Here is a 144,179-nt window from a genome sequence, read left to right as displayed (position 1 = left end):
AGCTTCTAAGGTTCAAGGTAAGACATTAGGAAAGCTCTCTCAACTGGGGAAGTCAGGTAGTACTGGAACAAGCTACCGAGACAGGGCTTGATGTCTCCATCTCAGGCAGTCTTCAAGGCTTGGCTGGAGAAAGCCAACCTAACCTAATATCAGTGATAGTCCTGCTTTAAGCAGGCAGCTGAAATGGATGAGCTTGAGAGGTCCTTTCCAATCAACATTTCTATAAGCAGATGAAAGTTTCTCAGAAGGTTCACCATCTGAGAGTGTTGTGTGCGCTCCCTTCCCATTCTTCTCTTCATCTGTGCTGCACTCAGGTCAAGCAGCAGCACCCAGAGGTCATACAGGAAGGATTATTTCCTTGGTATGCTTTCCTCTTCCTCATACTCCTTCTTCTGGCCTCAGCAGAGTTGTGCAGGTTTGCCTAAGGAAAGAATGCGACCTCTTGACAGCAGAGTTATCCAGCAATTTGTTCTAGTTTGAAGCTATTTCCCCTGATTCCCTCTTGTTTTTTTCCTTGCCTCTTTGCCACAAACGGGAAGGTTTGCTATGTCCGGAATGTGAAGTTTTGGTCACCACTCACTGGGATACAATTCCCAGTTCAACAAAATGCACCAAAAACTTTGTTTCAGACAGGAGCTGTGTTTTTCCCTTATGCAATGGACTGTGCTTCAATAGAATTTCCCAAATACGTTTTTGAGGGTTAAGTAGAAATTGTAAAGTAAGGTTAAGTTTATTAAAAAGTATGCTTTGCCTCATGAAAAAGCTAGTATGCCAAGCTGAAGCGATATAGATGGCATAGGTAAGTATATTGGCAGTTATGTTTCATACATTCAATTCATATTATAGATATGCCGTATATTTACAGATAAACACATATACATCCATTTAAAATTACAGATAAATATGCTTACATACTTACACATGCATTTATATAAAAACAGCATAAATATTTGTGCAGAACAAATTACTTCCTGCAATACTCTGTGGTTATGGAGGCAAAAGACATACACAGCATAGTAGTGCAACAAGTCACTTGATTTTTGACTGCCTCACCTGCTCTTTGTACACTAATCCATTTACATTGTATTCTGTTTGGGCAGCTTCAAATTGCTCATATTTAATAATCATATAAAGAAAAATAACCACCTGCCAAGATTTACTTTGCTCCATTTCAGTATCTCACAGTGTTATAGAAGTCAAGCAGTACTCCATGTCCAGTACTCCACTACGCACAAGTTGCTAATCAGCATCAGAATGGGTCCTGAGATCTTAATCAGACATGAGACCAGAAGTGAATGAAAGAAGCAAATTCTTTGCTTTAGAACTCTTTTTTTTTCTGCCTAGAACTTCCAAAAATGCAATGGAAAGCCTTTAAATGAATTACGAGTCTATTTTAACTGAAAGGAATCTCTCACAGACAAGTAACGCCTTTCACAATGGAAGACACTTTTTCAGGTGACAAATCTAGTAGACCTTAAAACCGTAATATTATTACATACATATAAAGTTTTGATACCTATTTTGAGCTAATATTTTACTGGCCATAAACCATTATTCCCTGCCAGATTGAGATAGCTGGCTGGGATGTAGGGAGGGGTGGGAGGTGGGGTTGGCTTTTAGAAAGTAAGACACATGAAAAAAAAAAAAACAGTGGGAAAATGTTATTTTTAAAAAGACTCTGAGCATTTTTCTAATAGGTTTTGTGTAAAATATGTTGCAGCCGCTGAGCACATGGTGTGTCAGAAGCTTGGACTGGTGTTCCTTTGGGATGTCTTGCACAATTTGCTTCTGTGTTTTTTTCCAATACAGATCACTGAGATTTCCCAGAAAAGCAAATTACCTCTGCTAAGAAAAAGAAGGAAGGAGGAGTTTATTGTTAATTTTTCCTTTATTTCTAGAGTAAATGTTAATTGTAGTTTAAGTGGTTATAATGGATGGTCAATTCAATTGAGTTTAATTCAGCAGAAAACCCAGCGCATCCGGAAAGAGGTTTCATGAATACAGTTCAGGAATGCAGTGGAGCACACCAGCTGTTGCTAGCACCTTTTCTGTTTTTAAGCAGTAGACCTGCCTTGCACCTTACCTATTGGCTCACAGGGACTTGCCTGCTCTTTCAGGACCAAATCTGCTCAGATCTACCAAGTTGAAAGGAGGCATGGCACAAAGTACACATATCAGATATCCAGTGCTACACTGGTTGGGACACCCACCTTTTTTCTGTGCCCTCACCTGTCTTAACACACAAGGTAGGTATTGCTGGGTAGTTCCACTGTTCTTGGTCAGCTCGTAGCAGTGTCCTTCCCTGAAGGGCGACAGGGAGAAGACGACCCACCAGCTCCAGGGCAGGCAGGAGCCTGCCACTGTTCACTGTCCCTCTGCTTCTCTGGAAGCCCTTTTTCTGCAGAAGCCTCTCATGTTCTTTGAACACAAGCTGATGGATTCACACTGCCTGAGCAGAAGCACCAAAATCCATGTTTTGGGCTCCAATGTTTTGTCTTCCCTTTCCACCTATGCTGTACCCTCCTAGAACATTTTTATGAGAAGAAAACAGTACATGGCTTCAGCAGCCATTGAAGAGAGAAGAAGGAAGAAACAAGTAGATACATATTTATATCACGTATCTTCTGGCACTCCAGATGCCAGGGTTGTCCTTCATCCATGGTAACTGCAGAGATGAGGGCAGCCTCCCTGCGAAAGCCCACTCTTTGTCCTCATCACGAACAGCACTGTGCTATTTTCAGTACCGTCACTGATTTGTCTGGAGTGAGATCGCTGTGACATAAAAGTGACTCAGGACAGAAACAGACACAAAAACCACCCACCTTCCAAGCAAATGCATCAGAGTCCTAATTGCAATTAAGAAAACAACTCCAGAATCCCGTCATCATCATCTGTTTCCACTTTCATCCTGCATTTCCAAAACATTGCCTTCCCTGCCTCCACAGTGGACTAGAACACACAAGCCATAAAGTGGAGAGCATGGAGGAAGAGGAATTAATGGTTAGCCATTGCTGGAGGAACTGGTGATACAAAAAATGTGAATAAACCCTCCAGAAACAGCAGCTAGGGCTGGATTACAGTCCACAGACATCTCAGAATCAGCTTACCTCTTCTATCAGCTATTGATAACTGGAGGAGGGTTCCCCCTGTGCAGAAGCACAATGACAAAAGGAAATCCAGCTGGGGAGATGACATGCCTCCATTTGAGACCTTATGAGCTTCTCCAGGCCAGTGACTCAGACAATGTTGGTTGGTGAACACAGTCAGAAGCCAGTGATGTTTTAGGAACCTGTCAGGAGGCTGTCTGATACCCTATGGTGCCTGGTTTTCCTCAACAATATTTTGAAGCTTCAGCTGAACATTAGTGTTCTGTGCACACGGTGACACATAAACCCCATTGCTTACCTCCACCTGGGACACTGGAAAAACCACTGATGGTTGTCACCACTGTCACCACCAAGAGCCTTAAAGGAGGAATATGCAATCAGCTGCCTGTCTATTGATGTGGCCTCCTTATCCATAATCTCCACCCACTTCTACATCCCATCACCATGAAATAATGCCTTATTGTGTTCTTTTAAAATGGGCAGTCATTCAAAGACAGCCAATTATATCTTGAAGCATAGGGACGTGTGGTTCTGTCTACAAGCACAGGTAATTGATCACATTCACATTTTATCTTATTCCAGTTTTCATCAGTGCATCTGGTAACAGATCAGCAAGTGAATCCAAGCAGTGGTATTTAAACCTCCCAGAACCTCTCAAACCTCTCAGAACCTCCCTTGTGTCCTAATCTTTTAGATAATTAAATTCTGTGCACATATACTCCCAGTATGTTCAGTACTAACATTGAAACAGATATTCCCTCCTTCTCGTGCATTTTTTAAACAGATGTTCCAATATCCTGAAGAAGGCTGAATTATAAACCTGCATATTATAATATACTCAGAACTCAGATTACTTTCATCTCAGAAACAAAATGTTTTCCATCTACCATCTACTGCTTGTTGTGGAAGTAGGGAAATAGCATGAAATCCTTTGTACAACACCCACCATCATTTACTGCACTGACACCAGGTTCCCCAAGGCAAGGAATACCCTCTATGACTTGCAGCAAAGTGCTGGAGCCTCTGTCCCACTCTGTAACTTCCAAACCAGGCAGATGGAGCTAGCCACAGCCAAAGGATGCATCTCATCAGGGTGTGCAGCCAAAAGGTCCTTGCTGGAGGGCCACATCCCAATGCCAAGGGCTGCCAGGGGTCCTCCTCACCTCACCACACCACGCAGTGTGCCAGGCATGCCACAGCAGCAGCACAGCTCAGCATGTGGGTGGCTGGCTGTGCTCAGCCACTTTCAGGTGTCAACAGGCTGTTCTACACAAGTTTAGTCATTGTCTCAAGTGGCTTTAAACTGGGTTTGGCTTTTAATTAACGTCTGTCATCTAGGAGGTGCATTTACTGGGTAGGGGTTTGGTGACTGCATGTCCTCCACAGAGCAGATAACCGTGAGGGATCTCACGGGCCCCTCAGACACTAGCATCGTCACTCTCCTTCCTTGCACAAACATAATCCAATTTAGAAGTTGACCGAAGTTGCTGCCATCTGTATAAATTCTGGGAGCACCTTACACTTTGGACTTAATGAATAAAACAATACCAAAGATATGTGATTTTGAGTTTTCCCAAGGATAACATGACAGGGTGTCCTGCATTACCAACAAAGTACTTACAAAAAAAACTTATCCTCATGCAGTAAATTCTGAGGAGTTGTTGGAGGTAAGAGCATACTACAAAGTAAAGGAAAAGCACTTTGCATCTTACAGGAGAATTTGAGTTCAAATACCATCCATCTTCTCACACCTTGATGTGGCAGATGACTCAGAGATATCCCTTACCAAACAGAGCATTTTTTCTCCCTTTCACCAAGTCAGTATAGAGACACTGCAGACAGTAGAGACAACATAGGTCACTGTTGATTTGGTCATAGGTTGGGGACTAGTCAAGCTGGTGGTGCTTTGTGGGAGCAGCACGGGTCTGGAATCAGAGCTGCTTCCTCTGCTCTGGGCTGCTCTGTGCATGTGTCCGCTGATAGTTTTGTCCCTGGCCTCTATTTCCTTTACAAATTCTTACTACATCTTTAAACAACTTGGCCTGTATCAGTTTTGTCCAATTTCAGGCTTTACTTTTTTGGGGTTAATTTCCCCTTTTCTCTTCTCTTTGATCTCATTTACAAGTGAGACGTATAGGGTAGGCAGAGCAACCTCCGACGATGGGTTTGCTCTGCAACAGTCTGACAGCTGCCCAGCAGATGCACAATGGAAGCTAAATGGCCATAACCAGGTGCTGTAAGGAAAGATGCAGGAGCCCGGCAATCATCCATCATGTCTTTGTTAGGCAATCGTCGCTCTTGCCAAGCAGAGAAAAATGATTTTCAAGCATAAAAATGTACAATCTTTTTACAAAATTCAGTGGAAAAAAATTGCAAGCAAAATTTTTCAATCGCAGAATATTTTCCAAGTAAAACTTCATTCTGTTATGAACTTTGTAGCGTTCCCTCTCACAGACATTTGGCTTTCGGCCTCCTCCAGCACTAAGTGCTGATAGCTTCACTCTGGATCACGATACTGTGAAGTGAAGGCACTTAAATGCACGTGTGATCAGGAAAAGAGCCAGCAACATATCTAGCAGAAAATCTCTACTTTGTCCCAAGAAGTATATTCTGTCCAGGATCATGATTTACCTGTACCCGTAGTGTCACAGGGAAGACTTCCAAAGGGCATGTCAGAAGAAGCTGCACTTTGGCCTTAAGAAAAAAAAAAAAAGTCAAAATCTTAACATATTTTATGGAAAAAGGTAAGCCTCTTTGGAAAGCCTCTGTATGTCATGACCCATTGCATAGGCTTGCTTTTCCTCCTCTCCATGTGCTAACAACCCAGATAAACTGTTAGCACATAAGTGAAGATGTTTGCACATTCCCAGAGGACAAAGAGCTTTCCCTGGCCCTCCACTACAGCAACACTTCCAGAGAAAGGAGCAAGACCAAGTTACAGCAAGCCAGCTGCTGGCTAGAAGACCACAGGCTGACCACACCTGCTGGAAGGTGTGTGTCCCCCCTTCTGAGAAGGAACCATAAGCAGAGGAATGTGAATGGTGCAGGGCCTGGTCATGTCCACCAAGCTCCGCATGCTGAAGCAAAATGCCACCATTTTGCTCATTTATGAATCAAAGCCTAGTCTTGACTATGAACCCAAACATTCTCCGTCTATCCTCTGTCATGGAAGTAGAGAGTCTGCTCCAGTGAGATCAAGAAAAAGGCAGGGGCATTTTGGCAGTTGAGAGAATGCCCTCTCATTGGAATTCAGACTACACTTCAGACAAGATCCATACCTACTTTTTTTTTTTTTTTTTTTTTTTTTAAAGTAATGGTCTTCTGGTGCAGAGCAAAATGACAGCAGTATTTACTGGGTCTGTTCCAAAGCAGCAACCTAGTATCCCCTGTGGGATATACTCTGAATGAAGTTATTTCACATGTTTTAGCCCCCAAATCCCACTCGAAACTTTGATTAGACCTAAAATCAAATAGTGTCACCTGCTATGACCCTGTTCTCATCCAAAGTAGGTATGGGGCTTGCTGGACTGTCTAGTCCCATCTGCATTTGCAAACACAGCACCAAGACTGTGGCTTGGGTCACCTTCATTTGGGCACAACTGCTAGAAGGAAGGACTTGTGACAGGGAGGTAGCAGCTCTACCCTGGCCAAGCAGAAGCATCTGGTGATTCCCCAACACCTCCAGAAGAAGGGTGGGGGACTAGGTTTGTACAAGTTCAACACTTCCAGGTGTATCACAGTGTGGGAATCCTTGTTTCATGGCACTTGATGAGTCAGCTGTCTTTTGCAAGCTTATCAGTTCAAATCACTATTTTCCAGCTTCTCAGCAGGGTTTGCTCAATATGAAAACAAACTACACAGGGCATTAACTTGTCTGTCCTGGAGCTGCTCCAGCAAAAGGCAGAACTGCCAGTATGTGAGAAAAATTCTTCCAAACAGGAAAACCACTGCTCTGAAAAAAATGACTGTATCACGTATTGGTCTATTAGATTTTTTGTGTGTGAGCTCAATGCCAAACTGTCATCAGTGTATTTTTGCAAAGATCAAACCCTTCAAGAAATCGTTTCAGGATACGTTAAAGCTTAGGCTTTGCTAACTCAAAACTCAGAAGCAAGTCTCCACATGGGTTCACCAAAGGTTTCAAACTTACTGAATGAACCTGGCTGGTGGGCAGGTTTGCCCAAAAGTAAAGGAAACACCTAACTTTTCACATAAAATTGGAGAAATAAATCTGCAGGCTCAGGCCCAAGATCAAGCCATGACTAGCATGAAATCAGTTAACTTGGCATCTTTGGCCAGTGGTACACGCAAAGTTATCTGATTGAGTCCTCTTTCACTGTGAGCTAAGGTCAGTTGATCAAAATACCTTATATTTGTCTAAGGCTGAAAATGCACACATGGACAATTACCTTTGATGACTTTTTGTGGCACCAGTGAGTGACATTACATCTGAGTTTGCTCTGAGATTTTGCAAATCTTCCAGCTGCTTGCAATGGACCAAATCACATACCACAAAAAAAGAAAAAAAAAAAACATTCCGACATTTCTCCAATGAAGAGTTCCATATGGGCCCATCAACTCATCGATGCTCTTGAAGTCATACTGCTTTACTGAGCAACAACAAATATTTAAGGTTTCAGTCCTTTGCATTTGAAGTTGTAATGCATTATTGCTGATTGCATTAACCAAATAAGACAGTCCGAGTTAATAATTGCATATTCTGGACACAGACTGACTGGGGGCTTTCTCCATCCCTGCCCAGGGGGTGGCACCCTCTTGCACCACCAGCAGAATGTCCCCATGCAACATGCTGTCATGCTGTCACCCAAGCTGCAGTAGGGTTGTCTCCAACATTGTGCACCACACTACTCCCAGCTGTGAGCCCCAAACCCAATACAGCCCTGCAGCCCTGAATTGAGAGGAGGGCACGTTTCCAACTTTAGTCTGTTTGTGACAGTAATCACACCCACACGCACTCATCTGCTCGTGGTTTCATGACCACACTACCACTGGAAAGTTTCCTCCTTCCAGGCCACAGCTCAGGGCCAGCTCCAGTAGGGATGCTGGCAGTCCAAACAGCACAGGGATCAGCTGAGGAGGGAAACACGGACACCAACAGTGTTATCAGCTCCCATGTGGCCTGTCCTGCCTGCCCCTGGCCCTCATGGCCAGCCAGGGACAACATGCCCTGTCCCCAGGGGTGTCACTGACATCAGGATCCGAGCTTCCCGGTGCATCCTTCTCTCTCACACTCTTTCATCTCCGCACAAATTTCCAGCACGTGTGAGGAATGAATGTGCCCTGGGCAACAAGACTCTGATAGCTTGCTACCCTACCCAGATAGTGGAAAGCATTCAGGTTTTGGCACCTTGCCCTGCAACAGACCCTCAACAAGTAATAAAAACCCATTGCCCCCCAAGACAGAAAAAAACACTTGTCTCTTATTGTCTTTTTATTTTTTTTCTCCCAAGTCTATTTCCTCTCACCTCTTAATCATTTTGCATTTATCATAACACAGGCCAGTGCTTCATTACACAGATTGCCTATTTCTTCACACAGGCATCCCATATCTGAATCTCGAACTCTGCCTAGAAAAACAGTTCCACGGCAAAAGCAAAAAAAAATAAAAAATAAAAAAATTCCCTTTGCTATGTCAAATCTACTAACAGACACCAACAGCTTCACTTGTTCCAAAGGAATAAAATGAATTGAGTATTTCCTAAGATAAAAGGCCATTGTTCAAAGGGTTCTTCCCCCTGCTAACCCTGAGCCAGTAAAACCCAAAATGACCCAAGTAATGCCTAAAGTAGTATAAGACAAAGGTCTTTGCACAACCAGGAAGAGGAAGACGCCAGACAAGGCCATCTTTTTCCCCTTCAAGGGAAAGACTCAGGCTGAAGGTCCTCCTTCCAGAGGTGCAGGAGTCTCCCACAGTCCAAGGTTCACTCCCCAGAAATATCGAGCTGATTTTCAGGTTTCCCCATGTGTTCCGTACAGGGTCTGCAAGGAGAAGGGTGGCCAGGGAAGAAAGGCACAGGGCACCCTCGGAGAAAGCCACCACCATGGCAAACCCAGAATCCCATGAACCTTTTGGGGTTGCTCTTGCCCTGGAATTTCCCCACCCTTTCTCAGGCTACTTCCATCTTTTTAACTATAAGCACTCTCTCCTGGTTCCTCCCATGCTGGAGGAGGAAGGAATTTCCCCACATTTCAAACCACTCAATCCAAGACCACACTGCGAGGTGATCTTTCCACCTTACAAGGATACGTGCTGAAGGTATTTCCAAGCAGGGGGAAGGGGGATATCTCCAGGCAGACAAGGTGGCAATACTGTGAATAGTGATAGCATGTCTATCTAGAATTTCATATGTGGTGTAGAAAAATTCACACTTAAACAAATTGTCAGGGAAGGGACTGACCCTGCTTCTTCAGTGGCCTTTTTGTTTGCATTTCTGGACCTTTTGGAAAAAGACCTTCTGGTGAAACTCTTCATGGACCATCATTTCACTGGAGCATTTTTTCTGATGAACTTCAGTTTCCGATGAACTTCAGCCTCTCTATTAGCACAAGCCACTAGGTCAAGGCTGAGAGCTTGACTCACTTGCTAAATCACTTGCACAGGTGAGCAGTGTTATTTCCAGCTCCCTACAATGTCTGAAGCATCAGCACAGGGACAGCCATACCCTACTGGAAAGGCAGCCAAAGGACATGCCAAAACACGAGGGTGCCTCAGGCAACACTGCTTGCTTAGGCTTAAACAACTGAATCGGGTCTCTGGGATGTATGCAGCAGGCATCTTGCCTAGGGCAGGATACAGAGCGCTGGTCTTGTGTTTAACTCAATACAACCTCAGTTCGGTAAATGAACCAGAGCTGTCCACGTGCTTTGGAAGAATGATAAATTCACTTCTGGGGTGTCCAAACCATGGTTGTGCCAATGAGGCAGAAAGTGCTGTGAGTCCAAGGTTCCCCATTCAGGGGAGCACAGCCTGAAATCTCAGCATACGTGGGGCACCAAAAAATGCAAGGACAAGGCGCGGGGCTTCGAGCTGTGGGATGATGCAGCAGCCTCCGCTTCGGTTTCTCTTACTAGTGGGTTTACTTCAAAGATGTTGATGCTATTTTAGTGTGTTGCCTTATATTTATTTCTCCTTTTTATCTGTGTGATGAGTTAAAAAATGCCATATGCCTGTTTTTATATTCCTTGGGCTTCACCCCCACGCACACCCCATACATACACACAGAGCTTCCAGTTGACTAAGGAATGCTAAACATTTATCTGCGGCTCAGCACAGCCACTGGTATACCAATGCATACATCCAGTGTGGGTGTACTGAGAGATATAGATGCCATATGGAAACCACATCTGACACGTACGGTTTGGGACAAATGGGAGAGAAATCTGTGCCACTCACGCTCACCATGCAAAGAACTTTTTTTGCTGAAAATCGTTATTTTGTTTTGACTTTACATGTTTCTGATGCACCAAAGCACAGACACCAGCTTGTCACCAGAAAGGAGCTGGGGGGAAAAATGGAGTTCAGCAGTGGCACGGAGGGAGAACTGGTCACCCAGAGCCTCCTTCCCTCACCCGCATTTGCAAAGGGGTTGGGTCCAACCAAAGGAGGCAGCTGTACTACGCCCACCCACCGACTGGCAGCTCCACGTCGGCATTCCCATCGCTGCCAGGAAAGAGCTGGCTGCCATCCTGCCTCCCCAGGCTCCCTCCCTTGGGGGGACAATATACACTTCACCTCCTAAAAACTGAATTCCCAGGTACTTCATTCAGCCAAATGATAGCTGATAGGCAAAGAAGAGAAGTCAAGCAGGGCAAGGAGCTTGAGCTGGGCTGAGAAAAAGATAAGTCAGAAAGAGGATTTAATTATACAGATGTATGGTGATTAGGGTCATCCGAGTAGGTAGATGGATTTGCAAATACAGGAAATTTTGCTCCAGTGGCAATGTCCTGGCTCCATTCAGAGTTGGTCTAGACTGCTCAGAGCACCTAGAGGTAGCCGACCTTGGCAGTCTCTCTGCAGCTAGCAACCAGCGGGGCTGCATCAGTGCTGATGCGACTTGTTGGGTTGCTCAGGGCAGGCTCAGCCCCCAGCAGTGCTCAGGAGGTCTGAAGGGAGGCTGCTTTTCCAGGGGCGGGGATGAGAAGAGCCATGATTTACAGAGGAGGCTGGCACCCATCCACAGAGAGGTTTGGGAGTGGGAGGCTCTCGCACCCACTCGCTATGCAAAGAGACTCGTACCGCCGTCAGTGGAAGGCTGGCTGTACAAAGACCCAAGGGCTGGGCTGGCAGAGGGAACGTGTTGTTCTGCAGTGTGAAATGAGCGTGGAGCCAAAAAAGTTGGTTTGGGGAGGAGCTGGGGTGGTCCTGCTTCTGGGGGTGTGAGGGAGATGCAGGCAGCAGCACTCCCTTCGAGCCCTGCAAGACCAAAGCTGCAAGTGGGGGAACAGAACTGGGCAAATTCATTTAACTCCTGAAATGCAGCTTCTAGCTGTCTGATTGCTCATAAATCATCTCAACTGGAGTGAATAATGACAAAATGTCACAGGTTTTTGCTTCCCAAGCATCAAAGCTGTTTCTATTACTTACAAACTGCTGCGGTGTGTTCATGGTGGCATTTCTCAGAGGAACACGTCTCTCAACAACCATTACTTTGACTCAACCCCGTCAAACCTGAAAGCCCTAACAGTGACACAGTCCCAGAGAGGAGGCTTTTACACTTCTGTCAAAATGGGAACAGGCCAGAAGGCAGGAGGCAGGAGCAGGCAAGGTTACTAACACATGGAAGAGGACTAAAAATGTCTTGCAAAACATGAGCTGAGGAACGTGCCTGCTCTCCTCCTCCTTCAAGCAACTGCACAGCAAGGTGCTGACTGTAAAAACAAATATAACATTACAATGTAGAGGCAGGAAAAAACTTAATCCCAATCACAGAGACGCAGAGAAGAAAAAAATTAATCAAGTAATGCCAAACCTAATAATAACATACTGCTCACCATCAGCCTCCTCAAAAGAGAGGAAAGGAAAACAAAGGCACTGAAACACAAAACACAGGAATTAATGGAAAATATCAAACAAATGCAAGAATAACAAGGAGTACAAGACTGCACACAGGTCTCTACTTCCCTTTTCCCCCTTATGCATACAAAGAAAGAGAGGGAAAGCAAGCACCATTCCCAGATCATGGTATTTCTGGAGCTGGTAGATCGGAAAATTCCTTATAAGCCATTTGAACCAAGATAGCTAGATTTTATTCTACTGAGTGGTCTTGGCTTAGTGGAGTCATTCTACTGAATTGGGTATAAGGCCAACATGACTGTATTTGAACCCTATTCTGAACATTTATGTTGAATTGAATTTAGCAGTGTAGGCAATCCCTTAGCAGAGGTGATTCCGCAACGAGAAAGGGATCTCAGAGAAAAATAAGAGACCCAGGTGCTGCTGAGGGAAGCATCCCATCCTGTGTTTCTAACACCAGGGTTTCCTACACTATCAGTGTGCAAGTCATAAAAACCAGGAGCTGGAAAAGAGCAAGCCAGCCTGACAGGCTTTCTGTACTGAGAGGTGGCTACGGAAAGAAGTACGTGGTTATTCTAGGATTTTGGCTGTCACATGCCAAAATCCTAGGGCACCATTTTGCCATGGCTTTGGCACTGATCCTGACTGAGGGATGGGGTTTGTTTCACCTAGCTGTAAACCTCTACAGAAGAGACATTTCCAGGTGACTTCTCACCCAAGGGCTGCCCTTGGTACGCACTGTAGGGAAACAACCATCTCTAAGATGAGATTCACCTCATCTTAAAGTAGGTGTCTGAAATAGGTCAAGTGAGTCAGTCTCAAGAAGTACCAATTGCTCTCTATTCCTACTAAGGGAGTGTAGGTGTCTAGTTCAGGTGAAGATGTATGGTTATACAAGATTAATTCTAACCCTGCTGACCCTTGGCCAGTCTCTCTCCACTTCAGTTTCATCCACAGGCCAGCAATAATGATACCTGCCTTGTTCTGATACATCTTCTCCAAGAACAATGCAATATAAAAACTGAGTTTTGATTATTAATATTATTGTCATTTAAGAAAATAGTAAAAGTCTCACCCACTTTATGTTTGTTTTTGTTGGTGGTGGTGGTGGTGGTGGTGGTTGGTTGGTTTGCTTTAGCTACAATTATTTTAGCTCCTTAATTTCCTGTGCACATATTCAGGGAAAGCATTTATTTATATTTAATTTATTTTTTTAATGAATCAAAGGAAGGGAGAGAAAAAGAGAATTCTCCTCAAGCAATGAGACCCACAGTTCATATTGCCTTCCCTTCTAGCTACCACGCTTCTTTCCTCTACCTTTCCTCCATCCTCAGTCACCCTGCAACCCACCATCCTTTCAGGCACGCAGTGATTCCTCCTAGATCTCCCCTTTCCTCTTCAGTCCCTTCCCACTAGCTATCCCATCCACATAGTCCAAATTTCCTCACCCAGCTCGCCCAAAGCTTGCTTCTGCTCCCCTGTTGGCAAAACACTGAGAGTACATGAGAAATATAATTGTGACTTCCCATGTCTGTGTTTGGGCAGGAACGTGGCAGAGGAGGGAGCAGTCAGGCTCCCTGACTCAGTTGCACCCCTCAGCAAAACCATGTGGAAAGGAGCAAAGCCTTTATGGATTTAAGTCACAAAGCCTCACTGAGCTGGCTATTTATAAAGGGATAAGAGTTTTGCAGTCACAGGCAGATTTCCACATAGATACAAAGGTAGAACTCTAATGTGAGACCACCATCCTGTCAAATTTTGAATCCATGTCCCATTGCAGGGGAGGTAAAAGTTCTTAGAGAAAAGGCCACCAGAGCTTTTTAATGTGGATGAAACTATTTTTTTTCCTGTGATCCTCTTGGAAATGGATGAGTCTGTTTGTTTGTTTGTTTGTTTTCCTTCTTCATGTCCTTCCAAGACAAAGTAAAACACTTGAGGCAGGTGAGGAAATTCTGGTGTAGTTAACAGGACTATCTCCATCAAATTCTGTAATAGTGGGGCTATTCACACTGCTAATCACAGCTAATAAAATACAGCATAGCATCATTTACCCAGAAATTTCATTTAGCTCCAAAGCTCCAATGACTTGCTGCCCCTGCTTTCCAACAGACAAATTCTGCTCTCACACGGAGATGGACTTTACAGCCAACCACACCAAACTTTAGATAAACAAGGTCAAAAAACTGCCCACACCAGGTCTTTACGTGATTTATTGCTGGGTCTGATTCAGTAGATGTGAGTGAGCTGAAATGCTGAGCCCACACAGCCTATATTTTGTATATGGCTTCGGTACCTGAACACAGTGGCACACAACATGCCTTTTCCACAGAAGTCACAGTAATGTTATTAAAACTTGTTAAAAAAATGTAAGTATGACATGAAAGAAAGCTATTGAAAAGCTAGGAGGATATCCTCATACACTTTTAAGGATCATTTGTGGTATGTGAGCCTGTGAAGCTGCTCCCTGTGTTCTGGTGCAGCATCCTGATTCAGTTTCTGTTCACTTCCCACACCTATGAAACCTTACACTCAGTGTCACATTAGTCATTTTTCTCCAAGTGTCATAGGGCCAGTCATGAAGCTTTTCCAAGGCAAGATCACTCTTAACTGTATACCTCTATCTGTCCAACCTATACCTAAGAACACCAAAAGATGGGGATCCACAGCTTCCCCACCCGACTCCCTCCCGTACTTCACTATCCCCAATGTTGATCTAACCTCAACATCCCTTGTTGCTGTTTAAACCCAACCTATCTTCCTCACCGTGGACATGGAAAACAGATTGCTTTCTTCTGTTATGCATCAAGTCTTAAAGATATCTGAAGGCTGTTACAATCCCCTCTGCTCCCCAGTACTCTTATTGTCATCAAACCACCCCAGTCATTCAGTTTTTCTCCACAACCCAGATTTTCTAAACCACTGACCACTAACATGGCTCTATTCTGAATTCCCTCTGACTGGTGTACATTTGTCATGAAGCCCAGTTTCCAAACCCAGATGTATCTCATAGCTGAGGATCCACTAGTGCTAGGCAGGGTGAGTGACTGATGGAGCATCTCAGGCTAGACTTCTCCAAGCCAGTCACAGCACATCACCATATCAAGTTCATAACCACACATGCCTGGCCATGAGGTGTAGGTCATTTCAATGACTCTTATATCTCTGTCATGGTTGTATGGCAGACATAAAGAAGTATTATAACTGAGGCACTTAGCCTTCCTGGCAGACAAGAAAAGCAAATGTGCCATTCAGGAGGGAATGAGGAGGGCCAGCAGAGTGCACCCTGGACCACCTTCACAAGGGGCTGGCTGAGAGGCAGGTCCCATGGTGTGACCGGTCACTAAATGGTTGGAGGGCAGTTAGTTTTTGGTTCGTGGCATGTAGAACAAGTGCCTTGTGCAGAGGATACCCATCAGATTTCCCCTGGGAGCTGGCAATCCCCACCCAATGGCACCAGTCAGGCTCCTTTATCTGGACCATAAACCACAGCAGGGAAGCTTGCCGAGTGGTTCTGTTTGGGCATTCACACCCTTGGTGTGGCTACATTTACCGGTTTTCAGTGGGCTTCAAGCCTCTCCTCACATCACCCTCTCAAACTACAAGGCCTGTCGTATCTCCGCTTCTGCTTATATAATACTCCCAAATCGCCTCTTGCAATCTCTCCAAACCTCACACAAAAACCTTTGTCTTGGAGCAAAAAAAACTCCCAAGGAACGAGGAGCCAGGCTGAGGCTACAGGGTCAGAGCCAGCGGAAGCGGCTTTCCCCAAAACACCTGCTGCTCACCCAAACTCCCCTGCCTCACCTCTGCATGCATATAAATCGCCGCAACTATGTCAGAGGACCAGGAATGCATCATGGAAACCCTTCCCCTGTAACTGTAGCTGGGTGTAACATTTGCGAGTGTTAGGAGCTCATGTTTGTGCAACAGCACTTCCGTACGCCGTGTTCCACCTGGGCACGGGAAGAGGAGTTCACCGTGACCCTTTCACAGCATCAAATTTAGGCACAGTCACACTCTCCTGCCATGAAGGAGGTGAGGGAGGGAGCGGGGAGCTGAAAACTCCAATTTATTGCTAGCTGAAGCAGTAAGTTGAAGTGACAAAATTCAGGTTTCCACCCACTTTCTTCTAAATTTGACATTTTGCTGCTATCATTTTCCACAATTTATCTGAGGAAAATCTACTTTTAGGAACAGCAGCATCAATCTACTCCATGAAATTCAAATGAAAGAGATCGAGTCATTTTATTGATGTGTGCCAAGCAGCAGTGCAGGCAGTTCAGGGAGGATACCCGTAAGAGTGACCTGGGCTGCCAGGACACCGTAGATGCTGGCGCAATGGGACTGCAGGAAGGAACTCGTACTGACTGACAGATTGTCAATGAAAACACTCAGACACACCTCGAATTTCCTTTGTCAGAGGGAGAATACAATATTATTCCAATTCCAATCCCTTCCCAAAGGGCTCAACTGGAAGGACGAGCATCCCAGTCCCATAGGAAAGCAGAGGGAGCAATAACCACTGCTGGCAGATGAAGAGTGGCACGCTGTCACCCCATCTTTTTGTGTATCTCCCAAAGGAAGGTTTTCCATCACATCTGTTCCACTAATTTCAGTCAAATCTACAGAATGTCGTAGTCAGCTCAAAACTGCATTTCTCCATTGTTAAATTATTGGCCAGGGAAAGGAGGGAGTGGATAGGGAAGGGGAATGCCCAATCCCCACCTGCAGCTTTTGGAAACAGATGGAGCTGAAGATAACTGCAGAGGGCAGAAGCAGGCTCCTCTCCCACTGCCAGGGAGTTGAGGGAGGTGGAGGCATTATAGCAATGTCCTCCTCCTCCTGCTGCTGCTTCCTTGCATGACAGTAGAGACTGGTGAGAGCTCATGGTCCTTGTGCCCTGCCACAGCTCCTGCTGCAAGCATGGGAGATGCTGGGGCAGCAGTCCCTAGGGCTCTCAGGCATCTGCCAGCACTCCATTGACACTACCTCTCCTAAAAGCTGTGTGAAACACTTTCCCATCCTTGCCAGAAGTATTTTACAAAGGAATACCTGTCAGTTTTGTCCTCCAGTTGGCACTTATCTTGTTTCAAATGCAGTAAGATTTTTTCTTTTTTAAGACAAATATGTTGCCCCAGTTGAAAAACATCATAGTCAGAGTTAGGGATAAGCTTATAGGCTTTGCATAACAAAGCCTAAGCAAAGATCACAAGATTTTTGTAGCAGAAATCAGAATTTGCTGTTTGTTTAAATAATATTACATGCTGTGGTGTCCCAACCTAGCTGAGACCTCCAGATGCTCTGAAAATATATTAGGATACTTAAAATATTAGTATGTTTCAATAAAGCTAAAAGTGGCACTGATTATACTGCCATTACATTAAATTCCTACAGATTATTAGTAGCAATAATTATAAGAGTAAAGTAATAATAAGTGCAATGAAGCTATAACTGACTTTTCAAAATGGAGACTCCTGAAACCTCTTGCATTTTGAGCTGAAATACAGGCAACAGTCCCATCAGCTTTCATCGCTATTTGCTGAACAAATCGATGGTCACTTGTGAAGGAACTGTTCATTTGCTAGTGGGTCATCAGAAAGGCTGACAAACATCAGCACGCCAAGCATTAATCTATTTGTAATAGTGCCAAAGGACACTTTTATTGCCAAAGGACACTTTGGCACTATCCACAGTATCTGGATGGACAGCTTTAAACCTCTCCTCATACCACCTTTTTTTCCTAGAAATAAAACAAAACTGTCTCCTTTGGTAACTAAAAATAGGTGCTCTTAAGAGTTTAATGATCCTGTATTGACCTAGACAGTCCAAATGCAAGAAAAAGTCAACACTGAGAGGGGCCCAAAGCAAAACCTCAGACCTGAATAACTCCAATTTTAGGGAAGTTCAAAGTCTAGTTCATATACAGGTTTCATACAAGAGCTTCCTCTGTCCTTGCAGCCCTGCAAATGGTGACGCACAGGTTACACTGATATAACAGGGAACTTTCCCAGGCACAGAAACTCAGTGACTACCCCATGAGGATGGTTCCTGGCGTGCTTTTGGTTCATGGCTGCCTGTGCATATCCCAGTATGGCCCCATTTCACAGCATGGAAAGGGGCCATCCACCAAGGACTGCTAACCTACCTGTCCACAGACATGTCTTATGCTGGATACTGCGGGTACAGCACTGTTTCCAAGCCACTGAGTTGGGTCCTTCATGGAATGCTTCCCAGCCAGGGCCTTCTGCAGCAGGGCTGCTATCTCTGGGACTCACCAAGGAGGGTATTAAACAAAAGAGTGCCTTTAGGCAGTTAACGCTGTCTCTGTCAGGCTGGTAACACAGACTGCTTTTTAATTTGACGCTCAGGAAGATAAGTAGCTGCCCCTTCAGAAATGAGCTGCATGATGTGGAGACCTGCTCAGGCTTCCCTGTTGCTTGCAGGCCCCATGCTCACTTCAGCCTCCTGCTGCCTCCTGTTGTTGTTTGTTGCTTCTTTGGAGGAGCATGGGGGATGTCGCCACCTGCATATGAAAACAAAACTCACTTTATGTTACATCAGTAGCCTACTGACATGGAACAGCGCAGTAAGCTTTCTTGCTGATAAATAAAAACAATTAACCTAACTGGTTGTTGTATATTCATCATTCTTGATACCTGGCAAACATTCCGGTTGTCAAGCAGGTAATATCTGATACATCTGCCCTGTTGTTTATCTCTCAGGCTACACCAACTCAAGCACCCAGCCCTTGTCTTCATTCTTTGCCTACTCTCTCCAAAGGCCAGATTGAAAGGAGTGGTCACCTTGGTATATTTTTATTTATGTTTTTAAACTCCAAGAGTACTAGGTTAATTGTGGACTTCCGAAAGCTTATAAAAACTACAGCTCATACTTAGTACCATTATTAATCCCAAACATTTACTGCCTGCTATTATAACAAACACTTGCTTAGGACTATATTCAGCCTACCTAAAATAGCACCAAACACTCCAGCTTTGGAGTCAAAGCTCAAGGGAGCCGGAGCCATTTGGTTTGGGTTGGCTCCTCACAGAGCCTTAGGAGATAAATAGACGCAGTGTCCACGTCAGGCACTTTATAAGCACCGGGTGGAAAACACAGCCCCTACGTCTCTGTTGGCTGGATAAAAAGCCAACTCTGCAGCCCTGGATAGCAAGCAGGTTGTTTCAGCTCTCAGTTCTCTCAAACATACCGGTTGTAACTGGCATGTCAGCTAAGCCTGTGTGATGTTCGCTAAAAGGCAGACAGGATACTGCCTGAAGGGCCACATTCAGATAAAGTGGGATTGTAGTTAAGTTTGTATCTAGAATCAATAAGGACTGACAGGCACTTACAAAGTCTTTTCAGAGCAATTCAGAGAGCTTATTCAAGGTCCTGAGTGCCATCTCGCTATGTTATTGGCATAGATTCGGAAGGTAAACAGTTTTCATGTGATCACAACCATTTCTGATCGATTAAACTATGTCCTGTAAAACTAAAAATAAATGTGCCTTTGAGACCGGTTTTCAGCTTTTGCAATCAACAAAGACAAAACTGTGGTTCTTCACCCTGCCACCAAGATTTAATGAAATTGCTTTTGGAAGTATTAAAAACAAGAACAGCAAATGAAATAAATTTTAAAGTAAGGAGTGTTTTATGCCCCAAATCACTTTGGCAACAACTGGAAAGAACACATGCAAAACCAGAAAGGCCTCTAGAGCTGGGGCTCACCTGAGACTGGGTCTCAGCCTCCCAGAAGAGATGCAGTGCCAGTGTGTATGAAATAGAGCTATGGGGGACAAGAGACAGAAGTGCATTTCATATAGGATCAGTAAAGTGCCCTTAGGTGTTTTAACTAACTTCCTCTGCCAGGTATCAGAACCCAAAATAGTTTCATTTACAACTAGTCGACTCACATGAAACAGAAAATAAATAAAATAAAATAAAATAAAATAAAATAATAAAATAAAAATAAAATAAAACAAACAAAAAAAGCTATAACAGAGTTGCTGTTTGTGTGCCTTAAAAGGAACAAGGGGAAGAAAGTTGCTTCGGTAAAAAGTGATTTTAATTGTCAACTCAGCCTATAAACAGTCTCGGGACCTACATAAAAATTACTTTTACAAGACAGCTTTTTCTTGGGTTTGGAATATTTTTTTCTCTTTCTGGCTTTCTTTCCGCAAGCACTTACAAGAGAATGGACCTCACATTTCTCCATCTTGTATGAACTCCATGTCATTGAACAGTGTCCAGCTTAGGATCTATCACTGGTATCATCTGTGTGGACTTCTCTACAGTTTAGTTAACAGAGACTTGATAACTGCAGGAACTCCCATTCTCATTGCACAGTTCAGAGATCCCCACGAGCTTCCTGACCAAACAAATACAACCCCACAGCACAGTGTGTTAGCAACATTAGCTCAGCTACTGAGAGGAGTAAAGTCATGTTAGCCCAGCCCTGGACCTTAGCAAATAAATATAATGCTAGGATTAACTAGTTCAAGCACCAAATTTTCTGTCCAGTTTCAGTTCTTGAGTTATCTTGGTCAATGATAGCTCTCTGCATTGGGTAACTACCTGGCTGTTTTTCAGGGACTCACCACATGTTGGTAAAACATATTAACCTACCAGCTGACCTAGGGTGGGCTCATCTAGAAGAAGATGAGAATGGAGAGATGGAAGATCATCTCAGCCTATGGAGATAGGTTCTTGCCTATCTCGGCAAGAACCATGCATTTCCAGTCATTATAGAGACCCTACTAAATGCTTCACTAATCATATAGACACTGCCTCCAACACAGTGGTGGCAGGTTTGTGGGCTAACCTCATGCCAGCAGTCATTCTGTAGACTTCGCAAATTCCACAATACCAAATTCCAGGGTCTTCACTTAGAGCTCACCCAAGTGGGTACAGACCACAAGGAATCCAGGGAACCTTACTAGTGTTAGAAATGATGCATAGTGAGAAATCTGCTCTTCTCAAGAAAAGGGGAGGATGGGTTTTTAATTTCACCTACTGCTTTCTCCACTTTGAAAAGCCTTGCCCTTTCCTTTGCAAGGCTTTATCAAATGTCCTCATGTCTTGACGACTGGCATGAGCAAGAGAGAGAGAGAGAAACTGAAAGAGTGCAGAAAAATAAGAGGAAGAACAGGAAGCAAAACAATGAGAAAAAAAGCCTGATGCTGGAGAAAGAGACAGGAAGAATGTCTCCCTTCCCTTGACTGACTGCGAGATTCATATCTGAGGAAATGGCAATGGATGCCGTGACAAGGAGCTGTGCTGAATATGAGAACTGGGACTAACTGGGCAGATTCACACTGGGGCAGGACACAGACATTAGACAAGCAGCCCCAGTGAGAGACCAACCCATGGAGCTAATCTGGATAAATGACCAGGAGCACAAATGAAGAGGGAGAATGATAAAAGGGAAGAACTGAGTGACAAAGGAAAACTGGTGGCAACATGAAGATGCTGCAGGGGCAGGTGGAAGTGAATGGTTCCAGTCAAAACCGCCTGGGGAATTTGTGGTGGGAAGTCATCACAGGACCTGGTGAATAAGGAAGCTGGTATTTGGGATAGGAGAGCAGAAGATGAGGGAAGGAAGCTGGCTGGGCATGGAGAAAAGTAACAGGCAGCCAGATTTGGCACAGGACAAAGCAGAAGGATGTGTTGATCCCGTACACCGAAGTAAGCAGTGCTTCTGAGCCCACCATCAGGAAGTTAAAGACTGTGCCAGGAGACAGGCACAGGAGACAACAGTAAATTGCTATTAAGTTAAAAATCCAAAAGGAGCCTTTATTCCTGGTTTAATTTGGAACAGCTGAATTTTGCAGCCCCAGAGTTCTTGTAATGTGCTTTGTGCACATGCACATTTGTACTTTATAGCACAGGACAGGTTCAGTCTATGCTATGACGGAAGCCAAGAGTACAAAATCATGGCTTTCTTTCTTTGTGATTTATTGCTTCTGACTCTTCAGCTGAAAAAGTTCGTTGGCCTGTCTTGTTTGTGCTCCAGATTACAGCACCTAATCTCACATCTGATCTGTTGTCAGACAAGGCTCATCGAGGCTGCCTCATCTCCATTACCTGTCCCCCATCCTAGTTTTTCAAGCTTACTGCTCCACCAGTTTCTCCTTTCTGTGGGAGGAGACCTTACATCACCTTTAGAGGGCTGGTTTATTTTTACCTACATTGCACTTCATTGTGCTATGTTTTCCAAGCATTTTAAATGCTGATGTGTCTCTTGCTTATTCCCTGTCCTCTGTTGGGCTCAGATCAGTGGGAGTCCTGGTTTACTTTCCTCTGGAGATGGCACCTTCAGATGTGAGCTACCATTCAGCAGAGCTCTTAGCAGGCCATTCCTTGGTGTGCCTGTCTCAGAGGCCACCAGAGAGCCAGGGACTACTGAAGCAGCAGGAGTACAGACCTGGCAGCAGTACTAAAAGGGCAACAGTACATCCAGCTCCAGCTTTCCATTCCCACTTCATAAGCAAGACCAAGCTCATTGTACTGTGGCTGGTTTTGCACAGACACATCCAGCCTGGGCAGATCACTCTTCATGGGGCTCCAGGCCATTCCACATAGATCTGGCTATGGATTAAGGATAACCAAGCAGCCTCAACATTGTCACCAAAACGCTCATGAGATAACAGCTTTTTCCTCTCTCCTGCTTTCTTCTTACTCCATCCCAAACCTCAGCTCCCCATGCAAGGATCCCCAAGCCATACAGAAGAGAATTTCTGATTCTCTCATTCCCCAAACCTCTACTGCTCCACACACAGCTCCCCTTCCATGATTCCTGCTTCCTTTGCAATTACTTTACAGAAGAAGCCCTGACTGCTGACCTCTTCCATATTCCATGTCCACAGACCCTTTTCCTTACTTTCTGAGCTCATCCCACTCCCACATCCCCAGCTGAAAGCACTGACTCCAGCATTAGCTGAATTCCTCTCCAAAGTGCTCCAGAGATGGCTCCAGAGCAGATATGGAAACCCAGCCTGCCACCTTACACAAGACCAAGTTACCATGTGTGAGTTGATCCTTGCCCAGCCATAACAGCTCCTATGGGCAACCACATCAACACTACATAGGAGCCTCTTCTCTATTGCTATCTTAGTGTTGCTGAAGTCCATGCAGTCCCAAGAGAGTAGGCAGGAGCAGCTGATGTCTCCTGGCCACCTCAAAACTAAGACATATGGAGAGAATCACTGATAATTTTTGAGATGTATCATGTGACAGGTGCTTTTGGCTCTGGTTGTCTGGAACGAGGGGGAAGAGGTGAAGAGGGTCTCAGATGGATAGTTTTCTAGTGGAGGTTTAAATATGCCTAGCCATGAATCATTCTCATCTATGCTGACCGCAGAGCATCACATCTGTTGTTTTTATGGTCAAAAAAATAAAAAAAGAAAATGACTAATACATCGTTACATAGACAAGCCACTTGACTCAAGCCTGAAGCACAGTCTGCTAATTGGACAAAACCATGGCTCGTAATCGCATTTTAACATTCCTCCCGCTTAATGTTTGTGTTTTGGTTAGTTACTGAAGGGTGTTAACCTAGAAGTGGTCACCACAAAGGTTTGAAGTTACAGTAACACCCCATTAAGCAGAACATGGCACATTCGCTTCACACCTGACTTGCCAGTGGTAGCATTTGGCACTCAGGAGGCTGCCAGCCAAGCCAAACAGCAGCACAGGGATCCATGCAAGGACAGCCAGGAAAGCAGGCAACGTTCTTCCATCTCTTAAAGAAAGCATGGGGGGATTCAAGCAAAGATTGTAAATCAACCATGTCCAGGTCAGCAGGCTCTCAGATAGCTCTTCTCTGCCAGCACTCATTCTGCAGGTACTTGCCCAGATCTGCTCCATTCCGGGCAAAGCTGCCCAATGCACATGACAGCAGAGGGGAACCAGTCTTCAAACACCGGCTGGAGCTCAGCACATAGATTCAAATCACAGCAGTGGCTGACTGAGGTGATAAAAATGCATGACAAAAGCATGCAAAACACTGAAACTGCAACAACAGATCAAGTGAAAGTGTTGGCTTATAGGACTCAGCTTGCTTTTCTTTGCTATCACTGGGCTGAAGCCTATGAGGTTTTAATAACGCTCAAGGAAATGCCTCTGTGCAACTCTGGAGCACTCTTTATGGCCAGGTCTGTAGTTTCCAGTCCTCTTTGCCCTTTTTCCCTGCTGATATACTCAATGGATTACACCACTGTGGCCTCAAATATCCTCTGCTGCCGTTTGACTGGTAAACATAGAGCAAGGGGAAAAAAAAATCTTTCTGTATTCCAGTAGCTCCCAGGCTCAGCTCTCAAACATTCTCTGAAATAATGCCAGCTACTTTACATAGGTGCTATTCATGTTTTTATTTATGTATGAAAATTTATTTAACCTACAGGGTGGGGTTTACTTCTTGTCCACTGAATGGTGCCACCTTCAAACATGCAAACTTGATCTGTTTGCAGCATCCAAAATAGAAACATTGCTCGAACAGTAATTAGATCAGAGTTTAAAAGGATAGATCCTCATTAAGGCTTTTCCTCAAAGACATTACAATCTTAGAGCTTGAAGCTAATCTTCAGTGTCAGCTGAAAGGGAAGCCAGGAGGGTTGAAAGAGGGGAATAACAACCGTAACTTGCAATGGTTGCTGTTGCTGAAAAGAAACAAGGATTTAGTGCTCCAAATAGTTAAATCCATAAGATCTTTGAGGGAGAGCAACAGCCTTGAGACTTTCTCAAGTTTCCCTGCTTTCAAGAAGACTTTGGTGCATTGTGAAGCAAAAGCTGAGTTGCCGAGTGCCCTGACTTTCCCACCCTCCCTCTCTCTCCCCCCAAAGAAGCTGTCATTGCAAGGCAGCCACACAGAGCATGTGGAATATCTTGGGAGGAAAAATCCATAATAAGGTTGGTGATTTCCAGCCAGATTTCCCCTGGCCTGGCTTAATTCAGTCTTTCAGAAGCTTCATTCTCTCCTTTTTCTCTCTTTAGTTTTGGTTGTTTCTTCCTTTCTTCCTGTCACACTGGTGACCCTTCTTCCCCACTCTGTTTCTTATATAGCACAAACAGGCTGCAAAAGATCCTGATGAGTTAGAAAGGTTTTTATCATTCATGTTTTACAGATAGAAAACTGAGGAACTAACCAGCTGTACGAACTGTATGGTAGGGCACAGACCCAACCGACAAAACCATCTTTCCTGTCTCTAGCCATTCATTCAGACACAGCCCTTGCACAATGGTTTCTTGTTTAATTTTCTTTCCTTGTAGTTAGCTTTCTTTCCTTGTCAAAATCTTCAGTTTCACTATCCCTCCACTTCTTAATGTTCTTATTTGATTCTTGACCTTTTGCTACAGTCCTCACTCCCATATATCTATTTGTGCCCCAAAATATCCACTTGCCAGGGTTCTGTACATTTTCTGTGTCAAAGCTTTACACATCCCAGGAAAGCAATATGTTCCAAAGATATGAAAGGCAGCAAGAAAGCTAATAGATACTGGCACATTTATTTCAAACTGTAGGTGTGGATTTAAGACATGACTGATTCATAAGGCATGGGACTTAATGTGGAAGAAGAGATAAAGTAATCCAATTGATCTATGCCTTAAACATAGACCAGTTCTGCTTGCTAATTAAAAGCAATAATTATGTATAATCTATAAAAGCATTTGATTTCATTTCAATGGTCTTTGCAAATTGCAGTCCTTGATCAGCTGATTACAAGAGCAACAGATTGTAAAACAAATCTATCACCTCTTACCCCTATTATCACATCAATTACAACAAATTGTGCAGGATATAAAACTGAGTGGAAACATATGCAACCCTTTGATAATTCTGAATTTCAATTTTCCATCGTGTAAAAAGAAGATCTCTTTAATCTCCAAAATGTTTCTAGTCTGAATCTTACAATATTAAGAAATGTATGTGTACCACATGAATGAGTTTGGAAAGCTAGTGCACAAATGAACTGATTATAAAGATTTATGAGACAAAATGCAGTCTACAGTTAGGGTCCACTGATCTAAATGTGATGCCAGGACCAGAGCACCCTCCTCATGAGCCACTGAATACATGTGACATTACCCCTTACGCCTTTACACTGCTCAAATAAGAGGTATGCACCTAAAATATGTTTTCAGTGTTGCAACAATACTTCTCCCACATTACGCTTCATTTCCATTTATTTAGATGGTTTATCCACTTCATGCTAAACTCTGACATATTTTAAGCCACTAATTAGCTGAATTCCCATCGGACCTGCTGCTACATGTTTCTGAGATTTGTGTAGTTAGTTAGACCCAGCCTAATCAGAGAGGTTCCATTGTACAACCAGTCCTCAGAGGTATAAAAATATATAAAAGGATAAGAAGAAAAAAAAAAAAAAAGCATTGGATCACATTGATTTCAGTGAGTCAATGGGAGGTCTGGATAAACACAGAGTAAGAGCTGAGGAAAGAATCTTATAAATCAGTGCAATACAGATGACATTGTCAGTCTATAGAAATGCTTTTCCAGTATAATAAAAAGAGGGTCACTGACACACTGGAAGAAATCATTTAAGTGCCTCCATCTTAAACAGAAGTAACAAATAAAAAGAGATTATGCATTCTGCCAACCTAAATACCTTTTCTAAGGAAAGCCAAGGATCTTAGATGTTAAAGCAAAACAACCACCCCAGTGAAGAATTGTCTAGTTCAGTGGACCCCTTAATGGAGAAGGAGCGGAAAGAAGCCCCTGGAGCAGACTATACAGACTTAATTTCCCCAACCCTCTTTCCCTCTCCCTGACAGCCCCCTGAAGGATTAGCTGAGCCACAGGGAGCTGGAGGCAAGCGGGCCCAAAGACATGGCATGGGTGCTGCAGCCAGCCCACAGACCAGTCCCATCTCCGTTCTTCCTGTGGAATGTGGGGTCAGGCTCGTATAGGGATTTGCCAGAACAGAAATTCAAGGATTGCTGCATGGAGAGAAAGTGGTGTGAGTAGATTCTGACTGCTACCCCCAGGGAAATGTCATGTATAGGGGAAGATGGAGACTGGAGAGAGGATTATAGGAAGGATGACAAATTATTGAAATGGAAATTATTATCCAATTGAATTGTTATTGAATGGAAATCTATGTGGAAGAGAGGAAACAGTAAAACTTGACTGAGAATTGCTGTTCTGGTTTACAGATGGGCCGTTACACCATCTGAGTGAAAACCAAAGTGATAGGACCAGCACTTTATGCAAGATAAAAAGATGCACCTGCTAAGTGAAATAGAAGCTGTGCTCACGCACACCCTGGCTAAGTCTCTGGGCCTAGATCCAACCAGTAACAAAAATGATTACTTCTTTTTTCCTTCTGACTTCCTACTCCACTTTCAAGTCACAAACGTTTACACATTTTTGGTCATGAATCTGGCCCCTCAAAATGGGTATTTAAAATTTAAAATTTTCTGAAATTTGTGGAAAAAAAAAAGGAAAGTAGGGCTATAAAAAAGAATGAAGAATCTGTATGGAGAGACACTACCATCTTAGAAATGCTAACAGAGAGTTTTGTGCCCATGCTAATGAGTAGAAAAACAGATCATATTCCTATCTGCACTAGAATCTGGGTAATTTGTTCAAATATTTTCTGTATGTAAAATAAATAAATAAACAGTAGGGATGAAAGAGGCAGAGAACTCTCATGGGGCCAAAATTTGCTTTCTGAAGCAAACACAGTTCATCTGGACTTCCGTCAGACTCTTCAGAAATATATTAGCTCAGGTTGTGCCTGCAAGTGAACAGGCACTGTACCAAACATAAATATGCCATCTAGTCAGAGGAGGGAGAACGAGATATACTTTTTTACATGCCAAAACTTATTTAGTAACTGAACAGAAATACACAGATATTGTCGAGCACCTTTCATTATCTTTGCAAAACTCCTGGGTGAATGCATGAAGAAGCTTGAAAGCAGTAAGATTTTGCCTTTCCCTCCTTGTGAAGATTTGCCATGTTATATCCCCAGCCATAAACACTGAATTTCAGCCCTTTCCTGGTTTGCTGGAGTGCAGCCACCCTGCCACCTAAATCTTTCTTCAGTGTCCTACTGCTGTGGCCTTCACACAAAGCAAGCAACAGAGGTTACCTAAAATAAAAAAATGAACAAAATCTCCTGAATTATGAAGCCACGTATTATACACCCAACTCTTAAACTGTCATGTTTAGCACATGGCTATTTTTAAATTTGTCTTCCCTTTGCATCATTTACAACACATATGTCTCAACCCTACTGCTGGATCATTCTGGGAGGACATATGCAAGTGAGAAGCCTTAATGACACTAATGAACCCTCACTTGGGAATGGAAAAGCTATCCTGAAAGTGCAGGACCTGGTTCTTGCAACATGGTAACATGTGGATTTGTGCTTTTCATGGGGAAGAACTGCTAAGGTCAGTCAGGACTAAGGAGAGATGAGCGAGAAGGAGCAGGAAAAAAAAAACATTCTGGTCACTGCTAATAATTATAGTCAGGCAACCATGTTAACCATTTTTGACAAGAGATTGAAGTATTGAAACTCTTTATTTAGAGGTTGCAAAAAATATATGCATGGATAGTGGAATGCAGCAAAAGAGAAAAATTCCTAAGCCAGGGAGTGCTTTCTGCTTGCCCAAGCTGGAAGAGGTCTGCACCTCCAAATTGCCTCTGTCCATCCTGGAGGTGCAACCTGCTCTGTGGAAGGGAAAGGGATGAAGACATGCACCTACATCTGCCTTCTCCACCTTGGCACAGCCACGTGGTTGCTCCTGAGCCCCCATGCAAGCCCTGCCCCACCAGCAGGAGTCTGTCCAGATCTCCACAGCACTGGGTCACTGCTTGTGTCACTCAGAACCTCCTTCCACCAAGCACTGGATAAAAGGAGGGCACTGCTGTGTGGGTGGCCATGCACAGGAACAACACCCAAAGCTCTCTATGGCCCTCTGCTTGGGTGTCCCATAGGAGTGTGGTGGGTTGACCATAACTGGTTGTCAGACAGCCACCCAACCACTCTCTTAGTCCCCTTCTTCCACAGGACTGAGGGAGAAAATAGGATGAAAAAGCTCATGAGCTGAGATAACGACAAGGAGATCACTTATTAATTACCATCACAAGCAAACAGACTCAACTTGGAGAAAATTAATTTAATTTAATGACAGTTAATATAGACTTGGATGGTGAAAAACTACTAAAATTAAACCAACACCTTTCACTCCACTGTCCTTTTTCCCAGGATGAACTTGACATCTTCATCCCCAACTCTTCCACCAGCAACCCCCAGGACAGCACAAAGGGACGGGGGCTGCAGTCAGTCCATAACAGCTTCTCTCTGCCACTCCATCCTCCACACACTTTTCCTCTCCTCCAGCAAGGGTCTGTCACGGGCTGCAGGGGACTAGGCTACAGCGCCTGGCCCACCTCATCCCATGCCTCCTTCCCTCTCACTGGTGTTCAAACTTTTGTTTGTCACTGCTTTTCCTCACTCTGCTCATCTGGCAGTTTGGCCCTATCTTAACCATGTTTTCCCAGAAGCGTCACCATCTTGGCTGCTGGGCCCTGAGGCAGAGCTGTTGGAGCCAGCTAGAAGTGGCTGTGTCCTGCATGGGGCAGCCCTGGCCTCACCTCACAGGGGAGCCCTACAGCCCTCGTTTGCCCTTTACAGGAGAGGGAGAGGGGAAAAGAGAAAGGGAAAGAAAGGGAGAAAAAGAAAGGGAGAGAAAGAGAGAAAAGAAAGGGAAAGGGGTAGGGATAGGGGTAGGGGTAGGGGAACGGAAAGGAAAGGAAAAAGAAAAAGGGAGAAAGATAAAGGAAAACACAAAAAGGAATAGGAAAGGAGGGTTTCCCACATTTGTGCTTAACTTCCTAGGTATATATCTTTGTAAATGCCTCTTTCTCTGGTGATTCAGATTTTTTTTTCTTTTTTTTCTTTTTTTTTTTTTAATGGAATGTCATACATAAAGTATGCTTTTTATTCCATTTGTAATTTTAAGTCTCACAAAAACACACACACAAAAGAAATATTTGTTCCAATTCCCTGGTTGTGATTTCTTATGGATTGGTTCATAGTACAGATCTAAGCTCAGTGATCAAAAAAATCAAAGGGCTTTCGAGAGGTCATCTACTGCTGCCCAAAGGCAGAATTGACTATATGTCAAGGGTTCTTGGCAGCTGCTTGTCTAACCTGTTCTTAAAAATCTCCAGTTATGGAGATTTCATCACCTCCCTAGGCAACCTGTGCCAGGGCATAACTATCCTTATCATTAGAAAGCTCTTCTTCCCACTATGTAGGATCATCTACTGGAAGATATATCATAGCTGCTGAAAAATGCTTTGAGATAATGCTGTGCTATCACCCAAATCCACCAGGTGCTTACTTACGCTTAACATTTGGTCAGGAATACACCATCCTTGAAAGATACAGAAATGTTTTTGAGCCACTCCCAAGGCAGCAACTGATAGCAACTGATTCAGATTCAATCAGCCATTGGCTCCTTAGAAGCAATAAATATCTCAGTGGCTGCTGCTGGATATCTTCCACACAATGAATAGGAATGAACTGGTTCCAGCACATCTCCAAAATACTTAATTCTTAAAGAATAGCCATTAAGGAAAAAAAAAATAAGAAAAGAGAAGAGAAGTGCCCGGATCAAATACTGAAAGCATCCAGCTCCCAATGAGATCCAGATGGCGTTATGAAACAGATCAGATTAGACTGGATTAGGCCAAATATATATTCCAAGTTTTTACTGCCAATGAGCGAGAAGAAGTTTCCAAGAAGGCCTGCTGAGTTTTTAATTTAAACTGGCACTCCCTGCAACATAATCACATAACTTCAGTGACAGGCAGTCTAGAGAATGCATGCATATTTTGTGCATGGCTGTTCAAATGCAAGAAAAATAAAGCAGTTGTTTAATGGTGCAAGAGGAAAGCCATTTCCAACAATGTTCTGACCAGCAGCTCTTATTTGGTGTGCACATTTCATAAGGGGAATGGAAGTTGCAAAAAACTGATCTCTTCATCCATTTTAGCTAATTCAATTTTCCGTGCCTGAAATTCCTGAGAAAAGAAAGAGACTGAGATGCATCTTATTTCTTCATTAAATTTTGTAAGAAAAATATTGAAGCTGTTCTCTTACTCTATTGAAAAAGCTTTCCATGGAAACCAGATAACGAGGGTTAAAAAAGGAAAGAAAAAAAATAAGCAAAACAAAACAAAACAGAAACTCCAAGCTTCAGTCACAAGCCATCCATTAAAATTTCATTCTGTTCAGATCCTAGCACTCATTTGGTCCTCATCTAAATGATAGCTGAGACAGCACACTGAGCCACCTACTTTTTAATTCCATTAGGCAGCAGGAAAACCAGCAAGCCCTGTGCCTGTGTGAAGGCTCAAACATGTACAGGGAAGCTACGCATACAGGAAAACCTTACAGCTCCAAGGAAGAACCAGACGGCACATGAAACAAACTAGATGTGAGAGAAGATAAATACTGCAGTGTTTTTTGGTGGTCCCACAATGGATTTCCAGGGAACCTATGCCTGAATTCAACCCCTCCAACTCAGGCACGTAACTGAAGTGTCCCTTCACCTCTGGTGACCTCAGTAGTCAACAGAGAAAGAGATTTCCTGCCCCACCCAGGACCTGCATTGCTCACAGAGGTCTCCCTCTTCCACCACTGTTAGCAGGGGAAGTTTGGAGTGTTCAGGCTCCTCAATTAGAAACTTCCTTTAGTGTCCAAAATTAGATAGGATGCAGTCGGGGCTTACTGCACAGTGGGATGCAAATAGGGCGTTTTGCTAGGCACCTTTTGCACTGTGTTGGTAATTGAGGGACACAGAAACCTAGGAAGACGTGGGGAGACCCATAAACTATTTTAAGAAATAACTTCTAAGAAAGTTTAGAGTTTGAGTGCAGAGTGCAGAAAGGACTTTTCACCCCTTTGAGATTCTCCAGGACTTGGACAACATAGTAATCCTGTCTCCTTAAGACTCACCTAAAAAAAAAAGGCAATAAAAGAACCACTGGGGAAGTTCCTTCTGAGGGTATTTCAGACAATTACTTCTACAAAACAGATGTAACCACAAAGACACGGAGCATTCAGAGTAGCTCTGTCTGGTTTGGGCCATCTAGTCCTCATCCTGGCAGGTAGGGTGATCAGTTAATCTCTGTAGCTGTGATCAGAATATGTCTATAACACAGATCCTGCAGCATGACTGAACTAATACCCAGTAAGAGTCTGCTTTCTGGCTATGTGTGTGTTTGAGCACATATATGTGTCTCCATGTGACTTTTCCTCTGGTTTCTTCACCAAGGATCTAAAAAACTAAAGTCAAGACTGTCCCCAGAAAATGTGTCCCATGTTCTCAATTGAACCTCTCATTTTCTGGCAGCAGGAACCTAGTCAGCATTTTAGCAGTGTTCACATATTGCAGACATGATCATTTAAGAGGGTTTATGGTTGGCTGCAACCAAAATTCTCTTCATTTTGCAGCACTGAGGCTGTGGCCTGGAGAGGCTGTGGCAACATCTCCACATCTTTTAAATTCAACCTTTCTGGGCTCCCGAGGACAAGCAATCACAGGATCAGAACGGTTCAGCCTGTGGTTTTTCAGTTGTTTGTCACACTACCTCTTTTTCCTTGTCCCTAGCCTGAGGCTGGTATTTCAGGCTGCAGCAGAGGGCTGCCAAGAGGGTGGCTGCCTGCATATCCCGGGGCCGTGCAGCCTGCAGGGGAAGCACAGCCCCAGGTGCTGGGAAAGCCACTTTCTGGGTGAGCGGGCTCTGCCAAGCAGCCTGTCCTTGGAGCAGCTGCTGCCCAGGTGGGGAGCAAACTCCCCATTGAGCTGAGTGGCTTTCCCCATTGAGCACCAGGGCAGACCCATTGCTGTAGGTCTGGGAGCACCTTACCCGTCATCTCTGTCCTTGGTGCTATCCCAGTCACCTCCTCTTAGCACAAAAAGGAAAAGCAATGAGATGCAAGTGCAGGGAAAGCAGAGGGTCCTCACCACTCAAGGGATGCTCTTTTGCCCAAACCACTGAGACCATAAAAAGAAAAAAAAAATAAAAAGAAGTATTATTTAATCTTGGTTTGGTCATGACGAGTGATTAAGAGAAGCTTTGTGTTACCAACCTGTGCACTGTCATGAGAGCTTATTTCTTGATGGTAAACAGACCTAGAAATTATGGTTAGACAGGGATATTAAATTTTATTGATGGAAAATATAACTAAAGATTATAAGCTTAGAACTGCTAACTGCTCTGTCTTCCATGTATTGAATGGCAAAAATTGCCCTGGCACTAATAGGCAGGAAAAGAAGAAAAAGAAATGACTGAAGTTGTCTATTTTTTTTCCTTTCCACCATGAAGTTATCCAGAGCAGGTTCCTTATCCTAATAAAGGCTAGTTAATAACTTATTTTAGAAAGAATAATTATGTGCACTTTCATCTTGCACCCTGATTACTTGCTAATGATAAAAGTAAATCTGTTAAGGCAGAAAGTTAGGAGGATTTAGAGTGGACAAAAGAAAAAAAAATAATCACAATTTCCAAAAAGTTTATGCTGAACAATTGACATTAAGTTATTTCCCTAAATCCTTGGTTAAGACCAGCCCAGCTTCAAGTCTGACATGGCAGGGGCTTTTTGGTCCCCCAAGGTTTCAGCCACATCAAAATTATAACAGGTATATACATACATCCAAAGGGAAGCTAGTCAGGTGGGAACCCAAAGGTTAATTAATAGGTCTGGTAACTCGCAGCCTTTTTATCCACCACCAGATTACTCCTGTTTACATATCCAGAGATACCAAACCTGTACAGAGAGAGGAAAAACAACAACAAAACAACAACAAAAATAAATTTAGAAAGCAACCCACTTTGTTACTCTCTTCTCCCTCTGTTCTTTGCTGAGGTCTGGTCGGATGGGCTTGTTCCATGTGTGGCTGCTTTTCCGCTTTGATGTAGGGTGCTTATTCCAGTACCACTGAAGCAGGTATTAATATTAATCATTCATTGCCATCACAGTCTTGACTCATCCAAAACTGCAGGGGGAGGTTTTCTTTACAGCTCCAATTAAAAATGGAGGTGGCTTTATCCTTCTCAAAAGGAACTGTTGGCAGTGAAATACAAATGACAGAAACTTTGATGCCTCAGGATCTTCCACCACCCTGTTATGAGGTTTAAAAGGCAGCAGGTTCCTGACAAAAATGTATTCAAATGCAGATACCTGCTAAGATTAGCCTTCAGCTACTATAAAAAGTTTATTTATTTCTCAGTGATCAAACTGTTGTTAAGATTAACTGGAATTTGTGCGCTTCTAAACTAAATGGCTACAGGGGATACTCTAATGAGCAGGGGCTGATATCCAGCCACAAAGGAATATCCATTTTTAAATAAAATGATATGCTTTTAATTGCATTTTGTCTTTTATTTTCAATGCACCAAACCACAATAATTTCTCAAAAGGAATTTCAACTCTTAGCTACTGAGACTCAAATAAACTTGGACCCAAAAATGAGTTTGCCCTGGATGATAAAAGTCAGGAGATCAGTTTTGCTAAGATGTGAAGCTGAAAAGTGTTTCAAAATACAAGCACTGGGACATCAGGCTGACTTGGGGGCAACCTGCCAAGCAGGCTTTGCTTTCAAAGCCTCGCTTCCCACTTGTCAAGGCAGGGAGGATCTTATTTGGTGTAGATGTCATACATTATGCAATATCACCCAGAGGAAAAACTCAAAGCGCACATGTCCCGCACTGACTCAGCAGAACGGGGTTACAGGGATGTGGTCTGCTGAGGAGGGATCACGCACCAGCTCAGGTCACTGGTTCCCCCATCGTGGTGGCCTTCCTCTTCCCAGGCAAACACCCTGCAAGCTGGCAGATCCTCGGGGTGCTGCATTGCCTACACCCAGGGCAGGACAGCAGATGTGCAGGAACTCAGCCATTACCAACAGCAGAAAGCACCCGTGGGTTCAGGACCAAGAGCCCAGACACACAAACCCCTCTCCGTGAGCTCAGGGTTGTTGTTGCGTGTGAATCATTCTCCTTCCCTCTTTCTGGGTTATTCTTTCCCTCCTCCAAAACCGCTGTCCTGCCTTCCCTCTGCTCCCCACAGCCACCAGACCCATGTAGCAAGCAGCACTTCTTAATCCTTTCTTGGGGCCCCATTTCCTGCACCTCCTAGCCACGAGGGCTAGGGCTGTTAGATGTAAGCTTGAGCTTTGGCATTGCTTGTGCGTTATGAATTCGTGCTCCTCTCTTCCTGAACTTGAGCTCAAAACTCAGCTGGTGGGGACAGCTGTCGCCTTTCTTTTTTCTTTTCGGTTGCTTGCCAAGGGACCACCCTTCACGTCTGACTCACCACCTCGCAGGCAGGCTCGGAAGGAGTTAACCTCCTTGTCACCCTGCTTTGAGGTTTCCTGCTTTGATACTGCAAAGACTCTTCGTAGAGCAGTGCAAAGGAAAATGGGGGGGGCAGGGGGGAAGCCCTTCTGGTTGTAACACCTGGTCATGATCTGCTCACATGAATAAAAATTACACTCCCCTTTCTCTCAAGTTGAAGACAATCAGGACTACTTCCCTGCAATCAGAATTAAATAAGCACATAGCCAGGCTGAGTGGGGACCAGGGAACTGCAAATCAGTCAGTTTGAGATACAAGCACCCTCAGCTGCTCTGGGCTACAGCAGCTCTGGCTGTACTGCAGTGGAGGGAGCCCAAATGGCACAGACCAGCCTGCACTCACCGTCTTTGGAAACCAGGACCTCTATGGCCAACAGTGTCTATACTATAGAGCACAAGACCCTAGATCTCCATCACTGTGGTCCCCTGTAACAGTATTATCATGATTTCTTATGCTTTTTTCCACTCTGAAGTAGTGAGGACTTTGCTCCACCCCAGTGGCATGGTGTTACGGCACTGAGAATCCATGTTGTGTACTCCTGGTGTGGCATGAAGGTATCTGGGAGTGTGTGAGGACACAAAGCCCTCGGAGATAGCGCTGGACAGTCGTGTAGGGTGAAGGCACTCACACCTGGTGCACTTCGGGTGGGCACTATGAGCTGTCCCCAGGACTCTGCTGGGGCTGTGCCTTGGATTCAGATAGCTGAAGGAGTTTGAAAGAAAGACAGGGAACGGGTTAAGCAGTAAAGTCAATTATGACTTGAGGGTTCATGCTTGTTTCCTGACTTTTCTGTTTAACACTATGGACATACCCATTGAGGCTGAGCGTGCCAGGGCCATGTGGGCACACACCCGCTGCAGAAATGTCCACAGCGGTGGCCTTGCAAGGCTTTTTCACTGGGGAAGCAGAGATAGCAAGTATGAGCAAGGATGTACAATCCACTTAACCCAAATGAGCTGATCCATGGCAGTAATTTATGAGTCTGCTTTCTGTCTGTAGTAAATGCAAAGAGGGTCCAGCTAGACCACAGTGGTAGGTGGTTAAGCTGGGTCAGATTTCCTCCCATGTGCCATAGGCCAGGAGCATGCACTCAATTACCATGCCCCAGCTGATGCTCAATCTATTTATTGTGCCACAATATGCTGATCATATGTCTGAGCCTCAAGAAATGATTACCATTTCTGGTTTGATTAAGTGAATGTCTCTTTTGAAGCTGCAAATGATGCCGGTACAATCTATCAAGCAAATATGTATTTATGAATATTTAAAAATGCTAGTTATGCAAATATGCACTTAGGGAATTTAAAAATACACGTAATTAACCTCTTTGGGGTTGCTGTGATCTGCTGAGTGAATACATATCCAAGGAGAATAATCAAGCCAATAAGCCAACAATGACTATTGCAGATGGATACTCAGTTGTATCTCTCTGCTCCCCAGGTGGTGGTAACACACACTGGTTCTGGAGTAGACAGTTACCTTATGTCTTCAGTCATTTCTCTGCTGAGCTGCAATAGCTCAGGCTGGCTGGTGATTCTCTGCTACAGCCACACCTAATCAGGGTGTTAAGACTCATTATGAAATCACTGCTGAGGAAAAAAAAAATATGCAGCTTCTTTTCTAGATTAAATGTTTATGTTCACATCCTTCATACCATCATTCGCTTGAGCCTATGCCCTCAAAGGTACACAATGTTTATTAACGTCTGACCCCAGAGAACCCCACTCTCTGGTGGAATCCTTATGTCCAGGTACACATAACTCCCATGGAGCACGGATGGTCTAAAAAAAAAAAGGTTCTGGGAAAACAGCCAAGGGATTCACTTAAGGTAGCAAAGACACAGAGGAAAGAGGTCGTGTTTAAAGTACATATGGGTTGTCTCCATTATCTAAAAGCTTAGCTCCCCTGCTTACTCCTGCATCTTGGTCTCCTTGCTACCCATATTGCACGTATACTACTTCACATCTGATACCTTTGTTTTCAAATCCAACAAGACAAAATGCAAGCACAGTAGTAACAGTACAGACATCAACTGAGAGGCTAAGTTGGTCAGCAGTGTGTCCAGTGAGCATTCACACATGTACTGTCTGTCCAGCTGCTCTCTCTTGACTTCCAGCTGAGCTTATCAACCTCTTCTCATGGAGCAAAAGAATGGCTCTAGGAGTCACAAGTTGTCTCCTGGCTGTACAGTGCAAAGGCACTACAGAAAAAAAAAAATTAAGTAATTTGGTACCTTTGAGACTTCTTTCTATTTACTGAATTTGGCTGAAATTAGACGATGAATTTAAAACTTAATGGGGGAGGAGAGCTAGCAAGCATATATGCAGAATATGATTGCATATTCTCAGATGACTTTTGTATAATTTTATTAGAAGATGGTATTTAAAAAAAATCTATCTTTGCACAGAAATCTCCTTGGTTACTTACCTGGTGATCTGTAGGAGATTCTTCTACCTGAGCTGGAAGAGACTAAACATATCTCCATTTAAGCTTTCAGACACTCCAGGGTGAGCTTCAAACTGGAGCCATTTCACTTGTTCCTCCTTTATTTCTTGTCTGTTGGTGGTTGGCTATATAACCTGCTCAATAGGGCTCTCATCTGAGATACAAGAGACAGGTTCAGATCAGATCCTTCTCAACTGATCCTCCTTCAGATCCTTATGAAGCCATTTGTACAGTGTTCAACAAGTAAGATTAAGAAAGCCTTGTGCCATAATTCTCCATTCTGAAAGGTTCAGCTTCTTATTTACTTATTTACTTATTTTCTTATTTCAAATAGAAGGATTTGAAGCCGAGGGGTGATGTCTTTAACTATCAGGCTTCTGTTCTTCTTGCCTGATGGATGCGTAGCTTTCACCAAGGCACTCTGAGCACACACTTAAGTTTTGACCAAAGTGTATCTGCATCATGACAGAAGGCAGCTTAGCACCCGTCAGCAGAGACCTGAAGATGCCCTTCCTATGTGCATGCTTAGGGCTTGATTTTGGAGGGTCAGCAGCCATGATTTTGAAGACACCAACAGAAGGTTGTTGGAGGACCTTTAGATTTAAGGCCTCGTGCACGACGGCAGTAATGGCAGGAAAGGCACCATGTCAAGTACTGTTCAGCAATCTCTAGGGCTTTCATGCCATGGCTGCTTACCTAGTGACAGAGCTTTGGTCCCTATGGGTCACTTCCTTGCAATAATCTTCTGTGAAAACTTTGGGTTCATATTTACAGGATTTCTCACTCATTCTGAAGTTAGGAGCATGCCTTTGCCACAAGGCTTGTGGAGGATACCGCCTGCAGCAGGCCGGTATCCCTGGGGATCATTGAGTGTCCATCACTGGCTTGTCCATGAAGCCCATCAACCCATATTGCCCACACACTCCAGAGGTTAGGTTCCAGCAGTTCCTCTTTAGTTAGGAACTAAAGAAAATTATCAACTCTTTAGTCAGCACTGGCTCACATCCAGGGGGTAACAGTAAGCCCTGAATATTATACACTGTCAGCTTTGTATAAGCAGCGTGTCTTTTGTATTATTTTTTTTTTAACTAATTTCACTTGTCAACTAAGATTGTCGATTTCCATCTCCAGAATTGCTAAAACAACACAGAAAGCAGGAAAGAACCAGCTAAACGTTCTTTCTGGAAATAAGTATATCAGGATCCTGAAAAAAGGTATCTGAACAAGCTACAGACCTGGAGGACAGAGAGTAAGAGGAAAATTCAGCCTTGTGCAGACATCTACAGCAAATTTGGGCTACACTGAAGCCCACAGTCCACACAGCCCTGAGTACTCTGAATCCCACACCCTGTAACCCTAACACTGCACTTGCTGCAGTCAGCCCATGTAGGAGCAGTGCTGGTCCCAGCTCGGATTCAGAAGGTGTAAGGGCAGCTGGTACTGTTGCAGTGCAGCAGTTGGTACTGCGGGTAGTTGCATTTGCTTAGCAATTCCTTTCTGAAAGCAAGAAAAGGCAGCACAACCTTTCACAAAACATCGGTGAAATCTAGACCTAGGGCGAGGCTAGTACAGAGAGGTGAAGCTCAGCCTTTAGGGAACACGCACTAACTTCATAGTGCCTTTAATAGCCCCATCTGAATCCACTCTTACCACACTTGCGACCACAGGAGCAGCAACTGCAACTCTAAGCCCTGCCTGGAAATCTAATCAGTGTGAAAGGGGCAAGTGAGCTTCACAACAGATCAACAGAGCTGGCTGAAGTTTAGGAAACAGCAGCCTGCTTCTAATTTCAGACTTCTATGAGAAAAGGCAAAATCAGGACTATTATGTTCAGCAGTGCACTGACTGACATTTTCACATGCTAAGTTTCAGTCACAAAACCACTTATCTCTAATGGAAATATTGACACAGATACGAACAGCAACACTAAATACTTTTAGAAAAGCATTTTATTCCTGAGCTTAAGACCTACTGTTTCAAGTGGCCACAACCAGTAGTTCTCTTAAGCAAATTAAGTCCAATTATCTGATGTCTAAATTATAATCCTCTCCCTCCTCAGCTCCATTTGCAGCAATTTTTAGCACAAGAGCAATAACAGTTATGCACACTTACCTAATTATAGATAATGATCTTTATAAAGAGCTGCTAGAATATGCTAAGCATCTTAGCATAAACATACCCATTCATTCCTACAGCAAGAGTATGGTAAAGCTTAGTGATCATGGCAAATAGTATCCCCATAGAAGCAATCTACTCAGTACAAAATAATACCGTGTTAGTCAACAACCTACCTCCTCCCTTTTTCCATCCAATGGATTGCAGGTGTGCTTTCCCACCTCACAGAGAAGATCTCGGTCCAGCCCCTCACATCAGCAGTTTTCTAGGAAAACATCCTTTATTGCCTCTCGTTTGTGACACTTTCTCTCTTCACAGCCATGAGGCACACAGGTCCTGACTGCCAGTGTTCCCCCTGCTTCAGTGTTTGCTTCGTGCTTTCTTCCAGGTGGAACTGTCACTACTGTGAGCTGCAGCTTGGCCAGAACAGAGCTGGGATAGTGCAGGTGGCCAGCTGAAAGAGCCATCTTGGCCACTACCCCACGCTGCTCATACTGTTTCCATGTGAAGTTGATAAAGTTAATGACCAGATTCATCTGCCATGGCAGATTAAAGGTGCCACTTGTTACAAAAGAACCAGATTTCCTCAGTATGACTAGGACAGGCAAGGTAACAGGCCTCCAGTCCTGTCCACTACTCCTCCTTCCCTCCCTTGATCTTCATAGAAACTATACCTACACCATACTTCATCTGCTGAAATATACCCTGAACAGTAGGGCTTACTCTGCTAGGGACACATAAAAGGAAGACCAGTTGATGAAAAGCCCTACCTGCAAGCAGCCCTGTGTCCCGGCAGTACTTAACTCTATGTCACTGTGATGGGCAAGGTCCTTCAGCTACTGCTGCTCCCCAGCCTGCAGCAAGCCCACGGGTAAAGCAAAAGGCTCCCCAGCTGCAGCAACCTATCCTGGTGATTTCAGGCAGCTGGCAAGGGAGAGGATAAATGCATCCTATATACAGGTTCTCTGGAACCTGGGCACTGGACTGAGACTGTCCTGATGTTAGGATTGTGCCTTTGCCTCTCCAGACATCGCACCCAGGGAGTTCAAAAGCAAGACCTGCCAGCTGCCAGGACAGGCTGTACCACACTTTCCAGCCCTCCCTGTATGACAAAAGCAACAGCTTCATCTCACTTAGGGCAGCTACTGGAAAAACAACTCCCTTCTTGCCACCAAGATCTCCCATTGGCATGTCTCTGGAAAACAGCTATGCAGCTAATAGAGAGCTAAAGGGAGCTGAGGTGCAGCCCTTGCGTGAGCAGGAGCAGCCTGCAAGGAGCTGGGGGGTTCCCTTGGCAAGTTTTGGGGGACCCAACCCTTAACGTGCTGTCTGAGGCACACGCTTTTTCATATCTGAGGACCAGGTCTGCAACCTCGGGGGAGGCAGGCTGAGCAGCAAGTGCATTTCCTCCCCTTGCTGCCAGCAGACCTGATAAACCACAAACCGCACGGCTGGGAGGGGCTGTGGGAGCAAGCTCTTCACAACAGAGTGGTCCAGAGCATCTGCACCTGATGCGAGAGCCTCCTGGGAGAGATGTCACTAGCCAAAAAGGTGCCAGAGTGCTTTGTGCAGCTCTGACAGCACTGGGCTCGCCCTCCTGAGAAATTATCCGTGCTGCATGGCCCTGTGAAATAATGAGAGGAAATTTAGTCCAGATCCCAGTTCCCAGCTCTGTGCTCCAGCCCATCAAAATGTCAGAGGCTACCCTGAGGTTTCAGGCGAGGGGGACATGACAGCAGCCTGAGGTTGCAGTTTTTGCTACCTCATCATCTGGTAGAAACAGAAGTTTCTGCATAGGGCGTTGTGAGAACCGTCACTTTGACCACTTTAAAAGACAAATTTGCATGAGTTATAGAGGGTCTGTATCTCCTGAGCATACAAATAAGCCACCGCTGTCAAGGAAAACACACGAGCACCTTTGCTGCTGTCAGGAGCAAAGTAAGATTCAGCAATAAGAGAAACTTAGAAAATGGTCCCATTAAGGCCTCAGCTGTTCAATCCTGCCAAACTAAAAGGTCTGCCCAGAGAAAAGCATGATGCTGAAACAAAACTGCTTTGGCAGGACAATCTCATGCTTGGGAAAAGTAGCACAGATGAGGCAGTTACAAAAGAAGCGCGTCTGGTGAAGGATCTGCTTCGATGTGTGGTATGCTATCTGTGTGAATATCAGCTTAGCTGCAAACTCATATGACAAGTTACTGTACAAAACCTTTCGTAACACAGAGGTGAGGTTGCAAGACTGCTAACCTCACCGGTGCAAACCTCAACGCTGCAGCCAAACCCATCTCACTGCTGCTGTTTGCAGTCTACAGCCAGACCTCTCATGCTTATCCCCTCCCTGTCATGTCGGCACAAAACAACTGCACAACGTGTTTTTGGGAAAGTCACACCAATAGTGTGCAGAATGGGTGAGCATGTAGCTGGTGTGCTTGGTTATGAAGACTTCCTGCCTCTTACCCAGGAAGGGCATGGTCTGCAGGTGTCATATGGGCTGAAAAATAATGTAGACTCCCCGTGACTTATTCCTAGTTACCGCTTTGACTTTCAAGGTTTGTGTTAACGAGAGAAGCTCTTTAGCCACATTGTGTCTATATGGAAATATGTATATTTAGAGAACACGTGATAGTAGGAAAAAGAAGTATGGTATTATTTTGGGCAGGCAAACCATAACTGCCCAAAGCCCCACCACACACACACACAAAACACCACCCCTTGCAATGGCAGAGGAATGGACAAGCCAAAGCAAGCACAAACCCTTTCCTCCCCTTTGCTTGTATGTCATGAATTGTCTCCTTGGTGCCACACTGCAGATGTCCTGCTGCAGTGACCAGGGTGCCAGGCCACCCCGAGAGCTTTGCATGACCCAGACAAGCAGAAAGAAAAGACCTTGGGTTTCAGTGAGACTTTCCACGTTAGCCAGCTGCTCACCATAGCTCCGTGAGAATCACTCAAGTACAGCCTCAGCTGGGTGGATTTAACTGTCAAGAAAAAAGTCATTTCCTGCTGATATGAGCAACAGCACCAACTCTTTCCTGCACAGAAATTTATTTGTCCCATTTTACAGATTAAGAAGCAAAGACAGAAAAGGGCTGTGGTTCACCTGACCTAGAGTCAGGCCTGGCATTCATCTGAATTAGCTAAGAGCTTGCTCTATCCTCCAAGACTTTCTCTTCTAGGGAACACACCAGCAGAATCAGTTTTAATGGTGTCTGCTAGGAGCTATTGTCTCCTGACATACAGACAATACATTTTTTGGTACCTGAAACTCTGCAGATTTTCTGCCAAATGGCCTCTGTTAAGTGATCCGAAATACTGGATCAAATAAAATCTTGTTTAAATTAAGCTTTCCATAAAATATTTTCTTTGCATAGCTAAGAAATGTGGGGGGTACGTTCTCTACACACCAGCCTCTTGCTGCATAGGCAAGATTGCTGCTGTTGGCATTAATGATTTTAGCATTGGCAATTATCTAATATAGACCAAATCTGGAACAAAAACACAAGAGCCCTAAATAGTTTCAGATGATTCACCACAGAGCTCATTCTTTACTTTCAATCACTTCTTTTTTTCCTCAGTTAATACTATGCTTTGCAGAAAAGACGGTGTGCCTAATTTGTGTTATAACTACAAGTATTTGTGAAAATGATACTTTAATGAGATCGAGACGCATTTCAGAACAGTGGGTCAGGTCCCCATCTCCAAGTCCAGGGCTTCAGAACACAGCAAAGTCTGTTTTACCATGCAAAGCCTAAGCTATCAAGTTGAGTTGGCAGCTTTGTGCATGGGCATGAGAGGTTTTCCTCCTCTTATCCTGTCTTTTTCAAAAGAAAAGCAAACCCAGCATGCTCTTCTAGCTAGCTGAAAGAATGAGGAAGTTGTTCTATAGAGGGACACATCAATTGGCATTATGTTTTACCCAAGGACAGCAAGGAACCTAGTTTCATTGCACCATGATCAGCGGAGAGGATTCAATCATTTTATCTACTTCCAAGCATGGTTTTCATCTACCTTAGCCAATGGATTAAACAGAAGTAAAGGAGCAGCACCCGCAGTGATTTGCAGACTGCTGATGGTATCAAATGCAATTGCTCAGGGTGAGAAGGTGTTCCTGGCTGTGCACCCTCCAGGTCTTGTTCCCCAACCACCACCTACCTACTCAGGCTATGGGGACCTCTCAGCCTACTTAGTCAGCGTGACCCTTGCTACACATGTTCACGACGCAGATACATCTTGAATACCATGGCATATTTGGGCCCTTCCATCTCAAAAACTATACAGTAGGATTGGAAATGGTGGAGCAAAGGACTGATATAAAGGCAAAGAAATGAAGCAGCTTCTGTATAAGTAACGACCAGGGAGACAAGAACACATCGACCTGGGAAAACAGGGACTGAGGGGGGAATATGACATCATATATAATGACACGTTAAATCAAATCCTGAATGGTATAGACAAAACATGGAACTTTTCTACTTCATTTCCCCCTCATATGCAGAGGGCTAGGGGTCATTTTATGAAACTAGCAGATGGCAGATTCAAAACAAACAAAAGGAAATACTTCACAAACACACACAGAGTTCAGCTGTGCTCCTCACAAGTGGTTGTTGTGGATGCCAAACATTTACATGAGTTTAAAAAGCAATGAAACAAGTTCAGAAAACTTGTGAAAACTTGGAGAGCTTGGGGAAAAAGAAATATAATCCATTAGCGGCTATTAAGTACAAGGCTACTACCCTCCCTCCCAGGTGAGGAAGTGCCTACACAGGTACTGTTGGAATTAGGGACAATTTTTCCATACATGTGTTGGAGAGGAGAGGAGAGGAGAGGAGAGGAGAGGAGAGGAGAGGAGAGGAGAGGAGAGGAGAGGAGAGGAGAGGAGAGGAGAGGAGAGGAGAGGAGAGGAGAGGAGAGGAGAGGAGAGGAGAGGAGAGGAGAGATGCACTGGCCATTGCTTGTTGTCTTACATACAAGATATAGTTTTGCCTATTGGCATCAGGAAAGATTGCTTCCATTAGATGTTGTTTCATGATAGCTAAGAATAAGGGACCACAGAAGGTAAAGTGCTGAGCTCCATCCTCTTCAGCTCACTTCAAAGGAGCTGAGCTGGGATTCGCAGTAAGCTAGAGGTGATGGCAAGCGCATTAACATCGGGAAGAGTATATTTTCTTTCCAGCACAAGTCACTTGACTTGAATAGGTCTCTGTCAGATTCAGTCACAGAGGTGAAAATATTTACCCTCTTTGGAGATCTACAAACACAAAAATATGAGATAAGTACCAAGTATTAGCTGAGGGATCATAACACTTCAAAGAGACATCAGCACCATGCTGGAACTTCCTTTAGCAGTGAGAAAACAGCATTACTATGAGTAGAGAAGGAAAACATTAATTCCTGCTCATTCACTCACTGAAAGCATAATTGTAAATCACCCTTGACCAGATGCCATGAGAGGAAGAAATGCTGTTTCTAAAGCTGTTTAGAGATCACTGCCTCTAGCACTAAACGCTCCAAACAATTGCTTTTAAACTAGGGACAGTAAAACCACAATCCTTGCTGTGCACATCAGCAATGACAGGTAATGTAACTAAACAGCTCCTATCACACTCCTGCAAATTAAATGCAAGCACTCTCAAATGGATGGGTTTGTATTCAATCAATGAAAGGCCACGGGGCAATTAATTATTTAGTATAGACAGTAGAAAAATTCCCTTTCTCTGCAGGCAGAAGGTTTAAACTGTAGACCCTGCACTGCTCCTTAAAAGTGCATATCCTAAAGCCCACAGTGTCCTGTCCATTTTTGCCAATGGGACATCCAATTATAAACAATGTGAATATCATTGTTTGAGTCTCCGTAATATGCAAACATACATACCACAGGTTGAGGAAATTGCAAGTGAGCCATTACAATGATTAAGTAGCTGAGCAAACTTTTGATAAGTTGCAAGTAATTTAGTTTTCCCTGGAGCCATGCTGTTGAGTCTCCACAGAGTGAGTGGCACTGGCAAGGCAGTGAGGCTGGCTGGGAGGGCAGCCACTGCAGCTATGCCCCTGTATGCAAAAGACATTTCTGGAACATTCACCTCCTTCATCATGCTTCCACGGAGCTCACTGTTTGAAGCTACAAGTATGTTACACACTCCTGCCAAAAAGCAGCTGACACATGATGAAATTTTAAAGGGTTCTAGTTGCTATCTGACTGCATCACTGGTCCTGCCCTGTGTAACTTCTCTTGGCAACTCCATCAAAAGTCAATTTTTGTTTGTCTGCTTCCTGTAAATAAGGATTTGGGGAGTGGGTGCCTTGCTGTAGGCCCCAGGTCTGCCAAACTCTCTTGTTTCAAAGTCCTACTTTTCAAGAAACATGGAACAGCCTGCTGAGACAAAGAGTGACACTGCCTTCTTTACATTGAAACTACTCCTTGGTCCTGTTTTGCACATTAACAAACAGTCTTAAAGATGAGTTGTAATTTAGCTAGGAGCAACCCCTCAGGAGAGGCACCTAGAAATTAGTATCCTGGAAAATGCCTGTGCTACCATGCTTGCCATTCCTCTGATGCGGACCCCTGAAATGCTGGTGCCCGAGTAGTGCTACTCTGTGTGCACAGAAATAGCTACACACCGACCTATGAGACAAATTCAAATGCGTCTTTCAACTTAAAAAAGTATTCAAAAGGCTGAAAGAAAGGGAATGGGAATCAAAGCACAATGGTGCTCCCCTCTCACTGAAGTCAGGCCCATGGAACCACCAACACCAAAATGCCTCCTGCACCTTCATCTGCTAAATACTTTGCAGCCGTTCCGAAGTCAACTCCCCAGGGGTGACATCTTCACAAGTGCTGTCCTCATCTTCATCTGCAAAAACAGTCAGTTATTATTGACCCTTTTTTAAGGGGGGTGTGTTTCCCTCAAAAATCTCTCTTAACTTGCAGGAATTAACTAGCAGCATCCCTGTAATTTGCCTCCTGTTCCATGTAATCATAGCAATCAGATAGCAGAGCCTTCTGGCTTTAACCACAGCCCACCAATTAATGTCGCATAGGTAAACGTAGTTCAGAAGCGAATGAAGTAAGTTTTAAACAAAGGTTATCAGTGCCACTATGTAATTTTGCTAAATGGGAGAGAAGCAAACACAGTAATTTGAATCTAACGTAGTTTTCCATGCTTTTGCATGAAAGAAACCAAATATTTGGCTACAAAAATAGATCTGCTTTTTTCAAAAAAGACCTGAGTGGCACTTTTCTGTGATATTGATGTTGGCCCATCACCACCAGCACTGAAGTCAAGGCTGTGGGGGACCGCTGCTGATTTTCATGAAGCAGAGTTAAGGTAGTGCTACCAGCCTGTGAAGACCCAGGCCAGAAGGCCCTGTCCTTGAGCTCCACATGCACAGGTTGACAGGTTGTGCAAAATCATGGCCCAAATAGCAGAAGTTTGAAGTGGGAAGGAAGTAGGTAAAGAAAAGACAGCACTGAGTTTTTTGATGAAAGGGGAACTATCAGTCCATAGAGAAGCTACCAAGAGCATTACTCAGGGAGCAGCCTTGGCCCTGTCTTGTTTAATGTGTTTGAAAGTGACCTTGATAAACAAAGTGAGTGTGCTGCTGCTATTAGCTCATAGCATAAAGGAGAAAGGTCCCACTTTCCTTAGGGGAAGCTTCCAAAGGCTCCTCCTTGAACTGGAGGAGCAAGATGACTGGAAACAAAAATGAGGTGAAATTCAAAGCTACTCAACACAAGATCATATACTCACGGAGTAATAGTGAGAACTGCTACCATAAGCTGAGAGCTCATTAACTGGAGATGACTGAGGAAGAGAAGAAGCTGGGAGTATTAGCTAATTATAGGATGACTTAAGTTACTGAGTGATGCAACTGTAAGAAAAAGCAAATGTGATCTTAGGATATGTCAGTCAATGCATTTCCAGAAGAGATAGGTAACAGTTGTCATGGCATAAAACAGTGGAGCAACATGGAACAGTAACAGCATACAAATAGCTGTGCTACTTCAGACCAAGGGTCCTCCAAACCCATTACCCCATCTTCAACAGTGGCCAGAGAAAGAACAGGAAGAATAAGAATAGGACAAGCGCTTGTAAGACTTCCCTCTGATACTCTCACAGCCTCGAAACATTTTCAGCTCAGGGGATTTCCTTCGCTAGTTGTGGTTTGACTATTAAGCAACCCACAATGGATTTTTCTTCCACATGATTCTCATTCTACCCTTGAGCCATTGTAAATTCCTTGCATCCACTGTGCCCTTTGGCAAGGACTTCCTCACATTTACTGCTTATCACATGAAGAATCAACCCCTATTTTTCATTTTGAACCTAGTCCCCTGTTGTTTTAGTGGGTGGACCCTAATTCTTGTGCTGGATGAAACAGGGAACAGTCAACACACAACTACCTTTTCCCAAATTTCATAGACTTCTAGCATATCTTCCCAAGCAGCCTCTCTTCCAGGCTGAACATGCCCCATGTATTCAGTCACCCCATATCCCTGATCATCCCTGGTCCCCTTCCCTGAATTTTAATCATTTCAATACACCCTTTTGAAGCTAAGAAGAGTGTGATTACTTACACTAAGCATTCAAGGCATGGTCAAGCTACAGATTCAGACATAGCTAGTCTATGGCATAGTGGCATAAAGATGTTTTGTTCTCTATTCCATTCCAAATAGTTGCTATGTTTGATCTGGATGTTTTTCTGTGTGTGTGTTTTGTTTTTGTTTTTGTTTTCATTCTTTAATGGAATTTTTAAGCTGCTGATGAGTATAAAGCTGATGTTTGCATATCTGATTCAGTCATCCATGCCCAAGAAACATTAGCTTCACCTTGAAGGAGTACTGAAGTATAGAATCAGTCTAAGATAATGAGAGAAATGGAGTGTCCATCATACAAGTTGAGGTTAAAAGAAAAGGTCTGATTTCTGTCTGAACACATCACTGATGATAGCACCAGGCAAGGAGCAGTTATTGAGGACAAAAGACATTGTTAGGATAAAGATGTAAATTGGGTCTGGGTGCAAATTAGGCTTGGATAAATTCAGGCCAGAAAGCTGGGGACTGAGAGATTCTGGAGCAGTGTTTCAGCAGAAAGGGGTAAAAATGAACTTCATTCCCAGACGGAGCACAGTCAGTTCGTGAAAGGATGGTTGCCTGCAGTACCGGGAGATTCGTAACACAGGAAGGCCCCACCTAGGTATGCATTTAATAACATACGAGGTGCTTCACACCAGTTCCCTCTGCGGCTCCATTTAGACCCTCCCAAGGGCAATGCTGTTTTCATTTAGGATGGAGTAGTTTTCTTTGCATGTAGAGATGAGGAAACCTACCAACAACATGCACAAAGGGGGGAAGGCAGAGGAATGAAGACAGGCTGGCAAGCTGGCTGCTGGTTACTGAGGGAAGTTTCCCTGCCTGAACGAGCCATTACCAGATGAAGAATTTGCTTGGGAGGTACATGGGAGTAGGAAGCCTACATTAATCCTTCTACCTTAGAGCAAAGTAGTGGTGGGAGGAGCAGGTTACATAATCCCCAACCATTTTAATAATTCAATACTTTTTAAATACTTAAATCATTTAAGCAATTATTTGTGGATTGACGAAACCCCTCATGCTCCTTGTGTAGACAGAGAAAGCGTTACTGCAAAGACCCCAGATTAGAGTAGGTCAGATAACAGAAGCATGGAACTAAGCACTGGATGGATGAACAAAGCTTTTTGGTTTGGGCTTTTTGGTAGGTCTTTGGTTTGTTTGTTGTTTCTTTGCTGTTTCTTTTTTCCCCAGCCTCAGTGTCTATAAAACCTCAGACTACTACCACATTAAAGAAGACAAAAATAAAAATAAAGTCTCCACAAGTCCTCAGGCTCACAGTTTTCCTTTTCACTTGATATATGAACACTAGAGGATACATGCTGGAGAATTAAATAGTAAAAGGTATTGTTGTATATACCAGCATAATGAAAGCACATTTCAGAGAAGTGTAAGGCAAATTTAAGGCATTTCTTTCCTCCTGGGAGGTCAGAAAACTGGGAGGAGACATTTCCGTATACTCAAAGAGATCCTGTATCACAGGCAGGAACAGTAAAAGTCTTCCTTTCTAAAGTGCCAGTAGAGATGGCAATCCTGATTCGAAAGACTCCACTCCTGTAAAACTCTCTTTACCTCGGCTGTCAAGCAGCTGCCAATTTCATTAACATCACTGGCAACCTCTGAAGACTCAGATTTGCAACAGTAGTGATAAGGCTGTGTTTTAGTGCCAAAATCATCCAGCCAAACTCCAGTTTCCAGAGGAGCAAAGATTTAGAACTGACTACAGATAAATTTTGTTAAATAGTCTTAATATGAAAATATGAAATATGAAAAACTAATGTAAGTTTTCTATAAGATGCGTGCACAAAAATGCATTTAAACATTGAATAAAATTTTTATTTGATTACTTGATATATATGTTCAGTGCAGAAAACAAATGTTTTTTTCCAAAGCATCATCTTCTGCCAGTCAGAGAAACATCCAGATCCTGGTTTGGTAATCAACATCTGTATTTTTCTCTCAAGAATAGAGGAGAGATGGACAAAAAACTAGGTTGCAGAGTCTCAGGGGCTTCACAGCACCCAGCTATAGACACCTTACAAAAAAACCACCATCTTCCATGTAAATGAAAAGAGATCAGCAGAGAGCAATGCAGCCTCCCTAAAACACAGTCCTAGTAAATTAAAATTCTTGAAATCTTGTGTCTGGGAAAAAAAATAAAAAATCGTGATTTCTGTTCTAGTCCCACTGGGGCCATGTCATCTCATCATCAGGAATAACAATAAAATCAATTCATTACGTTTCATTGAAGGCAGCCTCAGGAGAGAGATCAAAGAATGAAAGGAAATGAAAGCGGACCGACTTTATCACCTTTGGAGTCAGTCCCAAAGATCTCGAATTAATTTAGATTGGTGGGGCAGTGCATGAAAGCTGGCAAGCCCTTGTACCAGAGCAGAGCCTTTATACAAACCAGTGAAGTACTGCAGTCTCCAGGGTTTTTCCATGAGCCAAACATTTTTGTGACCACTAAGTACTTCTTCCTCTGGCTATGTCAAGTTTATTATCAGAGGCAGGGGGAATACTTTCATGTTTTCCTCTTGAATTCTTCAGGGAGACATCTGTCCCTCCTGAAAGACCCAGAGGCGACATTTCTGTTTGCAAACTTGACCCCACTAAGAGGCAGCCGGCTCTCAGCACCATCCCTAGCCAGCCACCCACCCACAGGAATCAGGGGCTTGATCTTTCTCCCTGCTCAGCGTATCAAAGCAATTCCCCGAGCCGCAAGTCACGGGGAGTTTGTCAGGGTTGCAGCAGTACAGAAACTCCTCAGGAAGGGGCTGGGGTCCAGGGAAGCTGGATGGGGAGCAGGCATCACCCTACCATTGGCTGCAATCAGGAACATAAAACCTGAGGCCAGCGTCCCTTCTATCCTCCATACCAGGGCCATAACAAGTCACAGAGCTCCCTCACCCTTCTCTTTATTTTTGCCCTTATCCTAGGAATTTGACTTCAGCTGTTTGAGGAACAGCCCTCTGAGCACTTGTTTCCCCTCCAGTCTTTCCTTGCAATGCATTACCATGTTTTATTTTCAAACCAGATCACCATTTCCTTTTCGGTCTTTGTTGTAATACCCAGGCCCTGAGCTCACAGATGCAAAACAGGCTCTGTGCAACTGCCCTGACTTATCCCAAGCCAAATTTCGCAGCATCCGTGGTACCACATGCCAGAGAGGGAGACCAGTTCCTGATAGACCTTCCCTTTCCTCACCTCCCTGGCAAGTGGCTGCCTACTGTAAACACTCAATTAGTCAGTGGATCCCAGTAGCCCTGATGATTCAAAGCCGTGTCATCTGCAGCTGCAGACAGGCACTGCCGGCTTTCCCCTCGTCCACATGCAACTCGACGACTGATGTGAAGATACTGAGCATCTCGGACCTGATTTCTTAGCAGCCAGCTATGTGGAGTCTGAGGCCACAGGGCTGGTAAATCTCCCCCAAAATGAGATGTGATCGATACCTTAACACCTTCTGTGTGAGCTATGGATGTTTGTATTCGTGCGTTTTGGAAAGGAGATGGGTTTTAAGGGGGCAGCCAGGTAGCTGGGCACTCCTCCCACCGCAATCGAGCCCCCACCTCTGAAACCAGGGCCCTATGAAAGGACTCTGTTTTCAGCTGCTCACCAAACATCCAGCAAAAATGAATTCCCTCGTTCAACCCTGATGCTACATTCAGCAGGAGGTAAAACCTCATAAAAAGTAGATTTTATGGAACAGTTCCTGATCTTCCAACTTAACTTACCATCTGAGGACTCCCACAAGGAGTCCCACAGGGACTGCACAAAGTCTGCAGATACTGCTGCATTAGCAAATTTTGAAGGCTCAGCCCTGTAAGAAAACTGCTCTGAAGAACTAAGAGAAGATGTATTTACTACCATCACAATCTGTGCTCTTTACAAGCAATTTGAAAAACACCACTTTCTTTCTTTAGCCACTTCTCCACGTTGCCTCGCTGCAGGGCAGCTGACATTTGTGGAGGGTCTCCTTGACTGGTATTCCCACTGCATGGTGGAAACACATTGTGAATAAACCTAGGCATGAAACGTGTGCGCTAAAAAAAATAGATTCTGACCCCAGACCATCAGTTAATCCACGGGCATTTGAATTTGCATGCAAATAAAAAAAAGTTGTGATTTTTTTAACCATCCAACAGCTGTTCCTGGACTTGAACGCGAGGAGTCATTTGTCTCGGCGTAGCTCTTGATGGATAGATCCACATGACCGAAAACACTTTCATAAGTAACATGTAGTCAGGCTGCTGGCAAGCTCAGAGGACAGAAGGGGAGAGAGACAGAAGGACTTTTCAGCTGCTTTTCCTGGTGGTCAGCTCAGCTGAGCGTCAAAGTACGTCGCTCACCTAAAGAAGAGATGCTGCCACTGGCGCATGCCAGCCTCGCCTGTAAATAAATAAAAGGCATCATTTTCCTCTGCTCTGAATCTGGCACATTTCACCAACACTAAATTGATTTAAAACCTTCCAAAGGAAAAGCCTCAATGTTTAATTTCTTTGACTAGCCTTGGATTCTTGGCCCTAATTTTATTTTCCATAACATCCAGTTTATTTCTTTTGACGCTTGTTATCCTTCAAAAATGCTATTGTAATTAGATCATGACACTCTACAACTATCTCCAAACTTAAATATTCCCCTTCATTCAAGACAGTTTATGTGTAAATTTCATAGGATTTTGAACAATGTTATCTTGAAAGTACACAGTGTTCAGAGCCAGGGTGGAAGGAAAATAAACTCATAGAAAATAAGAAGTGATTCAAGCTTCTGCCCAAAAATTCAAATAAAACTCTTTTGATCTTCCAGAAAAACCTTACTTGATTTTATTTATTTTCCTATTCTTCTCTGCTTCCTCTGTTCAGACAAGGAGGGAAAATAGTGAAATGCCACATGAAAAAAAATATTTTTTACTGTATTTTCAGCTCACCAAGGACTGAAATTTTAAAAAGAAAGCACAGTGACCTAAAAGGAATCTCAGTTTATTCACCTTGGGAAAGCTGCCTGTTTAAGGACTCATGTGACATATTATTGGAAATACAGATCTGCCCAGTCCAATCTGGTGCAGTGCCACAGACTAACCAAGGATGACCAGCTGCTACGGTCAAATTCATTGCTCCTGAAACACCTTTGATTTCAGCCTCAGACAGTTTGCCATGAAATAGTTCTCTCTCCCCTGCTTTTTTCCAGAGTGGCTGTGGTCTAAAACCAGAAGAGTTCACTTTCTTTTCCCTGTTCAATTCATCTGCTGAGGCAACTTCCCTAAAAGCAAGCAACTTAAATGCAGCTGGCTTTTAAAGACAAAAAGTTCATGCTCAACCTGTGTTCACCCCTGTGTAAGGGCCACTGCTCTGGGGTTGGGCTGGCACCTCTCTCTAACCACTCTGGCTGCCAGCCTCGCACATGCACCCTTCCAGTACCAGCTCCTTGGAGGGCATCCACCCAACGCTTCCATATGGGCCAAGGTCAGGCCCTGTCTTTGACGTGGGAAAGCTGCATGACCAAGTGCAGTCACCTTAATCACCTGCACTACGCTGACTATGACTATATATGGGAGGATATGAATGCAGGGGAAGGAATCTCAGAGCTGCTCTTGAGCAGGATCATGAGAAGAAGTGCCTGGATTCATACATATGTACAAGAAAAGACAGCAGAAGCAGCTCCAACAAAGTTTCCACTGCCTATACATACTGCTGGCACAACATTTCTGCAAACCAGTACACCCTCCAAACCAGAGAACAGGATTATACCGAGGTCCGAAAGCATCAAGACAAGCAGCTGAGTCCCAGCAGTGGTTCCTTTCACCACATGCTCTAGAGTCCAACCAAGTCTACCCACATACTGACCCACCTGATTCCACTGCTACAGATCAGCCCACTATGCTGGGCAGGACTCAGATTTCATGCTTGTGTGCTGGGCAGATGTCCTCCACCTAACCTGCTCAAACTGGCATCTAAATCGCAGTCTTGCAGCGTAGGCTCCCTTTTCCTGAAGCTTCAGGCTTTATACTCAGGATCCCTACTCTCACATCCCCACCTCTCAGCCACCCCACCCCATAACAAGGCATCTAGAAGTCAGCATTGTGCCCAAATGTACACCAAGGAAATTTATTAACATGCCAAGGACAAAAGCATCACTTTAAAAAATTGATCTAATTTATTATTGCTGCACTCAACTTTCAGGAGCCCAAACCAAGCTCCTGAGGCATTTAAGACTGCAGAGTTTAAGTCATTTGGTGCTAGAGCAATCAACGCAGAAATCTGGTGATTTGTTTCATGTTGACTGGTATGTATCAAAGCAGATGAAGATAACTGTACCTTTTGGCACATTTTACAGGGAAAGAGCAGCTTTTCTGGGCCTGCCTACAAAACTGTCCTTCTCTCTGCAAAGGAGACTGCCTTTAACAGCTGGTTGTGGGGGTTCATTTCCCAAAGCATAGGAAAGCACCTTGAAATTGCTGCCTCTCCCCCAGTCTCTGTGTTCTCCCAGTCCAACAGACATGTCCTGGAGAGCAGCCCTGCTCTAAAGAGGTAAGCAAAGCCCAAGAGGACTCATGATCAGCTTAAACTCACATGATTTTCCTGCAGTATGTACAGTGTCACAACCCTCCTGACAGGGGTCTCCAGTGTTTCTCATGCAATAGCATGAAAAACACCCAAGTTTATTCCTGGTTATCAGGCACACTACCTAATGCTCAGGTACTGCATTCCTTAACCCCTGGGAAATTTTGGTTCAGCTTGTGCCTTAAGTAAAAATGCCTTAGAGCATTTCAAAACGAAACTCCTCAAGCACATTATCCAAACGCTAAGAAAAACAAGCAGTTTTCTTTCATGCAACTTTGGAGTCTTTTGCTGTGATATCCTGGTTGCCCCAGGGCCAGCTGACTTCAGAAATGAAGACTGCTCAGTATTTCCTAGCATAAGTTTCCTATACAATTATCCTCAGGACAAAACTACTTCTGAAATCCATGTGTTTTTTTTTTACCACAGAGGTCAAAAGGAGTGACCATCACAGAGCACTTCTGAATGTCCCCCAACCTTTAAAACCTCTTTGTCCTATCCCGGTCTAGTCTCTGGGAGCAAACACATGGTAATAGCATTTATCCAATTCTCTGTTGAACAGGTTTGTTTCCTTCCTCCGCTGATACACAATACAACTCCCAGCACCAATGCACCACTAGCAAAAAAGGTTGTGAATGACCAGTAATGCCAGAGGCTTCATCTGTTCTCACTTTTTAGGATACTGGAGTACACTTCAAAACATTGGTCTCACGCCATCGGAGGGAATCCTAGATCCTCTCTTAGTTTTCCTCTTCTAGAAAACCAGTTCATACTGGGAGGAAACTCTGTCAGCTTTAACTCTCCAAGTATGAAACTTGGAAACATTTTTGAGTGTTTTATGAGTAGGGCAGATGCTAAATGGATGTCTGGTACTATCCAACTAAGTACAATTCAACTAAAAAATATGTGAAAACAATAGAGGTACAAAGTTCCCAGGAATAAAGCTGTCCTTTTGTTATTATTTTTTTTTACAGTTAGAAGAGTTAAAGGGGATGCCCTTTTCAATTAAAGATGGTAATACACCCTGTATGTCCCAGAGGCAAAATTTTCTTTCAGTTCCCGCAAATACAAGATGGAAAGAATTTCACGAGACCTTATCAGAAAGAATTCGCAGTGAGATAAACATTTACTTCTTCCATTTGTTTTCATTGAGACTTGACTTGTCACTAATAATTATGACAGAGGATGTGATAAATGTCCGCTCAACATTTGTAAGAACAATATGCTCTACCCAAACATGAGAACACACAGGAAAAAAGGCTAATCATAAACTAATTATTTCTTTCACTAATCATTACTGCTCTGAGTCACTGTTTCTATGAATTGCCTCACTCTTTTTTTTTTTTTTGCCTTCAGAAGTGAAGGAAAAGAAAAAAAAATTCAACCTTGTTTTGTTCCTTATTTTGCATCTTTCTCTTTTCATGTTCTTATATATATTATTTCTCCTTTCCAAGAGTATGTTGATGTTCCAAACCTGTGTTTGAAAGTTTCAGTCTTCATAAATCTACTTAATGGCTAAAAGCAGTTAAAAGATCAAAATGGTAAACCTGCCTGTGTTTTCATACACGTAAAATGTAACTCCTGTGAAGCTTTTCAAAGAGTTGGATGGAGCTTGAATGACAATATGGACTCATGCTTTTCTCCTGTTTCACCTACCACTTTTCCAGTGGGTAGAAGAGCTCTTCATTCTGCCACAGAGGTAAGACACATTCTTAATTTGGGTCTGTGCTTTGCTATCATGGCCCAGCAATGCATAAAACAACCTGAGCTGACTACCTTGTTACCATTCCCAAATGAAAAATGCATCTGAGAGTTTCAAAGTCTTAGCACTTCCTAATGCCAGGAGAATGAGAGTCACACCAATAGCCTTGGAAAGCAGGGACCATAGGTAAGAAAGAAGGGTGGTGAGGGGAAACCACACAGGCTCTGTTGGAAGATTACAGTTGTCGAACCAAATATATTTTGAAAACTCACTGTTTTACTGATGAACACATCCTGAGAATATGAAATTGAAATGCCAGGGTTCTTTCATCAATGGGACTGTGTAAAACAGCAAAACTGAGTAAACACTTTGTGGTGTTGTAATTAGCAAGAGAGTTTCAAAAACATGACATACCCATGTTTCTTCTGGGTATGTTCCAACATGGACTCACAAAACCATCTCCATACAGTCCAGAAATGGGACCTTGTACCATGCTGGATGCCTTCAGGTTTTCTGGCCGGCAAGCAGGGTTTCTGTATATCTTAGGATTTCAACTGAAGTGCTACAAACCTATCTTAAATGACAAATTCCAGATCCTGCACCAGACTGTGTAACTTTTATGATACTAGGTGTTCTCACCTCTGCTTGACTTCCTAGAAAGTGCAGGACACTCAGTGCTTTACAGTAGGATCTCAGCAACATGCTGGATTTAACCCTTGATAGAAATAGAATTATACTGTTTCTTTGTTAGGAAAATCAGATATTTCATTCACTTAACATTAAAGAGATGTGAAGAGAAAAGTTCTGGATATTGTATGATCTCTTGGGAAAATGGGGGAAAAAAAGAGCAAGGGTAAAATTAACAAATTGCTCTTTAGAAGCTGCACAATCTGACAGTTACATAGCAATTTGGAGTTATTGTCAACAACCCTATCTCCTTGGAGACTGGCTGACGCTGCAGAGAAATATTAGATGGGAAATTAAGGTTAACAAAGGGTTTCCTACTGTTGTTCCTAGTAATATAAGCACTTTACACATCAGTTCTAATTCTGTTGAACTGAGAAAAAGGAAATGGGAGAACAAAATTGAAACAGGGACCATCATTCTACAGCAGAGTTAGCTGATAGAAGCCCCCATTACAATTAGATGTACTCCAACCCCCATAGGCTCATGTTCCCACCAGCAAATTACTGGTGCAGTCTTACTTTACCTGGCTATACTTCACCTAGTTTGTCGAGGCAATCTTTCAACTACCATTGCCTAAAAGTTCCATGTTTTTGCCATTAACAAAAGTTCAGTAACTTTTTTCAGCAAGATCTTGTTTCTATTCAAGAAGAAACATGACATTGCAATGCTCTCAAAGACAAGACAAATTTTTTACCCAAAAGCTGTCTCAGGTCTGATGCTGAGAGGCAGTGGGTAAGCGTGACAGGCAGTGCCACTGATGCCATGCTTGCTCAGCACTGTTCAGCACCACGTACACCAAATTTTCCAATTGAATATGAACTCAAACCTCTTGATAACAGCTGTGTTGTGTTCTTTCCAGCAAGGCTCTGACATGAATCAAGTGGAAGACAAAAATACCCATTTCTCTTACAGAGATATATCAGCAGTAAATGGAAATATTTCAAGAGGTATAGGAACTCATTTCCAGTCAGAGCTTATCTTTTCAGCTGTTTTCCCAAAGTACTGCAAAAATGCCATCCAGCACTGAGAAACTCTCAGGTGTTTTCATAGAATGAATCATAGAATGGCTTGGGTTGTAAGGGACCTCAAAGACCACCCAGTTCCAACCCTCTGCCATAGGCAGGGACACTTCCTACTAGATCAGGTTGCCCCAGGCCTCATCCAACCTGGTCTTGAACACCTCCAGGGATGGGGCATCCACAGACTCTCTTGGCAAACCAACATTTTGAGGTCTTATTGCCAAATCCATATTAGCAAGTGTCATTATGGTTCTCCATGTTCTCACGTGCTTTGAGAAAATGGTGGCTATTTTGAATAGTGACCCTTTCATCAGGAGCCTGAGAAGGAGCCAACGTTTCCAGGTCAGGCTCCTATCTGAAGATGAAAGGCCCTCACTGTTGCCTCATTCACAGCAGGAAGAATCCATCAAACATTGGACACTGAACATTTCTATCACACTGGGGCCAAATGGACCTCAACCATCCAGGCTCATGGTCATCCTGTGAGTTCTCTTTGTTGTTTCTGCAGTTGCATACTGCCACCACCACGTGTGTAGCCACTGCTGTATGTACTTTCCTCATCCTTTTCATTGCATTAGTCTCTCACAGAATCACAGAATTGTAGGGGTTGGAAGGGACCTCAAGAGGTCATCATGTCCAGCGCCCCTGCCAAAGTAGATTCCCTAGAGCAAATTGCCCAGGTAGGTTTCCAGATGGGTCTTGAATATCTCCAGAGAAGGAGACTCCACAACCTCCCTGGGAAGTCTCTCGTTTCATCTTGCTTCTGGATGGAAAGAAATTTGGAGAAGGACCCATCTATCTGCACAGTATGGTATATGCTGGGTAGAGAGTTGCACACCATGAGCTTTCAGGTGATATCAGTATTATTTAGAACTCAAGGTTTATAAAGTCTGAAACTGTGTAGAACTTTTCTTCCTTCTGAACAGTGTAAGGCCAGTTTAACAGAGCAGTGAAAAGTGGAAACGATGCAGACTGGATAGCACAGAAATGACCTACCAGTAGCAGGACAGCTGATTTTGAATGGGAGTGTGAATACACTGGTTAATTTCCTCCAAACCCTTCCAAAATGTCTCTTTCCCAGCCTGTCTTCTGTACTCTTGACTCAAGCTACATCATGCTCCTCTACCCAGTTCATGCTTCTGTACCCCAATGGTCCTAGTCTGTACTCCAGACCATCTACCTCCCTTCAGTGGTTCCAGTTCTCCTTGATCATCAGTCCCAGTCTCCCCTTTTCTTCAGCCACATATCTGACCCCTACTGCCTTCCTACCCACCTACCTCTTTGCTAGTTCCGTTGTCCTCCTAAACTGAATTTCCCCCATTCAGTCTCCCAACACTGCTTCTCTCCCCTTGTCACCTGTACCTGCTGAGGTCCTTATTTTACCCCTTCACACTGGGACAAGACAGCTTTCTCCTCCCTATGGCTGAGCTGCCGGGAAAAGACCATGAACAGGAAAGCAGTTCTCCATTCTCACTTCCAGCTGCTGTTCCCAGCTCAGCCCACAGCAGTTCAAGACACAGTTATGGGAGATGCTTTCCAACCCATCACAAACTCAGATGCTCTGTGGGGATGGAGCATGCATGTGAGACATTGCCAGGGCTAGAAGATGGCCAGGGCCAGTGGGGAATATGTATGTCCTCAGGAGATCTGAACCCTAAAAAGGCCTGCAAGTTTCTTCATCAAATTTGAGGAAAATGCGCATTCCGAGTGGCTTATAACTTGATCAAGCCTGGAGAGACTTTTCAGAGGGATGGAAAAAAAGACACCTTTGACAGAAAAGCAACAATTTCCTACTGCATTTTGAATCTCTGTTACAAAGCACTGGGAAGCATGGAAACGAGAGCATTCAAAAATCACTAAAATGTTAATAAAGTTTTTAAAAATCTTGAATTTATCTTGAACTGTCTTTGAAAAAAAAAATCCTGGTCTCAATTTCTTGTTATACTTACCTGATGGCAGCAGGCACACTGCATTGAAAATTTCAGCCCACATCGTTGAGCTTTGAGGATGTGAGTAATAATTAAAAACAGTCTTGAACTGCCAGGTATCACATGACTTTAATAATAATTAAAGCTACCAGCCCCACCTACAATCACATCTTTAAAAGAATATAAATGAACTGGCCATTTCTAACCTTTTTATTGCTCACTATTGGTATACGGTTTTGGTTTTTATTTCCTGTCTGCCACTCTTCTCCAGCACCTCCCATCCCAGCCTGAGTACTCTGTGGAAACATCATCCCCAGCCTAGGGGTTAGGATTGTTTTCTAGGACATGTACACAGAAGATTTCACTACAGCTGGCAGTTTAATGCTACGGCACATTGTACAATAACATAGCACTATTTTCAAGCAACCGTGTAGTGCTTCATTCTTCCTGAACCAGCCAAGAGTTTCATTATCTAAATCTGTGTGAGAACACAGGAAACTGTGTTTCCCCAACTCCTGAAATATCTGCCTCAGGAAGGAAGGTATATTGTCTTTTTGATGCCTCTGTTTTGCTTGTGAGGTGGTTCTGTGTGCCTGTTTTGCAACAGCACTACAAAAGCAAACCAATTCAAATCTCCTATGGAAATGCCATGTTTGCGAGACAGTTTGCATCCTTTTAACTCAAGAATGACTGGATCTTGAGCATATCTTTAACGTTATCAAAACCTCTGTGATCTGGGAAGCTCCGAAGTGTGATCTGTTTGAGCCGCAGTGGGAAATGAACAATATGAAAATGATTCCCTGCATTTCAATCACCCCATATTTTTGTTTCGAGAAAGGGAAATATACTTCCTGAAAGTCTTTCACTAAGTCCAGGACACACACACAAAAAAAAAAAAATCTACTCTAATCTTTCCTTTTAGTGTGTGAAAAATAATATCTGCAGCAAGGGATGATTTCTATGACCTCCGAAGGCATGAAAGCAGAGCTGAAATAATAATGATTACCAAGACTTCAATCTTCCTCATTCTTTGCCTACACAAATCCTACTCAAGGCACCAGGAATTTGATCTGACTAATAAAATGTAAAGATATTGAGATTCAGCACAGTTAGTAAAGTAATACTGAGCAAGTGCAAGTCTCTGCCATGATAAATCTCAAGACGCAAACATAAATTATCAAAATATCTCTGTGAAGTTCAACTTCCTGGACTTACAAGAAGGTTAGTTTTATAACACTTCAAAATAGTTCCTGAAAATTTTGCACGGGTTTTTTTTTGACTCTCTCCTCTTCATTCTCTAGCAGCAAAAGACACAGTTAGAGAAGCACGTACATGTGCCCTTGCACACAAGCACACAATGATACCAGCTGGTAAATGAATTTGAATTTGCACCAATCTACACTTGCTTTTAAGCTGCTTCTCTTGCAAAGCCCTGTCCTCACTGACCTGCAGGCATCTCCCTCTGATACGTCCACGTCTGATCCCTGGGCCTTGACCTGTCATGCACACACTTCAGTTGGCTGCAGGAAAGGACCCACGTTGCAAGCAAGGCTTGCTACTGGCTGCAGCAGACCTTGGGTTATACCTGGGAAGATTCCTACTTCAGATTCAGGCAGAGATTCAAATACAGGCAGAGACAAACAAACTTTTAGAGAGTTGTCAGAAAAGGCTGGTAAGTTCCCTTCTGGGCATTGTGTCGGTCCATAAGGGATGGACAGACAAGTACTCAAGGAGCAGGGCAGATCAGGTAACTGAATCCACCAAGGCGACAACTCTCTTCTGAAGAAGGATGTGACCAGAAAAAAAAGTCAATGGCCAAAACTGATCTTTATACTTGGAAAAATAGTAATGGGGCTCCCAAGCCATGCTGCAGCCTGTCATTTATTCCTGCGGAGAAAGCACAAGGCAGCTGTAAGTGACAGCTCAGCCTTGTGCTCACCAGTCATTCAGGAAATTTTATCCTCACCACTTCTACAATTCTCTAATTTATTAGTCTGAGAGATTTGGCATGTTCCAGCAAGGCTAGCAGGAAAGGATAATACTTCAGAAAGGTGACAAAGCGGGGGTTCTTCTTGAGCCCATAAATTACAGAAATTACAAGAAGCTCCTTAAGCTTACAGGATACCTTCTCTCCCTTCTACTCATTAGACTGGATAAATATTTCACAGCAACAAAACAAAGCCTAGAAATAGCCCCAGTGAGCTCTAATAGTCCATGCCACTTGTTATTCTCTCTCTCAGCTTACAAAGACAACATTTTTTCTTTTTTTTTTTTGTTAATTACATATATCCATTCTTATACGGAGTCAATATTGGCCTACTGGTATAAAAGAGAAAAATTCTCTGAAAGGCTTAACATAGCGCTTTCGGGCCGTGTATATTATCAGCTCAGAAATCTTCCCCACAACAATCTATGGTAAGAAATGAAGAACAAAGAACTCTCTTAAAAGGCTGCCAAATAAGGTAGATAGGACACTCCTTCAGGACTCCTTAATGTGTTTTTTATATTCTCCCATGGATACATTTGTACTTCATAATTCAGTTTCTCTGCTGTCCAATTATCTGCAGACAATTTACTCTTGGGTGGATTATAATAGGTTCTGCTTCAGTTCAGCCAAGACGGAATTGTAGATGCTTGGTACAAGGCCAGCAGCAAAGGAGTGAAAGATTGCTGAAGTATTTTCAGGGTCACTTCTTATTCTGAGCTTCCTACAATATGTCCAAACATACTGTAATCTTAGCTCTTTACGTTCAGCACATCTCCAGGTCCAAGACAGAAATTTTTACTTCCATGATTACTTCAAATGTCTTTGAAATATGAACAATTACCAGCTCACCCCTCGTGTAGGGTCCAGAAATAATCTACCTTCCCACTCTCAGGCCTCCTAACATCACCTTTTCTCTCATTTTTTCACGACCAGCAGGTAAAGAAAATGCTCTTTAATGACGAACTTATCTGATGTACAATCTTGGGTTTTATTGTTTTATTTTAACCTTTTCACTTAAGAGGACCATAACTTGGAGGAAAATTCTCTTTAAGTGCCTCTTAAATGACAAGTCTACACTTCACAGTTCAATCAGTGTGATACTGCATGTGCCTGGGAATATACCAAAAGAGGGATAAATTGAATGTATTGAGAGCTCAGTTATTACTGTACATTAATACCACAGACCTTAACTTCTTTGCAATTCTCACATGTAGCTTCCTGTAATATTATAAAGTCCCTATTGTCTTGCACAGAACAGAGTCTGGTACTTTCCTCCTTTTTAAAATATAGTTGACATTTATAATACCATCAAAAGCTTTGAGGTTTTCTGACAAAAGCTCTCAAAGCCTTGCTTCCTGTTCTGATCTACAGGCAGACATAAAATTCACAGCAGAGACACAAGTGCACCAGCAACCCTTCAGTTTCTAAAAGGTTTGTGTGTTTTAAGGGTGTTTTTTTTTTTCCATTTTGTCTCTACTATCATGTACCATTACTACCTGGTTTGAAAATCAGCACCAAGGTAGTCATAAAACACTTCTCAAGTGAATGAAGGCTTTCAGAGTATTATCTGTCAGACATCGATATGCTCTTGGAGGCTCTGAATGGCTCTTTTCATTGTCTGGTTTGCTTTTTGCCATCATCTTTCCATCAGAGCTAAGTTTGCTGTCTTGGCAGGCCAATGTGGCAATTGACATTGCGCATCATGGTGTAGTGAGCCAGAAGTGATACAGGTGGCAAGAGCCCTTACGCTGGAGCAGAATGCTCTCCCGGCTAGCCCTAACAGGGCAAAATCAGGTGGGTATGGCCCACTGGATTCACACACACAGCACAGGCCCAGTACCAGAGGCTTCCTCCAGATTTGGAGTGCCCAGCTGGCAAGAGCACCCAGCTGCGTAGGTGTGCAGGGTGACATGCGCTTTGGCTCCTTCTAGCAGAGACACGCCTGGTGCCTCCCACGGAGAGCACCCGACTTGCTCACAAACAACTATCCTGGAGAGCAAATATCCCATCCCCTCTGCAGGTTTTGCGACATTTTTGAGTTTCCTATTGTTCCCAGAGAAATAACTCCTGGATTATAACCCTGTTTGGTGGAGTACCTCTCCCTAGAGCAAGGAATATGTTGATTCTGTGAATAATGGAAGGACCTTGGCAATAGCTTCCACCGGATAATATCCATTTCCTCCCACTAAACAACTCCATTTCCATCATAAAATATCCTTAGAAGGATATTTTTCATTTAGATAGCTGTGCTGCCTCCAAGATCAACCAGTCAGACAGGTCTACAGGTTTCTTCCTTTGTTTCTGAAATCTTTTTAGCCCGATACACCCTTATAACCCAAAGGCACAACTAAAAATCCAATATACACAACATCATTAAATCCTTTGCAAATGATTTAACTTCAGGACAATAAGCTAATGTAGTCAGTGGGCTAACATAAGCTAAGTTGGCTTTCACTGCTTAGCTTCTGGCAGTGACTCTGCCTACCTTGTTGGTACTGTTTACATTGTAGATGGCCTCTTAATTATGCCTCCAAAAAATCTAGCAGTATATCTTGGTCCACACCCTTTTTTACAGCAAACAGCAATGCCTTTCAGTGCTTCTAAGTGACTGTTCTGTGATAATTAGGCCTGTTTTGCAGAGGTCTATGGGCTGGAAAGAGCTAAGGCACACAATTTGTTGCTGTTCAGAGCTCATTCCCAGGTCCCAGGTGATCGCGCCACAGAGCGAAGGGGCAGTGTTCAAAGGGGCTGAAGAAGGTGGACTACTACCAGCGTGAACATCAGCATCATATCATCTTCCCCAGTGTAAGACATCGCATTGCAGCTGGCAAATACGATGTGCCAGTGAAATACAAAGGGTACTCACCACAGCCTCAGAGATCCATTCAGGAATCCTTAATGTGGACTTTATTAATACAGACAGTCCAGACATGGCTTAAATTTTTGTAAAAAATATTTACCTTTATGGATCTGAAGACAAACAACAACGTTCCTTAAAACCACTGCTCCTGTTTTATAGCCTAGTTTCCAAGTTTTCAGCCAAATATTTTCATGTTACCAGAGGAAGAAAACTCTTAAAAACTACAAGTCTTCAGCAACAACAATGTTTGTAGAGTAAGATAATCAAGAAAGTCCAAATGGTCATCTCCCTGATTACCTCATGCCATAACTTCTGTGTGTGACTCAACTCAGAGTTGAGTATTGCCTTTCCACACTTCAGTGAGAAATTTTGAACATACAGGTATCAGACAAGCTGAAGACAGAGGTGCATCAGGACTTCAAAACACCTTGGCACTCAAAGATGGAAGAAAGTTAGAAAAAGAGGCAGAGAATGGACAAATTGCAATGTCATATTATTTCCCCAGTCTAAAGGGTAAATAAGCAAATCAACACCATCAGTCTGATACTGACCCTAGTAAAATAATGGAGTGTCTGATAAAAGGATTGAGAATGGCGTAGAATTATATAATGATTATTAGTTAATGATAATCAATGTGGATCTATGGAAAATAAATCCCATGAAATTAAATTGATGTCCTAACATGACACATTTTTTCATAGCAGTAATAGGTGTGGTAGAACTACTTAAATGTATATAAAATATTTTGCTGGACACAGGAAGGCAAAAGATAACGAAATAAATAAAAAATATGATAAAATCAATAAAATGCATGATAAGTTTCATGAAAACTGGTAATGTCAAAATGTCAATGTCAATAACCATCAAATAACTGTCTTAAGGAATGCTCCATAGGCAGAGAAACCCCTCCGGTATCTGTAACTCTGAGAGATGATGCAAGCTTGCAGTAACACACTTCAGCCAAAACACATGTACAATTTGGATGTATGAACAGGCCTGTACAACATCCATGCTGTGAACCATATGACTGCTGCTGATTCAGTGTACTCAGCTCTTATGTCAAGGGGAACACTGGAAATCAGAGAGGAACTCCAAGAACAACTAAAAAGCTTCAAAAATGTGCCTTTATGACAAATCCTGTCAATCACTCCAAATTGTTTCTCATAGAAGGTTAAGTGAGAAAAACCACAGTATTTACCAGGGAATGGAAATTTATCCACTCTATCAGAAAATATTAGGACAAGGGCTGAATGCAGAGATTAGGCAACTGGTCTAGCATCTACATCAAGGTTGGTCAATTCAGAATCCCTTTATAGTCAACAGACCAACATATGGTCTTACAGTATGCAGTTCATCTACCCCCATTTTAGGGGGTAGGTCTAACTTAGGATGAAATATATTATACCTCAAAAGTGCTTATATCTCTTCATTGACCGGATAGAGAATCTGGAAGGGAAACAAGCTTGGATCTAGGAGGAAGAAAACCCACTTAGCCAAAACAGAAAACAGATTCAGCTTTGGCAACTATTAAGCACTGGGACAACATACCAAGGGGCAGAGTAGATTTTCCTTCAGCAACAGCATCTAAATTGGGGTCAGAAGGTACACTGCTGTTTTGACAAGGCCCATGGCTGCATTGTGGAGGTGGACAGACAATACTACTGCGGTGCTTCCTTCTGGCCTTCCATCAGTCCCTGCTTGGCTAAATTTCATGCAAGGCAGCTTGAATTCTTCACATGAGTGATTCCCTTTATTTACACCATCAACCTTTGTTCGCTGCCTATTGCCATGAAATAGTGTCTATGCTATGCAGATTTAAATGAACACTGTGTGCCTGTATACACATACAAAAACATATAACATACACGCACACTCTCACTTAGTTTTCACATTTATGTCTGAATCTTGATCAGTAATGAGCAAGCTAGAGATGTCTGTTCACTCTGGTACACTTGGATCTGGGCTGTTGGTGTCTTCCTTCATCAAGCCAATCCTTGCTTCAGAAGAGTAGCAGTTTCCACCTAGACACTTGCAGTGTTCAAGTACCCGTTTTCTAATATGCAGAACAAGAAAAAAAAAGTAAGGTTTGTGGATACTGTGTATTGGCCCCCCTTGAAGTGGTGACCATTCTCCTCAACCCAGAGAGGCAGGAGCTACAGCAGAAACACATCAAAAAAAAAAAAAAGACTATTCAAATTCTTTTGCAATCACTGTCTATGTCAGCAACTAGACATAAGGTCTTTCTATCATTTCTTCTTGGTTTGTCCATGTTCCTGGCAAAAACTGAGATTTTTAAAGAAGATACTTACAAAGTCCAGCCTAGCATCTCCAATAACAACATTCACACCAGTTACTTGTTTTTCTGCTCTTCAGTTTCCACCTCGGCGTAAGGCAGAGGCCAGATGGAAAGCAGGAGTTAGCTAGGTCAGTTCACTTCTGGTGTTGCAACTTTGTGGGAGGGAACGCTTGGTCTCACTGCTGTAAATTAGGGAGAACAATTCCCTCATCTCTGGCTGGGGTGGAGCTGCCATGGAATTGCACACCTTTGCCTTCTGAAACCCAGCCAAGGGCTATTACAGCTCCATGTGTGACCAAGAGGCAATCGGCTTGACCTCTCCAAGCTAGCTTGGCACTGGGACTCTCACTGTCTCGGCAGCCCAAGGAACAAAGATAATAAAGCAATGGGGTAAAAAAAAAAAAAAAAAAAAAAGTGACATGTCTAGTTTCAAACTACCAAGTGAAATCTGCTCCTCAGTGCAGCGTGTAGCTTCGATTCATTGGGTCACTGTTATACCAAATTAGAACAGCTGCTGACCAAGAGACAAATCCACTAACAAATGTTTCAGCCGCCACAGGGAGAGGATAGTGTTACTAAGAAAACTTGCTTGGAACAGAGGACGTCTGGTCGCTTTCTGTATTGCCAGGTGACAAAAAATATTCTATTGCAAGCTGAGGCGTTTTCAGGCATTTTTTCCCCCTGTGTTTTTTCAAAACTGCAAGTTAGCTCAAACACCTGCTCACCTGCTACATTTATCATCTCAGTCCCTTGGAAATATCAGGGATTAGCCAAAGGCTCCTTCATTTCTTCTGTGCAAGGTGCTTGTACCATACCAACCACCTCTCTACTCTGTGTACAAAGAGAGGGAAGCTCCAGTCTAAGGAAGTGGCCTCTGTAGGAACAACATACAGGAATATACATGTGCTTTCATCTGAAGAACTCAAAACATTTAGAATCCTTCATTAATTAAGCTCCTAAAACCTTCTGTGAGATAGGTAGGAACACCCATGGCCTTGGGGACACTGTAGGAACTCTGGAGTCATTTATACTCATTTTTCCTTTTAACATCCCATTTTAGCTGAGAGTGAGCTGGCTAGAAGCTAAACAAATGCTGAATGTGAGCCCTTAAAACTGGAACACATTTGTGGATTTAGCAGATTAAATTTTCCAACAAATGCAGTTTTATAGCATAAAGTCTCCAAAGCTGAACATCTCAGACCTAAAGACATTGGGCTTAACCTATGCCCAAAGGTCCCTCAGCACCTGATAGACTTCACAGCTGCTGAGTTTTATTGCTAGAACCAGACAGTTCAAACTGAGGACATCAGCCAGTTTAATAAAAGCACAGCAAAATATCCCAACAGTGACCTATTCCAAGTATCATGTGTTATGGGCATGCTCATGCCTTATCACAAAGTCATGTTTGAACAGGTCATTAGACTGGAAACAGCAGCTTGCTACACCTGGTTATACTCCTGGAGAAGGAACCTGAGGAGGAAAAAGCCTTAGTCTTCTCCTTTTTTGGAGGCTTTTATCTCCAAAAGAATTATGAAGAATTGGGGGTAAATCTGAGCATTGGGCTCCATACAGATAGTCTTATTTTGCATGGTTCCAACCACTTCTGAAAAATAAAGTGCCTCCTAGAAATCCTTCTACATAGCAAAGTATGTATGTCTTTGTTTCTCCTAATTTCTCTAGGGGGTTAAACTGTGTGAACCAGAGGCCTTATGGGGGAGGGGGAGGAGGGAGGGCATGTCAATTGTCACGAATTCTCTCAAACAAATGGGAGTGTGATGGCCAGCAGCATAAACAGGGCTGAACTTTTCAAAGCAGCATTGGAAGAACAAGCACTGGGGAGTTCCCATCCCAAGAGTAAGTTTAAACCCCAAATCAGAAATACGTTTCTTGGAAAATTTAAAATGCTAAATCCACGAATATCTTTCAGTTTTAAGGGCTCAGATTCAGCATTTGTTTAGGTTACAGCCATCTCACTCTCAACTGAAATAGGTTGGTGAGAGGAAAAAAAGAGCAAATTACTCCAAAGCTGCTACACCAGAAGCGCTGGTTGGAGTACTCTTGATCGAATGGAGATGACTTTGCAGAGGAAAAAAAGTGGAGGGCATGGCTGAAGTAATATTTAAACCATAGTCCTTATGGGCTCTCAAAAGTGTGAAAGCTTCCTTGTTCGGCCAGTGCTCTTTGTCACTTAGTTCACAAGCACAGTCATAAATACATGTAGGTCACAGTGTAGGTCTCAGCACCTGTCTTGTAGACTGGGTAGTAATGCCTGGGTTTCCCTGTGCCTTGCTCTGGAGGAAATGCTGACCTAGCACAGTTCCGTCACTAAGCCATAGCTACTCTTCTCCAACTCAGTAATGCTCAGGCCCTCTTCCCCGGTGAGTTATTTTTTGGCTGAATCACTCCATTGGTACCACTCCCACATTGTGAATGTCCCTACCCAGTGTCATATTCTTCCAGCAACTAAAAATGTGGTCACTTGCCTGGTGCACACCTGATTGGAAAGGTTCACACCTGATTAACCACACAAACACTATTAAGGACGCTTCCAGGAGCTGGGATTCCTGGTTTCCCAGTAGCCTGGTGGCCACACAACTTCCATACTTAATCTAGACTACTCATTTTACATATTAATAAATGCACTCGTTAATATTATACAGTCACACATAAGCTACAAATACATGTATCAAGCTCATTGCTTTGGGTGCAATATGAGCTTTGGCATTAAAACTGTACACCACCACATGGGAGCAACTGCCTCAGAAGCTGTTTTGCCTGGACTTGTGTTTGAGAGCATGCTGCACCAGAAATTTTTGCTGGCTTTCTGCACCACAGTAGCTCTCAGACCAGGGACATCTTGCCCAGCCACTGGGTGAACACCTGGTACCTCTCCTCAGCTTGCTCTGCTCTGCACTGACCAGCAGCTTGCCCTAGCCTCTTCCCTCCAAGTCTGCACCTTCCTAACCCCATTTCATTTACTTCTATTCCTTTCTGCAACTCATGCCCTTACAGTCTTCCTTCCCCTTAACTTCTTTTTTGCTACGCGTACCAAATACAAATAAAAAAGATTTGGATCATAACACTTGTTGCCAGCGAGCTACTCAAATCAATTTATTTGTTTTCCCTTTTCCCACCCTGTTTCCCTTTTTGCAACAAAGATCATAAAGGCTGCAAGTCAGAAATGATTTCCTGGAGTAGATTTTTCCAACACGCACCCCAGTGGGGCCCCATTCTGCCATATACGATGTTGAAAAGTAGTGCTATAAAACTCTCCAAAGAGGGAAGGATCATAGGAATCTGAATTAAACCAGGTATCAAAAAGCCTAGCACCCCTTGATTTCCATCATCTGTCAAGAACTACGTTCATATCTGTGCTCCACATTACTGATGGATTTTTTTCTGCATGAGTCATGCTAAAAGTTGACTATTTCTCTCCATATACCTAGTAACTAAGATGTACTTTGTTCAAATACACAGCTAAAGTATGTTTCAGAATTGTCTGTAACCCAAAAGAGCTTGAATGAATACAGATTTTTTTTTTATTTAAATTCACTGATCAGAGACATGCTTTTTTCTCGTCTTGAGAAAAATCAGTGAAAAATCCCCTGCCTTCTCATTAAACCTGTTCCTATCAATATATCAGAATCCATTCCACCTGAGCAATTTTAAAACATGATAAGTGCATCCTGAACTTAACACTTCTAGAGTTTTAAAACACCACTGAAAATGAGAGTCCCCTGGAGAAATGGGTCATTTTCTTCAACAGAGAGCACCCCGAGAAAATTTGGCTGCTATATTCCCAGATCAGCCTGTAAATTCAGTGCAACTGGAACCTGAAGTTGCAGGCTGCTCTCACAGCCGCTGAGCACAATTTATAAATCAAAACCTGAACACGCAGAATCAAGGACCATCCAACCTACAGCCTACACTTTGATGAGTGTTTTCCAACTGGGTGAGTTAAATCATTAGGACGAAAACAGAAAATCGAGACCTTTGTGCCGAGAGTCAGGGCTCTCGCAGGGCAGCTCCTGAACGCTTGCGTTGGAGGAACGGCTTACCAAAGTGGAGCAGCCCTTCGAGCCAGGGGTGGCCAAGGCTTTGGCAGTGAGCTGGGCAGCCTTCGTTTCCCAGGGTTCATGCTCTGCCCTTGCCCCATGGGTAGGAGTCGCATTCCAGCAATTAGCACAGCAGCGCCAGAGACGTGGAGAGAGGAGAGCTGCCTGCCTGAGACCCCGCGCCGGCAGGTCTGACAGCTGGGCTTATCTCCTTAGCTGCCAGAAACAGCTTCATATCATCACTCAGTTAACTAATGTGCAAAACACAACTGGGAGGTTGGTATGCGAATGCCTCCTACAGTGGAGAATTACGAGGCCTTCCTCAGTCGAATTGTGAAGATGCCCAGAAACGTGATGAATAAGGGGGTTGTCATGGTCAGCTGCGTCACCAGTTCCCTTTATGTGGCCAGAGGCTCTTACAAGAAGTCATAATTCTGCTTGATAGAAGTTACCATTTCTCCACACAGCCGCAGTAAATGACTGTCGGAATACCACCACACCATTGTCCATGGGCAAAAAAAATAAAAGAAAAAAAAGAAGAAAAATGAACTGATATAAATCACGTCTACATTAAGGTTGTTTAGTGGGAGTAGGCTCAAACTTTTCACTATGCATTTGGAATAGCCTCAGAGTGTCTGCACAGCTTCTTGAGTGGGTGGCAGAGAGCTTCCTGAACCTCTCACAATGACCTCAACACATCCTAACATTTCTAATGGCTAATGCAGCTGAAACAGGGTTCAGGACAAACCAGAAAACTTTAAGAGACACAGCAACCTTCAAAACCAGTCATAGAAAACCCATTACTTATTACAAATTTGCTAAGTTGCAAGCTTTTCCAGGACAGGAACATTTTTATCATGCTTGGAAAGTGCTTCACATCTTGTAGACACTGCTAATAAAAGCAAGTAAAAGAGAAGTTGCTAATTGATAGTAGATGGCAATATAAATAGGAAGCAGCTCTGGATGCCCAGTCTGTGACATGGCACATGTTTTGGGGCTCATGAAGGCATTGCCAAACTTACCATCAAGGAGACAAAAAAAGACAGAAGAGCGAAGGAATCTGCTTCAAAAGCCTAAGTAGTGCTTTATAAATTGCAAGGTTCTCTGTTATTCAATTTGAAATACATTAAAAAGTCCAGGTTTCAGTCAGTTGAGGTGCCAAACATTAAGTCAATTGAAACAACCTACAGGTTGCATTTATGGAGTTTTAGATAACTACATTCACTTTTAATGGTTGAAATTTAGAGAAAATAACCACTTGCTCTTGAAGGGAACATACAGAGGTGACAGCTTTCTTAAAAATTCTTTTTGAATGTTTTGAGAAGAGTCAGCATTGATCAGACTTCACATTTCAAAGCTTCACAGAGGAAGCAGCTTTGGACACAGATCTAAGGAAAGAAAGCTAAGTTTGCAATGCATATGGCAGTCCATTAGCATTATATTTTCAACACTTGAGTGAAGTCTGTGATTTCCTGCATGTTGGCTGGTGAGCTACAGCATAAATTCACTCTCACCCAGTATTTATAGCTGCTGGCATTCAAGACTCAGTTGTGATGTCTACTCAGTATCTCTTCACATGAAGTCCTATAACAGACTGTCTCAGCTATAGGCAGGATAACAAGCCTTATTCTCTCCTTGCATCTTTAGGTCAGCATTTCTTAATCAGTTGCAGTGAGTTAACAAGCCTGGTGTCATTCTGTTAACATGCAAAGTAAAGAGCTCAAACTATGGATCCAGCAAGAAAATGCTGTTCTCTCCTCCAGGAGAACTCCATTCTACATCATTAAAATATTTAGAAAGAGATAAAACTACATATTTCACACACATTTCTCTTCTGGCTGACCTCAGCTGTCAGCACGGGAGAAGCTGCTACCACTGACACACCATTACTTCCAGACCGGTTCTTCTAGGCTTACTGTTCAATATCACTGTTGGCTATCTCTGAAAGGCTTTCAGGTGCCCACATGAATGACTTTAACCCCTTACATACATACAAAAGCAAAAAAGTAGTGCTTTAGTCATCAGTGTAGGGGAGAGGCTGGGATATGTAACACAAGATTTTATCCTTGCCTTGAGCAAAACCTCCATAGAATTGCTTGGGAAGAATGCAGATTTTGTTTTTCCCTGATCCTCTCTCTTCCTTGTGTGCTTTTTTTTTTTTTTTTTTTTTTTCCCTAAAAGCTTATAAATCTAGCTGGATAATTTGCATTTGTTACATCGCAACTTGGTAGGGTGACAACATAATCTCAGTTGGTGTCTTTCCATGAAAGGTATCAAATAAGTCTCCCAGTGCAGAGACAGCCAGTCTGTGGCCACTGCCAGAGACCTGAGAAAGTCCACGTGGATGTTTGAAACCTCCTCGCAGAAGGGTTTCAGGCAGCTGTTTTTGGCTGTACCTATTCCCAGCACAAAGAAGAAGGTGAACACAATCTTGCAAGGTCAGATCAAAGGTCCACTTACGCCAATATCCTGCCCCTGGTAGTGGCCAGCAGCGGATGCGTAGGTGAAAGGAGCATAAGCAACTGGCCGTGGACTGAGTAATCCCTTCCCTGGTACATGCTCCAAGCTTCCAGCAACTAGCTGTTTAGAGACTTCCTGAGCTAGAGGCCGCATCCGGACCATTGTGTTTAATAGCCACCGATGGACCTATCTTCTATTAATTCATATAATCCTTTTTTGAATCCATTTATACGTTTGGCCTCCACAACATCCCATGGCTACAAGGTACAAAATATAATTATGTACTCTGTGAAAAATTACTTCCTTTTGTTTGTTTTAAACCTGTTGCCTGATCATTTCATTGGGTGCCTCCATCTGTGTCCTGAAAAATACTGATTAATCATTTTTCTATTCACCTTCTCCATAGCTTCCACAGTTTTACAAACCTCTACCACCTCACTCACTTGTACTCACCCTCACTCCTTTTTTTCTTATTAGTCTCTATTCCTGACTCTTTGTAGCCCCACAATACCATCTTTGAAAATCAAATGGCATACAGTATTTATGATCCAGGCACATTCTGCATGCAAAGTGTGGCACAACAGAGGTTTTCCATTCTTGTCCCACACACTTAGTTCTCCTGTTTCTTTTTGTCCACAGCTAACAGTGAGCTGAGACTTGCAAGAAATCTTTCTAATGACTCTAACTGTTGTAGCAGCTCATCCAGGGTTCATTAAGCATCCTTATGTGCTAGGCTCACTTCTCCCTTCTCCCCTGAGCCTCATTTCACATTTATCAACACTTAATCCTATCTGCCATTGTATCACCTAGTCGCAGAATATCCTGGAACCCTTCCACAATTCTTGGCACAGCCCAACATTTCCCTGTCCTATATGATGCTCAGCAATTTAGGTCATCAAATGCTTCTGCTGATGATTTTTCAAACTCACTGAACAGCACTCTGAAGCAGCTGCAGGTGCTGAGAGGACCTGCATGACATCCCATTTCCCTCAGGAACTTCACTGAGGGAAATTCCTGAAGACACTGGAAAACCACACAGGTTATGCAGATCACCCTTATTCTCATACTTTCTGACTCTACCACATTTGTGAAGCACAGCCCGCTCCAGCAGAGACATGGCTGCCATTTCCCCCATCACTCCATGATGCTGCCAACTCTGTGTTACACGTTCTGTGAAGTTACCTTGTGTGGAAGTCAAACCCAGCTCTTGCGATCATGCTAGGACCCATTCCAAAGGTTGGCATCATCATTTTTTTTACTTTGTTTATCTGGCACTCAGTCCTACCTAAGCAACAGCTCTTGCAGCAGTTATATTGAAGTCCAGCATATTTAATGTTATTATATTCAATATGACTATTCAAAATTATTTTTGGAGTGAATATAAGCCTCATTTACCTGTTGTTCTGCTTGGTCACCAGCAGGCACTCGGTTTGCTGTACCTGCCACAACAGGACAGCTGTGATGAATATAACCAACTGCTCAAGAAGTCTGTAGTCAGGAGAGCCGCACTTATCTTACATCAAAAATAAACTTTCAGACATGTGGACTTATACCAGCAGTCTGTCTGTGGCTGAACAAGATATAGAATCACAGAATGTCTTGGGTTGTAAGGGACCTCAAAGACCATCTAGTTCCAACTCCCCTGCCATAGGCAGGGATGCCACCCACTAGATCAGGCTGGCCAAGGTCCCATCCAGCCTGGCCTTGAACACCTCCAGGGATGGGGCATCCACAACCTCTCTGGGCAACCTGCTCCAGTGCCTCACCACCCTCTGAGTGAAGAATTTCCTCCTAACCTCTAATCTAAATCTCCCCTCTTTTAGCTTAAAACCAGTCCCCCCCCCTTACGTCTCTGTAAGTCCCCTTTAAGTACTGAAAGGCCACAATGAGGTGACCCCGAAGCCTTCTCTTCTCCAGGTTGAACACCCCCAGCCCTCTCAACCTTTCTTTGTACGAGAGGTGCTCCAGCCCCTTGATCATCTTTGTGGCCCTCCTCTGGAAGAGAGGGCCTGCAGAAACCCAGCTCTGAAAACCCTCCAGTGAAAGCCCCACTGCACAGACCAAGGCTCAGTGCAAGGGTTAAAGCACACTGAGGCAGCATGGGAGAGGGCCCGTGGTGGGTGGGACAAGATGTCTCACCTCAAAGGGCTCCTGGAGTCACCTGTGGAGTGAATCGACCTTGGCTTTGGGGCTCATTTGGCTGTTAATTTGATAGCTCTGTCAAGGAGGTTGAAGGAGGAGGAGAGGGCAAAGAACCTGCCTTACGGCAGGTCAGCCATCATGGTTGAGGCTGAAAGAAGGGCCTGAGGTCTTGCATAGCTGAACTGCTCTAAGCAGGGGAAGGAAGGAAAAAAAAATACTCCTCTAACTTGTTGGGGTGAACGGGGTAGAAAGGGAGGAGCAGGAAGTGGTAACTTATTTGGACTCCTGAAATGAGACTCCAGCTCTCAGAGGGTTTCACAGCTCATCATTTGTTTTCACCTGGTCAGAAAGTCCCAAGCAACACATTGGCCCAGGACGTTGTGCAGTGTGTGGCTGCTACTGGACACAACTTCAAAAAGCAATAGAAATTAAGCTCTTTTCTAGGTTTGAGCCCTTCACCCCAGAGAAATCCAGCCTCCTCTCCCCTTTGAAACAATCAGTCTCCCTGTTCCGTCAGCCAGGAAAGAGCTTAGAACACTTGCAAAAATTCTCAACCCCCCACTCCTTTGCAATTCATGTACATGCACTTCTGTGATTTTTTATTTATTTTTTATATGTTGAGCTGCAATCCTCTGGCTACAGCAAAATTGAAGGCAACTGAATACTTTGTAAACAATTTACGTATCCCTGCCAAACTCCATATTTCCCTGGGAATGCAGCAAAGCTCTTGTGCATGCTCTGTGCAGTTGCCTATTCAGGTAATGTCACTCTAGGGCACTGAAAAGGAAATACAACCGTTTGTGAAGGCCTCTGCATTTAAGGATAGCAACAGCAGCTATTGATGAGCGCACAGCAAGGATGTAAGATGTTGAGGCTCCAAGTTATGAACAGGCTCTTTGTCTGATTCTTCACTCCACGGCCCTATGCCCATCAGAAGCTTCCTCCAGATGCACTGCACAAAGCCCTCATCCCTTTTCCCACCATCTCAGTGATAAACACCCACACAAGAAGTTTACTCGCAAAACAACACATGCAAAATTTCTGAACGCCCCAGGGTCCAACAGCAAGCAGAAAAACATAAAATAAAATAGGATGGGGCGCTGCCACTGCCTCCTCATTTTAGCTGTCATTCTGGCACATGCCAGAACATTACCCCGGGCAAAAACATCAGCAGGTAATGAACAGGGATTTGCATGCAATTCCACCAGTGGTCATGACCACAGGCACTGCTTGGTGCAAGTTTTTCCTTCTCAGGATCTTCACAAAACCCATCTTCACACACCAGCTGAACAATAACTGGCTGCAACACCTACAGCTATTTGTACTTTTAATTGCATTATCAATTGACATGACATAACAGCTGATGTTTCTGCACAAAAACATGTTTATTACCTTGATGCAGGACTGACTCAGAGCACAAGGATGCTTTGAGGTTTCTATGCTTGATCAGCAAATTCAAATCCGTCTTTGCCAGATTGGCATAAATTGCTCACCGGTCCCTTCCCAAGAGACAAGCTTTGACTATCTCTCCCGACAGCAGTAACTACTCATGTACCAATTAGATGCACATCCTTTCCAACAACGGCTTCACAAACACGCAGACCAGACGGAGTATCTTTGGATCTTAACTACCCTCCCATTCCAGAAGTGATGCTTTTCAAAACGTCAGTGAAGGTACCCTCAGCTTCTTGTTTTTCCCCAACGTGCAAAAAACCCTCCAAAACATATACCAAAGAAAAAGAGGCAGAGCTAAAATGAAGATGTAAAATACAAGGAAAATTTACTTTTAAAATATCTTAAGGTCTTTCTGGTTTTATGTGCAATGATACTCTTGCATTCTTTCACCCTTTTTAGTTCTACCTCTGCTCACTTTAAGATCAAACTGGCATTTTTGCCAGCAATTCATTAGAACCCTGCTCTCCACCACCCCTCTCCCTCCCCACCTGCAGGCAAGCTGGGATCTGGGCCTCACAAGACTATTGTGGCGTGGGTGTTATTGGCTGTCTGTTTTGGCAGCCTCTCCTCCTTTCTTCCAGCTCTGTTTTGAAACACAATCTAAATTAAAAAAAAAAAAATTAGACGTTCTTGCTCTCTCTGCTCACATCAGCACTCCTGCAGCGTAAAACACGGCTGCAAAAGGAGCAGCAGCGTGCAGGTTGGCCTACATAGAGCAAATGCTCGGCAAAGAAACTCTTACTTGTAGGGAAAGTACGTAATTTGGGAAGGAAGGAGGGACAGGGGAAGGCAAGAGGTGAAAAGGAGGGAAAAGAGGGCTAAGAGGCCTTTGTGAAGCGTCAAACTTTAATATGAGCAGAGGGAAGAGAAAAATGTCTCTCCAGAGACAGCTCCCTCCCACATTTAGTAGCATTAGGATCTAACATGTAATTTGGACTAAAAGACTAATTCTTTCCTGTGGTTTGATGGATGGTAGTGTCGTGTCCTCCCCCCCCCCCCTTATTTTTTCTTTAACAATGTATTACATAACATTCTGATACACTAATTACCATCTCATGTCATAGCAATTTTATTAAGAGCTTATACTTACAAATACCCATTCTGAAAGGATTTCAGGACTTTTTTTTTTTTTGTAATTTTCTCTGAACTAGGCTTGTTGAAGCACTGGCAACAAGGTCTGAGGCTGTATAACGCGGCGTCCAGTAACAAAGTGCCTCTACACAAAATCTCTCATGAGCTCTAAGAGTCAGGCATGGATTCTTCTTGCGTTTAGTCTCAACGACTTGTAAACAAGTTACTTTTAGCACTCTATGTTGTGATAAAACACTTGTAACGCAGCCCTATGAGGTTCCTGTACCTGCTACACTTCCAATTCCAGAAGTAATTCCAAGACAAATTCCTTTATACCAAGTAATGGAAATTTTGTTTAACTATTCTGCAGTTAGTGTTTGCTTGTTAATATGGTATTATCTTGTCCAGACACAAGACTTGGTACCATGAGGTATTTTTCCGTATAAAATTGCTAATGCCATCAGGATTGTCCAAATGGGATCATCATCATTAAAAAGATTACATGGTAAGGAAAGTGATTACAACAACATCTGAGCAGAAGGATTACTAATCACAAGTAGAATCCCGGTACAAATCTCATTCTCCGTATACAAGAAAGGACACAAAACCTTTTAAACATAATTTATATACATTTATGGCTTTATACAACAAACTGTCAGGGATTGTTCTCATGTGTCTGTAAAAGTACATCAGGCACTTTTCTGAAAATATCCACGTCTGAATTTTAATTCTGCAATGTGACTAAGTCAGAGCAGTGAAGCGTTGAAGAGCTGTCACACCACTCGCAAGTAGAGCTAGCAGTATGTACATGCCAATCTTTCATGATATTGCTGGTTTGTGGAACACCCTCAAAAAGGAGGCCAGTTTTAATGCCAAGTAATTTGTTTTTTGTTTGCATAAACCATGCTGCATTTTACATTATGATTACCAAAAAAAAAAAATAATAACAATGAGAATACCTTATTTAAAATCAGTCATAAATTAAGGATCCTAGCAATTTCATAATGAAAATAGGAATTTCAAATCAGTAAAAAAATAAAAAAGTACTAACATACATCCAGTGGTTTAACAAGTGCAAATTTTATACTGTTTTATAATTGGTCCAATTTTATCTTCTCTTCTTAGGGATGCTCTGTTGACTTAAGCCAATAATAAGCAATACGAGTTTTGCTTATAAGTGTAGGCAAATTGTCAGTTTATCAAAGCAGAGCTTTCCAATTAATGCATCTACTACCTAAACATATATCATATAGCTATATTATGGAAACAATACATCTTTATATTTAAAATATCTGAACAGCTCTATAATACAATAAACTTTTAATAACAGTACAAACCAGAGAAAAGTCAAAAACAAGGCTGCATAGGTAAGATCATCCGCACAATTCACAAACCAATCATTTACAACAATTCTGACAAACTAAGTTACTCCAGAAACTTGGTACTTTTACTGGAAAAGGATTTATTACTAGAGGTCACATAATGTTTTTTTTCAAGGCAGACAATATGCCCTTCATCAGACTTCACAGTATTCAGAATTACAATTGCAAAATATTAGAATGGCACCACACAAAAGAAAATAAATTTGACCACACAACCCAAAACCTCTGATTATCTACAACTGTTTTCTGTCAGTAATTAAAAGGGGCTTCCTACAGACTGTTGTAACTTAGGAACGGCTACATTTATGTTTTTCATAGTTATAAAAGGAAATAAAGAAAATATCTGTATGCAGGAATTTATACAGTAGCAGTAAATAATAAACAGGAGGTATATTGTTAAATATAGCATGTTCAGCTGCAACCCCATGGAGTATTAGCATTAGGTGCTGCTTTCTTGGCACACAAAGGTGAATTTTGTGACTATGTTGGCCTATGTGTATCAGTGCCCATGTGGGAGCAAACATTTTTGCACATGTAGCAGAAAGAATGGTCTCCAGAAACCTACTTGTGAGCCCTCTGCTTGTTCCATTGCCAGGATTTACCATCGAGTCTCAGAGACTACAAAGTTGATGGCGGAGATGCTATTAGAGAGATTTGCTGTAAAAGCACGATGCTTCATTGAGGCTTCAGCGCTACGAACATTTCTTTTGCTCAAGAGAAGTTCAAAGACCTCTGCCACACTGGGGGAGATCCTATATCACAAGACAGCCTAACATCAGCCTCTGGAATTGCTGACAACTGTAATAAGATATCTAAAAATTCAGACCAGCTGTAATTAGTAGTGATTTAAGCCCGACAGGGAGCTAAATGCTAGCACATCAATAGATATATTGAAGAGTTTTAGGAAAGTCATAACAGGATCATTAAATATATGGCTTGTTGCTAAACTTCATTTTCTTGGCACATCCCATTTCTTTCTCCACCATACTCCATCACTACAGGAAAGACGAGTTTAAGTTAGAACATTTTCCAGTTGTGGGGTACATAGGTAAAACAAAAATCAGTGAAAAAATTTTATTCCCCTGCTTCACAACAGCCAGCCCTAGCACAAAAACTGTTAATGTTCATCCCATCGGCTCCAAAGATTTCTCTAACACAAATGTACCAAACAATGGAAAGACAGGTGAGGCCCATACTCCACACATCCTTGAAAACTGCATCATTTAATTGCAAAAAAGTCAGAAATCACTTATCCAAGATGCAACCCTGAAAATGCTCTGGTCAATGTGCCTACTCAAACAAGGGCAAGTGTTTCCACAGGAACAAGGCCTCTACCATTAATGCTCTCTCTAAGGTTCTTGTATTTTCGACCTACTTTTTCTTTCTTACTCAAAAAAATAATAATATTTTTTTCTCCTGGAACAGGGGGCAACACAAATTTTAGACTCCATTCAAAAGCAGTACTTTTGCTGCCTTAAACATACCACTTGTCAAAAGAAACACCAACACTAGAACTAGTGCTAATTAATAAAAATGGCAATTTTGTCATTAATTTTACTAAAATTATGAATTTTCTCGAAATGGTCCTGCTCTTGAGTGTACAAACATTATGAGACCTCCATGAAATAAATATAAATGAGAAGCATTGTACAAGCACCTAACAATGAATACTTAACACTTTGTGGTAGTCAGAGTTAAAATGATAGTAGAAGCAGATGACATTTCTAAAAATGCATATATAAAACTGATTAAATATTTCCTAAACATAAAGTTGTCTATATTTATACATCACACAACAAAAAAGGGACAGAAATGTTTTGTATTCAAGATACTTATTAAGCTTTTCCTTTATTAGCACTCCCAAGTGCTAGGGAAATTTATAAAAACATGTACTTAATCCAGTTAAAATACTGTACAAAATGAATAGGTTATGAATGCTGCCCGATCTCAGAATTATTTTTTTAAGTTGCCTATGTAACAAAAGTAGATTTTAATTATAAGAAAAATAGCTTGGAAAGTATTCCAAAAATTATCTTAAATCCAACAACAAAGTCATTAGTCTGACAATGAAATCCAGATATATTCTTGCATAAATTTACATGAATACAGGTAACTTACCAAATGGCATTTAACCTACTGTTTGTTGTGAATAGTCAGTGAGTTTATTAGGATCATATTAACAGGCTGTTCTGTTCCCATATGAAATGTGTGGCAATTTTAAGTAAAATAAAGCAGTTCATACTGCTGCAAGGCAAGTCCACAGTTATCTCAATTCATCAGAACACAGGTAACATCAATGAAGGTTAAACTTACTTAGGGCATGAGATCATCACAGTATTCTTACAAAAGTTTATAAACTTTTCTTGGACCAAAACAGATAGTCTTAAAAAACAATTCTTCTTCTACAGATCATACTGTACAAAACCGAAAGCACAACATGATGTAAGTAAGAGTCTTTGCTGTGATTATATGGTGTAGTGAATTTGGCACTTCAGAGTAATGAAATTTCCAATGGCACAGTTCTTATCTACAGCAGCACATAACCTGCAAACCTTGGGCAAACATCCTGTACAGGAAAATACTCTGTCTGCTGCCAACTCTGACGAAAGGAAGAAAAAGAGAAAAAAAAAGACACAAAAAAAGCTAGTGCATACGCACAGCTCTGTCAAGAAAATTAAAAAGGAAGCTGAAGGACATCTTTGTACTGCTTTTCTCAGTTCCTGCTGTCAGACAAGTCTGGAGAATTTAACCGTAGCCTAGGAAAAAGAACAACAACAACAACAACAAATTAACATTCACACCAAAAGATTAATTCTATTAAAATATGCGCAAACTAGCTTTAAAATAACTTAAATGGGGAAAAATTGTTTTCATCAATTGTTAGTTACCAGAAAGTTTTTTCGTTTAAAATATTAATGGCAAAAGATTGCTGGAAGTACAGAAGTCAGTACGTGGCAATCCTAATGCACCAGTGCAAACCTGCTTTACAAACTCATAAAGGACTGGAAAATCACTGACTATAACAGAGGCATTTCACATGCCAACACGGGCGATCACCCAGATTTTAAGCATTTGACATCTCTTTTCCCTTTAAGCTCTTTTTCAGATTTATTATAAAAAGCACAGCTTACCTCCTACTACATCCTAGCCTGACACCCAACTGTGTGTGGTTGTCTTTACGCTGTGCTGAAAACTTTGGTTAGGCAATACACTGTCAAAGTTAAAATCTAACGTTTCTCCATCCATAAGGTCATTACGAATAATTGACTCCATGTCACAGTCCAACCGTTCAATTAACATGTCATCTAAGTCACTGGGAAGCTTCTCCTGGTGGAGGGAAACGATTCCCACCCTTCCATAGCCGTTGCAACTGTTAACAGGGGCATATGGGTTCATAGCATTCATCTGCATTGGATGACTCATAGGCACTTGTAAAGAAGTCTTCACTGTCGACAAGCGATTTAGACCTGAAGTATGTGACATGGGGTTCACTGTGTGTGACAAGGCACGACCATTAACTGCAGGTGTTGGCTGGTTATGTCCTTGGTGAGGGCGGGTGTTAGGGTTCATCATTTTGTTGTGGGGTGGCTGACTGCCATAAGCTGGCATCACCGAGTTAGTGACCATCAGCACACCTTGGCCCAGCGCCCTGCCACCAGCCTGGGAAACACCAGTGTCTACTGATGCCAAGATATCGTTGTGCGGAGGAGAATCAGAAGTCAGTAACTCCTTCAGAAGTCCTGCAGGACAGTTATATTGGCTCATCGATCCATAGCTTGATTTACTGTCTTGAAGAGTCTGCATAGGAATTTGGGGCAAAGAGTTCATGCTAGCTTGAGCATACGTAAATTTCCTGTAGTCTGGATTTGGTGAACCTATACTTGTGGTCGAGGATGCAAATGAGTAACCTGGTGTTTGCTGCATCAGGGTAGCAGATGAAGACTGGGTTGACACAGTCATTGACGTATTAGGTGACAAAAGATTAAGGTTATCCAAAAGATTTTCCATGTTCTCTGAATTACTCATCTCTGAAAGGCTGGGTAAAGTAGAAGTCATTTTGGTGGCTGATGATGGGTATACCATGGAGTGCACATCCCCGTCTCCAAGATCATCTTGCTCTGGCAAAATAGGAGAAAGTCTTCCACTAATTGTACTAGCATTAGAGCTAGTTCTAGGTCGAAATGTACTCCAGTTATCAAAGTCATCGTTGCTGTGCGAGCTGGGGCTTGCAGGCCACTTCGAGAACTGCGATCCAGGGCTGTCACCATTTCCTTCTTGACCAGACTGAAGGGATGCTTTTTTCTTGGCAGCTCTGCCTCTGCTTTTTGCAAACTTGCTGTTGTTATCCATGGATGCCGCTCGCCTCCTCGGAGACTTGCCACTCTTTCCTCCTTCAGGATTGAGCATCCACCAGGAACTCTTCCCTGTTCCCTCATTCTGCACTCTGATGAACTTGCTGTGCAGAGACAAGTTGTGACGGATTGAATTCTGAAAAACAAAATAAGGTGTAAGAGCACAGGATGCATTTCTGAGGGCGTTGAAAGAGAGGCCTCTTATAATGTTACATGTGTAAGAGGCACTTCAAAAAAAATTATTTCAGAACTGAATCCTTCATTCAGCTACATTTCCGAATGCCATATTCCTAACCGTGGTCCCCAGTTATATATTCATCTGTACAAAAGGAGATACTTAACATGCTGAACATTACATACATTTCAGGAAAGTCTTTCACATCAACTCCCCTTACAAGAAAACCTTCTGCAATGAACAGGACTTCCACAGCATGCTAATACCCTTGCTTGCACAGTTTTAACTCTTTCAAATGAAGAAAAGATGCTTCTTTTATGGCATGTTTTTATTTGCTTTTGCAAACATACTCTCGTTTCGCTAGAAAACATAGGGGTAATTGTGAAATGGTAAAACATGCCAGTCTGGAAATATTTCTATCAGTGCACCACTCAGAAGTGGCTAAATCTTGCAGAGAGTTGCCAAATTAATTTGTCTGCCATTTGGCTAGATCACATCTGACATTACAAAAAGTTAAATAAAAGTACTGAAGTAGTTGATTCCTCATACAGGAGGAACTACAGATCCCTCATAAAAGAGACAAAATATATCAGAAGACAAAGAAGACCAATGAAGATCTCATTATCAGCTTCATTCTGATGAGTTGAACCTGATTGTGTTTAGAGATTTCTTTTATTATTATTTTATGCAATGTTCAGGAATGCTAGATCCTTTTGTATGGTCTTTATAATGGGATCTCATCATGCACTTCTCTAAACCCTGCAAACATGCCAGCCCATACATATTGCCACTGAACATTACTGAGGCTTATATTACTTGTGTTAAGTGAGAAAAAACATACAGAAAATCAGCTGAGGACTAAGTTCTAATTTTTGTATGTAAAAATCACAAATTGCCTAAGAAATCATGAGGGAGAAAGGAATGCAAATAGCACAGACAAAACTGCATTTAAAACTTCAGTCTTAAAACCATCTTTCTCTTTCAAAATCAACATTTTAACAATCAATGTTGACCCTTGTAATATCTGATGGCACAAGATATCTTGTGCCAAGACTGACCAGGGAGTACTCGAGCTTTTCATTATCTCCTGCATTTCCCAAGCCCAGAATGCCACCTGTGACAGAAGCATCTCCAGAAATGGGCCTTCCTTCACCTTCTCTATTCTACTTGTCCTCCTGTGCACACTTAGTTTCTCGAAGATACTGCCAATATGCACATCTTGCCTCATTCTCAATACATCCAGCTGACAGAAGGAAAGCAGCAACAACCCTAAGAAGGAGCCATGCCAGGTGAAAATGGTCATCTAATGGGGCTTGCCTCCAACCAGAGACCTGAGGCTCAAACTCTCTGCCATGGCCATGGCACACTGTGGACTGTGGAAGCTCAATCAGCCAAAGCAGGCCTGACCATCTGCAGAGCTCAACAAGAAAGCTTACTCTGGGGTCAAAGAGGAGACCTTCAGCAGATAAGGCAGCAAGAAGTCCTGGACAGGACTGTAACACCTTATATGCAACAGTACCCTGAGAATACCCCCAGAGGAACGCAGCCTCACACCAAACAGGTCACAAAGCCCTCCTGGACAGCAGAAGATGGCAGAAAGCAGCCTTATGGCAGAGTGTGGTTCAACCAGCACAGCAGAGAGTCAAAGCATCTGCCTAACTTCAGAAGCCTTTCCAACCTCTCCCTCCCATCCAGAGAACCATCTTTAACAAATTATCCCAGTTAAATCAACACCAGTGACGATTTCAGCATTTCCTCATTTAATTTCGAAAGGAAGCCAATCTTTCTGATATTAACTAATTGCCACAGGACTGTGTCTCTTCACTGCAGTCAGTCTATACTAACCCTGCAATCAAAAACTCATCTTCTATCTAGTGACAGGGCATTAGGGAAGGCCTTGAAATTTTATTTTCACCACATGTGGCCCTGTAAAAATATCATCTGGGGCTCGCCTCTGCATAGCTTTAGGCTTGCGAATGCTCAGTGCCTCACAGGGCTCAAGGCAAGCATCCGCCTTCCCCACCACCTGACGTTTTAGTAATGCAGTGTTAGCACTGTGTCAGGAGGGTAAGCCCCAAAATCCGTCTCTGGACCTGCCCGTGGCTGTGGTTGAAAGGGCCAGGGAGGGTTGGGAGCCAGCCCCACCAGCCCTTTGTTTTCACTGTAGGGCCACAGCTGAATTAAAGGCTGACACAATTCCAGATTTAGCAATGTCGCAAGAAAGTTGTTCTGCACGTCTGTTGATTAAAAAACCTCCTGCGCCAGTTCATTTTTTTATTGTATTTTGTAAACATACCCAGTTGGCTCAGGCTTACTGTTTACTATCAAAATAAGCATATCGAACACGCAAAACATCAGGCAGTAAAAATCCCATGCTAGTGCTCAACTCTCTCTCCTCTGCAAAAGAAGTGTTAAATATTTAAGAAATTACTGCTATTCCTTAGTCATCAAAAATATCATAATCTGGTATTATTGTACTGAGGACATCTGAGGTCGCTCTTTGAGTAAGAGAGCTGTCTCCTAACACTGCCAACAATGAAAAAAAAATTTTCCTAACAGGAAAAGGTTTGCGGCCCAGAGCTTGTTACATAAATTCCTGTTTTTCACGCAGCCAGCAGGACATTAAAGAAGCTATGATTTACTAACTTGGAAAAAAGTGTTGAAGAGGTAAATCTTGTGAAAATATGCACTGCTGTTAATGATGTTGTGTCTACGAATCTTTGCCAGACGCAAACATGACCTGATAAAAAAGTATAGTTTCAGCAGTGGATCTTGGCAGCCGGAGGAGCGGCACCGCCAGCGGCAGCCCTGCCGCCTCAGCACGCTGCAAGACGCTTCAGACCGCGGCTTTCGGCAGGACTTTGAAGCAAAGCCTCTGAAAGCCTACCTGAAGGATACAGAAAGCAATCGGCTGCATCTCCCGCCAGGTTTCCATGCTCTGGCAATGCGTGCCAGGTCATTCCGAAAGCATCCCTGCTGGAATTTTATCAGACCCACATTACGACTCCAGCAGGACTGCTGCCACCTGTGGGGTGTTTCCTGGGACTGAGTTTGTGTCTTTGAGATGAAGCTCTGGAAGCCTCTGCTCCTGTTTGGCCTTCAAACTTCATCACGTACTTCATACTTCAGTCATACTTCAGCAGAATGACTATCAGCTATGGATATGATTATCGTTCCTTGCTGATTAAGAGCCAAAATATGCAAAACCAATATTTGCTAAATGTAGTGTAATGAGCACATACCAGCTAATAAAACTAATGAGGCCAAGAAAATGATTCATTTGAATCTACACATTTATATCGGTCATCTGCTTTTCCAGCATTTCTTGAGCTGAACCACACTGTAGCAAGAACACCCAGCTTGTTCTTCTAAACAACAAATAAACTCAAACTGCTTTACATTTTAAAATAATAAAAGTCTGAGACATTTAATCCCTGGATGCCAGTAGCAATGCTGATGTCCAGTACTGTATTTAAACTCAAGAGGTACTTATATTAAAACATGCAACCTAAGGTTACCCTGACTAACTGCTGAAAAAGTCATATCCCTCTTAAAATTGAAGTATCTATTTTTTTAATTTGTTTTGTTTGGTGTCTTGCTGAAAAGAAACACTTGAAAACACAGTTGCTTTATTGAACTTGATAACATCGTAGGCCTTTACTTAAAGAGAGCCCAGGCAGTCACACTGGCCATCTTTTGTCCACCGCATTCCTTCAAACATGGATGGGAGAGGAAAGCAGAGCAAGAGCTCCTGTGTAAACCTACTGCAGACCTCACCAATAGTCCAGGCTCACTGCAGACTTCCCCAGGATCAGACTGTGGATCTGTCAGTATCTGTTAGTGTTGAGCTGTGAGACTCAAGTGATGGAAAATCCCATGAGGGTCCATACTGAGCCTCCTTCACTCCCTGTTCAACTACAGTACTGTGATGGCCACCAAAAAGGGACAGCAAGGAACGGATGCAACAGTTGGCATTTTTTACAAGAACAATCTCATATCACAGATATCTCATATCACAGATCTGCTATCAAGCTGCAGATACTCATGGTATTGCAATAAAGCACACCAGAGCATCTCGGAAAATATATTCATCAGTAACTATCAACAAAGGCAGAAAGAGTAGACCTCTGGAGGCAGATGCAGTCGTAACGAAGTGGGAGACAGTAAGGTAAGAGGAACACTGCATCCGCAATACACAGGTCAAGTATTTGTATTAAAATCAACTGTCCCAGTTGCCCACCAATTTTTCATTCGGAAGACATTTCAGCAGTCCACTGCTTCCTATGCCTTATTCAAGGGGATGGTCTGCACATGCTGCTAGTCAGTGTGCACTGCCATTGGCTGAAATGGCTGCAAATGCAGATTAGGGTACAGTATCTGACTGTAACTCTCATATCTCTCCAAACAAAATCTGAAATAGATTTGGAATGTGGAGAGAAACTGTCAGTAAATATGACACTTCAAGACTGCTTTTGCTATGACCCTCTCAGATAACTGTAAATGGGGGGGAGGGGGGGAATGAGGTGGAGCAGGAGATTGCTTATTTATTTTAATTAAGAGTAGGAGAACATTGCAACAGGAACATGCCTGGTAAGAAAGTCAGGCTTGAGGACTGGTAGGATGAAAGTTCATCGACTCATCAATTAACGTTATCACTGTTGAGAGGTGCATGCCATGAACACTGTTGGCTGATACGTGTCAGTGACCAACATTACTGACATCTTACAGAAGGAAGCAGAAGCAGCAGAGTCCCTCTGTGGAAAGAGCACTAAAGCAAAAGGGAGACCCCAGGATTTCCTTATGCTGTCACAGAGGACATCAGACCCGTCTCTCAAGGTCTGTGTCTTGGAACTTCACAGCAGTTCCAGATGTTCCAATCACCCTCCTCCTGGAGCCTCAGCCACTCTACAATAAGTCATAAAAAAACCTCCTAGGAAAGTATGCAAAGGACTGTCAGGACATGCTCAGAGCTCCTTCAGCATTAACAGCCAGACAGCAGCAGGGGCTAACCATGGCAAGTGGCACCACGTGGCATCTGCTCAAGGCTAGGTTAGACCATGCCTGGCAGAATAGGCAAGTCTGCTTGGAATAGTTTTGATGCCTGCAACCCCTTTGCTGTGCTTTCCAACCATCTTGCCAAGTTTGCAAGGGCATGGTGAAGAGGCAAAGGGGGAAGGAGTACATTGATAACTCCAGATGTAACAGGATATCTTTAGGCATGACAGTCTGCTGTAAGGCTATCCTCTTTGTCTTAACTATGAGATATGAAAAGTTCAGACGCAGATACTGTATATCGTGCTTAGGCTTGGCTCAGAGCTAGTGTTTGACACCCAAAAATGTTTGGTCAAATGATAGCGCACTTGTTCATAAAAGAGCCTTAGGCCATATTTCTCTCTCAAGAGGGTTCCTGATACAATGTTCACCAACATGACCACACATCTGGCTGCAGTGTCAGAGGTTTCAATTGCTAATGGAATAGCTATCTTTGCCACCCAATTGCTGCATTCTTTTCTTGCTCAGAAACCTTCTCAGTTGTCTGATAAGAGCACGGACAGAAAGCATGTCACTTACCCTCAGGTCAAACAGTCATATTTAGAAGAGGCTGGCAATTTGCCACCTGCAGCTGCATGAAGGTGGAAAGGCAGGATTTCCTCCCAAACAGGTCATGCTTTTTTAGGTCCTTTGTTCTTAGGGGGGTGCCTTTGTTTGACTTCATTTTTATCCTGCGCTGTCCTATAGCTAAGAAGTTTCAGCTGGAAAAGGTGCAGAAACACTTCAACCCTCCTATGGGGACCTCGTACTGTATCTCTGGGCTTTTCATTACTGACAGTAGCAATAGCGAGAGTCTTTCCCAGAGCACCACCCATGAAACATCATCTCTGAACATGGAGGTACTTTCACAGGCTGTTTCATTTGATGAGATTTCAGCAATCCCTTGTTCCCTGCGTGAATGTACAAGAATGTAACAGACTGTATATTACCACTGTATGATCACTATACATGGACAGAAGAGGCATATTGTGCCTCTTATTTCATTGGTGTTAATCTAAGTCCTGCTCCTTCTGCAGTTAAGTCCGCAGATTTATACCCTATTGCATTTCCTTTCCACAGCTGTAGAAGGGTTGGCCATCCTCCAGGTTGCATCCTATTGCCCCACGTGGCACCAGGGACTGGAGGGGATTTCACAACCACTGGAGCTTTCTCCTCTGAAACATAATATGTAGTAACAGAAAATACATGCACAGCTCCAGACAGGGATGTTTAAGGGACTTGGCTATGCATACGTACATGTCAGAACCAGCAGCTCTACTGACACGTATTTGAGTAATTCCCAACCACGACTCCCAGATACATTATTAATCTTAATTTTAGGCAGACTCATTTAAAGCACTTTTCCATAATAGCAGTTTGGACATTTCTAATAAAATGGCAACACCTGCCTACTTTCTCTACACGACCATTTAGAAAGGATGAGTATAAAACTCATGAACTGTGTAATACATAAAATAAGAAGCGTACATACAAGGCTAGCACACACCTGGAGACTGCTCCAGTTGAAATGACCCCCAACCCAAACTTCTCATGACCACCGTTCTGTACTCTGAGTCTATAAATACATTTATTTCTATAATAACCACACTACAGGCATGATACAATACCAACACAGCACACACCAAATATACAAACATTTGTTAGCCTTTCAAATACAAGGAAACTAAGTGACACTGATTAGGAAAAACAACAGACGAAAATGCATATGAAAATTGAGGGATATTTAAAAAGGGGTTTGTCAAATGGAACTTCCTCCATCTCTGGCAAAATCATCTGGGAAGCCAAGACAGATAACAGGTTTGTCTAAAAACTATCAATTTTAGGGATGAAAGGGGTGAAAGAAAGGCAACATTAAGAAAGCAACACAGTAATATAAAAACATAAAAGCAAATAACCACCAGGATAAAACAAAAGTTGTGAAGTGTAGAAAATAAGGGAAGACACAGATATCAGATGAAAAAAATAATGCAAAGCTAGCAGGGGTGACTATGTATTTTGTGATCTAGACAAATCCCAATATTGCCATTGCAAAACTGAAGCTTCAAGACTGCTGTTCGAACAGACAAAGACAAGTGTTTGACAAAAAGGGGCTTCCTGTTCATAGATAGACAGTTCTGTTCTCCACAAATATGGAACATAAATATATGTATATGCATATATTTATGCATATATGCTTCTGATGAAGAAGGAACATTTCCTAACTTCATTAGTGACAAAGCAAGCCAAGACAAAGCTTCACTGAAGAGGGACATTTTGAAGTCAGTTTCCCCTGATAATTGGGACCTCCTTGCCTCCTTCTTAAAGCTTTCTCAGACCTTTGGCCTTCAGAACCAGCCTCTGCTGCAAACACGTCAGTAATGCGAAGCAGCAGAGGAGGAGGACGGGCACACAACCTGGATGCCTTGACATCGGTCCCAGGTGATATAATAGAAAATCTGACAAACGACTCAATTAACGAACCATCAGAGGTAAGGGATATGATTATTACCTTCCAAAATAGCCCCACAGAATATTATCACATGTACCAAAAAATGTATCTTTTGAAGAATTTACCACTTTTCTCAAGAAAGGTAAGATAGAGAAGACCTGCAGATACCCCGATGCCACTCTGAATAACAGCACAGCCAAGATTAGCACTACTCAGTGCCTCTAGTGCACACTCATCAAAGGGATTAAAATGATTAGAATTATCTGTAGTGCAATAAGCCATGAGGAAGGCCGCTGTGATTTGCAGCAGACCGGCGGCCCCGTTACAATTGCTCACTGCAGGCTCTAGTACAGCAACCATGAATGAAGCTACGCAGGGGACGCAAGCACAGCAGCAGGGGCAATAGTTTGAGGCAAAAGCTGTTGCTGAATGCAGAGCACAGACAGGTTATTGTAAGGTAAACACAAATCACAATTGTAAGTTTATTAAAATAAATACAAATATTTGGAGTAATAAAGTAGCAGCTCATCCATACGATGCCAGAATGACTAATAATGTCAAATTTCATTCTGTGACTATCGTAAAGAGAGATCGAGGGGTGTTTATTTTTTTTCAGCCAGTGGGAATAATTACGATCGGTAGGACAAAAAATGTTAATCACTCGTTTCCTGTTTAACAGACAGCCTGCTTCACCTCTGCTACTCTCCACGGTTACACCCAATTCATCACAAAGACTGCTGCACTGTTTATAGAAAGCTTCCCTCTTTTCTCTTTTTAAATCTAAGCTGCCTTTTATTGACATTCGTTAGCTCTAATGAAGAGGCACAAATGTGTATACACGCTAAATATATCAATACCAATTAGACCAGCAGCTGATGTTATAAGGAGCACTAGAAACACGTTCTCACAAACAAGCAGCACAAAGGTGAGAAATAGGCCAAAGTCTCTGCGTAGAGCACGGAGGTGAGAAAAACCATAGTCCAAAAATAGGGCTCAATTTTTGCACGGGCTTTTGTGGACATTCAGAGAAGTTCCAGGAAAAAAAAAAAAAGAAAAAAAAAAGAGAGAGATTACAAAAGATTACTTCAAAGGCTTTAATAGGCTAAGTTAAACAAATGGAAAGATCCAAGCCTCTGCCTGAGTATTCACATAAACTTTGCATGTTAAAGGCCCTGGATAATGACCAAAGCAGTCATTTGCCACTTGCCTTTGTAAAGGCACAAGCAGACCTAACCCTAAATATTTGGTTTCAATCGGATGCTTCACCAGGGAGCCACACATCTTCTCTTCATCTTCATGGATTAAGAGCGTTTGCTTTCATAAAACCATCTATAACCCAGAGGGTTAGAGTAATTGTCATGAACTGATGAATTTACGAGCAATGGAGAGGCTTGAAGACTCGTTTCACCTGCAACAACTCCCACTGCCTGACCACAGACCTCTTCTTAAGGAGACACAGAAGGAGCAGCCACCGGTTTCCAGCCGTGGGTCTGCGGAGAGAGCCAAGCACACCTGCAGCTCTGCGCCCGTGACTCCCACAAAGCACAAGAGAAGTGTTGGGGTTTTCGGCAGAGAAGCCACCAAGCCTGCCTGTACTTCTTACCTCGAGAAGCAACACACCAAGAGGGATGTACAGTTACCATAAAGTAAAAAGTTGGGTTGACTTTGTGCAGATTAAAAGAAAAAACAGCCAAAAACATATACTGGTACCAGTATAACAGAAGGAGTTTTTCTTTTCCTTTAGCAAGCAAGCAAAGGAACCAAATTCTCTGGACATGGGTGTCACTGAATACTAGTTTTTCAGAAACAAAGAGTCAATGAAAGCAGCAAGCTTCCTTTGCAGCAGGGTTAGCTGTGCCCCACAGGAAATCCCTGGCTGAAGGAAACTGCAAGTCTTGTAAAAAGAAGGGCAAAGCCTTCCATTTACAGGCTGAACAATATCTTACACTACATCTCACTGTGCATTTGATCTCTATTTTGGCTAAATGAAGTGCAGTGATAGGCTACCAAGATGTAAGTGTAGTCCCCAAAACTACAAAAAGGAAAATAAAATAGAGTTGATTTGTTTTGTTTGGTTTCAGTGCATCTTTAGAGGTTCTTTACCACACCTAGTGGAAAAGATGCTGAATGTCTTACATTTGTAAGGGGACAGTGTCCATTTCGGAAAACAACCCTCACCTAGTGTTGCTGATGTTGCTGTAGTAACCAAGAGAAACTGAGGGAAGAAGACAGGGACATTTCTCTTCCCTTTGGTTTCTTTTGTACATGAGCACAGTCCAGTGTATGAAGTCAGCATTTTTACTGTTTATTTTTCCTCTCACCGATGCTCCCCGCATCCATCTTGCACATTAAAAGAAAATATTGTTTTGTTGTTAACAAAATATTAGTAGAAAAAACAGATTTATATGTTTTTATTAAAACAGCTGAAACAGGATCAGACTTAAGTTCTTGTTAAACTACTGCATCGTCTCCAGATACGTAGACAAATGATATGCAGTCAATATTCATTCATTTTGTGTTTTATTTCTCATATTTTTCTTTTTTCTAAAGTTACAAGAGGCAAGCACTGATTTCCAATTGCTCCTTTTTGCATGTCCTCAAGAAGCAGCACATATACTAGGTATTGTGTTTCTACACAGCTTCTTTGAAGACAATTTGTCTTGGTACATTTTTCCCCACTACGGAAGCATGCCAGACCACCAGCACAGTCTCTTCTGGAGAGCTCTTTCCAGTCCAAGCTTGGTCCCATAGCCCAACAGATTTTATATAGCATGATTTACTACTTCAATGCCCACAAAAAGCCATCAACCCAATTTCATTATAACCTTGAGCTATATTCCATGTGTACATTGCCCCCTCCACTGTCTGGCCAGTTGTGGCCACCCCTTTTTCAAATGCAGTGTGGTCTAAACTTAAAGGGTTTTCGTTTTATAGTCTCTCAAGGGGGTCTCAGGACTCTGAGGACTCATGACGGGTGGTTGCAATGTTCATGCCAGCATCTTCCTCTTGAATACTGCTTTCCATGACGTTCTCCAGACTGCAGTTTCAAGAAACGCTGGCACTCATCACTGTTTTTTATGACATCTGGTCAGTGTTATAAAGCCATGATCACCCAATCTTGCACAACGGGCAGCACCAACAATGAACCAAGTTACCTGTGGACACACTCACACCCCAGGTTTCAGCAGTCTATGGGAAGCAGAGCAAGTTTCTCAGAGCAAGCTGGGCATGCAGAGGAGGGAAATCTAAAGGAGAATTTCTTCCCTCACACCAGTTTTGGAAGCACTCCTATTTCCTCACTACTGTAGGCTGTACTCTGTACTTAACAGACCCTTATTAAATCAAAGGACTATTTACAATCTACGTACTGGCAAGTCCACATTCCCATAGAATGTCATCTGGCAGCAGTGATTTAAACCATCAGCTCTGTATTTACTTGCTTTCCTCTCTCCCAAACAAGAAGAGTAAAAAGGACAAGAGGAGAGCATGTCTTTTATTGACAAGAACAGAACTAATAGAGTAAGCCCAAGAGATTTGGTGCATCAGCATTTATCACGCCACCCAAAAATACTTTTAAAAAAAAGGAAAATATTACACTGAGGACAATATAAAACACGCTGGACACAAACTAGGAGAGCAGAGTGAGACATTGTTCTGCAAAAATGAGCTTTGTCAGTGAAAAAGAGTTTCCCAAATGCCTGTTGGTGCTCTTTACAGACCACAGCACTCACCTAATTAAAAAAAAAAAAAAAAAAAAAAAGACTGCTGAGTCTTCCTAGGAGATGCAGGAGATGCTAGGAAATCAGTCATAGGCTTGAGCTGAACAGGTGGAACATCCAAAACCACACTCAAGCATCAGAGTTCAGAGAAAAAAAAAATTGAGAAGCCTCCCATCCCCCTTTCCTAACCTCAAAAGCTTTTATCAGCTTTCTGATTAGGCTCCCTCCTCCTGGAAGGCTTGGTGCAAATTTCTGGGTAACCAAAGCCTGCCATGGTCCACTCATCCCTCCCTGCCTTTGTCATGAAGACGGGAAGGTGGAGGAGCTCTCCTCTAGCTTTCCCCAGCCATGCACTAAAGCACTATGGTAAAGCCACAACGGAGACAAGCGAGCTGAAGTATGCTAATCAATTCAAAGGGCTGCAGCAAGAAAACCTTAAGACACTCCAAAAGGACTTGCTCAGAGTTTTTGTCTCCTTTTGACATCTTTTTCTTAAGTACTGCAGTGTAGTTTTTCCTCTTGCAGATGCTCAGAGAGGCAACACACAGCCCCCTGCTCAGACCCAGAGATGCACAAGCTCTTTTCTGAGAGCATTTGCTAGGTCAGAATGGGGCACTCATCTCAAAAATAAAAAGAAATATTTAAAAAAAATCCACCCTCACAGGACACAAACTTACATCAGATTAAAAATAGCAGGAATGTCAGCAGTAGGAGCTGTCATTTGCAATAGCTATCAAGACAGGAAGTTATTTATTCTGTGGATCACATAAGGGCCTCTTTAAAAACAAGGATGAAACAGAAAAAAAGGCAACCAGGTTTACTGAAGCTTGTTTTCTAATATTATTTATCTAGCCAAGTTTGTTTATGAAGTTTTGTAATAATTTGTCATCGATACAGCTATGGATTTATGTCCACAGATTGATTAAGCTGCCGGCAAACTCCAGCAGACATCGCAACCCTCTTTTTTTTTTGGATTCTTTTCAGTTTTAAAGATATTACAGGGAATGTTTCCACATTATCATTTCGTTTTAAAAAAGAAATTAAAGTCTTCAACTTGGAAAGTCAGGCGTCTTCAAGTATTTTGTTTGTTGATTATTCATATAGTCATAAACTACACATGGTATTTGGCAGGCCATGCTTTCCTCTGCTAAAATGTTTGTTTTTACTTGTTCAGTTATTGTGTAGATGCTGGTCATAACATGCTTTAGGTTGTTTTGAACAGCAAGGAGGAAATAAGCAATATTTTACCTTATATCACACTGTAACAACATTAAATGCCTATGCAGCAATATGCTGCCTATTCAGTATTTTCAACTTTTCTTCCTGTCCACTGCTGACTTTTAACAGCAAGAAGATAATCCATAACTTTATACAGCTTTGCAACATTTAAACAAAGTTATGATTTGGTTCACATCCCGGTCAAAACAGAACACAAACAAAAAGGAGAAAGAAATAGGATATGTAAAAAGAAAATAAAATAACATAACTGTATTTGCTGGAGGTTGACTTATAAAATTATAGGAAAAACAACAAGGCTCTTCTAGAGTCAGCTCACAGCCACAGGCTTTGCAGGTAGCACAGGCCAGTTGGAAGAGGTAGAGCCCTGGCACAGCACTGTTTGCCTAGGTTCATCCTGACACTAAGGCAGAGAGTTAGAAAAGAGACTTGGAAGTCTGTGAACTCCATGCCATCCCCACTGCCCATCAGGTCTCAGTCTGCTCCTGACATTGCTACTGACCCATTGGGACTCCTAGGCATATGCCCTCTGGATTACCAAAAAGAAACATGTCGTTCCAAAAGTCACACCGATCTATACAAAACTATCTCAGCTCCTGAATTTTCAGAATTACATTTCAAGAATTTCTCAGGGATTTTTAATAGGGCTAAGATGAACATTATTTTTCAAGTATACAGTTCTCATGCAGCAGGATTTCCACCTCTGCCCCGTTAGAAAGAAACATGACTATTTCACTGCATGTTTCCTTTGGCCATCTTTGGGGAAAATACATGTTCATCATTTAAGAGTTTGAATTTTGGCATAGCAACATTTTAATACCTAAAGTTCTCTAAACAAGTAGGCTCCGATAACCAGCTTTTTTCTGTTCTTAATGGGCAGAAAGAATAACCCTACCTAAAAGCATCTTATTTTGGATCACTCTTAACATGAACTTTGAAAGATCTCAAATTTTGTAGGAGAATAAAAACTTCTGACACTTAGAAATGAAGATGTTTGGCAAGATAGCCCCCTGTTCACACAGACATCTGCAACCTACTTGAGCAAATCTCAGTGAACTACATCCATCCAAAAATCTTCTTTGGAGCTGGAACACACTTACTGACTTACCTGGAGAATATTTCTGGCAAGCCAGCAACAGACTGCTTTCCCTAGATTTTAAGTGTTTAACTAAATAAATGCACAAAAAGAGTTGCAAGAAAGATGCAGATCTGCATGTCTGTAAATCAGAATAGTTTGTGGACATTTTCTTGCTCTAAATGAACAAAGTTGCTTTATCAGCCCTGGAAGCATAGCAAATGGAGATTGGGCTGAGCCAAATTATTATTGCCAACTGGACAATAGTAATTGGGGCAAAAACAGTTTTTCTAAAGATAGGACCGTATGCATCAACCCACTAATTTTTCTTTTCCTTGTCTCCCACCATCAGTTGTACATATGCCAGGCTTAACATCAGGCATCACCATCTTCTACTTTTATGTTAAATTAAATTTAATCACGCCAGCTTGACAAAACTGCATCAAAGGAGCCTCACCAATAAAGCAATACTGTACTGGAGCCTCTGTCTGACAAAGCTGGTGTCTGAAGCATCAAAACAACATTGGTAGAAGTTGAAAGTAAGCATAAATATTTGCCGTTTATCTGCTTCTACACTTGAGCAATATTTAATGTATCCACTTTACAGTGCTTGGCCTTAATAATAATAGTAAAGTTTATCTACCCTACCCCTCCTCTCCCCTTTTCTCTTCCCCCACTCGCTGCTCCTCCACTGAAATAAAAATAATAAATTCAGAGCAGATAGCAACAGAGCCAAATCTTGGCTTTAACATTTAGAAGCTAGTCATTGTTTGCTACAAGCTCAAGTTTGTATGTCTTAAAGAGACTACAGTTAACAACTGCTCTGATTTAACTAAATGTTCCTCATTTACCTGGTAAGGAGAGGGAGGTGAAAGAAAGAACATTTCTTCCAAGGAAGGCTCTGTAAAAAAGGTACTTCCAAAACAGCTTTGGAGCAGTGAGTGAAAGATCTGGAACTAGTACCTTTATGATATCTAGGCACCAATTACTGTTTTAACAGGGTTTAGTACCACGTTATACACGCCTTTGAATGAAATCCTCAAGGCATCAGCTGAGTTCAGAAGCTATCACTTAAAAACTCATTATACACGTCACGCTCAAATAATGGAAATTGGTAAAAGGGATGTGGGCTCAATCCTTCTTTTTCCTCCTCCATCAATTATACAAGGAACCCTGCTTCACTCCTCCACTGCTGCCTACTTCCTTCAAAGACAGGCTCTCTGGGACATCTGATAAGGAAGCTTGGAGTTATCTTGCTCAAACAACAGCCATCCCCCACATCCCTCCCCACACATACATTCAACACCTTTGACTGATTTTCCAAGGGGAGCAGCAGCTGAGCAGTTTTGACAACAAAAAATACAAATTTCCTTGCTCTACATCTTTAAAAAAATAATGAAGTGAGATTTTAAACAGAATGGATGAAATCTTTAACAAGTCTCACCTATTTGTCATTTTCTTTAAGTATTGAAATGTGAAAACACTCAAGGATGAGCATGATCAACCAAAGCATTGAGATGTACAGTCACCCCTAAGGAGGATTGTAGAAAAGTCTCTAACACGTACAAATCCCCCAGCTGCAGCAATTTCTGCACTGTATAGTTGGCTAATAAAAACCACAGAAACATGTTTAAAACAGGTTCAAGGCCCTTTTACCTTAAGAAAGAAATTGCCAGAGCACAGCAGTGACAATGTGTTTGCTTCCTGGCACAGTTTAAGGGCACACCACAGCCTTTTAACGCCTAGCAGCTTGCGTGACTCCTCTTCATTGTCACAGAGGCTGCCCACTTTTGTCACTTCTTATAATTTATTTTTTTTTTATTCAAGACATACACATACCCTTTCTACTGTAGTTGTTTTCAGCTTGAAGCCCAACAGACCCCTGAGGCCTGTAAAATGCTTTTAAAAGCCTTCAGAAGGAAGTTAGGGAAGGTGAGCTCGGTTGTATGTCCTCTACGACTACAGTGGTGTTCCTGTAATCCTATACCACCAAAAAGAAAAAACGATTTTAAACTGCTGATCCTAGAAACAGAGCAAGAACCACCTCATATTAAACCCAGCCCCCAGACTTTGTCAAAAGGCTGATTTAGAGGATAAGCCCAAAGGAGATTAACGTGAGTAAAATGTCAAAGTACACTCAGACAGCAACAGCGTCTTGACAAACAGAGAAGGGTAATAAAACCCAGAACATTTAAGAAACCAACTCTGCAGAGAACAACCCCTAACTGTGCAGCACGTGCATGAAGGAAAGCCCTCCCGGAGCAGGTTCTGGCACCTGGGAAACTCAGCTCACGCAGCCACCCAGCCAACTTCACAGCAAGCAAACCCTGCAAGAAGAGAGCCATGTTGTCCAAGGAGGAAGGCAGCATGACCATTCCTTCACACTCCTTGGGCCTGGTTTCCCAGGCCGCTCTTGGCAGTCAAGCTGGGTTGATGAAGAGCCATGGTTCTCCCTTCATCTGCCAGGAGAGGAGGAAGCAATCCAGTAGCAGAGGAGTGCAGTTTTGAAGGGGACATCCAAAAGCGTTAAAGGGGGACATCCAAGCGTTAAAAGGGGACATCCTCAACGTTATCAAGGGACAGGTACAAGGAAAGAGGTGGATTCCTCAGCTGCCTCCTCTCATTCCTGCCATGGGGGCAAGCAGCTTTTGGAATCACTCCCATGGGGTGAGTCCCCAGAGGGGAACTATTGGACCCTCATGTGCAAGCAACAAACAAGAGCAGGTCCCTGAATAGAAAGCTCTCTTTGTGGTCATCTTTACCACTCCACATGCTCTGGTGTTTATTTAAACATCTCATACAACAGTCACCGAGAAACTTCACCTTTTGCCACCCTGGCCAGCCCTACCATTTCACAAGTACCAGCAATGCAGCCACCCCTGTTTCACAAATATACTACTGCCACCACCACCATACGTTAAAGAGACTTTCCATACTCCACTGCTTCAAATGGTACATAATTAATGGCAGTTATGGCAGTGTTTACCTGGGGTGCGATCCGCATCGATATATTTTATGTCCATACATTTATGTTTACGCAAGCCTGGACACCAAAACCAAGGCCTTGAATGTCCCCGTGGTGGAGCAGATGTGCAGCAGGAAGGAGAAGCACAGGACGGCGGGGAAGGTAACAGCTCCTGCTCTCCTCAGTTTAAAATAAGCCAGCAGCAAAAGAAGTAATGCAACCAGAGTGAAAAGTCATTGAAGGAATAACCCACAGCAGCAGCATTAACAGAGAATGATTTAAAGAACATGATTCGGGTTGTACAACAGCTTCATCATGGCTGCTCTATGAGCCGCAGCAGATAGCAGCGCTTTGCATCCTCTAGCGTGACATGACTGCAGGGTTTAATTGCACAAAGCTATGTGAAGTAGGCTAGGGCAAGAGGCAAAGATTGTCCAAGAAGCCTGCAAGGAGAGTCCCAGGCAAGCTGAGTTACAAAAGCTTAAACTGTACAAGTGACTGAGGCGCTGGAGTCAACATGATCCGGTACAAGTCTCCCAGCGCTGAAGGCCTTTCTCACATCACCAGAAGACCTCCTCTGCTTGACATCCTTGCAGAGATGCTGAGGGATGAGTGTCAGCTGCTGAACCAGGCAACGCTTCCCTGAACAATCTGGGTCCTCCACCAAGGCAGTCACAGGCCAGGCGTGAGGGAACACCCCAGCACAAGGGGTGGTAGGAGCTGAGGTTGCCACTCAGAGACAAGTTTTTGTCAATTCACATGAAATCAGGAACCTACAGCCCAGGCAGCAGCTTCAAAATAGAAAGGCTGCTTCTTCAAATGGGCTTCCAGAGGGCATCCTGGTAAGAGCTCCACCTGAAAATAATCTCGATTCTCACCCGTTGCCCATGAAAAAACAGTTTCGCCGTACCAACAGCATTCCTCCACACAGCTGCCATCCGCTGAACCTGCCCAACTCAAGCCTGTGTCTGATCAAAATTTTCCTCTTCCTCCTCCTGTCCCACCCCAAGTTTTCTTTATTTCCTGGAATGATGACATCCCCAACACCTGGGCTGAACACAGCCATTTTCCACAGCAAAGAAACCAATTCCCCTACACCAATTCCCAATGGTTTCAATGATTTAATGTGCTCATTGTGGACAAAACTTACACTACTCAATGCAAACTTTACAAATAATAATATATTATTACAATTTATTTCTCTAATTCCAAGACTCATTTTCTTAATAGAAAATAGGGCATTACAATACTACAATTAACATCTAGTTCTGCTGTATGAAGATCTGCACCGCTTTGGTGTTTTTCCTTCATCTACATTTCAATACAACATGCTTGAATCTTTTTATCTTTTTTTTTGAGGATGTGTTTATTACCCATCCTACAATCCTCATGATAAAAGGCAGCAAAAGATGAATAAAGGGCACTTGTGAAGACTAAAGTCCATAATGATGATCACAGGTCATGCACACAGGAGGCTGACACCCTCACTGGTATTTTGGCTGTTGACTCTCCAACTAACTTTGCAAAAGTCTAACAGAGCAGTAACAAAAAGGCATGAAAAATAACTTTGGCTCCCAGATGCACCTCTCCTAACTGCATTGAGACACACAGTCCTGCAATACGAGGGGAGTGCTGCCCTTCCTTATCCACAATGCCACTGCTAGCAGGCGCTCCCACCAGCATTGCGCCTACTTGGGTGTGGAAAGGCAGACAAAGAAGAGGAGGGAGATGAAAAGGTGCCTAGCACCTTTGTTAGACATTTGGAAAACACCATCTTCTCCAACGCAGAGGAGGAAGCAAACAACAAGCTCTGCATGCCCCATCCCTCAGCTATAGCCGTACGCACGAACATGCACACGCACTTCCTCCAGCTTCAAGAAAACAATGAAGCGTGGGGAGGCCGGCTCTTATATAAAGTACATACCAACTATGTATAAAATTAGGAAAGCAGCTGCTTCAAAAACTCAGTCACCTTTTTATCATCAACAGAGCTTTAATTAGTACCCATCTGCTTCCTGTTTTATACTACAGAGCTAACTTTCACCTGTTTCAGCATAACACCCCTTCCCCCAAATGCAAGTATGTGCATGCACGCACACAAAGTTAACAAACACCGTTACGCTTAAGTAATTAACATTGGGAATCCTCATTCGGAGTATCTGGGCCATTTGCTTCCTTTTTTAAAAAGCTAGGCTTTGGCAGTGTTATCCAGTTTCACAGCAAACACCTTTAAACCACACACATGGTTGTTGTGCTCCACCATAAATATGAATGCGGTGGCACCCAGGGACCCCAAACGAGGACTGGCTCTGTACCGTGCTGAGCCTGCCCAGAGGACTCCCAAGTCAAGTCTGGGATTTTCCTAATGTCCGTCACACACATGAAAGGATTTATGAATAAACAATGGCAAGGCTGATAGTTAAGAATGGATTCAAACTCACCCCATTGTTTGAAGAGAAGAAACAACATGCAGAAAAAAAAAATATTACTTAGGGAGGAAATAGCTTCACCTTTGAATTTCCTGACATTTTTCCTCCCACGCTTTTCCCCTTCACACATCAATTATTTATTTATTTTCCACAGAGGAGACAAGTGAAAGTTAAGGACAGCAGCAAAGCTACGTGCTGTCAGCCCTGCCTACCTCTACTGCACGGACTCACCGAAGCTTGAAAACTTGCCAGGCACGTGGTATCACCAGAGAGCAAAACAAGAGCAAGCAAAGCACCCAGAGAAAGAATTGCTTGGCAATGGCCATGAAAGGAGCACCTAGGGCCAGCTATGGGAATGGGAAGAGGGGTGAGCAACTAAAGGAACAGTATTTGCAAGCATTCTACATGAATTCTGTGAGTGTGCAAAGCTTTCTCAAACTTAAACTGCAGAAGGGAGCTTTTCTTAGCATACCTTTAACACCAGCCACCACCTCCAGAGCTTCTTATGCCAAAGTCAACCTGGCAAGCACTCTACTCATGCTCCAGTTTTGGAGCACGAGGAAAGTGTTCTGTCTTTATGGCTAACAATGCAATCCGCCACGGCTTTCCCTGATGTATGAAGCTGAAAAAACTTTTGGAGTTTTCTCCCATTTCTCCAAGCTCCTCCCGGAGCTGCTTCCAGAGGTGTTGGAACTGCCTGTCTGCAGGTTCAATGAGATTCATCTCCAGAAGATCATATTGGAAGACTAAGAGGGTTTTTTTTTTCCATTAACTTGAAATCTTAAACCACCTGTGAGGCTGGGGATTTAACTTTTCAGAGCCTGCCAGATAAACAGGAGAACCAAGACGACTCCAGTATCAACCATTGCAAGCGCTTTTATTTCCTTTTCTTTCCCGCTCCATGAAAAAAAAAAAAAAAAGAGTTATCCTGACATCGCCCTTACAAGGGGACTTTTCCATTTCATTCTTTTGGGATGGAAATAAAAAAGAAAAATACAAACACATGAAGACTGAAAAGTGAAAAAATAATCCTGCAATAATCCCATTTATGAGATTAGTAGCCCCATAAATAATCCTGTAATAAGAATTTCACCAGTCACCATTTAATGTAGCAGTCATGGGGTTACCATGAGAAGCCACCCTACAATACCCTCCTGTTTCCCCCACACAGTCACTCAAGGGGGGGGGATCACCTCATTGGCAACACCAGAGGTGTCAACACTGACAACCCAGCACTGGTGATGATTATAAGACTCAGAATATTCAGATTAGGTTCCCTACAACATTTACTTTTAGTATAGTGTCATTTTATTGAAACAGCACACCAAAGTATCATCTCTGTACATATACTTATGGGGGAAATTTGTCTAGCATTACACAAGCCTGATAAAGAATAAGAATTGCCATTCAAAAGTAAAGATTATGCCTTGTTTTAAACCTCCACTTTCTAAAGGTTCTCATCAAATTTTCTACTGTATCATTGTCGAGCAAACACAGGATTTTGTACGTACACTAAGCAAGCTAATAGTGAAGGGAATGAGCTCTGTCACTAGGGAAAAAAAAAGCAGATGAAAACAAATGGGCTTCTAGGCACAATGCTCTGAGCAAGTGAAATCGGTGAGGAAGGATGAAGCAAAATGAGTACCAAATGTGAGAACTCCAAACGTTCCTTGCAAAAGAAAAGGTGGCTCGCATCTCTCTGGTCTAACTGCTGCAGTCAGATATGGAAAGAAAAGGGGTACCGCGATTTTGCAGATTTTATTTATTGATTATAGCAAACAATTCATTTTCTACTAAAAATGTATAACCCTGCGTTTTCACCTAGAAGATTACACCACCACTTAGATATTTTTCCATGATATCTCAAGCAACATATTACAAAACTTCATCCAGGACTGAAACAACAGATTGTCTCAAGAGCAAATGACAAAATATTTGTACCAGAAATCCTGGCAACGTTGCGTGCAGATGGGTTTCTGAAAAATGGGGTTCCAAGAATAAGTCACCCGTGGTTCCAAAAATAAGAGTTAAATTCAAACAAAAACTGGATGTTCATTTCACAGGGCACTGCAGTCCTTCCCCAGGGTCCCACCCTCGCCACACACACGAGGCACTTGCTAACCACAAGCCTCTGAAGTCTCAGTTATAGCTACATACACGAGACTGGGGGAACACAACCAAGTCCAACGTCCTGGCCACGTAACCCAGAAACCAGCACGCTACGTGTAGCCAGCTATTTTGCTGTCAACAGATTTGAACCTAAAATTGCATGGGGACCACGTACAGCAGCTCGGAGCTGCAGCAGATGAGGGAGCATCCCACCAAGCGGCGCCGGCAACGTCCCCGCCTGCCTTCAGGGGACGTGGGGACCCAGGTTGGGCCTTGCAGCCTGTTGGGGTGCAGCTGGGGCCACCTCCAAAATTCTCGCTGTCCCCAAAACACCGGGGCGGGCGCCGTGTGAACCGAGGCACAGAGAGACGTCATGCTTCAGGGGGTGCCACCTGAGCATGACTGCACCGTGGCAGAAACAGATGTCTGAGACTACTATAATAAACAGAGACAGAGAGATTTAAAAACTGCATGTTATTTCTCTCCTTTTATAAGCGACAGCATCAGAAGCAAAGTTCACTAGGTAGTACGGACTTTTCTTTAAACAATTCCTGGGTTTTGGGATGCATTGCTTTCAAGGCTCTGTTTGGTTTTGAAAACTTTACTCAGCCAGGCAACCATGTTTTTTGTTTATTTTTTGTTTTTTGTTTGTATATTTTTTGTTTTCAGTGTCAATAGCTACTGACCTGATAGGGAATTCCAGGATATTTTGAAACAAGAGTAAGAAAATAGCTGCCTGTTTTAAAAGACATATTTATATTTAGTCAATGTGATCTAGATCACCACTCTCTAAAGCCTTCATCAGGCTTTTCACTGGTGGCTTGTCTTTCTCAGCAATGGCCAACTTCATATACAAATACTGTTCATAAAAGCTATGCAAAACTAGTAATGTTTGGTAGGAGACAGGAACACATTAACGTAGTTTTAGCCTAACATGAAAAAGCTAATATAATTTTTTTTTGAAATTTGGCACTCAACCGAGACCAAACTTTTCCGTTAGATGATTAAATAACTGGCTTGTCGTATTTTGCATAAAAGGCTTAAAAATGTGATATGGATCTGGGGAAAGGAGAAGTGAAACAAGAATGGAATAATGAGATTTCATGATAACAGAGACCATTTCAGTCTGGTGCACATGAGCAAACGGTGCCCTTTCCTTTCTTCCCTTCCATGTTTCCCTCTATATACAAAGTCAATAAAACTTTTTCTTGGAAGTTTGCGAGATGACATAAAAATCTGAGGTTACATTGAATTGAAAGCCTGGTCATACACAAGAGAGCCCAAAAGAATGTCATAAGAGGAAAAGAAAAACTCAGCACCTTATAGCATCAGCAGATACAGTACACAACTATGTTACTATAATTAAGAAGTAATACAGAGAAATGTATTTACTGTTTGACACAGTGTAAGTTTCCAACTTAAAATCCTGAGCTTTCAAGAAAAATAACCATTATCAGTATTATGACAAATGACAATTAGACCAAAACTTAGTTTCTGTTCCCAAGAAAGTCAACAATAACGTGGCAAGCTGATGACTTCAAAAACCCTACCACTTTCCAGCATTTTACTGTCCCTGCATCATATTCAGTGTACTTTAAGCAAATATGTTTGTTCATGTAAAACAGTCGCACACAATTTTTATTTTTCCAACACATTTAAGGCTTATTTAAGCCACACGGCAAACTCCTCTTGAAAAAAGACACAAACACAAAAAAAAGGCTTGAATTGATGCTCATCTAATATAACTGTTTCGAGCAGGTCAGACCACTGGACACAACCCGCAGATGTCTGTACTGGCTGCCAAGAGATATGCCTGAATTTATAGGCAAGGCTCTCTGCCCCAAATATTCAGTGTGTCAGTCTTCTACATAAGCATTCAGCGGCTCTATGAAACAACCTGCTTACTCAGGTCAAGAAGCATTGCATGCCAGTTCAAAGTTTTGTCGAGCAAAAGTAGTCAAAACTTTCTATCGCAGTTAAAAAAATATTTTCTTTAAAGATTTTCCTTCTTTCTTGAAGAATTAGGATAAATGAGAAAAAATAGCTCAATAAATGTACAAGTCAACTGAAAACTGAAAATAGACACTTTGAGTCACTCTTTTAATCTAGTAAATACAGGTCTGAGTTCCCAAGCACAAAGAATATTTATTTCCCTTCACGCTCGCCCCTTTGGTAATCCACAGAAAGGGCAGAGGAATACAGCCAGCTGCAGAGCAGTAGTTCAGCCAAAGTATATAAGCACTTCCATCTCAGGCTGCCTCACAGACGTGCATCAGAAATTCAAAAACTGTGCTACAAAACACGCAGCTTCATATAAGGAATAAGGGAACTACACGAGCACAAGGAAACCTGCAAGGACCCAAAGGCCCATGATAAGCAAACAGCCCTAGATCCCCATGTTTTTTTTCTTTGGAAGAGAAGCAAGGAAAGGGAAATTCAGTGACAACACAAAATAAAAAGCCATGTCTGCAGTCCTTCTGGAGCCCATAGAAAGGCAAATTCTTCCTCAGAAGCTCTGGATTTCAAGGAAAGCAGGAAGAAGGTTCTCTGATAAAGAGAAAAGATGGCAACATGATAAAATAAGACCTCACTGCATGCTGCTCCCTTCCTATCTCATCTGGGGACAAAGTTCAGCAACACTGGATGAGCTTAAAAACTGATAAACTGAAGACGACTTCCTTCAGTACCGGGAAAAGCAGAAGCCAGACTCCTGAAGCATGCATGTGCATGCAAATACCAGCTGTCAGAGGACACCACAAGCTCTACACTCATCCTGAAAACTGTCCATAGGGCAGCTGAAGGCAATCAAGTGACCTGCTGTATGCTTAGCTTCTAACAGCAAAAGAATCACCTCCTAAAACCTTTCTTATTTTCGCCTCCGTGCGTTACGGTAAGAACAAAACCCACAAATATATTTCTTGGAAATTCCAACCTTTAAAATATTACAAAGGATATTAAAACTAGCAATCATAATGATAAAGCGCTGAAAATGGTCAGTTTGGTCAGAATTTATTTCATAATGGAGAACTAAAAAATAGTTTAGCTATTCAAAGCCAACATTTAACTGTTGCTGTGTCTGTGTGACTACTAAGGTATCCTGAAGTTTGGTTTACTGCTAGTAAAACGCCTAAGCACAGCTGTGAGGAGACATCTTTCTGCTTCCAAATAGAGGTGACTTTGCTTTTAAATGGACTCATTCACCCACTTTGGTGTCATATGCTTCTGTTGTATCTCAGTCATGGCAAGAACAAACTCCTGCTTTAGGCCACAGATACACAGATGATGCATTTTAAGAAGGAAGAAAGAAACATTCATTTTCTGTATTACTGCCACAAGACCACTCCAGTTCTATATATAGTGATGTTACCTATATTACTCCTCTTAAAGGGGGGAAAACACCTTCTAGAAACTTTAGCAAAGCAATCAGAGGGCTCACAGCCACCTAGTCTTGCCAACTGCCAGGCGCTTTGCTTTACAAACACAACCACAGGCAGGACAAGGTTACACCATCAGTCCCCAGATCCAGCTGGTCACGACACCAAGGGCTACAGGACCACAGTGCTGCCCCAAAGCCAGGGATGGAGGACACTGGAGTAAAGACACGTGGAGTTACGTCCAAATCCCCAGCAAACACCCTTGCTCTGTTTTATTTTCTGTGGGTTTCATCTGACTGATCTTCCCCAATAATCCTGCCCATACTCATTCACAGCAGCTTTGTGGAGATCAAATCACACCACAACCGTTCTCCAACTCCAACCCAAACCAAAGCCAGGTTTGCTGCAGCATTTTGAAGAGTTCAGACTTCTTCACCTGAGAGAGTACTTAGGATGCTTCTTTTGCAAAGGATTTTTCATTTTATAAATTTGCACTTTAACCTTCAAGCTTGACTGTACCCTTTAGGCCACAGGTCCTTCTATACAAGGGAGCCATTTGTCCCAATTCACCTAGGTAAAAAAATAGGTCTCTAGGTCACAGATCTATCATTATTTCCTTGTTTTATTAATTATCCCATCAACATACGGATTGCATGCCACTCCATTAGGCCTTCTACAGAAGGAGAAAATCGGTAGCCTCTCAGGGACAACAAGGACTCAATGGGGGAACATGTATGTGCAAAAGAGCAGCAGGAGCTCACCAGCAACCTGGTCTGTTATCCAGGCCTTTAAAACACTACAAAGACTTGAAATGGGCTTTTGAATGAGGATACAGAAGCAGGTTTGCTGAAGGTTTTTCTCCAACATGAGAAACCACGAAAATAGGTTTTGTAAAGAAGTAGGCAATGGAGACAGGTACTGCAGGTGAACTAGAGGTTCGTGTGAACATCACAAGAGTGAGTAAAAGTGGAAGGGAAAATAACAGTGGGTTCAATGAGGCCCTGAAAGTGGATGATGAGACACCCAGATCTGATGTGATAAACAGAGGAGGGGGAAGGAGGTGGTTAGGCAGGATGTGGCATGGCACAGGAAGGGGCTACTAGAGCAAATGGACACAAGCATGGCCAGGGTGATTTTCTTAAGGCTAGAGACACAGGGCAACTGCAGAGCAGCCTCTGGCTTCTAAACACTGGTCTCCAGTGTGTTTGCAATGTACTTCAGACATGTTAACAATTCCAAAAGCAGTCATTTGCTTTCACGACACCATTCCACCAGGTGCCTGGAGCTATCCCCCTCCCTTTTCTCTAAGAAATTATTTTTCCCCTGTTTTAAGACAAACCTTCTATGCTGTGAGGGTGATCAAACTCCAGTGCAGGTTGTCCGGAGAGGCTGTGGAGTCTTCTTTCCTGGAGATCTTCAAAACCTGTCTGGACCTAGTCCTGAGCACAGCTCCAGCTGGCCTAGCTCCAAGCAAGGGTCTGGACTGGACAATCTCACAGAAATACCTTCCTGCCTCAACCACCCTGCAATTCTGTGATCTCTCCTTTAGTCTGTCTCCTCTGATGGTCTTGGTGAACACCCTGGAGGCAGTAGCACTGCCACAGGAGGCACGGCCATGTAGCCTGTCTGCAACAGCACTTTGATCCATGCTGCCTCTGTGTTCTTTTGACAACTTGGCCCGCAAGAAATTGCACTCCCTGTGCTTTATGAAAAGCAAGAAAGGCTTTCAAATACTTAAATGGAAAATTACAAGGGGCCTCACGTTCCCAAACCATCTTGGACACTGACTCATCACTGTCCAAGCTCTCCAAAACCATGTCACTGCATACTTTATCTATTCCTTGAAACAGAGTTGGCCCAGCACAGCTTTGGTTTACACTGCTCTGGAGCAAGTTTCAGTGAGATGACAGATTTCCCCTGCAGAATACAGTAGTCAGACAGCAGCTACTCCATAGAGCACAGGATGGAGTGAAGAACAGATGGGCTTCTTTACCACCTCTCTACTTAGGGAACCAGCGTTCAGATGTAGTCACTGCAAGCTGTGTTTCAGGTGCTATATGGATAAAGATGAAATCAACCTAAAAGGCCCAAACAGCTATGGGCATGCATTAGAGGAGCTCTGCTCAAAGCAGCAGAGAGCCTCTCCTTGCTCCCTCTGTGCCCCAGGAATGCCCCTCAGCAGCAAGGCTCCTCTCAGAGCATCCAGGTGCATTTTCAATGGGGGTGTCATGCTCTTTTAGCTTCAACCTGCAAAGCAGGTGTTAGGAGGCCACTGCTGCTGGGTGACAGCATTCATTGCACTACTCTTGTTACTTTCAAGCTGTGTCACAGCTTTATGGTCACAGGCAAAACAGTCTGTACAGGTCAGAAAAATAATGAAGACATTGGTAAAGCTGATGCTTTGGGAAAGGGAAGCTCCCCTAAAACAATGTCAAAGGTTGCAATTATTCATGTTCTTGATGCTTGTATTTATAAACTTTTTTTGGCATAGGAAATTCTTTCTCCCAAACAAATTACACAGGCAGAAAGAACAGAATTATTACAAAGTAATATCCATCAATAAAGCAACTTCATTCAAAGTCCTTTGAATTATGCATTCCGAAAACATTTATTTTTCTAAAGAAAAAGTTCAGTATAAACTCTAATTCATTTTCAGTTCATTACCTCTTGATGCATTCAAAAGCCATCATCAGATAAAGACAAGAAAGAAGAATTAATGTCTCCCTCTTTTCTCATTTATCATTACAGAAGTTTGGCAAAACTGTTTATCCTTTAAAAGAAATAAATAAAATAAAAGATTATTTTTTAAGTTTATCCTCAAATAAGAAAATATAAAGAAAAAAGCAAAAGGAATCAAATCTCACAAGCTGTAGTGAGCCCCCAGAACAGAATACAATTCTTAGTGAAAGAAATGCAAATTCGTAGTGAAAGAAACGCAAATAGCTGTCATAGTAGATAGCTCTCACAATGGACTTAATTTATTAATTTATTTTTCAAGCAAGACCATAGGAGAGAAAAAATTATTCAGCACTGAAATGAATCAAAATATCATTTTGATTAACCACAGCTAAGACTGTGCTGTACTACTACAGATTTCTGAAAGAAAATTCCAAGCATGTTCAAAAAATCAGACTATTTTGATTTTTTGCCAGACAGGCTACCTTCCAAGAATAAAAGTGTGGGAAAAAATGCTAGTACAGTGACAGAACAACATCTCCACTTCTCATTCCTAAAAAGAGACAAACTGAAGATAAAATGAGAGAACTGACAATTATTTTGTGTATCTTAAAGCTCACGTATTCCAAGAACCAGTGTAAAATAATAAGTGATGTTATCTGGAGAAAGCAGACAAAAAGGTGGAACAGAATGCCTGAAGAGCACAAGGATTTTCCTCAACATGTATCAATGTTAAACACTAGAAGTAGTGAAATTTATGGATGAAGGCATTTTTAATTAATTATTCTGAGAGGAAAAAAACACCACTATTAAACTTAAAAACATGCTTTTATTGAAAAAGCTTTTTTTGGTGGGAAAGGTCTAAAAAATTTGCTTTTCTCACTTCTTTTTCATGGGAAATGCAGAGACAATTTTAATATGCAAACCGCATAGGTTCCACCGATCTATGCTTAATGTTTTAAGTGTAATCAAATTAACATTGTCTCAAGCATATCAAGTCCATAAATTTTTAAGCTTCTATAAAGCAAGAGTCACTTAATGCAACTTTTTGTTTGTAAGGAACCGGGCAGTACTTGATGGTGCAAACACGGCCACCTGTCTCTCTGAGTCTTCACGTATCATGCAAGAGCCAGCGTGAACATTTGTTCGCCTAAAACGCTCGGCATATGGTTGAACTGACAATTTAATAATATCTCGATAAGGATGTTGCCAGATTTTTGGCGGGAGATAAGCATGTTTTATCATTAAATATTTGTACTGCAGTAGCACCCAGAGACCTTGATCGGAAAGGGGCCTCATTGTGCCAGGCATTGAGGCTTATGGAGTCAGTCACCCAAAAAGCTGACAGCCCAAGACAATCAGGCTACAAAAAGAGACTGAGGATGGTATGTACTATATATACTACAGTGGAAACAAGCCTTCCTCCCCAAAACATCTACAACCACCCATTAAGACTTCTTCTAGAAGTCATAATTGATCTGTAGACAGAAATTCCACACCAACCTCCCACCACCATACTGTCTGAGAAACTATAGAAACTTGAATGGAGGAGAGGACTGGCTTATCTTCAAGACATTTTCTTCTTTATGCATCAGAAAACTACATTGCAAGGTCAAAATCAAAGTGGACATTCGTCTTCTAGATGCTATCAGTTGATCAGCTATTAGCTTCATTAACAGCACCAAGCACTAAAGCTTTGTTGCCTGCAAAGATTCCTCTAAAATGGTGCATGTGAACATTGTTCTGGGATAGCAGATCATTCTGTCTGCAAAATGTATAGGTTACTCTTATTTATGGCACGTGATCCAGTGAAAATCCCTCTTCATCTCTCAAGTTCCATGATTATGACCTGTTTCCAGAATATCTTCTATCCTTAACGACCAAATGAAAAGTGAATAGAGGAAATGGATTAAGCATGAAACTGGGTCTTGGGATACCTTCATTCCATTCATACTGCTAAAGCCATTTTATTTATGTAGACATTACTGAAAATAACTCTCCTAGGCTGCGCATTAAATCTAGTGGCAACCTCGTAAGAACAGAAAACAACGCCCTGTATCAGAGCTAAATCTTACCCTTCAAACAGTATTTCTTACTCAGTGATTTCCTATGAGAATGGGCTTTATTAAACTATGTGTCAGCAGATTGAAAATAACTATGACCCATGGTACAGAGAAAAGTTGAGAGTAACATAAGTTTCTATTCAAAAAGAAAGTATCTGCCTGGAAAATTAGCATTGAGACTACAAAAACGAAAGACCTCATAACCAGCAGAAATGTCTCAAGTCTGATTCACCTTGATCTTTAGACAACGACACAACGCACTCGCTCCACGTTTACACTCACGACATAAGGATAACTGCTGCAGAAACAGGATTTTAGCATGTAGATGCTACTTGTCTCCTAAAGACTTCATACAATCAAAGTATCTCCCTTTGTAGCAGGACAGTTATTTGGGCATCAACGACTTTACATGTTTTTGATGTTTTTTTTTGTTTGGTTGTTGTTGGTTTTTTTCATATACATGCACATATACACATCATATAAAAGTTATCATCTAAAGACTAATATTTAAAATATTTTACATATAAAACATATTATAGATATACAAGATTGTGTGTGTGTATATATATATATATATATATATATATATGTATATCTTTAGCTGTTTAGATGAGGCAGCCTGCAGCCTTACATTGCACAACAGCTGGTGTCACCTCCTTTTCCCCCACTCAGCCCCCAAAGGAACCAGTAGGGGTAGGCTCAGATCACTTACTTTCATCCAATGTACATACCAACACAAATTCTAGAACATTTTTGTCTGCCACGTGTTTTCAATTGCTTTTTGTGTACCACATTTGCTCCGACTTCGTATTTAACCAAAGGTTTAAATTAAGTAACCCATAGTATTTTCGTTTGTCTTCACGAGTCCCATTCGCAGCTGACAAGTGAACTCTGTCCTTGCTGCTATTTGCAACGTGTCTGCACATGCAAGTCAGCCTTATTCTGCCTTCTCGTTTCCAGGACTTGAGAGAATATGCAGTTGACATCTTTTCTAAGAAAGATGCAATGGTTTTATTGAAAGTTATTGTAGACCACAACAGACTCTTACAGCATTTTTTTAAACAACCAAGAGAATTCACTTTTTTTTTAATATCGTCATGATTGCTTCTTTTTAATAAGAAGTATGACTGAAAGCTTCAGCAGCAGCAAGCACCTTCATGATAGTTCTCAGTTTGCAAAATTTAACAAGCATATTATGCATCCAAGTAAGAGTAATGCTATTTCTGGGCACTAGCAGCCTTCCAGTACCTAAGGGGGGCCTACAGGAAAGCCGGGGAGGGACTCTTTGTCAGGGGGTCGAGTGATAGGACAAGGGGGAATGGTTTTAAACTAAAAAAAAAAAAAAAAAAAAAAAAAAAAAAAAAAAAGTATATTTAGATTAAACATTAGGAAGAAATTCTTCACTCAGAGGGTGGTGAGGCACCGGCCCAGGCTGCCCAGAGAAGCTGTGGATGCCCCATCCCTGGAGATGTTCAAGACCAGCCTGGATGGGGCTTTGGGCAACCTGGTCTAGTGGAAGGTATCCCTGCCCATGGCAGGGGGTTTGGAATTAGATGGTCTTTAAGGTCCCTTCCAACTCAAACCATTCGGTGATTCTATGATAAATGACTTAAGAAACCTGATGTGGTATCATTAATATTATTTGGTATTCATTTAATCTAACGCGACAAATTAAGAAAACCTAAATATGCTATTTAGGAACATACACATGTAACTTGAAAATGCAGTGTGTTCCACCTAATCATTTACTTGAAGTTATAATCACCTACTTTCTACAAAATAAATTCAAACTTTGTTTAAATGTGAAGGTGTCTCACCAGACAGATACATGCCTTGACAGGGAATTCTAAATACAACAGGTCCCAGGGAAAATAAGAAGGATCTTATGTCTAACCCAGTGAAAGTCATATTTATATTCTGAAATTCACTTTAATTTGGCTACAGTCAGACACCACAGCTACAGAATCTGTGATTCTGTGATTCTGTGATATTACCAAACCAAGCCTGTAGGCAGACAGCGGTAAGTGCACTCATATGAACTGGTTTTAATCCGGACATGAAGCACAATGGGTCAAGCACGTCCTGTTCCCATCAGCTCCACCTCAGAGACCCCCTGTCCCGGGGTACTACCTGTCCCCCGTCCCTCAGTCCTTCCCCCAGCCCAGGAGGAGGCCAGGCCCAGCACTGCCTGGACAGACAGCAATGCTGCGGGGGGAAGGACACCAGCTCAGGACCGGAGCTCCTCCCCGCTCCTTCCTCCCTGCGTTAGCCATCATTGTGCTTTAAAACAAACCCGAGGGCCCATGTTGGGATAACAATCGCAGGAAGAGGACTCCTGACAGCCTGGCTGTGGATTTACAGTGCCCAGGGACAGGAGGGCAGAGGTTCACGCAGGAAACGATAGCAGGACCAGGACCCTGCCCTGGCCAGCACGGGGCCCCTCCGCAGCCACAGGTTTCAGGAGGCAGTGGAGGGAAGAGGAGACGGAAATTTACTTTGCTCTTTACAGCTTTAAAGTCAACTTTGCCTGGCTCTGTGCTGCTGCAAAACTTGTCCCAGGGTCTGCTTTTCAGTGTTTTAGCACCGTGATAGGTATTCGAGCATCTCTCCCACTCCAGTTGGGAAAAATTTCAGCACTGCCTTACGCAGAGGAAGGACTCCTCTGGTTCCTCCGAAGACCTCCAGCAGTAGCCACAAGTCAGTCCTTTGCAGAAAAGCATCTGCCAAACCAAAACACAGGCTTGTGGCTTCCAAGAGACTCAGATGCAGTTGTGAATGGCTGCAGTCTCCTAACATCGCTCAACATTGGTTGCAACAGGGAGCATGCAATGCAGAATGGACTACGAAGGATCTCTGAAAAATATACACCTTTATTTTAAATGATTCAGGATGCCATGTGCTCTAAATTAAAGCAATCTCTGTAAAAGGATTTCAGGTTACACCAAAGCAAGTTGTGTTCACTGCTCTAGTGACTGCAGTCTCCCCTCACCTTCTGCTGGAGGAGAAACAACAACATCACATGCTGTGCTGCAGGTCTGGGATGGGATAGATGTTCATAAACACTCGGTCATGTGTCTATCCTGTTTTCCACACTTCTAACTTCATGCATTTATTTATAGTTTCTGAAATTCCAATATAAACATGAATTTAAAATCCTCTAAAAGCTGCCCATCCTGACAAAGCCTCCGATTTGTTTGCCCATACATATGGGAATAAAAATACCACTTGAACTTGTGTTTCTCCATCCCATTTCAGCTGAAACTTCTGTTTGCCCGGACTATTCAAGGCAGAAACGCTGGGATTTAACTGTGCATATTGTCTTATTTTTGGTAACAGCTTCCCTTGCACTTTACAGCCCCTCTAGCATGCAATTCCAGCCAGTGACTGCAAGGGTGGTTTTGAACTCAGCCTCCCCACATAAACGCCTCTTTCAGAAGCTCTAGCCTGGCACCACTTTCATGCTGATACATGTGATAGAGGCCAAAGTCTCAAAGCTGTAAAACCCGGCAAGTTCAATCACCCGAGGGAACAGAAGGCACGGCATTCTGCCCACACATTGCTACAAAAAAAAAAAGCATACCCAGACTTCCTGATCCGATTAGCAATTCTGGCATCAGACCCTGACCCAGACAAAACACAGATGACTGATACTTGCCTAGGACCAGCTCAAGGTTTCTCAACAGCGTAGGTAAAACTGAATCTGGTGGCATTAGCAGGGTGGCAAGCAGTAAGCTGAGGACAGCCCCCAAAAGGTGTTTTCCATTCCCTGCAGTTTGACATCCCCCATACATCCAGCTCACACACACTCCCACATGCCCACCCCATCATCTCAAACCCAGACTCAACTAACCACATCTGCCAGAGCCTCTGTCCTTCCCCAGCAGCTGTTCATCCTCCTCCTCGCTCTGCTGCAGTCCCTAATCATGGCCAGGCACCTCTCTGGCCACTGCAGTAGGGGAGCAAGCACAGGGCTGGGAGTTGCTTTGCCTTGCGAAAATGAGGCAGTGGGAAATGGGGAAAGCGGTTTTCCTCTTTTGCTGAAGTCTGAAGAAGCTGCAGTGATGACTGATGCTGCTGAGGAGGGCTTTCCTCCCACCAAAATGTGGACTGCTCCTCCTGAAGCAACAGAGGGCTGTGCAGAGGAGAAGCAAAATAAGCCATCTGGGCACCAGGTCTGTCTTCATGGCCTCTGGTCCAAACAACACCGGCAGCCATCACCCTGCTGGCTTCACCCCCGTGACAGCAGGCCCTGACACCCCTAAGTGACTCTCACCTAAGGGCAGGCACCTGGGATGTGGGGAGGTGTTTTCACTAGTTCTGTAGAGACCATGCTTAGAAGGTCCCTTTCCCCATAGCTAGAAAGCAAATGCCACTAAATGCAATTCACAATCTCCTTCTGTAAGCAGCATTTTCTGGGTGTATATTTTGTAGCAGAGGGATGCTAACAGGAATTCTGTAGAACAAAGAACAAGCTATTTTTAAATTTAAAGGAAAAAAGGGAGGGGAATAGAGCCGCAGAAAGCAATGACGTTCTCCATCCCAATGCACACACTACAGTTAAGAAAAAAAGGAGTGTTTCCACATCACACAGAGAAAGAATTAAACCCAAACCTAAGTATTTCCTACAATACAACTTCTCGAGACTTCTTGCTGCCTTCTCCAGTTTTCCATGGATATCACTTTGCAGGGAGCAGAGACCTCTCAGATGAATACTCAGGACCAAGCAGTGATTCAAAGAAATGATGTGACTGGAGACAAGGATCACACCTTGTTTCTGACATCATGGTTTGGGTTTTCTCTGCACTGTGAGATCAGTGTTCTCACCGCAGTCTCTTTCATGAAATAATATTTTTCCTAGAAAGACCCTTCCTATTAAATATTTGGGATTACTGCCACAAATAGGCTCTGACAACATACTGTTACATACTGTCTACTGAGTTGTTTTCAGTTTCTTTACATAGGATAGGTAAATCCAGAAGAGGTCAAGTTATAAACACTTGTTCTTAGAGTTATAAACACTTGTAAAATTCAAATTTTCCCTAACGAACACTCCCAAGTTTTCCCAGAAATATAGGGTAAAACGTACATATATATTCAGCTACAGTTTCTCAGCAAAAATTCTTATCATAAAGCAAATGTCTTGAGAGAGGCCCACATACTTGAGCCTAACACAAATCCAGCTTTTGAAGCTGATGGGAAGATGGGGTTGGTAGGATTTCATTCATTCTTAGCCTTAAACCACTCTTTCATAATAAGTGTGAAGCTAATCATATCAAATAACTGTAGTAGAAAGACGCTTAGCACATATAATCATCGCCACATTCCTGCTTTATGATTATAAAGCTGCTCATTATCCAGCTCCATGCTACTAAGGGAAGTTGTAAGGGAAGACTCCTGATTTTTTTCTTTACCAACCTGCATTTTTAAGTACATAGAGTTCAGTCCCTGAAAGTCTGAGTTGTTCTAATCTCACCATTTTTTCACCCCAAACATGTGCAATAGCAACTTTACCATTTCTTTATATAGAATTATTTGCATCTGTCTTTTGAAGTTTCAAGGAAAATATCAAGCTGAAATCTCTCTTAATTACACTTATAGAAATTTCTAGCAGTGTCAAAGTTAAAGACCTTTATTTATTACAGTCTTTAACCCATACTTCTAGGGGAATACTTCATAAATCAGTACCTTCCCTCTCCACCCCAGCTGGACACGTGGCTGGCCTAGAAAAGGACTTGTGGTAACAGAAATGCAACAGCGTGCTACAGCCAGACCAAGTAACAGCAGGAGAGAAAATACAAAGTATTTTGACAACAAACACAACAGTCTCAGTTAAAAAAAAAAAAAAAAAAACTTTGTAACTCCCAAAGAACACCTACTTAACCATTCCTTGTTGATACACATACAAAATCAATTTCTTACTCTAAATAACTCCTTAAATTAGGCGGCTCTTCCTGCTCACACATCCACACGACCCCAAAGAAAGCACGTACTGAGTACAGCTCGGTTCCCAAATTGCTACCTTTCTTTCACATGGGAACGCCGGTGGCACTGAGATGTTAATCCTGTACTGGGAGACGTGCTCCGGTTCTGCCACAATGTAGTCAGCCTCCGTTCCCAAAACCTGTGCCTTCCAGTTCTCCCTTCAATGCAAGTTCCAGGCCAAATAAAAAATAATCATAATAATCATTCATTAAAGTAACTAACAGATTACCCACATACTTCATATGATAAATAAAACGTTTGTAATATAAATTCTCCCTTCAGGCCCACACTGCCTTTCCACTTGCCTATTTTGTATAACCTCTTCCCATACTGGGATTTTTCAGATTAGATAAGCCAGTATGTATTTTAGCCTAGACTCCAGTATAGCCTCTTCATCTTGGAAGATCTATGTGGACCTGTGGCAATGGGAGATGATAATCCTTTAAAAAAACAGATAAGATTTTGGATTCGCGGACGATTGAAGGAGAACTACACTGATGGCATAGTCCAGTTTCTTCTGCATGCAAATATGCAGAGATCATGCATTTATAAGAAGCATTTTCAAGTACATAATTCATACGCAGAGCTTCCCTGCCTCACAAATAAAAGGAGGAAAGCAAGGAGACCAATAACATTACTTGCCTTTTCTAACATACAATAAATTATAAAGTCTGGTATTAACATTTATTTATTAATAAAAATTTAATGTTCGCTATCAGATTCCTTTCTCATCCGATGCCTTCAGCTATCATAGACACTCATGGTCAGAAAGTACCCATTTTTCTTGGTATTGAACCTACCACACACTGGAGCTTAAACACAGCTAATAAAAATTCCTGGGCTACTCTGATGAAGTGCTTGCAGCTCCCATTTTGCCATTTCCACAGAGCCTGAAGCTATCAGATTCTCTCTGCTAAGTATTAATCCATACGCTTTATTTTGTCCTGATTTTGACAACACGTTAAGTACCATATATTCTCAAAAGATGGTTTCAAAACAAACCAGCAAACAGAATTTGTTACGGGAACCTACCAAGCACTCTTTTTGATGGCTTGATCAAATTACCCTGCACAGCTAAGTAGGCAACTTGCGTAGGTTAAGCAACCAATTATTTTGACTCTGATCAAACATCCAACATTACATATACCCAGTATTGCAAGATACAAATGCTGCATCACTACTGTACTTTTTGAGCACTCAGGGAGAGAGAGACAAAATGCTAAAATGTGGGTTCAATAGGAAGAAGATTTGGTGGTTCACTACACAACGCTGTTAAGTAGCAGGCTTCAAGAAGTCATGAGTAGTCTCCTGATCAGGAAAAGAGAGGATGAAGCAATTAAAGGACTGTTAAGAGTGGATCTTTCAAAGCCTAACTTCTTCAAGAGAATAAATAGCAAAAAGGCAGCTCTTATATGCATGGGAAGTCTCACTGCATCTTGCCTTAGTATTTGTACTCAAACATGTACTGAATATCTGACAAATGGAAGCTCGTCCAGACCCCATCAGATAAGCACAGCACCGAGGTTAGCTACTCCATCTTCCTCACAAGAAAGCAGTTCAAGCTCCTGTGCACATGAGCTCCACCACAAAATCAGGGGCCCATGGCCTTCAGCCCTGTCAACCAGTTCTTCTACCTGCAGTTTGTTTCTCACAGGTAACTTTTGCTCATGTTAAATGAGTAAAGGCACAAGTGAATCACACTCGATTTGTCACTCACTGACAAAATCAAGCTGACACAAGGGTCTGTCAGCTTTGCAGATCAAGGAACGCATTAACCAGGTACCAGAATAAACCAACTGACCAGCAAACAACAATCCAGTGGATTGCCTCAAGTCACTGTGTTACAGGAAAGAGAAATGAGATATTGGCAGAACCCCCATATGAGGAAGGGGCCACAATGCCCACCTGCAGGCAGGACTGGTCCTTCTCACTGAGCAACCTAGCTTTCCTCCCAGGGTGGTGGGATGAGGCTCTCTGAACACCAACATCCAGACCAGAGTGCTGGCTATGCCCATATTTTGGAAGAAGCTCTCAAAGGAGAGGTATCACTTTCCAACCTACCTCCCTACTTGTCCATATGTCCATCTGGAGCTGCGGGTTCAAGTAGACTAGAGACATCCAGTTACAGGTTTCCAGCTCTGATGCCTGTCAAAGAGCAAGACCCAGTAGGTGGTTTTAAATAGCTATATGGGAAGAGTTTTCCTGCCTCATTGGACTCTAATGAGGATCTCACTATCCCTTCCTCGGTCGTTTTTCAACATCTAGCTGTCAAAAGGTCATGAATTTCAAAGATGCCCTCATTTATCAGCAAATGCAATAGTATTCACAAACTATTACTGAAAAAAAAAAAGTAGAGTACAAGATGACCTATCATACTTTTCATAGTAAAATGAGATTTTAGGAGTTGGCATTTCTCAGGCTATCCATGAGTGCAAGGATAAAGTCACTACCCAGCATCAAAATACAGTTACCTCCAAGGCGTGAAGGAGCAGCCGCTCCACACGAACGCTATGGGATTGTTTATAAGAAGGGAAATGAAGATCAACTTCTCCAGCTGAAGCTGCGGAGGAATTCAAGGCAGGCAGAAAGTAATTATTCAGCTGGAGTTTGGCCAGGACGCTGGAGTTAGCACTGCTATTCTTGCAGCCTGTGTCAGGGGACCATGCAATGACCACCAGCACTGTCTACTGAGTCATCAGCGCCGCTTCCTGCGGGACCCGGGCTCTCCTTGGAAATCTCCCATTTCTGTACTGACCAAGCCCATCCCCAAGTCACTTTGGTAACATGGGACAAGGAGGAAGGGCTCAGAGTATAACTATTAGTGTCACTTTCAAGAACAGTAAAATTTACATGGATTAAAGGGATGAAATCTTTATATATAGTAAAAAGGATAATTATAATGAAGGCATCTGTCTAGCTGGCACCACCTACAGCAAGACCTGCAAGCAGTAATTGTACAATAACAACGTGGTGTTTAGTGTGAGGTTTAGGACTTTCTGCCAGAAAACCTAAAGCATCCAGGTTGTAAAACACTGTAATAAGTAGGTAATCCCCAGCCTGGCGTCCAAGTTACTGCCCTAACCTGTTCCTTATGATTATAAAATGTCTCAGTGTCAGCAGGTTCACTGTGAGTCAGAGCTGAAATAATAAATGGCTTATTTTCCATCCTGATGGAGGAAATACATCACGGCTCATTGTGGCTCACTTACTGAGGCTGGTTTTTTTTTCTTTTAAACAGGAAAATGTAAAAATAACCAACTCATTCTGCCTTATTGCACTTATTTTTGATTAACAAAGCCCTTATTACAATCAAATTAGAAAAGAAAAAGAAGCATGTTTTCAATATGGTCTGCAAAAACAATACCATAGGAAAAATACACAAGAAAAAATACTGCCCAAACAGCCAAAGAATATGAAATTTGTGACAAATAGCCTCTTTGCCAAAGTGATTCCACCACTTTGCTCCTGTAAACAACTGGCTGCCTGAGCTGAGGTAAGGATCGAGGCTCTAACCTCGCCTGCACTTTTGCTCCCAAGAAGTTGCCTTTAATCACGTTCCAGTGCAAAATGCTCAAAGCTACTCCACTGTGCATTGGCAGAGTCAGGACCCCTGGCTGTAAACTCTAGAGGAGAGGTGCCATCTCTTGCTTTGGGTATTGCTACCAAGCAAATAGGGCCCTACTTCTGGCAGGTCTGCTCATGCACTACATAAAAACCTCACTGAAGAGTATGAAAAGAGAGAGAACACCAGCATCCCAAAAAATATTCATCCCTTACCTAACACAGACATACATAATGGCAGGAGTATTGCAAGCAAGGTGCAATCAGTCCTCGCACCATTTACAAACTAAAGGAATTGTAACCAGTAGAAGAAAATAGGCATCATCATTCTACATACTTAGACCAGAGGCACAGACATATTAAGATGGCTATTTCAAGTTCAAATTCAGAGCATGTATATTTTATACATATACACACAGAGTAGCATATACATTGAACCCTTAGAACAAAAGAATAATATAGAAAAAAATAAGAATGATATAGAAAAATCAATTAAAAATACACATATAGATAACTTAAGTATTATCAATTAAAAAATATAAAATAAAAATAAAAATAAAAATAAAGAGAGAGAGAGAGAGAGAGAGAGAAATACCAAAAGTAGTAGAAAATACAAGTAGACCAAAAGTTGCACAAACTGTAAAAGGAAAAAAATCTGGAGTGAATATCATGAAGACAGCCCTGATGGATATTTCCCCTGCGCACAGTCTCAAAGAGACTGCATATTTGAAATACACAATAAGTGACATTACACATTAAAAAATGCATTATTATTTGTATGAAAATAACATGTATTGAAAATATAAAATTTCTCCAATATTTTGTTGTAGGGGAAAAATGATTTCTTTTTCTGCATTATGCACAGAATAACAAGCTGTAAATTAATGCTGTAGACCAGAGTATGAAAACCAAATGTTAACTCCCAGAGGGAATTAACCACTGCTACAAAACTGCTAATCAATAACTACTAAGTTATTTAAGACCAAATGCCAAATACTGTAGCAAAAAAAGGGCAGATAAAAGTACAAAGTTTCTTTTAAAGGGTTGTTGCTGGACTGCAAGGTTTTTAAACATGCAGTTCAAATGTACAAATGAACGATTTCAACAACGTCTTGCCTGTCTTTTCTGCAGCCTCTTACGCATGCTTCAGTAACTCAAATTTATCATGACCTTTAAAACCACAAGATCCTTTGGGTAACCGTGGTCAGGACTCAGAGCTGCAACTGCAACAGGCAAGACTTTTTCTCCCCATGCACCCTTCAGCATGCCAGGGTCTGCCTGTGAGCCATGCAGCAGTGCTTGGTTTTACCCCATGCTGCTTTCCAGATTGAAGAAAAAAAAAAAATTAATAATTCAAGTTGTGTTCTTGTGCTATCCATCAGCCCTAATTCTTGGCAGCCCCTCATGCAGCTACTTAAAAGGACTAATGGTCTTGCGATGGAGTCATGGGACTTTGACTCACGGCCCCAGCTTCAGCTCCAGGTTCCACCGTGAGGCCTCGAGCGGTCCCAGCCTCTCCTCCTGCCTGTCCTCCTCAGCTGCCCCCTCACTGCCAGCCCTCACTGCCACCGACATCCCACTCCTCTTGGGCCTCCCTAAGCTTCAGCCTGGTTTTCTGTAAGGTGGTTGGTGGGGCTTCTGGCACATTCAGGGTTGCTCCTCTCAGCTGTCCTCCACCAAAACTCAGGTCAAAATGAGTGAAAATATCAGCATGCAGAAGGTTGATCTACTCGGGCTGTGCAAGCACAAGCCAAGCCATGGTTTCCTACAGACTTCAGTCCCTCCTCAGCAACACCCCTCCATGGGGTCACAAAGCTCCCAGCAGAGCTCAGATGCCATACCAGGCATGGCCACTTAGCTCTTGAAATTATTATTTTTTTATGTTTTATGACAGTTAGTCATAATAACAAATATTAGAGTGACGAGCACAGAAGTTGGATTCATTACTGCCTTGTGACTCATTAAAAAAAATTTGAACCTGAGTGAAGTTTCTGTAATTTCGGGGCCACATTTTGCATCAGAGATACACTTCAAGAAGCATTACAAATCAATACAGTTTCAATAACAATACAGGGATGCACAAGCACCCGGTATTTAGAATGTCAAGAAATGAGGATTTACAAATATTACACAGATAGGTATCAATTAATGTCCGTTTATAATTTTCTAATCCTTTTCACACTTTGGATCTCAGTCCTTAAAAGTACAGAAGAATGTTGCATTTTAAGCTGCTGGATTATTTTTATTCCTGTTTTGGCTAATGATGTGAACAGATCCATTCAATGACATTACACAGGACTATTTCTGAAAGCAAAAGTATGCTCTTTTCTATTACACACCAATAAGAGCAAAAATCTCTTCCTTCTGACCCAAATATCATGGAATATATATGTCTAAAAACAAGATTTGCAGACAGACCTTGTATTGGACAACTAGCAACACTTGAAAAAAGCATACATGCTTTGAATTACACAGGCTCCTCCTTTGACTCCTTCTACTATTTTATTTTCTGCATTGAAATAGCCATTTTCTTAAATATGATTCACAGCAAGTTACATTCCCCTTTAATTTCAGCTTGTTTGTAATATTCATTTAATTCTACATCTTTTTATGTTTATTATTCACTTCTGTATTTACAATGTTATTGAAGAGTTCATGCTTCCAGGTAAAGTTTGTATTTTTTCCTGAACTAATAGGAAATCCTGTAAGATCTTATTGTTGCAGTTTTTCTCCATAACAAAATCTTCCATTACATAACAGACTGCGTACCTTTAAGATATTCCTTTTCTTTATGACACATGTTGTCTTCTCTTTAGAAAGTAAAACTTTCCTCACTAAGCCTCAGCAGGAATTTACAAAGCAAAAAAAAAAAAAAAAAAAAAAGAGAAAAAACACATCTCATGCCAATCCCTATTTAACTCACTTTTCAAAGTTTTCTCATTTCCTCTGTTGCCTTTTCTTATAAACACCACAACCAAAACACAATTGTTTGCTTTGATTTTCAAAACTCTACTGCACCCAAACATGAGGAAATTTCCCTGCAACCCGCTGAGGTTACCAGTATGTTATAGCGTTTGTCCCCATACTGAAACCATCCACTCTGCGGGCTTTCTAGTAAGCACAAAACAACTTGCAGTTGAGATATTTCTTACGTCTGTCCCAGAGGCTGGACTGACAGACATCCTGGCCATCTCTGGCTCAGAGAGCATATTTCACCCCATGCAACCAGGATGCACAGCATATTGTATCCCATCTTGCTTTCAAATGGAGAAGGGGGAGAACCCTTGCAGACTGCATATGTGGGAAATTATGCTATTTATTTGAAAAACAACCTGTGCTATGTGTAAATGGTGTGGCTGGGCTCTGTCTTATATGATCTGGGCTAAGGCTTCCTCGTGCTGGCAGGCCGGGAGTCGGGCACTGGTTAAACCTCATGGAAGTCCCGTCACCTTTCCACCTCCTTGGAGGAGCAGGCTGTTGCTGCAGCATGTGACACCCATGACTTCTCTACAGACTAGGAGATTCCTGCTGTTTTAATCCTTCCTGGAGAGCCTTCCTTCTTCCCCAGTCTTTCAATGGCCTACCCAAGGCCACTGTGGTACAGACAAGCACAGAGCTTGGTTTCCAAATCAGTTTGCCAAAGTGCAGCCTGTACAAAGAGAAATCCAGGGGTTTCTAAACTCTCAACATCTGCATGACAGTGCAAACTGAGCCAGTTCCTCATGGAGCCAAAATACAGAAGTCCTCACACGAGCTGGAAACGACACGGTCTGAGATACTGTCTTAGTCCTATGCACTCAGGACTACAGGCTTGAATATGACAAGGTTATTTTGTCAGCACTTGAAGCCGTGTCCCTTGGCCTTTTCCCTAAGCTGATGGTGTCTCACAATTTGAGCCTGAAAGGACTTGTGGGTACGTTCACAAGGGCTGCCTCATTTCTAGAGGAGTTACTCACTATGCCTGGTGAAGTTTTGCTTGGTGACAGCAGGAACCTGTCACCCTTCAGCTGACAATAGAAGGATCCCAAACAGACCAGCCTCTTAAGCCAAAAGGAGACTATATAACCCTCATCATATCCTGCTGTCTTCTTTCCCCTTTTTGTCTAACCAAAGGCTTTCCTTGAAATGTCAAGAGGTCAATGCAAGGAAAGGACCCACTAGACTTAACTGAAGGCAACTACTAGGCTTTCTAACTACACACAACCTCACAAAGAGTTCAGAAGAGGACTGTGGTCTCCACACCAGCTAACTGATCAGGAGCACACAAGAAATCTCTATTTCCCACTATGAACCTTTGACGTTCCTAAGGAATTTCTGAGAACCACATCAGGCTCTCACGCAACAGGTTTCCATCAGCAGCAACACACATAATCTTCAGGTTGCCAACAGAAGATGAAAAGTTGTATCTTAGATGTTAAATGAGATCTATTTTTCTTACCGAAGCTACCTGCGTGAACATTAATGCAAGATTTACATAGAAGTGGGAAAAAAATGTTATCAGGGGAGGAATATTCAGGTCAGTATGGACACATTTTGCTACTCTACTTCTACACTTCATGTAATAAAACTCAGTGTAAGAGGTACTTTAGCAGAGCAGCAACACAAGCAATAAACTTGGTCAGAAGATTCTGACAACAAAAGCACATGCTGCCTCCTCATTTTTTTTTCCTTTAATTTGAAAGGAATTTTCACGTTTCAGTATAGCTCAGATCAAGCTCAAGATATTTCTGGGAAAAGGCATGTTTCCCACAGCAAAGCTCATTTCTCTGTCACTTAATAGCAACAAACGTAAAGCCTTGGTTGGCAATTTCGATTTCTTCTCTGCATGATTCATTTATCCCTGGGATAGGCCTGAGCAAGGGATTCTCCCAGCGCAAGACAGACTAATCAAATCATTTCAAGTCAGTCAGGTATTCGCTTTATGCCAGCCAGCCCCAGTGGCAAAATCTCTTGTAATAGCAGATCTCCCAACGTTAAGAAAAAATATTCATGGGCTAAACGCGAGCTTAATCACAGCCAAGAGGCAAAGCTCCTACGGCCAGGAAGACATAAATGTTATCCCTGTCTCCTTCTCATTCATAATCTTTCACACTGCATTGGAAAGTAGCTCAGAGGGTGCACACGTATTTCAGCTCGTACACTTGACAGAGAGACCACAAAACTCACCCCCACATGCAAAGCAGCATTGATACATTGCGCCTCTGTGGCTGGCACTGAAAGGCCAGATTTTTGCAAGGTACCAAAGATCCCACACTATCCCCTGGTGACCAGGACTGTGTGACAAACCCAAGAAGGCTTGAGACTTCCCAGTCACATCTGACACCCCTCTCTCAGAGTAGGGGTCCATGTACATGGATCCAAACATCCAGAATAGCAATATTCTCCCTTCCCATTTCTTGACCTCCAGCAAAGAAGGGAGACAAGATTCACAACACTCACTCCAAAAACTCTGCAGGTAAAGTCAATGCATGAGCAGCCTGCACTGGGTCCCCACCAGGCAGGGCCACCAGCCACTGGGCACTGCAGGATGGATCACCCAAGAGCTGGATTGTGGAAATGAAATGTCACCCTGGCCACCACCACAAATGCAGCAGGTGAATTACTAAACTCTGGTGAATTACTAAACTCTGCTGTTTGTCAGAACAGGAGCAGTTTGGAGATTTCCACCTCAGAAGAAATCTCTGCAGCCATGGCACTGCCCAGGGCCATAGACAAGCTCATGTAAGTGGCCCAACGACCTTGGTGTGAGTTGTATTTTATGCAAGCATCTTTTGGTGCTACTTTTACAAGACATGTCTAGCTGAAGACGCTTCACCTGATAAGTGACTTCTGGTGTATGTATTTCTTTCCTCTTGAAGTTGATGGTTTTTATTTCAGGCACACAGAACCTCCTGAACACCTGAAGGTTTGCCAGCCTTTCCCCACCCCGTACCACAGGCTCTAAAAGGCACCAAGGAGCATCGTGACACCACCACTGCTGCCGTTTCATACATTCTCATATCGAACGCAGAGGGCAGTCACATGCTTCTGTTTATACATCCCATAATACAAGGCCCCTATTTATCAATAAATGCCTTGAGGTGCAGAGCAAAGCCCAAGCAAACAAAATCTGCTAGGATCATCTGCTGAAAAAATAGCAACAGCAGTGGCCAGGGAAAAGCAAAAAGATGAAATGAGGATGCTGCAGAGATGGTCCAAAGAGCGAAAGAAAGGACTGCTACAGATATTCAAAGAGCTGGGTAATGAAGAGGGAGGAGAAGGCAGCAAAAGTAGAGGCCCAACTTATTTAGGGGAAAAATAAAATAAAAAACAACCACCCTCTAATTCAAGGCATTAAAGAATGACTTAAAAAAAAAGCACACAAAAATGCAATGTTTTGCTCAGTAAATAACTAACCATTGGAACCCATGGCTGCAGGATAGCTAGTGGAAAATAACTTGCAGTGATTAAAAAGGGATTAAATGGATTTTATAAACAACAGTATCTGCTGTTAAACATGCTAAAATAAAATTACAAGAGTTAATAACCCATTTGCTTCAGGGCATAAACTAATCCTCTTCTAAGGGTAGCAGAGATCTGCCTGCATGTCAGCTCAGTATCTGGTGCAACAACTCTTTTTCCAAAGGCGAGCAATCTTTGCTCTTAATTCCTGGCATTTAACAACTCTCCTTCTTGCCTGAAAAAGAGAGCATGCTATTGTTCAGGCCTTCAACTGACCTCACATAATTAATTCTGCACTTTACCAGATATATAATTCCCTTGAGGGGCAGGGGTGAAATGCAAGAAAGGGAGGAAAATAGTTTAATTGCTACATGCTTCAATATTCTACTCTCAGTTTCTTCAAATCTAGTTTGTCAGGGCACTCAGAACAAGTGCATGAGATAAAATTCTTGTAAAAAGCTTAAGACATGAACAAAGCACAAAATGTATTAGTACTGTTCGGTGCAACAGTTCACCAGCCTTATCAGTTTATGAGAAAATTAGATCTTTAGGAGAGATAGCAAGGGAGGGTTTTTAATATATTAGAACAGAAGAATTTACTCACCCTAGTAATAATTAAAGCATTATCTAATATCATAGACTGTCCTCAAAGGCGGGATAAAGTTGAAGTACAAACCCCTTGAGATTCTGATTCCACCCCTTTCAATTCCCAAATCCCAACCCAAGAACCTTACTAACGGACTCGCCAGTCTCTGAAATAATTGCTTCTGGACAAAACACAAGATGAGACATGACACGCTCGATGCTACGCTGTGGTTATGACTTTTCAGTTCCAAATGCCAGCTTGCTCTTTCCCACAGGGAAGACAGCCACGTGCTGGGGACGCTCCTCCTCCAGCTCAGGAGAGCTCCTGGAAGAACAAGTCTTAGCATCAGACATACAAAATTCAGACCACAAGTGATCCTCCTTAGTACACTGCCAAGCTACCTTCTCCAGTTCCATATGTCTACAACTTTATTGTTATTAATATGATTGTTAATATGAGTAGTAGTAGTAGTACTACTACTACTTTTTTTTTCTTTTTTTAATGGGGTGCAAATTACATCTGGCTCCGTTTGGCAGTCTCACGGGTCAACATTTGCACTGTATTTTCAAAAAAGGACTTTGCAGTGGCCCACTTCAAGACACTAGCAAGCCAAATTAGGTGTGCTTTCCAAGTCTCAGCAGAACAAGGAGGCTAAAAAATTTGGCACTGACCATCCAACAGAGCAGTATCAGTGCTGGAGCCATGTGTTAAACTGATAACCAAAGCAAGGGATATAAAATGCCTGCAAGGGACAAAAAAAAAAAAAGAAGGAGAAAAAAAAAAAAAGCTCTGAAATTCAAATTAGTTTTACAGTGAAAGCAAACATGCTGTTTCAGACCACCGTATGTATGTATTCCCTCTGCTCCCCTACTGCTGAAACAGCAAACCGTGCATGGCAGATGGCATGATTCATCTTAAAATTACTCTAGCAGCATTCCCTCTATTAGCCTCCAAGGAGTAAACTAGGATAAAAATATTCTGCATGTTAACTTTAACTAGACAGTTGTCATGAGGAGTCATCAGGTCAGTCTACTTGCTTATTTTGCAGAATTTTTCTTTCAATCAGCAATAAGCATTGCGTACAGAGATACTATTTATTTGTTGCACCTCTCAGGAGTTAATGCAGACAGGGGCAAGAAGGGGAGCAACTGAGGGGTGGGCAGGGAGCAGAGTTTGTTTTCCCACAGAGAAGTAAAAAAGTACAATGAAACTCAAGCCAGGAGCCACAGCACATCACACTAACAACAGCACCAGTCATTTCTGGCAGGGTGGGGTAGCTGGGATAAGAATTTACACCAGCCCAGGAGCTGAACACGGATCTGCTCAGCTGAAGGCATTCTTCTGTGGTATCATTCTGCCTTCACCAGGGATGGGACACAAGCATCCATTCGGTGTCAGGAAAGCCTCACCAACCAACCTGCCCCAGAAATGCAGTTGCAGCACCCTGCCATCCATCCCCCTCCTTCACATGAAGGGCTGGAGCCAGCAGCACGACTTCTTCCAGCGAAATACTAAAACATAGGAAATAACAAATGTAGTTCCCAGCTGAGGGCTCACTCACAGACCTGTTGGACGCGATGTCTCTGACCGAAACTCCATCCCTCATTTAGAAAAAATCCCCACGCACTTAGGAGATGCTTTAGACTATGCTGACAGTACAAAAATTCACTGCTGTGCAGGACACGTCCCCAGGATCGACTACTGCAACGTTAATTGCCTGGACTCCAGGCCCCAAGCTAAAAAAGACCTTCAAAAATAAACAGTCCATAAGAACTAATTTATTTTTTGCTCCATCAACAATATGTCTCAGTCAACAGAAGCAGAATATTTTGTGTGCTTTAATACCCAGGTTAACCAAGGAGGGGGTGAAGCCAATAACACAGTTAGCCTCATCTCTGGGTAGAAGGTGGTGAAACTGCACTTAATGCCATCTCTTCAAACAGGCGTTTTCTACATGTGTATGCCCTACACGTCAGCCTCATTGCATAACCCGGTTGTGCAATAATTGCAAATTCATTTACATCTTCATTTTTGTTCCAGTGCTCCAGAATGAGGAACCAAGGGAGGACCATCAAATGGCAGGAGGAACTTTGCAGAATTCCTCTCCTCCACCATGGGCCAGCTCCAGGAGGATGCTCTGCAGAGGGCTTGGATGCAGTGGGAGTAAAACACAACTGCTCACCTGGAGCAGACATCTGCATCAAGGCTTTAGGGAGCAACCTCAAAGCAAAGGATGACTTCATAGCATCAGGAGATGACTGGTGTTGGCTTGGACTGCAAGCAGAGAAGATTATGGTTTCTCCTTTTAATGCTTATTGCTATGTAATTGCCATAGAACTGTAAAGAAGAAGTAGGCAAGAGTGCAGTATCAGGTTTTCATAGACTAAACAAACTGGATTATTCAAGAGCGACTCAAGTTTCCTAACAAGCATGGAGCACTCTGCATTAAGATAGCATCTACTTATTTCCCGAAAATCAATTGCAACAGGCTGCAGTTTAAAATACTGCCTTAACCTCCTCTCCTGCCATTTATTTCAGCAGCACATTTACTGGATTTACTACATTTGTGGACAAGGCCATAACGCACCAACAGCACCAAAGACCAGACCCTAGACCAGTATTACTGCTCCACTAGCTAGAATACGCACTCGTGTTGTATTAGGAAATGTTCAGCTCTTGCAACAAAGGCAAACCCTCAGCCATAAAAATCTGACAGTGCAGTTCTCCTCCGAGGCTGTGCATGTTCCTCAAGGAAGAGGGGAAAATAAGGTGTGGGAAAAAAATAATCATCCCACTTCAACCAAAAGTTAAAGACTTCATCCGTCTCTGGCACTCTCTGAGTTTTCCAAGCATCGTGTCACCCGCATGCAGGAGTGCCTTCCAGCTCCACCTCAATGCTGGCCTAAGGATGGCAGGGCCAAGATACCATAACTACAAAGAAAAGGAAGTTGCTTAAAGACTTAAACATGCTGTCATGCTATGGGTTTTAACATCTGAAAAAAAAATAGATATATATATAGATATATATATATATATATTGTGTATGGTTTTTGGTATTGCTTCCTTCGCTATAGACTTCTAGATATTAATCAAGACCTAAATTTATCTAGGTAGATAAAAATATTTAGTACATTTTTATTTATGTTTGAATTACATAATGTATTTTGATCAGTCACGCATGAGGCTGTATCCTCGTCCTGAATTCCAAATGCCTTCTGGTTGGACCTGCAGATCCATCAGTTGAGCAGAGCTCAGTCGCAAGAGGCAGGGCAGAGGCAGGACAAGTGCAGCAGAGGTGTCAGGGGTGCAAACACTACAAATAACTAGAAGGGACCTTAAAGACCATCTAGTTCCAAACCCTTGCCATGAGCATGGATGCCACCCACCAGACCAGGTTGCTCCAAGCCCCATCTAGCCTGGCCTTAAACACCTCCAGGGATGGGGCATCCACAGCTTCTCTGGGCAGCCTGTGCCAGTGCTTCAACACCCTTTGAGTGAAGAATTTCTTCCGTATGTTTAATCTAAATCTACCCTCTTTTAGCTTAAAAAATAAGGTAGATTTGTCCTATCACTACACTCCCTGATAAAGAGCCTCTCCTCATCTTTCCTGTAGGAAAGTAATAATACACCTGAGAGAATTTGATAAATACACACTTATCTTTTGATCAATATTTGATCAAAAATATGATCAATAAACACAATACTTGCAGAATGGATCTTTACCTTCAGCACAACTGTTGCTCTCCTTGCCCTGAACCTCAGAAGCTGAAGCACCTCAGCAAAAGACAGACACGGCAGCGGGGCATCCTCCTGAGAGGCCAAGGGATACATACCCTAGCATCTTTGGATAGTGTTATATATGGTGAATTACTACACATTTCTTGCTGTAACATGTAACAGGAGATTTCATTCCTCCTCCTCACACATGAACAACTAGAGGAATAGCAGCACACCGGCCTGACGGATGGAGGCGAGTGTTCACAGGACGGCTCCGACAGGCTCGGCTGTGGCATGAAGCAGCCACTGCATCACAGCTCCAGCACACACAGAAATCCACACAGCAGCATCCAGCCAGGGCCAGGGCAGCAGCCAGGCCCCAAGCTTTCCCCAAAAGCCGCCAGTGCGCACCTCCCCACCTCTTCAGGCGTTCCGACAGCGGGAATAATCCCTCTTCCCTCGGCCCATCACCAGGATGCCTTCAGAGGTGGGCTTTCTGGGAAAAGGGGCTGTGGGGGCTGCAAACAATTTCATCTAATTTGAAAGTTCACATTTGAACAGAGTATTTTTGGAAAGAGAAATCAACACGTTAACAGTGAACGGGAGCACAGAGCAGATAATCCTTTCACATCCTGACAGCGGAGAACTGCGGAGGCCTGCTATGAAGCATCTCTGAATAACAGCGTCTTCATTTTTTGAATACCTAATTAAGAGTTTCTATATATTGCAAAGCCTCGCTATAAGATATAATTCGGTTGGCAAACACCAAAGATTTCTCAGTCTGTAAGTATGCTTTTGGCAATCAAAATTTAAATCTGGATATATGCACAAGATACGTATGGCACAGGTACTTTATTTTTATTCTAACAATTACATTCAAATTAGGAGATTAACTTGAATTGGTTTCAAACAAATGCAAGCTACAGGCAAATCAGTCCCCCCCCCAATACCACAGGAATATTTTTTTGGATTGTTAATATCCTTACTCCTGTTAGCTGCCTCAGATACATTCAAACACACATTACAGAACAGCATCCAAGACAAAACGAGTTTTGCTTCAATCTAAAAACACTACAGATGCCAGAAGACAGCACCAGCTCGGACCCGAAACTCACACATGCCAAAAACCATTTGCAACCATGCTAATTCATATTATGGGAACTGAAAGGCAGCTCTATATAACACAATGGGCAACAAATCCATTCCTCTAATTTCAGTCGCCAAACTTTAATTAATTTCCAGCCAGGCAAACATTAAGCATTTCTGCTGATCTTGCAGGATGTAAGCTCATTTGCACAATAAATGCGGTCTAACAAGTCACCACATTTATAGCGAGTTGCTTCAGTCTTATCTAACTGCGTAGTTTGAAAAGTCAGTGATGGGTAAGTGAAAACTCCACCCACGTCACAGTTTCTGGAGTTAAGCATAAGAAAACTGAAGAAGTTGCAACTTTTTCATTGCAGGCAAGACTGCAAACAGCATTTGGACAGTTAAAGTCCATTCTCTGCACTATGCAAACAGTCCTTATTCAAGAAGCAAAAAAACAAAAAAAAAAAATAAATAAAAAGCATACGATCCGCACTTTCATTTTTCCCCATAAAATGAATGTCAGGGCTCCAATGCTCCGGAGTTCCCCTTCCCAAAAAAAAGCAAAAGCAAAGCACCTTTGCTTCCCACTCACGGTAATTGCCCCCCCGCAAAAAAAAAAAAAAAAAAGTAGAAAAGTAGATTTAGGAGATTTCAGAACAGCCCTGGGTGAAAAGTTCGCTCGCTGCCCTCCTCCTCCTCAACATCAGCGGTGCAGCAGGACAGCGGGGCCCAGCCGCCGGCCACATTTCATTCCAAAAAGTTCTTAATTTCCTGATTTCTGGGTGTGATTTAAAAAATCTCACTCTGGTACTAAATAAATTAAATGTAGGGCCAGGGGATTAAGCCTCTAGCACTTTTAGAGGGAGATGCCAACATGCAAGACGCGGAGTGCCGTCGCCTTCATCCTTTCACATCCTGATGCAGGAGATGCATGGAGGCCTGGCATGAAATGGCCTCTGAATGACAGATACTCAGAAAAAATAGAGATGCTAATTAATAAGAGCTCTTACATATTACGAAGCAGAGGTAGCAGATAGCATTTATTTAGCAAATACTATAGGTAAAGGACACCTCTGCTTGCGAGCACTTCTTTGGCAATCAATCAAAAGTCAAATCTGAATAGGTGCTTTTTTAGAGTATGCCCCACACAGACACTGTGTTCCCTCAAGTATGCATGTGCCAGGCTTCAAAACTTAAACTACACCACAGAAACAGCCTGAACAAAAAGCAAAAGGAGCCCCGCAGGCTCACACCAGCACGCAGTTAACACATCGGGGGAACACGGGCTGCTCAGCTGCCACCACAGCCATCCCTGGCCCACTGGCGTGGAACAGCAATAGGACCGAGAGCATTTCCAGCTGCGTGGATTCCTAGCATTCCCAAAAATTAGCTTTCTAAGGCTAGAACAAGAGAAGACTTGTACCTTGAGGCTGAATTAACTCTAGAACAAGAAGTGTTTGCAAACTGGACTGTAACATCATTGATACCATGCAGCGATGCTCAACGCCGTGAGCAACAGCAAGCTGCCTGGGGCAAACTGAGCGGGGCCCTCCACTTCTCCAGCAACTTTCTGCAAGATGCAGCAGCTGTCAGAGTCCCAGAAGACTTTCAGACTTTTCCCCTATGATCCCATGTATCACAAGGGAAAGCACTACTAAACCTTTGCAATTTACTGCAGAAGTGCTTCCACACTAAATAAGCTTGCCTCCTTAGATATTATTTGGTAAAGATCAGTAGCCACCACCAAAATCTAAGCACAATCGCAAGGCCTAATGAAGTTCTTAGTCTGAGATAATCATCAGTACAGTAAAGCAGTTCACTTCATTCTTTTTATTCCTCCACCTCCTACATTAGGAACGGAGACCTACCAAGAAATGGCATAATACGGCTGCTGCACTAACTGAAGGTGTTTGCATATTACAAACTAAAGCATAGGAATGAAGCAGCTTTGTTTGATGAACACACAGGAGTAACATTCAATGAATATATTTAGAAATAACTTTAATGTGAATAGCACTTGCCCTCAGAAGTGAACGTAATTCATGCTGAAGCTATCTGTGCAGCGGCACAGATGCCGTTCTTCAAAACGTGACTCTTCCCTGCACACTTCATCCACTGCTGAAGTGCAGCCTATCATTATGAAAAGCAGTATTCCCCCGTATTTAAACTCACTTTGGCACACCAGACTTACACACAGAATGCTACAAGCAATGAACACTATTCATTAAAATATTGGTATGCACTGCCATATGCTTAACTATAGTTAGCTGCAGCCAGCATCAGTGAATGTGAAGTTCTCTCTTCATAGGAGTTAACAATAAAGTGAATTTATCCATTTTTTACATATTTCTGAAAGAGGAAAACAAACTATTTAATGGGTGTCTTCAGTTTATCTTACTTCAGAATTCACTACTCAAGGTTACAAAATCATTTCCATGAGAAATCCCTGTTTCAAACACTAACTTTCTCCCAAAGCAAAAGGGGCTGAAGTTTGAATCTCTGTAGGCTGTGGCCACAGCCCTACATATTTCACAAATCTGTGGCTGCAAAATGTATCAGCATTTCTGCTCCAAAAGCCGAGCACTCTTTTTGCAAAATATTCACCAGTTGTGTAAACAGAGTAGCATATATTTAGGTAGCATTATGCTTTGGAAATTGAAGAGGGTCTGAACAAACATCTCAAGGGTACACCATTTCTGGAGTATTATTAAAAATATATATTATATATATAAATTGCCTACTTTATTGTTGATCATTATATAAATAAATAAATAAATAAAAGTCACCTAACCATCTTTATCCTCTTGTACCACGCTGTTTCCATACAGGCAGCAAAAGCCCGTTCCCTAATCCACCAACTCCACTGACCCCTTGCGAAGTAATGTAATAAAAAAAATAATGACATTAAGAATGAAGCCAAGTATGTCGTAAGGAGTACAGTGGCAAAGAGACCAGTTGCCTTGTTTTTGTACTGAACTTCTTCAAAGCCTGTCACTTCAGGAAGATTTACTTCATTGTGTCAGTATACAAAGCCTCTCAGGTGCTTTGTTTTGGCGTTTAATCTTGCCCATAATCAGACAAGAAACTGAACAAGCATGCAGCAATTGCAGCAAATAGAAAACATGCTAAGAAAATGAAGAGTAATTTCAACATATAATTCGAGGCCTGGACTAGAAGCTCAAAACTACCCGTGATGGATCGCCAGGATGCATCACAAGCCCGCAAGCAGGGGCAGCAGCACACAGGTCTGAGGCCAGAACAGGCTTCGTCCTTCAAGCAAGGTTTAAGATCAAAAAGGGCAAATATAGATGGAGAAAGAGAATTAAGTTTAAAAGGAACAAGCGATGAAGGGTTAGCATGGAGTTTTATCACTAGTTACGAGGGTGCAGGCACCTTGCAACGATTAAGGTGAACTTTCAGCCATGAACCTTTTTTTTCCCTTACTAAGCAGGATTCAGGCTGGTGACTCAGAGGCAGGCAGTGAAGGCTGCCACCGAGGACCGATAGTGGTAGTGAGCAGGTACACGAGTCACCAAAAGTAAAACTCACAGCTGTGTGGGCATTGGCAGGAACTGGTCTGGAAGATAGATCGCAGCAGCTCACACAGAGCAGACAACTGCAACTTCCAGGTGCTGAGGCTGTTACCAGTGCCATATGTAAAAAGGCATGGCTCTGAGAGGATTTACCTGGCAGAATCCATAAATAGGGAAGCAAACAGATGGACATACCTATATGCACACGCATGGGTGTGTTGTGTGCATGCGTAACACAATGCTAAGGGTCCACAAACCTCCTAGGAAAGCTTCTGATCTACTACACTGGGACAGAGTTAAATACCCGCAGGTGTGCAACCAGCACTGAGGGAACACTGAGCAATTCATCAAGGCAATCTTTAATTAAAGTGACATTTCTATTTCGATGTGGAAATGTGCGATAAAAACCTCGCTGAGATCTACTTCTTCCACTTTAACTACTTGAGTTCTGCACAAATTTCTCTGATTTAAATTATTCCCCGATCTAGAACCAAAAGCTTTTGACAACCAATCACTCTGAATTTCCCAGAGCCTTCCAACGCTCGATAACACACGTGGCTTTCAACTCGGATATACCACACCCCAGCACCGATTTTGCACGGAGGCCGATTCACTGCGGAGGAGACCACAGAACCGGCCTATGGTGAGGCCACCCGAAGCTCCTTCCCTGTACCCGTTTTGTCCTCGGGCCTACATCCATTCGTCCTTCTGCAGCTCAATACCATCTGTCCTCACTCCTTCAGCAATGGCAACAAATAAATTTGGGTGATCAAGTTTCCTTAGGACTAGAAGTCAAGGAGGTGTAAATGCACGTGCGGCCTTCACACCTGCCGCTGGGAAAAACAAACACTGCAGCCACCTTGAGATGGGAGCCACCAAAAGCCTGTGTTTTCTGCTTAATGAAGACCTCTGTCCAAACAGTCGCTGCAGGTAGCCAACATAGTATTACAGGTTGTGGTTTGAACACATTTTCAATAGGAGGCTGAAAGCCTGAGGCCATTCAGGTAAGTTTAACTCTGACAGCTCCTTCACAGCAGAGCGCAACCCTTTTGACGTAAAGCAAAGACATCATGAAATATGCCCGCCACAAAGGTGTTTCATTTCTTGCACATGATGATTAGCCAAAAAGTTATCAGATTTGAGTAAAGGAAAAGTTATCTATGGCCATGATGAATCCCTTTGTGGACTACAAACTGTCCTAAGCCCCATGCACAGTCTCCCACTCGCACAGGTAGAAGAAAACACCGCTTTCACTTGACTGCTACGAGACAAAAGTTTCATTCTTCCATGCAACTTTCACAACAATTTCTTAGTTATCTCGGAAACAGATCTTGTTCTTGCTTCAGCCTTCTCTGAGCAGCGCCGCTCTCTATCGGTGCTTGCCCACGTTCACCCCTGCGGCAGGTCTGGCAGGGCCCAGCCGCTGGGCAGGCGGCCCTCGCTCCCCTGGAGCTCAACCGGGTTTTTTTGGGTGTTTTTTTTTTTTAAAGCAGAGTTTGTGCTAAGAAAGTCTGGAGTAAACTATTTTGCACGTACAGCCAAGAGCAGTTTTAACTGCTTCAGTAAGCTAACAGTGAGAATTTTATCTTACTACCCTTGCTACTCTTATTTAAAATCACATTTCCACTTGAAAGTTTCTGCTCAGAAGAACTTGGATGCTATTCCGAGCTCCCAACAGATAATGTCAACACCATTGAACTTCTTTATTCAACAAAAAAATGAAAAAGCAGTTCAACATCAGATATTAAGTGGGGTCCGTGCTGATTCACAAGCATTACAGCAGGCAGCTCTCGACTCCTGGGTGACAAACACAGCCTTGCCACCAGGCATAAAGTGCACATTCTGTTACAATTCCTCATGTATTTCAGAGTTTGTGTATAATCTGAAAGGTGCCTTGTTTACACTTACAAATACGCAGGCTCCAACAAGACGAAGCTTTATTTAGGAGGGAAAAAGCAAAGCAAAACAAAACATTTTCTTTCTCAGGCTGCAGAACACCCACACACCGTGCACCCCGGGCACTGACCCGGCGATGCTCTGGCTCTGAGGCGCTGTGGCCAGCTCCAGCCCCACTCAGAGCTCGGCACCCACAGCACCAAACCCATACAGCACGTGGCCAACACGATCCAACACAGCAGCTTTCTGAGCCACCTGCCCGTAATGTGGCCAAAGGGAGGCCTGAGGGCAGCGTGTAGGCTGCACGTGTGTGTTTTTGGGGTACCTACAGCGCCCTGCCACAGGGTACTGCCATCCCAGGGCTGTGCCAGCACCAGCTCTCCCCGCCGCAGCACAGCACGGGTGCGTGGGCATCGGCAGCACCCGCTCTGCCAGGAGGAGGTGTGCGAGGCTTGTCAGTGGCTGAAGCAACACAGGAAGAGGAGCAATAAAATAAGAAACACCTAATAAGTTAGGCAGCTAGCAGAGCTCCTGATGTGCCTGCTTGAACTTGGGAGTTCTTTGCTCTGATTTTAGTTCTGTTTGTTTTCCCTTCAGTTCTCTCCGACTCGCTCTGCAAAGGCACTCGAGCCGGCTTGCTTTATTTCTGACAGACTGAAACACCACTGGAAAAAAAACAGCGTTTTCAGGTGACAAGTTACCTTATCTAAAAGTTGTCAGCTATCAATCATTCCCCTCCTATTAAGGCTTTTTCGTGAAAGATGTCTTCAGACAATTATCCTTTAAATTTTTTAGTCAAACACATTGATAGGAACTAACAAATTACTTTTTAAAAGTCTTAAAAGCCTTCAGTTGACAATGAGTTTCAGATCCATCTGCATTTCCCTAGCAGGGTGCTGCCTCCCCGTAAAAACATGACGTTGACGAACATCTGACGTAACAATCACTCCTAGCTAGGCAAGTAAAAATCTATATAAATGCAGGATTTGACTTGAAAAAAAATGCAAATATTACAGATACTAGAAGGTGAGGCGAGCAAAACTCGACAGCTGGCAGTGTGACTGCCCTAACGAGCCAAGTCAGGAGCACAGCAGCACAACACGCCGATCCCACGTTCGGCACACGCACCCTGCACATTTGCTGCCATCCTTCGCAGGGAGGAGGAGGAGGAGGAGGCTGTGCCTTCACGCAGGCAGCGGGAGCTCGCTCTGACAGCGCTCTCACGCAACAACGGGATGCCGAAAAAGCAGGCGCTCTGGGTCCGTCGTGGGTGGATTTGGGGTAGGGGCTAGGGAGAAGAGGGGCTGGGGGTGGTGGCAGGGGTATGGGGGTGACACGGGGATGGGGGTGACACGGGGATGGGGGTGACACGGGGATGGGGGTGGCCGCCACCACGGTGGGTGCCCAGCCCCATGCAAAGTGACACCGAGCTGGGCTGCGCTGAAACCCCCCCAGCCCAACGGGTTCCTCGCCACCGGTCCTCCCTGCCCTGGGAGCGCAGAAAACCCCACAATTTAATAGGGAAGCCGCTCCCGCACGGCAACTTCAGCGCGGCCATCCAGGCAAAGCCAGCTTACTCATTAAACGCACGGTGTTTCTGCAACCCTTGTCCTGCCCCTTCTCCTTCCCCAGCCCCGTTTGCCTCTGCCCCGAGTCCCCGGGTCCGTCCCCCCCCCCGTGGGGCCGGGCGGTCCCGGGGGCGAGCAGCGCCCCTCGCACCCCGCGGCACTGCGGGGGGGGCTCAACTCTGGCAGCCCCCAAAATCCGGCCGCTGTGTCCGGGGCCGACGCCGTGACACGGCGTGAACTTTTGCTTTCGGCGGGGCAGGGCGGAGGGGGGGGGGCGGAGAGAGGCGAGCCCCGGCCCCCACCCCGTTCCGCTCCCGGCCCCGGCCGAGCCCTGCGGGGGGAGGGCAGAAGCGGCTCTTTCTTTTTTTTTTTTTCCTTTTTTTTTTTTTTCTTCCTTTTGGGAATAAAATAAATGAAGTGCGGTGGGATAAAGTGAAATGGAGTGGGATAAAAGTGAAACGGAACGAGATGAGATGAGATGAAATAAATAAAATTAAATAAAATAAGATGAAATAAAATAAAGATAAAATAAAACACATTAAGGTAGAATAAAATGAAATATGATAAATTAAAATAAGATGAAAAAAAAATGAAATAAGACGCGAAAGGCACAAGCGCGCTGCAAAGCGGGCGGCGGGCAGCACAGCCGGCGTGTGCAGCGCCGAGCACCCCGCAGCACCCCCAGCCCCGGGGGGGTCCCGGCGGTGCCCCCAGCCCTCCCCTCACCTTCCAGCCGGCCGAGCTGTTGCTGTCGCCCTTGTCCTTGAAGTAGGGGACGCTCTTGACCATCCACTCGTAGATCTGCGAGAGGGTGAGCCGCTTCTCGGGGGAGCTCTCGATGGCCTTGGTGATGAGGTCGGCGTAGGACAGGTTGCCCCAGGCGTTGCGGCGGGACGAGCTGCTCTTGCGGGGCTGCCCGGCCACGGGGCCCGGCGACAGCCCGGCCACGGCCGCGGGGGGCACCGGAGGCACCGGCGGCACCGGCCCCGGCGGGTGGAGGCGGCAGCCGGCCTCGGGCGCCGGGAAGTCCCCGCAGCGGCAGGCGGCAGCCTCCGGGGGGCCGGCGGGGGGCAGCGGCCCGAAGTCCTCGCTCTCCTCCAGCAGGCTGAGGTTGCTGATGAAGTCGGCGCCCAGCGCCCCCGAGGCGGCGGCGGCAGCGGCGGCGGCGGCGGCAGCGACGGCTGCGGCGGTGCCGGCCGCCCCCTCGGGCTGCCCTCCACCACCTCCTCCTCCTCCTGCTCCTGCTCCTCCTGCTCCTGCCCCGCCGCAGGACGGAGCCGGGCTGGAGGTGGCCGAGCTGGGGGGGTTGAAGTCCGGCCGCGGCAGGGGCCAGGTGCAGGAGCGGGGCCGCGGCAGCGGCTCGAAGTCGGGGTCGATGTCCACCAGCTGCGGAGCCTCGGCCATGGCGGGGCCGGTAGCGGGGCGGGGGGAGCTCGGCGGAGGCTTTGGGGCTTGTCGGGGGCGGATTTGGGGGGCGGCTCAGCGCCCCATGCAGGCTCCGGCGCGGCCCCGACGGCGCGGCCGCCGACTCCCGGCGCGGCTCCGGCCCCGCCGCCCTGCCCGGCTCCTCGGCGGCGGCAGCGACCGACTGGAGCGACCGCCCCGCGCGGGCCCGCCTCCAGCCTTCCTCCTCCTCCTCCTCCTCCTCCTCTCCTCCTCCTCCTCCTCCTCCCGGCGGGGAGGGACCGGCCCGAGCCTCGCCAATGGCAGCACCGCGCCGCCCCCCGCCGCGGGGCGGGAGGGTGCCGGTGCCCCCGGGCTGCTCCCGGGGGGGCTGCATGCGTGCGTGTGTTTTCGGGTTATTTTGGGGTCCCTCCCCTCGACGGGGAGCGAGAGCCCTTCAGCTCGAGAAGGAGGCGGTAG

General features: G+C 43.2%; 1 protein-coding gene across 1 annotated transcript; it reads right to left on the bottom strand.

Annotated features, from left to right (window-relative positions):
* Positions 1–79,516: 79,516 nt before the first annotated feature.
* On the bottom strand, positions 79,517–143,900 carry FOXO1 (forkhead box O1). The gene is made up of 3 exons (XM_035542553.2): positions 143,043–143,900; positions 83,422–84,778; positions 79,517–83,046 (listed from the first exon to the last, which is right to left on the bottom strand). The coding sequence occupies exons 1-2, from the start codon at positions 143,718–143,720 to the stop codon at positions 83,435–83,437; spliced, it is 2,022 nt and encodes a 673-aa protein (XP_035398446.1). The 5' UTR covers positions 143,721–143,900; the 3' UTR covers positions 79,517–83,046; positions 83,422–83,434.
* Positions 143,901–144,179: the final 279 nt, after the last annotated feature.

The sequence above is a fragment of the Cygnus atratus genome, chromosome 1 (genome assembly GCF_013377495.2).
Source record: "Cygnus atratus isolate AKBS03 ecotype Queensland, Australia chromosome 1, CAtr_DNAZoo_HiC_assembly, whole genome shotgun sequence".
Lineage (NCBI taxonomy): Eukaryota > Metazoa > Chordata > Aves > Anseriformes > Anatidae > Cygnus > Cygnus atratus.
This window is presented reverse-complemented; position numbering and strand designations above follow the sequence as displayed.

Bases quoted from the DNA above. Each gene is read 5' to 3' on its own strand.
- FOXO1 (XM_035542553.2), bottom strand. From the start codon at position 143,720: ATGGCCGAGGCTCCGCAGCTGGTGGACATCGACCCCGACTTCGAGCCG. The intron at 84,779-143,042 runs GTGAGGGGAGGG...TTTGTTTTTCAG, and splicing joins ACAGCTCGGCCGGCTGGAAG to AATTCAATCCGTCACAACTT.